This window comes from Sander lucioperca, chromosome 5 (assembly GCF_008315115.2).
Source record: "Sander lucioperca isolate FBNREF2018 chromosome 5, SLUC_FBN_1.2, whole genome shotgun sequence".
In the NCBI taxonomy this organism is placed as follows: Eukaryota; Metazoa; Chordata; class Actinopteri; order Perciformes; family Percidae; genus Sander; species Sander lucioperca.
The window spans coordinates 9,796,799-9,940,977 of record NC_050177.1 but is presented as its reverse complement, the minus strand read 5'-3'; the positions used below and the strand labels follow the sequence as shown (position 1 = coordinate 9,940,977).

At 41.3% G+C, this 144,179-nt stretch overlaps 7 protein-coding genes and 1 long non-coding RNA gene across 16 annotated transcripts in view; 6 read left to right on the top strand and 2 right to left on the bottom strand.

Annotated features, from left to right (window-relative positions):
* The first annotated feature begins 5,387 nt into the window (after positions 1 to 5,387).
* Positions 5,388 to 20,388, top strand: egln2 (egl-9 family hypoxia-inducible factor 2). The gene is made up of 6 exons (XM_031296704.2): positions 5,388 to 5,663; positions 6,150 to 7,652; positions 17,156 to 17,275; positions 17,482 to 17,618; positions 18,791 to 18,858; positions 19,006 to 20,388. The coding sequence occupies exons 2-6, from the start codon at positions 6,378 to 6,380 to the stop codon at positions 19,056 to 19,058; spliced, it is 1,653 nt and encodes a 550-aa protein (XP_031152564.1). The 5' UTR covers positions 5,388 to 5,663; positions 6,150 to 6,377; the 3' UTR covers positions 19,059 to 20,388.
* A 21,941-nt stretch (positions 20,389 to 42,329) lies between these two features.
* Positions 42,330 to 51,375, top strand: slc1a5 (solute carrier family 1 member 5). The gene is made up of 8 exons (XM_031296705.2): positions 42,330 to 42,859; positions 48,066 to 48,108; positions 48,219 to 48,287; positions 48,780 to 48,946; positions 49,128 to 49,361; positions 49,544 to 49,738; positions 49,984 to 50,118; positions 50,301 to 51,375. Exons 1-8 carry the CDS (start codon positions 42,330 to 42,332, stop codon positions 50,539 to 50,541), a joined length of 1,614 nt encoding a protein of 537 aa, XP_031152565.1. The 3' UTR covers positions 50,542 to 51,375.
* A 4,195-nt stretch (positions 51,376 to 55,570) lies between these two features.
* On the bottom strand, positions 55,571 to 58,894 carry LOC116047741 (fukutin related protein). 2 transcript variants are annotated; one of them, XM_031296706.2, is made up of 2 exons: positions 58,470 to 58,894; positions 55,571 to 58,249 (listed from the first exon to the last, which is right to left on the bottom strand). In XM_031296706.2, the coding sequence occupies exon 2, from the start codon at positions 58,129 to 58,131 to the stop codon at positions 56,533 to 56,535; it is 1,599 nt and encodes a 532-aa protein (XP_031152566.1). In that variant the 5' UTR covers positions 58,132 to 58,249; positions 58,470 to 58,894; the 3' UTR covers positions 55,571 to 56,532. The 2 variants fall into 2 exon arrangements, with proteins under 2 accessions (XP_031152566.1, XP_035857349.1); XM_036001456.1 differs by having other exon boundaries at positions 55,571 to 58,251; positions 58,473 to 58,894.
* Positions 58,895 to 59,978: 1,084 nt separating this feature from the next.
* Positions 59,979 to 80,219, top strand: strn4 (striatin, calmodulin binding protein 4). Of its 2 annotated transcripts, XM_031296702.2 has the most exons (19): positions 59,979 to 60,483; positions 68,218 to 68,321; positions 68,476 to 68,552; positions 68,677 to 68,755; positions 68,919 to 69,104; positions 69,844 to 69,906; positions 70,303 to 70,480; positions 71,679 to 71,835; positions 72,397 to 72,492; positions 72,832 to 72,950; positions 73,051 to 73,226; positions 73,413 to 73,460; positions 73,557 to 73,678; positions 74,447 to 74,614; positions 74,701 to 74,841; positions 77,531 to 77,629; positions 77,749 to 77,835; positions 78,746 to 78,934; positions 79,961 to 80,219. In XM_031296702.2, the coding sequence occupies exons 1-18, from the start codon at positions 60,187 to 60,189 to the stop codon at positions 78,913 to 78,915; spliced, it is 2,367 nt and encodes a 788-aa protein (XP_031152562.1). In that variant the 5' UTR covers positions 59,979 to 60,186; the 3' UTR covers positions 78,916 to 78,934; positions 79,961 to 80,219. The 2 variants fall into 2 exon arrangements, with proteins under 2 accessions (XP_031152562.1, XP_031152563.1); XM_031296703.2 differs by lacking the exon at positions 69,844 to 69,906 and having other exon boundaries at positions 59,984 to 60,483.
* Positions 80,220 to 80,310: 91 nt separating this feature from the next.
* On the top strand, positions 80,311 to 83,148 carry LOC116047746. 2 transcript variants are annotated; one of them, XR_004897295.1, is made up of 2 exons: positions 80,311 to 80,323; positions 80,867 to 83,148. It is a non-coding gene; the product is annotated as an uncharacterized LOC116047746 (long non-coding RNA). The 2 variants fall into 2 exon arrangements; XR_004104464.2 differs by lacking the exon at positions 80,311 to 80,323 and adding an exon at positions 80,382 to 80,743.
* A 4,242-nt stretch (positions 83,149 to 87,390) lies between these two features.
* prkd2 (protein kinase D2) lies at positions 87,391 to 125,818 on the top strand. 4 transcript variants are annotated; one of them, XM_036001051.1, is made up of 20 exons: positions 87,391 to 87,953; positions 88,013 to 88,466; positions 112,556 to 112,694; positions 113,082 to 113,213; positions 113,361 to 113,560; positions 114,682 to 114,865; positions 114,983 to 115,054; positions 115,242 to 115,259; positions 115,434 to 115,593; positions 115,694 to 115,805; positions 116,721 to 116,798; positions 116,883 to 117,201; positions 117,672 to 117,724; positions 117,823 to 117,895; positions 118,227 to 118,333; positions 121,109 to 121,270; positions 121,525 to 121,623; positions 121,837 to 122,104; positions 122,818 to 122,903; positions 124,168 to 125,818. In XM_036001051.1, the coding sequence occupies exons 2-20, from the start codon at positions 88,140 to 88,142 to the stop codon at positions 124,390 to 124,392; spliced, it is 2,814 nt and encodes a 937-aa protein (XP_035856944.1). In that variant the 5' UTR covers positions 87,391 to 87,953; positions 88,013 to 88,139; the 3' UTR covers positions 124,393 to 125,818. The 4 variants fall into 4 exon arrangements, with proteins under 4 accessions (XP_035856944.1, XP_035856945.1, XP_031152557.1 ...); XM_031296697.2 differs by having other exon boundaries at positions 87,392 to 87,709; positions 88,171 to 88,466; XM_036001052.1 differs by lacking the exon at positions 115,242 to 115,259.
* A 6,579-nt stretch (positions 125,819 to 132,397) lies between these two features.
* gpr184 (G protein-coupled receptor 184) lies at positions 132,398 to 138,671 on the top strand. Of its 2 annotated transcripts, none has more exons than XM_036001546.1 (2): positions 132,398 to 132,862; positions 134,697 to 138,671. In XM_036001546.1, the coding sequence occupies exon 2, from the start codon at positions 134,739 to 134,741 to the stop codon at positions 135,783 to 135,785; it is 1,047 nt and encodes a 348-aa protein (XP_035857439.1). In that variant the 5' UTR covers positions 132,398 to 132,862; positions 134,697 to 134,738; the 3' UTR covers positions 135,786 to 138,671. The 2 variants fall into 2 exon arrangements, with proteins under 2 accessions (XP_035857439.1, XP_035857440.1); XM_036001547.1 differs by having other exon boundaries at positions 134,685 to 138,671.
* Positions 138,672 to 141,384: 2,713 nt separating this feature from the next.
* The window catches only part of si:dkey-202l22.3 (7 transmembrane receptor domain-containing protein), a 9,778-nt gene continuing 6,983 nt past the window's right edge, over positions 141,385 to 144,179 (bottom strand). For both annotated transcript variants that reach the window (XM_036001564.1, XM_036001565.1), the window contains 3 exons: positions 144,016 to 144,179; positions 143,377 to 143,774; positions 141,385 to 142,767 (listed from right to left, as the gene is read on the bottom strand). The exon at positions 144,016 to 144,179 is cut by the window's right edge. In XM_036001564.1, the coding sequence (XP_035857457.1) occupies positions 142,414 to 142,767; positions 143,377 to 143,774; positions 144,016 to 144,179 (916 nt within the window). In that variant the 3' untranslated portion in view covers positions 141,385 to 142,413. The remainder of the gene's footprint in view (positions 142,768 to 143,376; positions 143,775 to 144,015) is intronic.

The window sequence follows — 144,179 nt, the reverse complement described above, 5'->3', positions numbered from 1 at the left end:
CCCGAGGCTATTTTGCAGTGGCACCGTAATGGCGTCCAGCGCTTAGTGCTGCCCAAGACAATTGTGATTGGTTTGATCTCACTTTGCCAGACCTTGCTCCAATGCGGCGCTGGCAAGGAGGGTCTGACTAGTCCACACAGCATTCCGGGATGGGAGATTAACGTGCTCTGGTTTATTGGCATTTCTTTAAACCAATCACAATAGTCTTGGGCAGTGCTAGGCGCCGGGAAAAGCTGCAATGCCGCTGCAAAATAGCCTCGGGAAGGAACTTGTTTTGGTGGATGTGTACGTTCAAAAGTTGTTTTAGACGTGCAACAGAAAACTCAGATTGGACAGGTAGTCTAGCTAGCTGTCTGGGTTTACCCTGCAGAGATCTGAGAAAAGGTTAACCATAGTCCTCATAAATCGACCAGAATTTAAAATGCCAACACAAAGGAAGCCCAAGGCCCGGCCTAAATGGGTGAAATCCGGCGGAATTTCTATCAGTAACGGAGCAATCCAGGAAGTGGAACATCAAGGATATAGACTATGATTGGTTTAAAGAAATGCCAATAAACCAGAGCATGTTTTTATCCTATCCCGGAGTGCTGTGTGGACTAGCCAGACCTTCCTCCGCAGCGCTGTTGAGGAAGGTCTGGCAATGCGAGACTAATGTGCAAGTGAAGTGACTTCCTCCACCTGTTCTCTGGCAACCTCACAATAACTCAACTCAATGTATTTCCCAAAATGTCGAACTATTCCTTCGATTTTTACCTGATAGTAACCCACTGTTTTTACATACAAAAGTATGTATGAGCCTGCATGAAATGTACATTGTTATGCATGTATATACATGTACTGTATGTGGTGTGTACAGTATTATGTATTTGTTGCATTACTTTACTTAACTGTAAATGCCTGTGAATTATATGTTTATAATAGCTTATGTGCGCTAAAGCCTCATTGTGGGTGACTGCTTATGCTGAAGATGATCTCGATCTGCATTTAGACAGCATACTTGTATGATGAGTGGTAGGCCGGCTCCCAGCATGGCATCACATGGCTGCTCTCCAGGTCCAACCATAGATTGAGACAGGGCTGCACTGGAAGCAGCTGATGGATATGGCATGCCAGTGTTGTGTCTCTAATCCCTCAGGGTGAGGCACTAAATCCACCATCCCAACCCCAGGCCTGGCTTTATAACAGCACATTACCTCACTTCCTCCTACAACACAAACATATAGATGGACAATAATGTATAATGTAAGCAAAGCTAAGCAAGCCTATAGTTTAATGCTGAGGTCAGAGAAGGTCTGACACCATGCGTTCAGCAACAGACTCACTCAGTCCCAATACTGATATAAATACAATCAGCTTACTGTCAGTGCCCTCTAATTAATACATATAAGATAAGATAGAACTGTATTTAGTCTGAGGGAAATAGTGTCACAGTCTGTCACGGGATAAGGACCCAAATGCAGTAATACGGAATAAGGAATAAGGAACGGGGCTAGAGAACAGCGAGTCACTGAGGCACAGGGAACAGAGAGCATAGAGGGCACTCAGGGGAAACAGAGGGCCGTAGAGGCCCGGGGGAAAACTGGGGGGCCACTCGGGGAAGGGAACAGGAAGGCCCCAGGACAGGGACAGAGAGGCCTCAGCAACAGGGGACAGAGAGGCCTCGGCAACAGGGGACAGAGAGCAGCAACGAAGGCAGAAACTTTCACGCGGCCTACGACGTAGGCAGAAACCTTCTGGCCACCGGCGACGAAGGCAGAAGCCCTCAGGCGGCCGGCGACGAAGGCAGATTCTCTCTGGTGGCCGTACTGGACGTCGAGGGCACACAGGCGGCCACGCAGGACGTCGAGGGCAGCGCCCCTCCGGGGGCCGATCAGGTCGGCCAAGGCGGAGCCCCTTGGGAGGCTGCGCAGGTGAAGGGTCAGCTGGGCTGGAGTCAGGCAACGGGTCAGCTGGGCTGGGGCCTGGCAATGGGTCAGCTGGGCTGGAGCCTGGCGACGGGTCAGCTGGGCTGGAGTCAGATGGCCAGGCAACCGGGGCAGAGGTTGACTGGGATGCCCACAGGACACGAGGGGCAGGAGTGGGCCTGACCGCTGACAGGACACGAGGGGCAGGAGTCGGCCTGACCGCCACAGGCAAAGTCTCATGGGGGCAGAACAAAGGCAAAGTCACTAGGGAGGTCTCCGGGACGCCGGAGACCGACAAGGCCTCAGGGGCAGTCTCTGGGACGCCGGAGACCTGCAAGGCCTCAGGGACAGTCTCTGGGGCGCCGGTGACTGGCGAAGTCACTGGCTTACCCGTAGACGAACCCTCTGGGAGAACGGTCGACGTAGACTCTGGGAGGTCTGTCGACGTAGACTCTGGGAGGTCTGTCGACGTAGACTCTGGGAGGTCTGTCGACGTAGACTCTGGGAGGGTGGTCATCGAAGACTCTGGACGACTGGAAGATTCTAGCAGAGCGGTCATCGGAGACTCTGGACGACTGGACGACTGCACGTCAGTGGCGGTTCTGGAAGGCTGCACGTCAGCGGAGGTTCTGGGAGGCTGCACGTCAGCGGAGGTTCTGGGAGGCTGCACGTCAGCGGAGGTTCAGAGTGGCTGCTAGCAGGCTGAGGTTCTGGAGGGCTGCTAACCAGCCGGGGATCAAGGGAGCTGCTAGCCAGCCAGGGATCTGTGAGGCTGCTAGCCAGCCGGGAATCAGGGATGCTGCGAACCAGCTGGGGATCTAAGAGGCTGCTAGCCAGCCGGGGTTCAGAGAAGCTGCTAGCCAGCCGAAGCTCAGGGTGGCTGCTAGCCAGCCGAAGCTCAGGGTGGCTGCTAGCCAGCCGGGATTCTGGGAAGCTGCTAGCCAGCCGGGAATCTGGGATCAAGGACAACCTGGGGACACGAGGGAACTCGGAAACTCTAGGAAGCTTGGGGAAGCTAGGAAGCTCGGGGAAGCTGGGCAGTGCTGGGACACTGGGCAGCTTGGGGACACTAGGAAGGCTGCTAGCAAGCCTGGGATCTGGGAGAGTGCTAACTAGCCTGGACTCAGGGAGGTTGCTAACTAGCCTGGGCTCAAGAAGGCTGCTAGCTAGCCTGGATTCAGAAGAGCTGCTAACTAGCCTGGGCTCAGGAAGGTTGCTGACTAGCCTGGGCTCAGGAAGGCTGCTAGCTAGCTTTAATTCAGGAGGGCTGCTAGCTAGCTGGGGCTCAAGGGGGCTGCTAGCTAGCCTGGATTCAGAAGAGCTGCTAACTAGCCTGGGCTCAGGAAGGCTACTAGCTAGCCGGGGCTCAGAGAGGCTGCTAGTCAGCCGGGGATCAAGAAGGCTGCTAGCTAGCCTGGATTCAGGGGAGATGCTAGCTGGCGGGGAATCAAGAAGGTTGCTAGCTAGCCTGGATTTAGGGAGGTTGCTAGCTAGCCGGGGCTCAGGGAGGTTGCTAGCTAGCCCGGATTCAGGGAGGTTGCTAGCTAGCTGGGGCTCAGAGAGGCTGCTAGCTAGCCTTGTTTCAGGGGGGTTGCTAGCTAGCCTGAATTTAGGGAGGTTGCTAGCTAACCCAGGGTCAGGAGAGCTGCATGCCAGCTCAAGGTCAGGAGAGCTGCACGCCCGCCCAGGGTCAGGAGAGCTGCACCTCGGCCCAGGGTCAGGGGAGCCGCACATCAACCCAGGATCAGGAGAGCTGCAAGTCAACCCAGGGTCAGGAGAGCTGCACGCCAGCCCGGGAACAGAAGGGTTGCACGTCAGCTCGGGAACAGAAGGGTTGCACGTCAGCTCAGGCTCAGATACACAGGTTAGCTCAGGCTCAGAAACACAGGTCAGCTCAAGCTCAGGAACACAGGTCAGTTCAGGCTCAGAAACACAGGTCTGCTGAGGCTCAGGACAAAAAACAGGCATGGAGACGGGGAAGCAAAACTCCTGTGCTGTGGCCTGCCAACGCACCTCCATAAGGTGCCTAGCGAAGGCGGGGTCCTCCTCATGCAGGGAGCGGAAAAACTCAATCAAAAATTCTCCGACAGAGTCCAACGGATGAAAAACTGGCAGACTCCATAGCTGCTGGGTCCATATTGGGTCGGATCATTCTGTCACGGGATACAGGAAATGCAGGACCCAAATGCAGTAATACGGAATAAGGAATTTAATGGCAAAACTTACAAAAGGTGTCCAGAGGTTGGCAGACAAATACAAAAACAGGTACAAGCAGAATCCCAAAAACAGGAACAGGAAAAAACACAGAACAGTGGCAAACAATCCACTGACAAGGATTAACAAGGACAGAACACACAGAAACAGATTACACGGCAGACAGGATGAAATGATCCGACAAGAGACAAAGACAGAACAGGAACTAAATACACCAAGTAACGAGGACTAACACTGGACAGATGACACAACAGGTGAAACAAATCAGGGTGGGGCAGAACAATCAAAAAAGGCGGGAAATGAACAAAGACAGGAAGAAAGCTAGACAAGACAAGGGAGACAAGACAGACTACAAAATAAAACAGGAAACCAAGCAAAACAGAGAAACAAGACTACACAATAAAACAGAACAAAATACCAAAACCCTGACAAATAGTTGAAATGGGTAATAGAAATAGAAAGTATCTTGGTTTGTCAGGCATTCACCGAATTATCTCATCTGTCAAAATTCTTTTTCTTTTTTGTTACAATTTAAAATAACTTATAATGTTCATTCAACAAACAATACAGATAAGAATTGTTACACAGGAAGCAAAATGCAACACAATCAGAGGGAAAAAATGTAATATTTCAATATATAATATGCTGCTATTAGTATAACACTCACAGGTTCCATTTTTCTGCATTATTTGAAGCACAATTTGATAAAAAAAAATAGCTTACAGACTTTTACTGAAGTGACATTTTCAATGCATGACTTGGATAGAGTATTATACTAATTATATTATTACACTAAGTATTATAGCCTGCTAAACTGCCAAAAAAAAGTAGTAGGCTATTGTATAGGGAACTGCAGTGCAATGGTTATATAGGTCTAAAGTAGGTGTAACTTGAATATATTAAATTTATTGTCTTATTCGCAGAAACTGAGGGAGCCCTTTGTGACTTAACTTATAGGCCTACGAAGTTTATTATGAAAGCCTTTCCCGAATACCAAAGCTGTGTCACTGCAGGGTATATTGCGGTACAACAATGTCAAAGCAATATTTTCATTAAAAGTATTTTCTTATTATACTGTGGTTTATGTCAGTGCAGTTGAAGGTCGGCCGTAGCAGAGGTCGCATGGCCTGTAAATGACAGGGGAGAGAGAGAGAGAGAGAAAGAGAGAGAGAGAGAGAGAGAGAGAGAGAGAGAGAGAGAGAGAGAGAGAGAGAGAGAGAGAGAGAGAGAGAGAGAGAGAGAGAGAGAGAGAGAGAGAGAGGCAGAGGCAGAGGCGGGGGAAAGCGGGGGCACTCGCTGATACAACGGAGCACTTTTTTTTGGGCGATTGAGAGGACCTCGTGTGGCTCCGAGCATCTCCCTTCGTCCCTCGGTTGAGTTTAATGTCCGGCGCTGGTTGCCGTCACCCCCAGGATTTTTATTTATAACCGACAAGAAAATTGGATGGGACGCACACACGGGCAAGACAATCCCGGAAATAGCATGCGTACTCTCAGTCTGTCACGTACGCTCACAGTGGATTTGCATTGCTACAGGCTGCCGTAGGTAAGCGGTGTTTAAACATGTTTGACGTTACAGCTGCACGTTTAGGCTAATGTTCAACAACAATTCAGAGTGTGAAATCACTCTAAATTGTGTTTCAACTGAATGAATACATTGGTATTGGTATACTTCTTTTTTTTAAGGAGGGACCTGGTCATAAGTTGGTAATCAATAGCTGATAAAAACGATATTTTCGTCTTTTTGGTGACACGTTTCTAAATTCAGTCTAACTTCAGTGTAAATGACTGTCAGTAATTAAGTTAGAGTTTTTGTTAGCCTTCATTTCTCTTCTTTTTTACTTACTCAGCTATTTGCAACATAGCTATACGCTACTTAATTATGTTATTTTGTTACACTTTATTCTTGTCCTAGGCTATTTAAGGCTAAATGCATTGCACAATAGGCTATACTACTTATTCACAGCTCACTGTGACAAGTGGTCTGCAGTGTGCTATTATTAGGCCTAAAGTGTATCATTTTACTCCACAGATATCCTGCACAGCCTCAAAATGTTTATAAAACGGATAAAAACAAATACTCAGCTTGAGAGTACTAAATGAGAGTAACTGGTGAAATAAAGGCAAGTAGAAGAGGACTTGGACATGCAACTTCTAGTGGCTGTGGCAAAGATCCTCTCCATCAGAGAAAACAGCAGCTCAGCTAGAAAATGAAGCGAGGACGTGAGCTACGTGCGCATCCAGCAGATGACGAGGTGAAATGGAGAGCTTGGGACACACGGACCTTTTAAACCCAAGCTCTTCCCGCGGATCCGTCGCTGTTTCAGCCTCGCAGGAGAGAAGGACGAGCGGCCAGCAGAGCGTCTTCGGAGCGGCAGAGATTCACCACACACACCGATCGGACATGGGGCTTAACAGCTTTTGCGCGGCGCCGGTCGGGAGTCCAACGGCCGCGGAGTTACTCGCGGGTCTGGCCTCTCAGACCGACTCCCCTGCAATCACAACCCCGACGAAGCAGTCCAAAACCGGCGTGCCGCTCTACAATGGCGGGGTGGTGTCTCCATCTGCCACCGTGGAGGGAAGCCACGCAGGCGTTTTGGCTCACACGCCAAACGGTTACCCGGTACAAATCAATGGGGTGGCGGGGGTAACAGGCAGCTCTATGTACCCCCTCACCAGCAGAGCCCGTCTGGCGGAGAACGCAGACCGGCCAGCTCATGAGAAGTGTCCTTTAGTGATGAGGAGGATCAGTGGTGACCTGAAGGCCAGACAGGTGCAACAACAGAAACGCAGAGCTGGAGAGAACCGGGACATGGGGTCAGGAACTCCTAACGGACTCATAATGGGGTCACCCGGTGTAGGAAGTTCTGTGGACCCAGTTTTTGCTGCGGGAGACTCAGACTCTAAGTGGAGGAGGTTGGCAGATGGAAGTGCGGCTCACAAGTCTTCAGAGGCCCCCAGAGTGGCCCCAGCAGTTGCCCCGCTTATGGTCACAGTCAACTGCAGCAACAGTTCTCATAGCAACCAAATGACTATCAATCACGTGCACTGTGTCAATCCCCAATCTCCCTTAACCCATCATACTAACCAGCACAACGCACATAAAGTGGCCTCTTCAGGCCTGCCAGCTGCATCCAGCCAGACCTCCCACATCAAAGCTGAGTGCATCCCGACCCCACCACCTTCTGCAGGGGCTGGCTGGTCAGCAGAGAACATAGCCCAGCAGTACATCATCCCCTGCATGAAGTACTATGGCATCTGTGTGAAAGATAACTTCCTGAGCCCTCAGCTGGGCGACAGGGTCCTGGAGGAGGTGGAGGTCCTAAACCGCAGTGGAAAATTTCGGGGCGGGCAGCTGGTGAGCCAGAAGAGCATTCCCTCTCGGAGCATCCGGGGAGACCAGATCGCCTGGGTTGAGGGACGAGAGCCCGGGTGCGAGAGCATCGGGGCGCTGATGGCTTACATTGATGAGGCCGTCATGTACAGCGCTGCCAATGGACAGCTGGGGGACTGTGTCATCAATGGACGCACTAAGGTGAGATGAGGAACAGGGTGGGGACAGGTGGGGTCAGGTGAGAGGAAGTCAGGCAGGGGTATGTCAGACAACACAGGCTACAGACAAGCCACTCAGTCTGATGATAGCATTACATTTTGAGCAAGTTGTGGGTTGTGTCATATCTGCTCTGCTCTATCTCTCTTCTCTAACGTCGACATGCAGGCAGGCAAACGCATGCACGCACGCACACACACACACACACACACACACACACACACACACACACACACACACACACACACACTTACACCACAGTTGGAGAGTGAGCTGAGCATCGGTTAGGATGAGCCCTTCTGTGTTTCTGGCACATATGAGCTTGATAAGGGGGCTGCGGGTTGAGCCTTCACCCTAAACTGGCCCTGTGCCTGGGTATAGAACCTGCCTAAGTTTGCCCCTGTCCCTACCTTCATATCACTGGTACCCAGAAGAAGAAAAACTCTGTATCTCCTCTGCCATCACTTTATCTTGGACTTTGAAGACAACTTTTTCTATCCCCATTTTCACCCATGCAAACGTGGTGCTGACGTAGGAGAGTGTGTTTGTTTTTTCCTTTATGTCATATCTCATGCCACGTGAGCCGCATGTTTTCTCTTTATTCTAACGTGACTATCTTAGCTTCTCTTTTCCATTGATGTTTTTCAAATGCTAATGTTTTCCCCTGACATGCAAATGCGATAGAGTGTAAAACACTCGCACATTAAGTGACTTGTTATTCAGTCTTTACGTCTGTCTGTCTCTCCATTTCATGCCAGTCCAAACTGTTCCCCATCAATATTCTCAGTGTTTCAGCTTGTTCATTCAAGATTTACAATATAACAGATCCAGACAATGCAGATTGGTGTGGTTTGAAACATTTTAACGAGAAACGAGACTGTTGAGTAAATGTTTAGAAATATACATACATCATTTTTATAGCAAAGTGGCCATTATTCATATTAAACCACTTAATGAACACACGTGAGAATTTGTCTAAAACCATGTCCATCTGTGTACCCGTCTCCATGTTTGATATTTAATCATCTACAGCACCCTCTTCGCAATGCATTGGCCTCACAACCTCGTTCACCCCATCTGTGCAACACCACACATAGCACCTTGCCCTCTGTGCATGTCTAGTTCAATGTAGTGTTTAAACAACCACCAGTTTGGCCTCATACCAGCACCTTTTGCTCTCTTAAATATGGGCTTTCTGAGCTGCTTTCAAGTCAAAGCCATGCATAGACTGTGACAAAATGACGACAAAACAGGAAAGTTCAGTGACTATATTGGAACGGGTGAGCTAACAGAACATATCTCTCTCAAGATTGTGCAAATTTGCAGTTTAGAGTGCAAAATACTTGGAACCTCTGCCTACTTATGAGTTGCATTCTACTGCGCACAAATGCTGTCTCACTTAGTAAGCAATTATATAAAAACCCTCTTTATCTGTTGACACATTGAGCTGCAGCTTCCTTTCATGACTGAAGTGGATTTAATCTGTGAAATCAAAAACCCATCAAAGCTGTCGTCTCGATTCACCTGCTTGTTCTGAAGAAGAGGCAGCTTCATTTAGTTTAAAAAAATAATACTTGAGCTTTGCAGCTTGATTTGATTGCGGTTATGCTATACTTAAATGAAGTGAATATAAAATATATTGCTCTGCGTGTTTCTTGTATTGTATCACTCAGGTTGGCACTTGTATGAGGCTTGAAAACAGTCAAGAGAAGTGGTCTCCTGGGAAGGAACAGGATTTTAGAACAAGAGGAGATAATTCTGGGGTTGCTAAATTTGTATTGATGGATGCCAGCTTTGTTAGATAGCACTGTTGTTTATATATCAATATCTTTCGAGAAGCTTATCAGGATGTAATGTTGTGTTTATCTATTGCTAACAAAGTTATTCATTTTCTCTTATTTGGCATGGCGATGACCGAGTGATTTCCAGGTAAAAAATTGCCAAACACCAATTAGCCAGATCGTTCCGTTTAACCGTGGTATAAGTAAAAAAAAAAAAAAAAAGTTCAATGCTGCAAAGTACAAAATGTCCTGGCTGGTGTTCCTGTAGAGGAGGGCAGGAGACAACTTAGCGAAAGATGCAATGATGGACTGCATGAGAGAAAGAGAGAGGAAGTGATAGGAAAAGAAAAGAGGAGGATCAGGGTGGAGTACATTCAGATAGAAGGTCACTGCGTCTTTTCTGTCCTCCTAATCCCAAAACCTTCTTTTTTTTCTACTAGTTCCTTCATTATTTTTTTCACTTTCCTTCTTTTCTTTTATTCTGACCTGCTTTTCCTTTCCCCTGTCCTTTACTTCACTGCTTTTCTCCTTCGTCTTATCAATCCCCTTATTTGCTACTTGGACAATATATTTCCCAGCCGTTACCTTGGTAACAGGCCCATACAGAGTAGAGCTCTGCATTGTGTTTGAAAGAGATGTACTAGGAGAGGGACTGGCAATGCCCAAAATAATGAGACATACAGTAGAGAGGATTAGAGTGTTAACAATGGAATGGTGATTTAGTTGAAACAGTGAAGGGTTAAGGTGGGAAAGTCTTGTATTGTGGGGTAAAGAAAAATAACTTGGTGCAGGGAACGTGTCACACGAAGGGGGAGGGGATAGACTGGAAGTGAGATTGGAAGGAGCTGGGGGAGCAGGGAGTGGGAGGATAGTGTTGAGCGAGTGAGAAGGGGTGATGCAGCAGAAGCTTTGGCATAAAGAGAACGTCTCCTGCAGCAGCGTGTCCTCAGATGCCCCGCCTGTAGAGCTCGACAGTGTGGTTCCGGAAGTCAAAATCAGATTAATTTTCTCCATAAGGATTTTGATTATTAGCCACGAAGTCTAAACTTCTTCAACAGGGGGTCCGGGACCCCTAGGGGGTCCTCAGAGTTACTGCAGGGGGGGCCACCAAATTATTGTACATTTTTTGAAATTTTTTTCAAAAACCAAATTGTCTTACATGTATCAGACATATTACTAGCAAAGACAAATCAGCCTATTTGTGAAAAACAACAACATTGATGATAGGCTTTCTGGCCTATAGGTAAGGTAGACATCCACAGATAGTTAATTTCAAGTATGTTTAACATTAAAACATGATTTATAAAATAATGCCAACAATTATTTTTTTAACAGTATATTATGCACTAAAATATACTGTATGTATACAGGCTTTAGGCCACCCACACATTATTTTAGTCCTAGTTTAATATGCAACATCATTTTATACAATATATGTAGTAGGGGGTCCCTAATCCGTGTCTCTCAGTTAAGGGGTCTTTGGCTTAAAAAAACGTTGAAGACCCCTGGTCTAAACCATCTAAGGAAGACTTCCCACGAGCTACGAGATTGTGAAACGAAGGTTTATGCCCCTGTAGAAGCCAGAAGTCCATATGCAACATGGCATCATGACTTTGCGTAAGCATACACGCCACTTTCCTAAAGCCAAATGGCGTGTTATCTGTACACATTTTGAGCTATCCAGGTGTATGTCTACGCTGTATACAGCGCATGACGCCACGTGGTGTGTTATCGCGAGAACGTGCTGTGCTATCGCGAGAACGTCACACGCATGAAATTTTTTTTTCGGTTTTTCATGGTTGGGTTTAGGGAAAGAACATTGGGAAAGGCTTTAGTAACACTAAAAAAACGACAAAAACACGACGGTGACCAACGGCACACGCTTAAGAAAACAAACGGTTGGCTTTAGGAAAAAAACATTGGGGAAGGCATTATTAAAAGAAATTTAAAAAAACGGTTGATAAACACCACACACGGGACACAATCCCGGCTCTCCTGGGTGAAAGTCCTGTGTTTTACCCATCCACCACCCCAACCAACCTCTGTCCTTTCGCACTACTCGCTACGGCAATAATTCATATGTAATGTAGGTCAATGGAGGCCAAACGGCATTGATAAACACGCTAAAAAACGATTATGCGTCCGCAAAAACGGCATACGAATTGGCGTGTCATGTATACGCCACTTTGTAAGATCAGTCTGCCATATGATATCAACCTTGTTTTAAGAAAAACATGTTTTATTCGCGATGTCATGGAGAAGTACTACACTACCCACAATCCTAAGCATAACAGCCATGTCTCTGATGGGTGGAGCTCGGAAATGTTAACCGCACCAGCGACCCTGTGAATGGCTATAGCAAGCTGCTACCATTAATGTCTATGATCGTTTCTGTACACAGTCTCTTTTTTGCAGTTTTCAAAATGTTCTTTTGCACCAAATCAAATGTGTTATGGTCCTGATTTATCTTGTAGCTGGTTGGCTTGAAGGCTTAAAACTCTTTTTAAATGCATTTAATGAAATGCAAATGGAGATATTGAATGGTGAAAATCACTTCCGGAACCAGAGCCGTAGAGCTCAGCAGTACCACCGTGCAGGCTGGAGCTTGAGGTCATACAATGCGTCAACATGCCTCCTAGCTAGCTTGTTTGGATGGATCATGGATGATGGATGGATAGCTTAAAAAAAAAAAGCCAAACCTTATCTGGCTCCACCTGCTTTTATCTCATAGTGAAATTAATATCTTTGGGTTTTGGATTTCTTGTCAGGCATAACAAGCATTTGAAGACATCACCTTAATTTAATGTAGTATCCATTTAAAATGACAGACATTTTTCACTATATTCTGACATTTTACAGACTAAATAATGAATTGATCAATTGTGAAAAATATCAGATCAGATTAATAAATAATGAAAATAATCGTTAGTTGCAGTTCTAAAATGCACTTTGCACTTTTCAAGTTAGAATTAGTATAAGGTATGGACACACACACACTCACTCACTCACTCACTCACTCACTCACTCACTCACTCACACCTCAGTGTGTTTCTCTAAGTGTTTCTCTAATGTTCAGAGGTGACTCATGCATAATGAGTGCCATTGGTGCCAAAGCAGACCTGACTCATAGGGGCTGAGCAAATTTTCCAACTTTTTTTTTGTTTTATGTTCACATAAAATATAACCACTGTAATATTCAACAACAAAAAAAAATGCCAGTTGAATATTTGATTATGCTTCTAATTCAGCAATATATTCCTTATTAAAGGTACAGATAGCAGCGCCTTCTCTAAAGATGGTGACTGCCTAAAACAGCAAACAGGACAGAAACTTTCAAGTACTTCAGCTTTTTCATTTATCAGAGCAAACAATACACTACTGACCTATGGACATCACACACACACACACACACACACACACACATATATCACTCTAGTTGGTGTGACTCAGCATTAACTAGAGGCCGATACTTTGTAACCTCTTATAGTAAACACAGATCAGTTGAAACCAGTCCAGCATTGTTTATTCTGCAGTTCATCCATAAGTCAAAGGATCTTAGGTTATGTCCTCAGAAACCATTATCCAGCCTATAGAAGCAGCCAGGAACACAGCACAGATATAAACTGGGAGGGACAAAGCAGTTCATCATCATTCAGTTTAATTCATCCTTCCCTTTTCTCCAATCCAATCTGGTAGAAACTGTTAATAATAACGGAACCTGATTAACTTCATACAATGTCTCGCCCAGACTTCTTGTGATTCATCAGCTGTGGAAATTAAGCAAGATGGCTCTGCTGCTTGACAGTTATTGAGTCAAGTGGTTTCAACCCCAGAGATGGCAAACCTCTGTCGTGCTGAAGTATGTTTAACTCTTGTGTTGACTTCGGGTCACATTGACCCGTTTTTAATCTTTGTTTTATATCAGAAAAATTGGGACGTAGAAATAAGCGCTGAAAATATGTAGAAGAAAAATTTAAAACGTTGGAAAAAGCAAAAAAAAACTGTGAAAAAAAGACGTTGAAACAAAAGGTGTTTTTTTCAAGGTTGACGGGAAGACAACACAGGGGTTAAGCAAGACCCTGGCCCACTCCCAACATGGACTCTCATACTGTGATGTGAGATTCCCATAAGGGCTCCGGGTTGTCCCACTGTGAAATTGAGAGGAGTTTGAGGACTCTCTCGCAGACTTTCAGCCTGTCAACACACACTTTTCATAAGTTTGCTTGAAGAAATGATTGTTTTGTCTAGCTCTTTATTCTGGAATTCATGATCAAGTTGATTTGTTTTCGTCTGATTTGGTCGAACAACATTACATAGTAGTTGTTAGTATATTCAAAAAAAGAGCAATAAACACTGCAGTTTTAAAGTGGACACGACTGGACCAGAGATTCTCTTCCAGCTCGAGAGCTGCTGATCTGTAGTTGACCCTGCACTCTACATAAGAAGTTAATTAGAAGAGAATGTAGGATGCCTGGATAGCTCAGTTGGTAGAGCGGGCGCCCATATGTAGAGGTTTACTCCTCGACACAGCTGGCCCGGGTTCGACTCCGACCTGTGGCCCTTTGCTGCATGTCATCCCCCCCCCCCCCTCTCTCCCCTTTCATGTCTTCAGCTGTCCTGTCAAAATAAAGGCAGAAAATGCCCCAAAATTTTAACCTTTAAAAAACAAGAAGAGAATGCAAGTTACCTATGGAGGTTAGTATACGATCATAAAATTAAAATAGTTTGTCCATTGAAATGAGTAACCATATGGTATAATCTGTACATAATCAAATCCTTCCTTTCTTTCTGTATTTGCATTGCATACATCATCTTCTCTCTACTTGCACATGCAAGAATAGCACATGTGAGCTACGTTAAATATAGTTTCTTCGTCAATGTCATTCCAGTTGATTATTTCAGCTCTCAGTGACTGACATTAGGTCATGGCGAGCTGCCGGCTCATTTTCTTTTAGCAGCACAGCAATCCCTGGCTTTATGTTACCTTAAATAAAAATAATCATGATGTGTTCAACACGATGTGGTATAGACATTTTTAATGTGGGAAAAAAGTGCGCTGATATCAATTTGGAGATTAGATATCCACAGATACCCTAAATCCTAAATTGAGGAATTGGAATTAGTATCAGGAGGGGGGGAAAAAAACAAATTTTTGTTTGCTAAATTCTCTTCAGTGTTTTTGAGTACCAGCAACGTCCTTCTCTCTGTTTTGACCCCTGCTACCCCCCCCCCTCACAAAGATACATATGTATGTTCTTCCCCTCACTCTTTCTCCTTGACAAGCAGTACTCGCTGTGTTTGTTCAAGCTTAACTATCCCCTCACCTCTCCTCACCCCTCTCTCTACCATCACTCCTCTTATCAGAATATGTGTGCAGCGTTGGAGTTTATTTTTGTTCCTTGTCCACAACAGCCTGTTCTGACTGGCCGGCCGTCACCTTGGCAGCTCAGGTATCTACCCAGTGATGCCATTAGGCCATTAATGGTGGTGCATGGCAGACAGGTGGTTGGTGCCAATTAAGACTTTCACTCACTGTGGGCACAGATCTTGGCAGAGATGAAAGAGTGAGCAGGGCCGAAACAACAGATAGGATCGAGACGTGTTGTGTCACGCTGTGTGTGTGTGTGTGTGTGTGTGTGTTTGTGTGTGTAAGCTACTGACAGGAGATTGTAACCGTGCATATGTATGTGAAACTGGTTTGAATACCAGTAAAGTGTTTGTAAAGCCTAGAGTTGGTGGAGAATAAATAACATAAACCTCCATCTAAATTATATGCCTGTCTTGTGCAAGCTTTGATATAGACGTACGTGTGTGTGTGTGTGTGTGTGTGTGATGTGTTTATGCTGCAGGCTTGGGCTGAGCTGTCTGGTCTGGCATATTAAATGTTTATCGTGGTTAATTACAGTTGTTAAGACTGGAACCATGTTGATAAAAGCTGTGTACTGGGAAAACACACTTCCTTGAATAAATGCAAATAAACACTCTCATCCTTATGTGTATAGAGAAAATCCATCCTTGAACACGGAATGTTTGTATTAAATTTCATAAAAGATTAATGTGCACGAGAAACAAACAAGACCCACTCTTTACAACATTGCTCCATAGCGCTACAAATGGTCAAAAACTCAGGGTAGCTTTATCCGAGCTGTTGCTTTAATATGAAAAACATGCGCGCGCGCACACACACACACACACACACACACACACACACACACACACACACACACACGAAGGGACCAAATGACAAATGTTCAAAAAACAAACAAAATTAAAGGAACTTCTAATTACTCTAAATCGCATTCGGATTACAATAATGTTTCTGATGATCACGATCAACACATAGTTTTCTTGTGTGCATTTGACATTGACGCAGCAGGTCTGCTTGTCTGCCGGAGCTCCGGAGCAAAAGGTCCGGAGGTTAATGAGCTCTGACTGCGCGAGTTGGTCAGTAATGAGAGCTGACAATGGCGGCTGAACAGAGTCACACAACCAAACTCACTTGGCTGCGAATGAGGAGAGAAACACCTCATGTTCCTCTTGTGGGGAGCACACTGCCCTCCCCACAAGAGGAGGTGGGGGAGGGCAGTGTGCTCTCTGACCGAAGCCCTCCTACACAAAACATCACTTTTATTTGAGTTTCACAAATAACATGAGAACAGGTGCGTTTGTCTTAGAAATCTGTGCAAGCGCTGTCTGATCTCCTCAGGGTTAGGACTCTCACACTGTAGTGCGAGGGCTTACAAGATAGCGTGGCAGGCGAGTTAAATCGATAGTACAGCAGTGCAGAACCTGTTAGTCATAAATGATAGTGTCCGTGAACAGAGCTGAAGTGATGAAGTGACTCCTGATATTGTAACTTTTGCTTCCCATGTAGAACAATATAAGTCAAGACAGTGACACTATCCTCCTTTGTTGTCACCCTGGAGCGATAAAAGAGAGGTTATTACTCTACACACTGCCAACTATCATCACCTGGAATCTCTCTCCGCCGGCATAGGCTGATGTCAGTCAGTGACTCAGCTGTAGACGTTTCCTTCTCTGTCTCAGCAGAGCAGGAAAATACTGATCCTTTGCTACAGCCGCTGGGAGACAGTTTGGAAACTATTTACGCAACTCCAGCCTGAAACATGAGCTACGAGCATGGTACGTCATAGTGACATAGGCTGCTTAGTGAAATTTCACCCCGTTGCAGTACATTTACAGTGCGAAGGTCCCACAGTGGCCCTGGTCTGGAATGCACATTGACTGAAGCGCTCTCACGCAGGTCTTGGTTCCCTCGGACTCCCCAGAGAAAGCAGCGCTCTCCTGCTTCACAGCCTCCAACACATAGACGTCAAGCAGGGGAAATACCAGCGCAAGACCATTGTTTGAACGTGGATATTCTATCTGCAGATCATTTTGTAGCTGGAAAAAACAGCTGACACAATTCTCTGCTCCTTCTCCCTCTTCTTGACTGTTTCACAAATTACATCATGTTATATTGTATTAAGTATGAAGAAAGTCCACCTGGAAAACAGTTTACAATGGAGCAGTGGGAGGGCCAAATAGCGAGAGAGAATAAATACCTTAGGTCACTGCCATCTTATCCAGCACGTGTTGTCAAACAAAAAAAAACCATTTTGTCATGATGCTCCATCTAGTGTTTTTCTTTTACAGTCTAAGGTGGACAAAAATGCACAGCTAACAATCCCATTTCTTCTGTTTTAGGCGATGGTCGCTTGTTACCCAGGGAACGGGGCAGGGTACGTCCGCCATGTTGACAACCCTAACGGTGACGGACGCTGCATCACGTGTATCTACTATCTCAACAAGAACTGGGATGCCAAGGTACATTCATAAGATCAATATTCATTTAATTTAGAAAATAATTGCTTTTTAAAAACACTTTAAAACATGAGTATATCGCAGAGTAAATAAGGATCATTATAAAAATAATGTATTTCCAGCACAGTCACAAAAAAAAAAAACACACCTGATACAGACAGGCTGAAATGTATGTACATTGAGTGACTGTGTTATGTGGGCGTTTGTAGAAACAAGGAGGGTTGCTACAGATCTACCCTGAAGGCAAAAATGTGGTAGCCAGCATCGAACCTTTGTTTGACCGGCTGCTCATCTTCTGGTCGGACCGCAGGAACCCACACGAAGTCAAGCCAGCCTACGCCACTCGGTCAGTAACTCATAAACATGCTACACAAGCATATAAAGTTATGTTATGGTTTTTATTTTATTTTATACACCATGCTCATTATAATGTAAATAAGTGGATGAATTATTTAACAGTTTGCACTGGAAACAAGAATAGATTTATTATACATTTTGAATTAACGAGCCAAGCAGGTTAAATAGAACACACGCGCATGCACGCACACACACACACACACACACACACACACACACACATATTGACAGGACAGCTGAAGAAATGAAAGGGGAGAGAGAGGGGGAATGACATGCAGCAAAGGGCCGCAGGTCGGAGTCGAAACCGGGCCCGCTGCGTCGAGGTGTAAATTGTAAACCTCTATATATGGGCGCCCGCTCTACCACCTGAGCTATCCAGGCGCCCAAGGGATGCTTGTTTTTAATGAATTTAAATCATACACATACGGTTATTTATATCATAGCACCAAATAGTTGTGTCTATCGAGAGCACACGACACATACTCTTTTTACTCCTGCATTTCCTCTTCTCTACTCCATTCCATCTGGCTACTGGGGGGGCGAGGTGGAGCCGGAGGCAGGAAGTATGTGTTTCCTGAGGGGGTCGGTGGGAAGTAGAGGGGAGGAAGGTTCGATTGCAGGACTCGTGCTGGAGGCACAGACATAAGAGACAGGAATAAACAACACAGCCCCACCGGAGAGACTAGAAACTGTAGAAATTAACCCTCTGCTGCTGTGGACAGCTGCTGCCGTCTGCTTTTCACTGTCATACAAGATATTGTTTTGTAATCTGTTGTCTCTAGCTGGGTCAAAAATGGCCTTTTTTTGACCAATTTTTGGCCCTTTTGATCAGATTTTTCAAGGACAATTTGGTCCTCATCACATACAGTTTTTCAATCACTGCTAAGCTACATTTATACACCTAAACAGAAACATTTGACCAAATGAACTGTAAATAAACTGTTTTTACTTATCAATTCAGGGCATTTTAGGGACTTAATGTCTTGCGTCACAGCCATTTCATGGACCTTTCATTGGCAGTTTTGTTTAAACTTAAGCCCAGTTTATTTTTTCACTAGAAAACAGCTAATTTTGTTTTGAGTTTTATATTGTAGTGACAAAAGAGATTATCTCTTGTCGTAGTATTATTAAGATCTCTTTGTTCTTTTTTGTGTTTTACAGCTATGCCATCACAGTCTGGTACTTTGATGCCAAAGAGAGAGCTGAAGCTAAAGAGAAGTACAGATTGGGTAAGCTTTCTTTTCTTTAGATGTAGTTCAATGTCAGTTTCACTTTTTCTTTCTTAGCTTGATAACGCAATGTATCGCCTCTGGTTATATTTGGTGCAACTTAATATTGTATGTAATTAACATGCTCTTTCTCTATCGCTTGTGTAGCATCAGGACAGAAAGGTGTTCAAGTGCCTGTCACCCAAAACAGCAGGACGTAAATCTCATCTAATCACTGGAGAGCACTCCGAAAGTATTATGTGCCTTCCTGAACTGCTTATGGACGTCGCGATCAAACAGTGGAGACACTGGTAAACTGTCAGTCATCAATGCAGCTCCATGCCACTCTAACAGTGTCAGCTGTTGGATTCTCGCCACGGGCTGCGATGTGATGTTTCTCCGCCATGTGATCGGGCTGCTTTATCAAAGACGCGGCAGATATAGAGCACAACAGACTCCATTGTGTGGCAGAGGTGAGATCATAATTACGCGTCGTGGCTAAAGAAGAAGAAAATAACTTTGACGTCTCGCTGACTAATGTATGAAGACCTCAAGCTGAAAAGAAACGGAATTGTTAAATGATTTCTTTTTTTTTTTTCTTTTTTTGCCTGTTCGGTTATAAGTGATGTGATGTATTGAGAAATCATTGTTTTACTCTGCTCTTGTGTCATTTTCATTTCAAACACAAGGAGCATTAATGATGAATCAGTGGGCAGACATTGGGGGAAAAGGTGCGCAAGGAGTAGAAATCGATGGCGTTATCCCTGGAATGACTTATTTCCCTTTGTCTCATGATGTGGGCAAGTCGTGTGTAAAAACAGAGGCACAGAAAAGAGAAAAGTTACAGGGACACACACTTGAAAACTTGCATGAGGAGAACTCTACACTGTAGTTTGACTCTATAGAGCACACTAAGTAGTTCAATAAGTGTTTCTGGACTTCTTTATTCGGTATCAGGCTAGGACTAAAATATCTTTTGCAACAGTCTCAAAATGTTAGTGTGACAAAATCGCTGAATAATCCAGCATGGACCTTTCTTTCTTTTCTGCCGATACAATGTGTGAAGCTGCACTGTTTTTTAACGTAACTCATGTGCAGTGCTGCCTGTATGACACGGCTCACACTTGAGACAAGAGGAAAGCTTTCCAGTGATGAGGTAAAAACAGGGTTTGATGAAACTGTGTGTGTGTGCGCGTGTGCGTGCGTGCGTGTGTGTGTGTTCGCTCATTAGCCTGTATGCACATTCACCCTGACTCTTAGCTGTTCTTAACAAGATGGACACTTGTCGGACAAACCTTCTGCCCAAACAACATCTACTTTATAAAGCACAGAGTTAAGCATACACCGTATGCGAACTGCAGGGTCAAACTACTGCGTTCTCATGTGTCGGATTGAATGTTTGTGTTAAAGTGTACTTGCACATGTATGTGACAATTTTCACTGTCTCAAAGAGGGTAGCGAAATTGTCTGCAGATTGGTTAAGAAGAAGGTTATTTAAAAAAAAAAAAAAAAGCACTTTATTGTTTAAAATGCCATGCGTTGATAGAAAAAGTATAACTAAAAATGTAGATTAATGCCTTCATGCTGAGGATAATATGGTCATTCAAATGCAATAGAAACTAAAACAATGAGAACAAAGTGAACTTGTTTGCCTTTTTTTTATTTTGGAATATTTAATTAAACCTGTCTGTTTTTGTACACAAATAATTTTGTTATTGATTTACTGGGACAAAATCCCAGCTGAATCCCAGTTTTATTCAGCTAGGGAGATATGACCAAGGGAGCAGCACAAGACACATTATCAAAATAAACTAAAATCAGTCTCAGTCATTCGCTACGTGAGGGATCAAATTACAGAAAACTAATTGCAGGGTATACTTTGATGAATATCACCACCAAGTCCATCTGTGTATTTGGATATGACATATGCCAGGCTTAAATAAACAACATTTTAGTATGTCAGAAGAATAATCAGTTATCAGTTGTGAAAATTTTGCCATTTTCACAACTATTTCAGTTTCAATCATTCTAGTTTTACTGTGAAGGAAAGTACACCATAGCTCTTGTGTAATTAAGTCCTAATTTGAGAGACAAAGAGCACAAAAAATAAGCAGAAAGTTAGTTGTATACAGTAAAAAAAGGTTATTAATAAAGCTTGTGCTTTGTGACTTTTGTGCAGGACACAGATACACTCGGCAGGAGGCATGTTAAACATCATAAACAACTGGCATAAAAGATAGAAGTCTTAAATGATATGAATTGTTCTATAAATGCCTTGAAAATGTACCGAATCATGTACAGTACTCGATGAATAGTACATTATGCTGAGATGTTGACTTATTTTTCAAAGTAAAATACAACCCTTATGAACATTCAATAGGAGTCTGCATCGTCTCAAAATGACACAAAGAAATTTGGGTATTCCCGGGAACTTAAACTCAGATAGATAGCACGGACAAAAAGTACCATAAGCAGAATTGCATTTTCCAAATCTATGGGATCTTGTTGAATTCAAGGTCAGATTGAAACAATAAATTAAAGAAACTGTAGGCTATATTGAGGATGATTATTCAAAAGCTCTTTGTGGCATTACTGCCTAGAAGATCAAAGACACAAAATGTATTGAAAACAGGTACAAAATGACTTAAAATGTCTCAACACCACTGTCGTACATGTGGATTATAACTGAATTATACAAGAGGTCATGTATGTGTTGTTTCTGGGGATTATCTCAGATAATGATAGAAATATCTGGTCTTGATCTTTATTTTAGGTGTGTAACTAACATTGTACAGTGAATAGATACTGTAAGCACACTTCATTCATTTTTTATTTATCTACATACACGTTTAATACATGAAAAACATAAGTGAGTCCCTAAATTAAACAATTGTTTTAGATCTATTATAGCCTATCTATGGCACCTGCAGCACCAGAGGAAGATAATTTAAGGAAGCTGCATTAACAGAATTCTGGTCACTAGGGGGAAGAAGAGCTTGGCATCCAATTCGCAGCTTCCGATTCGGAAGTTAAGTGGAAATTTAAGGGAAACTTAAAGCTTCTGACTCAGTGTGTAGACCACATTAGACCAGGTGCAGATCCAAAACCACTACTGTCAACGACTAAATTATTCTAGAGAGGCTAAAGATTGTTAAAAACCCAGTTTCTGATTTGTGAGAGCTTTATTGTACTTGTGAAAATGCAATAAAGGGAGATTTTACTGTTTTTTTTCATATGTAGACCACATTGAACCAGGTCCAGATCCAAAACCGCTACACCTAGACTTGTCAAATCTGGACTAAATTATTCTAGAGAGGCTAAAAATTCTTAAAACACAGTTTCAGATTTGTGAAGCTTTATTGTATTTGTGAAAATGCAATAAAGGGAGATTTTACTGTTTTTTTTCATATGTAGACCACATTGGACCAGATCCAAAACCACTGTACATAGACTTGTCAAATCTGGACTAAATTATTCTAGAGAGGCTAAAGATTCTTAAAAACACAGTTTCAGATTTGTGAATTTTTTATTCTATTTGTGGAAATGCAATAAAGGGAGATTTTGCTGTTTTTGTCATATGTAGACCACATTAGACCAGGTCCAGATCCAAAATCACTACACCTAGACTTGTCAAATCTGGACTAACTTATCCTAGAGGGGCTAAAGATTCTTAAAAACACAGTTTCAGATTGTGAAAGCCTGATTCTATTTGTGAAAATGCAATAAAGGGAGATTTTACTGTTTTTTTTTTCAAGTTTAAGTCATGCATTATAAGAGGTGTAAGTAGGGAAGTGTAACGTTAGCTAACAAGTTAGCGCAATCTAAAACAACTTAAGCGTCGTGCCTAACGAAAAGTTGTTTTAGATTGCACTAACTTGTTAGCTAACGTTACACTTCCCTTCTTACACCTCTTATAATGCATCCATAACTTACACATCCAGCCGACATGGAGCAAAAGCATCATCCCATTGGAGTCGTCTTTTTGGCCACCTGACGAATGTAAGTCCAATTTTGACTCTCTTTCATCTTGGGTTTGGTCTGCAAAAGTATCTGCCACCGCTATGTTAGCTAGCTGTTCGACATTAACAGCTAGTTAACGTTGCTAAGCTTAGTCAGCTGTTTGGTGCTGGGTAGGTAACGTTAATTTAGCATACTGGGTATATAGCTATATATTAACGTAAGCAGACTGAGGAGGGCAGCGGACTAAACCATATGGTAAATTTGCAGACCATAAAGCCAAAAACAATTAAATTGAAGATGTTAAAAAGTAAACCAATAGTCATCTAGCTAGCTACGCCACCCCATTCACATTACTCACCTGAAACAATCAATTAAGCAGTTAGTCAGTCAACAGGGAACTCACTAGTATCAACAATTACAGGAATTGATTAAATCTTTGAGTCATTACCGTTAATTTGAAGTTGATACGTTAACGTTATTCCCACATTTCGCTACTGTTTATTGACTGAGCGATTATTCAATTAATCAAAACAATAATCAACCTGCCTTACCTTGCCAACCTTAGCCCTATTACTCATAGTTTTATAATTTAATCTTAATATAAAGTTTTTTCATTTTCATAGTCGATTAATCTGTTGATTATTTTCTTGATTATTCGATTAGTTGTTTGGTCTATAAAATGTCAGAAAATGGTGAAAAATGTGTTTCCGAAAAACCAAAGAACACATCCTCAAATGTCTTGTTTTGTCCACAACTCAAAGATATTCAGTTTACTGTCACAGAGGAGAGAAGGAACCTGAAATTATTCACATTTAAGAAGCTGGAATCAAAGAATTGTTACTTTTGTCTTAAACAATTACTCAAACCGACTGATCGATTATCAAAATAGTTGGCGATTAATTTAAGAGTTGACAACTAATCGATTAATCGATTAATCTTTGCAGCTCTAATATAAAGTAAATTGAAGCTTTTTAGGACTGTGTCTCTGTTTACTTTGTTTAGGCTAACGTTAGTAACATAACATTACAGATACAATCACATGCACAGATCTGACCCTCTCAGTAATCACCCTCATGACAACATAACATAGGCTACAACTCTGCTAAAATAAATGGTCCCTTAAAATACACTCACATAGAAGAACAGATGGTGTTCATTAGTGTATTTACACACATACTAGCACATAAACAAATTATCTCAATGGAGTACAAGTGCAAGTTAACAGTCTGGAACAAATTGTAAATAAACTGCAGCGTCAGACAAACACACACTGAGGCAATGCACCTTGTGACTCTGGCTTCCTCCTCTACTTTGCACACTCCTGGAGTCTGCCCGGAAATATGAACTATACAAGACGCTTTGTCATAGTCCAAGGGGAATTAAAATGTCACCTAGGAGACTAATGTGCTTCTGTTTAATGCTAGGTTGTAGTTCCTGTACAATGTGGGTATTTGTGTATTTTCTTATCTTAAGAATTGTATGTTTTCTGCTTTTTTCTATTGGAAAAAAAGGGGCCAAACTTCTCAAATGATAATTGATGATGATAACACTTCGATGAAAATTAGGAACTACTGTATCAAGAACAAGTACACAAGAGCAGTAGACATGTAGCGCTAAACAACCGATCAGCAGCATTATTAGATCTCGGTAGGAGCATGCTGCATGGTTACTGGCTCACTGACACTGAGGAGATTTACTCCTTAGGTATTGAAATTGGGTATTGAATAACGAGGCATTTTTTTCCGATACTCGATACTTCAGAGGCAGTTCTCTTTGTATAAAATTAAGTTGCATAGTAAACTGGGCCTACAACGTTGTAGTGCGGCCTAAAGCCTTTAATCATACCTTTTTAGTGCATAGAATACTAAGCTGTTAAAATAATAATTGTTGGCATGATCATGTTTTCATGTAGCACAGTGAATCTTTAGGATTGACTGGATCTGTGGATGGCTACCTTCTTACCTATAGGCCAGTAAGCCTATCAAGTTTTTTTTTCACAATTAGGCTGATTAATATGCTGATAATATCTTGGAAATGATGTTAAGACATTTTAAATTTTGAAAAAGACTTTCAAAAAATGAATAATTTGGTGGCCCCCCTGCAGTAACTCGGAGGACCCCAGGCTAGTTTAGTACCAGTAGGGTTAACCAACAGTATTGTCACACAATTCATTTTTATTCAGTCATTATTTTTTTAAGGGATTTGTATCTGACTGGAGGGGGTGTTTTTTTAGACAGCTACATGGCAAAATGTCTGTTTGTTGCTGTCATTTCTCTCCACCTTGTGGCTTTTTTCCTTTATAGCAGTTTAGGTCTAATTGTACCTGTAGTGTCGTGTGTGACCACCAGAGGTCAGAGCATAACACGAAAAGTCTTCATGTGTTAAATAGTGTTTCTGAATTCTGAATGGTACTCTTGTGGAGTTTGACTTCATGTAAGCTTTGCAAGGAATGTGTCCTTCTCTCTGCCTCCATTTTTATCTGGACTGTATGGATTGTGATGGAACACACACACACACACACACACACACACACACACACTCACACACACACACACACACACACACACACACACACACACACACACACACACACACACACACACACACAGCAAGTGAGATGTTAGCAGGTGCAGTCAAAAGCATGTGCACTCACGCAATGGGAACACATTCTGCACATGCTTGGTGCCCTATAACTCTACAGTATATTATATTTATGGCGTCCTGCCTTTTCTCTCAACAAGCACAACATCACATGGAAGTAAATGTTTTTCTTTATTGGGGTCTTCACTGGGGTCTGAGATTTTATTTTTGCACTGAAGTCACAATGATGCAATCCTTCCAAACTATTACTCTTGCTATAAATAGTTGACTATGTACATCATGGGCGATTTGAGACCCAAAGATTATGCTAATAAAAAACTTTTTTTTTAATCAATTTTCGTGCTTCAAGTTAGAGTTTGCGAACTTGTCTGTTAGTGACAGAGGACAAACAATTACAGGTTCAAAGGGCTTGAAACAGGTTTAAAATCCTGTGTCTCGCAGATGCTATATGCACCTGTAACCCAGTCAAGGAAAGGGTTAACAGAAACGTAGTGTTGGCCAATCGGATGTGGTTGTACCAGACTGCTGCTTTTGGCTGAGTCTATCTAATCTGGCAGAGAGAGAGCAAAAGTGCGGTTGTGAAGTCTAACATTGATAGTCCCCAGAGAAGAAGTTGGTCATTATATGACACAGATTAAAACCGAAATTGAAACGTAAGCAACTAAAATTGCTGAATTTAAGAACATTGTGTCAAATTGGTCGTTTATCACTGCTGACGTGTCAGGTTTAGTTTCATCATAGTGTTAATAGTGTCAAAAAACGTTAGCTGAGGTTGCTGTTCAGTAGCTAGCTCAGAGATCGGCTAATGAAATGACTGATTCAGCACTTTAACCCCTAAAGGTCTGATCCTAGAATCGCCCCTGATGTACATGCTATTCTGTGCCTGGGTGAGCAAATAGTGACTGCTGGTTCAATTCCTGAACAAGTCACTCTCTCTCTAATACAGGTTTTGCGTGACTACTCCATCCTCTTACAGCAATTTTCCTACAAACCTGTTTTTCTTATTCTTTTATTTAGACATGTTCCAGTACTCTCACACGCTATTTTCAAAAAACAAAACTTCTGTTTCCTTAAGTTTCATTATGTCCTGTTTTGGCTGTCTTTGTCCATATTTTCTCATTATTTGTCCATTTCATACACTTTTTCATGTAAAATACATGCTGCATTTGGGTCCAGTCATTTTCCAGTGCAGATTTTAGAGTTAACATCATCATCATCATCAAGGGGCTATTGTAGGTAGCTTCAACAGTAGATTTTTTTTTATCAATACTAGGATTTATTTGCAGTTTTAAGGGGAAATGTTCATAAAATGTCATTTTATTCAAATTTCTTAATAATTGTTTCCCTGGTCTCAATATAGTGTTGCCGTTGTTGTAATGGCTAACAGTAAACGGAACACAGATGTTGGCATCACAATTCTTGTAATATAAAAAATTGGATAGTTGAAAGAGTTTGTTTTAGGAAATGAAGGTACATTTGAAGTTGAATATAACAATCCCTCTAGCCAAAATATCACATTATGACCTGTACATTTTGAACCGTTTCAACTAACGGTTCACACCAGGGTTGACCTATTATGGTTTATCAAGTAAATTTGTAAGGGTTTATTTGCTTTTACAGAAAAATAATTTTATGGTGACAACGCAGGACATAGTGAGACTTATCTCCACATCGACACTCCCAATCATGATCAGTGTTACTGTTTTTATGTCTGTCTAGTTGTCTTTTTCTCCAGGTCTTAGACCTGAATAGGTTTTAGGCGTGTGTGTACTTTTTGTGTGTGTATATGATTGATTCTGAATGATGAGTGGGCATTCTTGTTTTTATTGAGGAAATAGCGTCCACATATCAAAACAAACATCAAAGCAAAAACTTTGCTTTGGAATGCTCTTCCTAAAACACCATCTGTGTGTGTGCACACGGGATGTCAAGCAGACATTGATTTATGTCTTGTGCAATATATGAATAGCATTGTTTTGTTTCCCCTCACTCAGGTGGATTCACATTAAAAACATCAAATGCAAACTTTGATGGGATAGAATGTGAAATGTGGGATATATTCTGCTAGAAGAGAGAAATCCACTTTAAAACATTTATAATTCCTATGATATTGTTCATTGTTGATCAAAGAACAGTCTCAGGGTTTAAGGCACTTTGACTTATGGGAGTTGCATCTGACATTTAAGTCAGTTTAAGGCACCAAATTTAACTACCAAACCTATGAGCAATTTCACTGTAGTAGAATATGCACACCTGTTTAATGTGATTTGATGAGAGGAACCCGTATTGAGAGGAACTTCATAATGCAGCTAGAGTTATGAGTCATATCAACGTTTTTGAATAATTTTGAAATCCTGTAATTGTCTCCATCTGTTGACGGGAAAATTTGAATCCCTGACCTTTGTGCCAAGGAAAACTGGATTTTCTTGGTAATCCAATATAAATATGACACTTTCATTCCACTTTACCAGTCAAAAATGTTTTTTCCTTTAAAGGAAGGAGCCTGGTGGCTTTAAAGCAGTTCAGACAGGCATAGAAGTTGTTTTAAGTTTGAATGTCTTATAAGATCTTTCTACAAAAAACTGCTCAGCAATATATCTGCAATAATTACTATATTAATTGATTAGTTGATCAACAAAAAAATTAATCTGCAACTATTATGAAAATCGAATCATTATTTTAGTAATTTTTTGTAGCCCTGCTATAACCACTTAGCCTGGTCCAACCAGACTTTCGTACATTTCATTTGTACAGAGAGTCTGGCATAGACAGTATATAAACTGGACCAACAGATGCCGTTGCTCTGGACGGAGACCAGTGAAGGATATTAGAAGCACTTTTCCGGTGAGCACTGAGCGTTACTGAGCAGCCTCCAACTGAGAGAGACGACATAAATGTGACGTGAGCAACCTGTCTGAAAGTTGGAAGTCTTTTGGTAGCTGTGCCAAGAGAAATCTCAATCATTCCCAATCTAGCAGAGACGGAGAACGTAGGTAAGGAGATAACATGGACACATGCTAATTATTGCTAACTAAAATGCTAGTTAACAGTAGTAATTGAACTTAAACAGCTAATGTAAGTCGAAACTGCCAGCAAGCTTCTCCTTTATCTATCTACTCTACGGTAAATCCTCTACTATGCGACAGTAAGTCGCGTGGTTATGACACAATCGCCTATTTTAACAAAAACGTCTGCTACGGAGCCATAACGTGAGGTACAAGGTAATGGAGCCTTTTATACATTGTCGCTTCAGATATAAAGTTTTTCGCTGTCAAAGTGACGTCAAAATGAATGGCAGTCAATGGAATGCTAACGGCGGGTGATCGTTTGGTAGCATCAAAATGGCGGTTCGAGTTCTGAAGCAAGGCTTACCCCCTTGGAGTCTGGCCACTCTCCATTGACAAGTGTTAACTTCCTCATCTTCTTTTCTTTATTTTCTTTATTTTGATTTGCTATTGTCTCTACCTCAAAGCTGTAAACACGTTTTGGACAAATGTACAACACATTGTGCCTTGATTGTTTGTATGACTGTTGTATAATAAAGAGTTAAAAAAAAAAAAAAGTGTTAACTTCCTTGAAGGCGGGTATTCTGTTGAAGTTTAAAACTATTGGATCTGCCCAGAGCCACTCTGGTTCTGCCATAACCAATCACTAACATTTGGTCATGACGTATGTCATGCGCATGTGCAACAAGAGGGGAGACCGACACCAACTATCGGTTTATATTTAGCATTAGCATCGCTAGCGTTAGCCTTAGCCAACTCCTTCACCACTAACAGAGCGAGCTGGAAAATTAAACTTTTCCCGGACCCCGGGGGGGAGGAGGGTCACAACATCATGGCCACCAAAAAAACTCAGCAAAGATTGTTCTTGCTCGGGCTTAAACTTCTGGATATTTGGCAGCGTTGCCACAACGGACCGGAATGGCTTCGCTCACATCTTTCTAGGGCGCATCCTCAACGTCATCGTTCCATGCCACTCCCTCTGTTCGCTGACTGGACTGCCAAATATTTGGCCGGAGAAAAGCCAAGAATATACTGCAAACCCAGATGGAGTGCTGAAGGAAAATGAAAATTGAGCGGAAGTACGTAGGAGGGTGGACCCAGGCTAATAACCATGCCTGTTTCCCAGCAATTTAACTCTCATTATACCTCAATAGCCTCCTTCTGTATTTATATTTGTCCATCCAGTAATGTGTATCCCGGACTCTTCAGGAGTTTTTTGCCATGCTTATTCTGGAGTAGACCCTTTTTCAGCCGTTTTTCAAACTGATATACCGTAGTAGCAAAGCAAAGGTCTTTGTCTGTGTACAGTATACTGTAAAGTGGCCAAAAGGGAAGCATACAAATTGAAAATTGCAATAGGGCGTTGCAAGCATCCACACGTAGGGGACACCGCAGGTAACTGAGAGTAGCCAGTATGATGCCATTACCAACAAAGACAGAACTGCTTTTTTGACAGGAATGATGAGAATGTATTGTGTACAGTACATGTACAGTATGTGAATGTAAGAGTAACTGCTGAGCAGACTTTCACTTTTAGTCAAACGATGTGGTGGGTGCGTCTAACGGTTATTTCACCAATTTCCATGAAATCATTTTATTTTAAGTATTTCTGGTTTCAGTTTGAGAGATCAGTGGCAATAGACACACACAAAACATGTTTTTCTTTGCTCTACCTTTTGTGCCAAAGGAACACTGTGTCCTTCTGGCCTTTAAACACAAACATGTAATTATGGCTGACTCTCATCACTCTTAAACAAACAATATTGTAATCATGTCCTCCTGTAGAGAGACAAACAAATCAGCTGTAAATTAAGGCACGAAAACACCTGCAACAATATTTAAATGTTATTCCTCCCATGTCCAAGCTGAAATGGCAAGATTATGTCTTTCGTGCTCAGAATATACAGCACTGCCTTACATGCCCTCTACTCCTCTAAGGTCACATCTCTAGTTGCCATGGTGATGGATCTCGTACCCAGCATGCCTCAGAAAATTTCATGATTTCTGATGTTTTTTACCATCTCTCCTGGGCTGTATATCTGTTATAGTTAAATTGATTCACATATCCTCATATGTGGAACACACACACAATATGGCTGCATCTACTAAGATTGTATTTTGTTTGTGTGAAATGACACACATTTAAGATCTGACTAGGTAGTTGTTTTTGTTTTTTTAGATACATCGTGTGTATGTGTGTGTGTGTGTGTGTGTGGGTGTGGGTGTGTGTGTGTGGGTGTGGGTGTGGGTGGGTGGGTAGGTGGTTGGTTGTGTGGGGGTGTGGGTGTGGGTGTGTGGAATGACAGACATAGTTAAGGATGGTTGGCTAGACAGACTTTATACATGGATGTGGATGTGTCTTTGTGTCCAGTGGAGCCATGCAATGTGACTGTTCTCACGGGATGGGGTGTGACTGAGCACCTATCCCAGGGCCATCTCCAACACAGGGGAAGGCTTACACCGTCTGACCCCTCTGTCTGACCTCTGCCCAGTCCTCCACCAGGCCCCCCCGAGCCCTGCCTCTGCTGGCGTCTGTCTGTGCAAGCCCCATCAGCAAGATTCTTTCAGGTCTGGTTTATAAAAAAAAAACAGTAGGAGATAGTTTTGTCTTGTGTGCACCAATTTCTGAAAGATTGCGGTATCAGCCAGACAATCATCAGTCACAGGACATTGTTTTGACAAGTTTGGTTTGCCGTTTTGCTTCCACTGCCACAATCAAAGCCAAATGCATCACTATTAAGCCATGCTAGCAGCATGGCTCTAGGGATGGCAATGTTGGTCTTTTGGTTGGTCAGACCACTTTGGTTCAGGCTGAAATGTCTCAACTAGAGCTGCAGCTCTTAGTCAATTAACTGACATACAATTACTTGTAAACAATTTTGATAATCAGTTAATCTTTGAACTTATTTGAGTCATTTGATTGTTTCAGGTTCTTGGATGTAGGAATTTGTTGCTGTCTTGCATATCTCAACAACTATCGGATAGATTGCCATGACATTTGGTACACACATTCTTGTACCCCTAATGGATTGTAAAAACTTGGTGATCCCTTAGTCTTTTAAATTTCAATTGCTCAAAAGTTTGGTTTAATTACCATCATTCTCAGGTGTACTTTGTGTTTAGGGCTAAGAACTAGGGCTGCACGATATGAGAACAATATCTAATTGCGATTACTTTGACTGATATTGTGATATGAATCACGATATTGGAGGGAATGATCATTTTTGTATCATTATTCTCAATTCCACTGAAAAATATTAAAATTAAATTGATTATAATGAGACCCTACTAAGAACAAATCTTTGCATGCTAACAAGCTAAACTAAGATAGTGAACATGGTAAACATTATACCTGCTTTGCAGCAGCATATTAGCATTGTCACTTTGAGCATGGCATGTTGGCAAGCTGACATTAGCATGTAGCTCAAAGCACCTCTCTGTCTACAGTTTCAAAGAGCCATGAGCATAGCTGTACTGCAGAAAAAATTATCCGAGTTCATGACATATTGCTGCATTAAGTTCCTACTGCATCAGCTGGTTCCTCTTAGGCCAGGTATGTAAGTATGTAATGCTATGTAAGGCACGCAAAATAGGAGGATTAGGGCAGTAAGAAACTGGGACAGAGGAAGAAGATAATGCAGACACAGTGACTACATGCACAGTGGCTATTAAATATGAAGGCTAGTAGAGTTGGAAGAAGCATTTTCATGCCAGCTCTTCAGATCAGATTTGTCAGGTGACAGCAGGATATTTATCTAACCGACGTGACAGCGCTGTGCTTCATTCAATCTACTATTGCCGCTAACAGCCAGAGCCAACAGGCATTATCGGCTACAGTAAGGGGATTAGGCTGCCATGTGGGTTCACACACAGAGAGGGAGAGGAGTTAGGAGGAGAGGAGAGGCAGCGAGAGGTAGTGAAACGTATGGGGGAGGAGCAGCGGTGAATCTGGAGATTAAGGAAATACAGATTAAGAGATTTTATTCCTTTTGCATGCTCGCTGCACTCTCCATAACAGGAAAATCCCAGTGAAAACAAGCACAAGTCAAATCTAGCTTTCAATTTATTACTGGGGAAATGATAGCTAGTGTTTGTGCAGCATGTTAGCCTTCCAACTGTGTTTTCATTTAGAGCAGAATCCTTTAATAGCGCTGACTACTGAAACTATATGAAACTGACTCAGCAATTGCCATCAGGGTATTGGTTTACAGCCTTCCATCCTCAATATTGAAGGACTAAGATGCTAGTCTTATGAAGAGTATAAGCAAGAATGAGAAAATATTCCAATTATTAGGAATCCAGGGGCAGGAGAAGAGGAGATAATCAAATATAAAACATGACTGACCCCCGACCCTGGCTTAACCTATGCAATGCAATAGAATAGACTTTTAAGGTAATGAAATAGATACACTTGGCGAGTCCTTGGTTGTTATTGCAACATAGAACCTCTTCCCTGCAACCGCCAGCTCTCCCCTGAGGTGTTGATGGCATCATCATCACCATGGAAGCACTGACATTTTCACCTCAGGATCCATATGTAAATACCGCCTCCTGGCTTGTGAGATGCATCTGTGCTGCTGCCATTTTGGGACGGACATCTGACCCGCTTCACCATAAAGACTCATAGAAAAAGATAGACTTTTGTGTGACTTTTGTGCTGCTTTTAGATGTTCATGCGTAAGAAATGCCAAAATAAGCAACATGGAATAACATTTTACAGATGAAAGAGGTGTTTTACAATATTTTAATGTTTATTTTAATGTTTTAAACATGTTTACAGCCTGGTACCAAAAACGGTTACGGTCTCTATAGGTAATTTAACCTTTCATAACAACTGTACGGGGGGGGGTGAATTTTTATATAACTCACCCGTCTAAATAATATTAAGGCTAAAAGCTGCGTACTGTTACAATCTACACAAGATAAGGTAATTTGTTATGAAAACACTCATTTTTTATTTAAGTTGTATTTATCCTGTATCATACATGTCTGGCATTTGTAGCAAAGCAAACCGCTTGAAAATCAGTTGGAAATTCAACGAGAAGTGATGATTTTAATTGTGGCCAGACCTTCTGCCTTAATAGACATACATGCATTAGGAGGCGCAGCATGTCCGTCCCAAAATGACGGCCGCGTTGACGTATTGCTCCAATGAACAGCAGCAGCCAATGTATATATCTCCTAAGCATATTCTGTATGATCAACCAGTTTTAAAATCGTCATACCTCCATTCCACCAATTTCATTTAGCTTACTACAGCATTGGTTGTAAGGTAGTTCACTTTAGCACTTATGCATGTAGGTATTAACGTGCCTCTAGGGCTGGGCAATATATCGATATTATATCGATATCAAAATATTAGGCTAGATATCATGTTAAATTTTGGATATCGTAATATCGTAATATGATATAAATGTTGTCTTTTCCTGGTTTTAAATGCTACATTACAGTAAAATGATGTCATTTTCTGAACTTACCAGATGGTTTCTAGCTGTTCTATTCTTTGCCTTAAACCACTTAGTCTTTTTTTCCACATTACTGATGATTATGTATCAAACATTTCATTATGTAAATATTTTGTGAAAGCACCAATTGTCAGCCCTACAAGATTGATATTGAGATATTTGGTCAAAAATATCATATTTAATTTTCTCCATATCGCCCAGCTCTACTTGCCTCCATTTGTGGAGTGTTGGGACAATACTTTTGTGAAGGCCAGGTGAAGGACAACAGCCCCGCCAAACCCAGCAGCAGTAATCTTTCCAGAGAGGAAGAGTAAACAAGGTGGTCATACCTCCAACTCTCTTTCAAATCTTGTGTAAACTTTCCTATACCTCTGAGTGACCTCTCCTCTGGACAGGGCCAGTTACAGCCAGCTACTTCTCATGTAAACAGCTGTACATATTACAGGCTCATGCAAACAGGCATAGTACACATATTGTTCATATAACATACGTAGATAAGCAGTACATGTAAATACAGTTCATATAAGTTCATATAATGTCAACAGCTGCAAACACACAACTCTGTGGTGGTGGTCATAGTTACCTTATTTTCATATTGCTAAAATGTACTTTAGATTGAGTTAAGTCGTAACTTAACTACTTGTACACATGAGGAGTAGTTAACTAACTACTTTTCACATATGAAGCGTCCTTTTCGGCCGTCTCCCGGCGTGTGAGGCGTCCTAACCCTGTAGGGTATTTCGTACTGGCCACCACGAAAAAAACGAGAAAAACGTCCCCGTGAACACGTATCAATAGATTAAAAATAACGTGACATTTACACGAACTGCCGTGAGACCAGGTTGGTTCATAAGAGTGTTCAATAAAATGAGGGGGGCGGGGCGGGCTCAGCCTTTTGACTAAACTGCACTCAGTGAACCTGACTTCATACTAGAGTGTAGCTGGGTTCACCTCACTCCTGGGGTGTTTTTTTCTAGAAGCCATATCACATATCATATCAGGAAATGACAGTTTGCAAGCTACAGGGCAACTGAATAACTTTTCATCGTCTTCTCATGGGTAAACCTATTAAATTGTAAATTGCGTTACATTGTCATATCAATAATGCGTTATTTCCCTTTCTGTATTGTCATAGTTTAATCCAAAATGGTTAATACAACATCTAAAACCGTGATATCCTCAAGCCATCTTCAGTCCATTTGCAATAATCTTCACCAATGGAAGTAGTTTCAGTTGTCTTGTGTTAAATAGATGGACCGTTTGGATACTACTTGATAGGGCAGAGCCTTGTCTTTCCCCGACATGTACCAAATATTTTAGTTGCCCTCCAGTAGCCTCCAATTTTATGGGCAAATTGAAGCAGGAACTACAGGGGAACACATACTTTCTATGTTCTGCAACCTGTATACACACAAAACTATTCATGGCTAGCTAGAGCATGTGCAGTCTGCATGGGAAGAGGGCAGAGAAATACAGTTCTCTATTTTAATGCTGTTTGCAACTCTAACAATGAGTCAGCAATATAGGTTGGCACTGCTGCATGTTTTATCACAAAGAACAAATACTCCCCCATCAAGGGCACAGTCCATAGCATTAAATATTTAAACCCTTAAAAGTTGGGACTTTCTCAGAACAAATGTGTTTTATGAGACTTTCTTGAATTATTGACTTAAAAGAAACCAGAAAAAGTGGCATTAGAAACCGAACAATCGCGTCTTTTCCCTCAGTTCTTTTTGTTCTTCGGCCCAGTCCTTAGCTACACAAAGAAAGCCAGTGAACGGGAACGGAGTGGGAGGTAGAAAACGAGAGACAGAGAGAGGGTGGGCTGGTGAAAAGAAGAAACTCTTATCTCCTTCGTGCAATACAGTATCGTATGACTTCCAAAGCAGGACTGTGGGTAAAGGAGCCGGGAAAGGGGGAGGCGTGGTGAGAAGGGCGTGTTGATCTCAGCAAATCAGAGCACTCGCTCACTCAGTCTGGCGTTTCCTTCCCAGGCCTGATTGTTCCATGCAAATGTCCTATGGGAAGATTTTGTTCTGCATGTGTTTTTAGTCCACAGGATGAGTGCAACCCCCTCCCCACCCCCAACTGCTGGCACCTTAATCTGTTGATGCAGAAGTAAACCATCTATTTATATGTTATACAAACTAAACTTACATCTGCATGTTACACAGCAGAAGTAAAACATGCATCTGGTTGACAAGACCTGCTTAACTGAACCAAATGAGTGGAGAGGTGTTCCAGGGTGTAATAGTACCAATGCTACTAACTGTCCTGACTTGATGGATAAATGCAGTAAGTGAATTGTTTCATCACAGTAACAAGTGTGAATGGCTTCTGTTGTTTCTTCTGTGTTTAACTGTTTCATAACAATGTTTCTCCAGAGCTTTTCTTCCCTCGCGGCCTGCCTTTGGACAGATAACAATACCCGAGCTAGGATCGATGCGCTGTTTGTGTCCTAGAGTTGGATACATATGAGGAATGTTAAACGTCTCACCCCTGGGTCTGAACTTTAGTGTGGCCATATGTAAGTTCCTCCCCTTGACTCATGGGGATGGGACGAGTGAATCACATGATTTTCCATTTTTCAAATGCATCTAAACTGCTGATTCGGCTGAAATATGGAAAGAATGAAAACAAAAAGCAGTAAAGTCTTATTATAAGATATAGCTGTGTACATGACTGTGCAGTGTAGCACTAAGCCTGCATGGACGAAAACAAGACCCAGCAGATTGCTCTCCTCTCTATGTGTTAATGATTGACCTCAGCCTACTGCAGGTCATTTATTCAGATGCACACAGTAACACAAACATGTATACATTTACACAGTGTGGTAGTGACATGCGTGCACATGCACTGCTTGTATTGTTTATTGTCCTTCTTTTACAGTGGCAGAGAGGGAATGTTGATGGCCATCTGTGTCCTGGTGCAGTGGCAGGGTGTGTTTTGACCAGCCTTGGCTAAACAGACAGATTTGACCTCCACTAGGTAACTCACTTCACCTATTACAGATAAAGAGAGCGGGAGCATGCGGAAATATCAAATGACTTACTGTGAGGAGAGGCAGGAGAAAGGAAGAATCATTTCCATTTGCCCTGGTCCTTTATTTTTATCAGAAGCATTGAAGACTTAAGAAGAGGAGGATGATTTTCTGTAGATATGATAATTAATTCAATGGTTAACAATAATGCAAAATTACAGTACGCTGTACTCTAAATCTCATCACTTGTTACAAACTTGTTACAAACTACAACAAAGGCAAAACACGCAGACGTGTGTGTGTGTGTGTGTGTGTGTGTGTGTGTATGTGTGTGTGAGAGAGAGCATACAGTGTCAGCTTCCAAAATCTACAACATTCAGAGATTAACTAGCAACTGCCAGACAGACTTAAAATATATTACCTATGGGTAGAAAACACACTGTTGGCATTTCACAGTAACTGTGCCTTAGAGCAAAAACAAGCCAAAGGAAAATTGTGTTGTGGTGAAAGGGGAGAAGGGGGGGAGCAGTGCAGGGTTAAACATTTAAAGCCAGTGTGTGGTAAACAAAAACAGATTTCTAACACATGGTGCGGTTTAAACAGGTTTCTCATAAATTGTTGCCTCGTGTGGATGTATGCAGTGTGTAAATAATTAACCCAAAGTGTTTGTGAATGGGGGAGGGTCGTGTGAGAAAGAATATGTGTTAGGCTAGCCTAGAAATCTAGAAGCACCCTAGTGGCAGCAAATGTAATTTGCAGCCAGCGTCAGTCTAGCAACTCTTCGTTGCCTTGCGAGCTGGAAAAACCAAATTCTGGTCAGGCCAATCACATTGTGTATAGAGTCGGTGGGCTGGCTTAACATAATGACGGCAGAGTTGCGACGGTTCCGCGTGAATTCCCTGCTACTTGAAAACAAAGAAGATGGCTGCTGCTGCTGGCGAACAGCGGTCTTTAGAATCGGCTTTGACTCCGGAAGACTTGGAGTTAAGCACTGAAGTCATTCTTAAAAAAGGAAGATGTGTTCGGAGTTTTGCCAACCGGATACGGCAAAAGTTTAATCTATCCACTAGCGTTGCTCTGGTTGGCTCTGAGTGCAGAGGGAATTTGAAAGACAACCGTTTATCCCGCCCCTCGGATTGAGCCCTGCCAATGGTGATGTGGGTCTGGCTTGTCAGGCTAGTGTTAGGCGTGGGGGAGATTTAAAAAAAATAAAAAAATAAAATAAAATAAAAAGATGCACAGCTATATGAAGCTTTGGACATAACTTGTATTATAAAGGGTGGACAACAGATCAATGTAATTGCTCTACTTTAATTAAGTTGTGGCAAACTTCAGGCATTGCACTTCTCAATTATCAATAAATTAATCATTAAAAGCCAACATATTTAGGCATTATTTGTCCCTTTGGTAAGCAGGGGTTAAAGACACTAATGACTAATGTTTTATCAAATCCTTTACTAAAGGTTGTTTGAGTTCTATTTCTGTGCATATGGTTGATATTGGTATTTTGTAATAATAGCAAGCATGTTCTATGAGGGCAAACAACACTAAATGATAATAAATGATAAAGACAGTAAGTCATTTAGATGAGATTATTTACATTGAAATCGTAGTTCATCTATACTTGAAGTCGGTTGGGTTCTGAAAGACAAGCTGTAAAAGACACAGGAGGATGTTTGTAGGCAGGGCATGTGAGTCTGATTACACTGTGTAAATCCGTAAATAATTTCAGGGAGGCCCCTCCTGATCACATAAGGCTCTACGAGATCAGACAGGGTTTAGGGGCCTTCCTGTCACCTCTGGACTATAGGGATAACAGTGGTGCTGAATCTAGACATGCTGTGTTGTCATGACTCAGCACATTCCTTGTCTATCATGTAGTTTATGGACACACATTGTTATGATTTTATTTTCTGTGGAAGCTTTTTTTTTGTAGAATTCTTACAAAATTTCCTTGGATGGGAGCTTGCAGTCAGTGAAAGTCTTTTTTGTACTGCACTTTGGCCCTGCTACATGACAACAGTATAATTTAGTTACTGGATGGTACAGTCAGATGTGGTATTACATTTTCTTTGTCTCCACCTTTTTAATTTCTTTATTGTCAGTCTTGCTGTCTCTTACCTGTTGTTCTCATGCTACCTGAGACTGCTGCTTTGTTGTCCACCAGGTTCTTTTTTTCCCCTTGTCCCAGTTACAAAGGTCACATGATGCTTGTGCTGCGTGCCTGTGTTCAGGTACTTTACCTTAGCAGTTAGATTTGAAATACTTCACTGTAGATTAAGAATGAGCACCTTTTGGATTTTGTGATCAACTGTAGGATAAGCTTTGAGGGAAAAAAAAGGAACAAACCGGGGGAAATTTGAGCTTTTCAGATTTAACCATGGTACCTTTGCATTGTTATAAGCTTTCATATATATCCTATTTTGCTTTGCAGAACAATCTGTATTTTTATTTCATGAGTTTCTATGATGGTGCATTGAAAAAAACCTGTGAATACCTTATATGAATTATATCATAACAAGAGTCTACAGCCTTGCTAGCAGCTCTTTGTACAGCAGTGTACAGTAGTGTGCAGTGTTTTGAGTGATGCTAACACGCTCACAAAAACAACGCTAACATGCTGATGTTTATCATGTTCACCATCTTAGCTTGGTAGGATGCTAACATTTGCATTAGCACTAAACACAAAGTGCAGCTGAGATTGATATATATAATATTTGGTCATTAGCCAAACTATTGGACAAATTCAAGTTTAGCTGTGATGAAGACGCTAAATGAAAAGTTAGGGAATCAACAAAGTTAGTCCAATTAATCTTGAGGGGGACAATTTTATGACTAATGATTTAATAATTGTTACATATCACTTAAAACCAAAAATATGAAGCAGCACAAGCAGTATAAGTGCCTTTCACATATACAGTGAAACAGAAATTAAGAGGTCAGTTAGACTGAGGCTAAGGCTTCATGATAAATATACATGTAGAGAATATTTAAACCAATAATCAAACATGTTGCCTTGGGAATGTGTGCTCATGTCCACAGCATGCTCTAGGTTGTCAATAACATTGATTGAAGACTCCTGACTGTATTGTTTTGTCGTTCTTGTTGTAAAAGATCTGCTTTTAGAAGACTAGTTACATTTTAAGATGTTAAATAACAGCAACAACTCATCTCGTCAGCTTGTGCAGCTTGCATGTGTGCAGCGTGTGTTTTTATAGATGGGGCCCACTTTAGAAAAACTCTCTCGGCTCTCATGTGCCTGCGGGTTTGGCTATTGAAGTTATCCTTTCTCACAGAGTAATGCACTATTTCACAGAATCACAGCGATTCCTCCGATCATTCATGCAGTCCGAGGGAACAAGGAATAAGCTTGAGATAACAAACTGAGCACTGAGAGGACGGCTTCCTATCAGCCTGAGTTCTGGTCCTGTGGGCATTCTTTGGTGTTAAAGGTGCTTTTCCCACAAAGTTCTACCAGCAGGACCATGGTTAAAATGGGTTTAGATTGTTGTTTGAGTGTAAGCTAACCCCAGGCTTTCTTGGACCCCTACACACACATTTGAAGCTAACAGACTGTAGTCCTTAGTATTTCAGACAATGAGAGTCTGTCTCGTGTTACAATTTGATACTTAGCTAGCCCAAAACTGCAGAGTGGTAGCCAAGAAACCATGGTTTCTAGAAGATTTGAAACATCTCTTTGACGGTTTCCATCCCAGAATTTCACTCACTTTCATTCTTATTTTTGCCACCACTCTTTGCTGAAAATGATCATACTGAAAGGATGTGGTGTATTTCCTGTTTCCTTGGCTCTCTAATGATTGGGTAAGACCCATTGTAGTTGAAAGTATGCAGAGCCCTGCTCCTCAGTTATTCTTTGTCATTCAAACATACCAGATGTTAGATTAATTGTATTTCTATGCTTGTAGTTCCACATGCAATACCCTTTGATGTTATAACTACAACAATAATGGCATTCTTTGTTGAATTGGTAGGCCTACTTGGGAGGGGAGCAAATAAACACACACAGAGGAGGGACGTATCATCAAAGTCCAGTGGCAGTCTCCACAGCTGTATAGGCAAAGCCTCTGCTCCTCAGCTAACGCAACCCAGTTTAACTGCTACTCTAATAAAAGGGAGTAGTAGATTAGCGTTAACAGAGTTCATTTTTAAAATTCTTAGCTGTAGCTTAGATTATTTATTTTTTCAATAATTTTCTTCTCTTTAAAATTCTCATTCAGCTTTATGATTTATTCATTATATTTATGATCAAGGTCATTATCAAGTTGCATGCAGTCATGTTTTTCACTGCATGGTGCAAAAAACTTAGTTTCTAGTTGCAGGTAGTTAGTTTCTGGTTAGTTTACATCAAGCAAAAAATGAATTGCTGCCCAATCAAACACATGGGAACATGTGGCGATAGCTGCTGTTTGTATTAAATAGCATATGTGCTTGTGGTTCAATGTATATAGGCCTACTACATTTAAATATGTTACTAACATCCATAGGTTTGCTGGGAGGCAAAACTCTACTTTTGTCTGCCAAGTCTCAAACTACAGTATATTTATTATGTTCTATCAGTAATTTGCCCAGAACATCTGCTTATCTAGATGTAGTCTACAACTCATGCACCATATAGGGCAAAATAAACATGATTATTGAGATAGGTGAGGCAGTGTAGCATTACTTTGTAGTCTAAGAGAATAAAAATGTTGTGTGCCAAAATGTAGCCCTAAATAAACTCAATATGAATTTTTAAAACTAGGCTATATTTGATTTTGGCAAAATGTTTATTTTTTTTAAATAATGTACAGCAATAATTTTTTTTTTTTGTGTGTCATGCACATAAAAGTGCCCAGTCCACCTGGATTTCAAGACACCATAGTAACATTTGTTACAAAATAACATGGTGTGACAGTATTGCTTACAAGAACTTTGACTTATGTCCTTTAAACTTTACAAACAAAATCCAATCAGAAGAAGTCATAACAGATAAAAGACATTATACTAAAAAAAAGAACAGCCCTTAATTCTTCATATAATGAGCAATTCAGTCGAACCTTAATCAAAGCCTTCTTGTAATGGTAATGTCCCTGTCCACAATGCCCAAACGTCAACAGACAATCTTGTGTTAATAGTTTTAAAATTCCATAATACAACGACTTAAAAGAAACACGCCTATATTATTTTGCATTATGTTTTTAACGAACGTAATGGAACATTTGAATAGTAGGCTAATTGGAATGTTCTCTATTTAAACACGCCCAGCTCACGTCACAGCGGTGGGGGTTGCCTTTCGGGCCGGCCGGTTAGATAAGTAGCACAAGCTGTGGAACAAAGCAGGAGCAACGTGTGTTCGTGTGAGGGAAGCTGCCAGGTTAGTGCTAGTAATATTAAAAAATATTCCAACCACAGTAACAATTGTTTTTTAGACAAATAATTGTGCTCTTAGGATACAGTTCAGGGCAACTCTAAACGCGCACAATGGCTGATAAAATGGTCATGGAGGAAGCGAAGGCATCTAACGGCGAGGCGCACCTCGATGAGACGCCGGCCAACGGAATGGACAGCCCGAAGAAGGGCAGCCAGTCCCAGCGGGTGAAGAGGATAGTGATGGCCAACTTGCTGGTGATTCTCACCGTGGCCGGGGTCATCATCGGTGTTTTTATTGGACTCGGTGTGCGCAACGCGACGTTGACCAGGACCCAGATCATCTACATCGGCTTCCCCGGTGAGATTCTCATCCGGCTGCTGAAGATGATCATCATTCCCCTGGTGGTGTGCAGTCTAGTGTCCGGGGCGGCCAGCATCGACCCTAAAGCCCTGGGCAAACTCGGCGGCTGGGCTATGCTCTTCTTCCTGGTCACCACCTTAATTGCGTCGTCCATCGGGGTTGTGATGGCTTTCATCTTAACCCCGGGGTCGGCGTCTATGGCCAAGCCCAAAGTGCAAGGTTTGGACGACGACGTGCCTGTCGCCAAAGAAGTGATGGACTCCTTCTTAGATTTGATCAGGTAAATGAATCCCCGTCAACACAGCTTCTGAGGCCATATACACACACACACACACACACACACACACACACACACACTCTCTGGAAAAGTAGTAAAATTATGGTGTGTAATTATCTATGAATGTAATGGTTCGCCTCCCCGGGGACACAAGCTGACAAGGTGTCAAACCGGTTACTAGTTACACACGGAAACTTAGCTTAAAAGATACAGGACAGTATTGACCTTCTTTCCAGCCAGGTTGGTTTTGACACACCCAGAGAGAAAAGTAGTAGACAGTAGCCAAATTAGACGTTTAGTTTAATTTCCCCTCAGGAAGGTGTGCTGTAATGACAGCAGGCCGTTGCATCAGCTCAGTTGTGTCCCCAGAGGGTTAGCTACCTCCCCGCGGCAGAGGGCCAGCTACTACGTCCGCGGTTCTTTTTTTACGATGTTCTTTACGAAAGAACAAAACGTAACTTACAAATTTTATTTCATTTCACATTTTGTCTTTTAAAATATTGACATGTGGAGTCTTAACTACACGTGCGTGACACGTTTCCAACATGAGTTGAGCTGTGTGGTGAAACTCTTCTGTCGGGACAACACCGTTTATAAAAAATAAAAACCCAGCTCTGCTCTTCTAATTTTACTCCGAGGGGCGTTTTAAGATGATATTGTATCGTGGGATTTTAATTTCCAATGTACTGGATGTAGTTTTCATAGAATTTACAGTACAGACACGTGGTAAAGAGAAATGTGGTCTCACATCTCACTGATGTCAGAAGGCTGGCTTAGTGCATTTTTGCACTGCAGTCTTTAATTTGGTACCCTTAATTAAAGTTCATGGTCGGAGTGTTTCCATTCTACACCAGGCGCTTTAAACTTGCCTATTTGTAAATGTTTTTTTATTATTTTTATTTTATTTTATCAATGTGTGACATTCACGGGGCACTCGTGAGACATTTGCCACCTCATCTAAGTTACTGAGGATTAAAGGGAAGCAACGGTGCTCAATGTGAGCAAACAATAGACTCAAGAGACTGAAATAGTGAGCTGTCAACACCTGACACCTTATCACGTTTTAAATTTGAACTAACACGTCCTACACAACATGTTACATGAAGTAGTTGGTGTTTGTGTTTTTTACCCAAAAACATGGATTCCCAGATGGCATTGCTTATCTGAGCCAACAGCTATTCAGCAGATTAGTGTTCTATAGGGTTAAAGGGTATTGAACCTTAACCTTTTGAAAACATATGGTCACACACTATGACAGTGTGAGCAGAAGATACCTGTGATGTTATCACTTAGTTATAAAGATAAGAAACTGGACTGTATTTATTCAGACAAATACAGTCCCCCCCCCCGAGATAGGTCTGGATGTTTCACATTAACAGTCCCTGTTAACAATTCAATCTTTATACACTTGGGACTCTATTGCATATTTTTGTTAGTTAGTTTAAGCATTCTTTACAGCGTTCAGTGCTGTTTTCCATTTAATTATGGAATTGTGTATAAAAGCCAGACTCTTTCACCCTCTTTCCACTTCCAGCAGTGTGACCAGAGGCCTGTACTACGAATCAAGATCAACATGTCCTGGATTTCTTTCAGTGATCCGGCTTCACCTAACCTAACAACCGCGGTCCCGCATAAGCTGTATCACGACGCTGGTTAACAACTAGTTCAGTCAACCCAGGTTTTTCCAATCTAGAGACGTGTGCGTTCACATAAAAGAGGCGGTGTTTGCGCACCACGACCAATCGCAAACATCTACCAGAGCTGCATCTTTTAAACAAGAAGAACAAACTATAATTCTACATAAATATGAAGAACACAGACACGGTTTAACAGGCAAAACGCAGGAAAGAAAGCTGGCAAAAAAGCAGACGCTGTTATGCGTAAATCACAACGCTTAGCTTATCAATATCCAGTGGTGTAGTCTACGTGATAGTAAGCTCCAGGATTTCCATATACTCACTTAAAAATGCCCAATAACAACATACTTTCCATTATATGTTTGATATATTTTGAATAGTCATCTGTGCTTTTTTCTTCACATAGGCTCAATGGAGGTATTTCACCATAAATTGGTGCAAAAAAGTGTATCGGAATGCAGGAAATGAAGTCGTTGATGCTTAAAACTTCCCTGGGGGAGGACACCCAGACCCCCCCACTATGATATGCCCCCCTCCTCCCCCAAAGGCAGATTCTGGCCAATATACAGTACAGTACACCCACTACAATACATTAGACTAAACTGGTCACTTCCCCATCAGTCAGGACCAAGATCTGACCATAATTACACTTTTGCTTTCCATAAACTGTCGTTGCTTTAGGCTTTTATTTCAGTTGCAACCCCAGCAGTGGTGCGCGATCATGAGAGAAAATAAAAAAAACAAACATAAAAACATCATTTAAACCGATGTGCACATTGGCAACACACGGCTAAAGAAGGCAACAAATAGCCTATAAGTAATTCCCTCCGCTTCAAATCTATATCTTTCATAAAAATACCCATCAGGGAATGTTAACGGGGTTGTCTGTCTCTAAATGTTTTAACTTTTATGAGCGCACCTCTCTCTCTCCGCGAACCGAGCTCTAGCTGATCTTCTAAGAACTAAGATCTTCTAAGAACGGTGACGCCGTTATCAGTCGAGTATTGATTGGTCAGTAGGCGGTGCTTTTACACCGGTTAATCTCTAATCTCCAACATAACCTGCTCCCGACCAGGTTAGGCGTTCAGCATAAGTTACCACGGCGATTGAACCCGATCACAAGTTATCCACCTTCGTAGTACACAAAACCCTGGGTTGAACCTGAAGTTGGCTCGTTAACACCAAATCTCGCTTCGTAGTCCAGGCCTCTGGCAACATGTCCTAAAAACACATCACGCTGCTCACAGCCAGATTAGATATGCAAGTGTAATGGGGCAAAACATAACCACTCACAGATTAAAGACCCTTGCACAACAGTGTCTACGTTGCAACCCAATAATCTGGTTTACAAAACTCAGATGGGCTATTTAGGATTTTTGACTGACTTTGTTCATGTTTTAACATTTTAGGATGAAAAGCAATGTTGTTCTAGAATCATTACAGCGGTCCAGTTAATTGTTAACTGATGTACCTGAATGCAACATTTTGAATGCATCCTTTGTCCACATTTATTTACTGCAGTCGGCTGCTGTTTACTGTATTTTTCTTTTTTTCTTTCTTTCTTTAAAGTAATGTTCATCTCGTGCCGGACACAAGCCACCCCCGCAAATGCACACACACTTCCACATTATCCTAATAGGACAGCAGGCAAAATCCGTGCCTCTCATTAGAGCGATCCCTCTCAGTTGGTGCCCTAGTTAGTTTTGCCAACAAAGACAGCGTGGGACTTTGACTGGAGAGCTGCTCATCAAAGCGTAAACAGGCCTAGTCATTGTTCACAGACACACACTCTATTAAATGCATCTGAGCTATGTTATCTGTCGTTGTCCACACAGTAAAGTAAAAGACATGTCAGCCTAGAGATGTATTGGGTTAAACTCTGACTGGAGCCACTCCTACACATCCTTGTTGAAATAATCTCCCGCCTTTTGTTTGTTTTCCTACTTTAAACCATATTACCTCTTACAATCACAGATGACACCACTATCAGTCACTGCTAGGGTCACCTGTGGATTTATTGACCACATACAGTCAGTGTTTTCCCTATGTTTGTGAAAGACGTAGATGCGTATATTTGGCGGAGGGTTTAGGGGTCCTTCCTCGAGAAAATGTTACGTTTTTCAATTTAAAAAAATGCAATTTCACTAATGAACTTTCCCATTTCATTATACTCATGTCTTTATCATATTACTCTTTGGATTCCATTAAAGACTGGCTCAATGTGAACAGAGTGGAAGCATGTTTTAAGTCAATCTGCCCCATCAAGAACTAGAATCATTGTTCTTTTGGTAGGAAACTAAACATGTACGCCTATTTCACTTAGACCTGCGTGAGGTGTTCCGTGCTTGTTGCTAGATCCTGGTGTAACAAGATGCTGGGAAAGCAATTTGCCTCAAACAATCAGCAGTCTGTCATTAAATAAACACACACCCACCTAATGGTGTTTGACAGTGTGTTTATTGTTGTGTTACCACTCTATTATCTTCGGTTGTACAATAATCAAGTCAAGTTTATTTACATAGCCAAAAGAAAAATCATGTTTGTCTTAGAGGATTTTACAATATGTACAGAGTATGAGAGCCTCTCCTAGACTATTGATTTGAGTAAAGGAAAAACTCCACAAAACCAGAATGAACATAACCTGTGTGTGTGTGTGTGTGTGTGTGTGTGTGTGTGTGTGTGTGTGTGTGTGTGTGTGTGTGTGTGTGTGTGTTAAAAATACTAAATTGCAATAGTGTATCTTCTCCAGTCATGCTGTCAGTTGAAAAAAAATTTGAATAATACAAATTCATTTGAATATCCAAATAAAGTGTAATTTCAAGCCTGGCAGCCTTTTTGTCTTTGCAGCACAACCAGAATTCAGCCTGTGATTCAGTTGCATTTTTCATGTTGCCCTGTCACACAGTCACATGATGTTTGATTCTGAAGCATTATGGTTGCAATGAAAGGGAATGAATAGTTGGAAAGAGCTTGTGAAGTTAATGCCTTATTACTCTAAACTTCTTTAGAGATTTAATATGCAGTTGGACCTATGTACTAACGTGTGTGTGTGCAGACTACTTGTTAGTGGAGAATTAATAAAACAACAGCAATTAGAAGTGGGGGCAGAGTGAAAAAACAAGATTAATAGTTAAATTCTCTCAGCTATTTCCACCTGATCAATCTTGTGATTCCATCTGAACCATCGCTGACGCCCATAGGGTATAGCCCCTGTCTCTGAAACAGAAAGATTAAAAGTCAGGCTGTAAAATAGGACTATACTTTGTAGTTGATTTAAACTCTTTGTGGTAGTCGAACATTTCAGACTTTAACTGTCCATTCACACAAGTGGTCATGGTTGTTTTTATGCTCTTGTGTGTGTGCTGATGGAGAGAAAATCAAACAAGGCCCAAGCACTTGTATTGGATTGTGCTCTTCAGTTCCCAAACATGTAATTTCTCTCCCTTCAATTACAGCCACATTTTTCATTGCCACATTTTTCATTGGATTTCCCCAAGGCATCTGGTACACACTGAGGAAAATAATTGAAAGTATTGTTGATTTGTATGTTTGTTTGTTTTCGCTCTCCACAGAAACATCTTTCCCTCTAACCTGGTGTCTGCTGCCTTTCAATCTGTAAGTACTGCATCTCGATTCTATGATTATGATTGGAAATTGTATTACATCTTTAGATAAGATGACTGAGTGTACTTAACTAACTGAGCAACACTTTCTTTCCTATCTAGTATACAACCACCTACAAGCTGGTTACCAAGAATGGCACAGATGGAATCCTTAATGTCACAGTGGAGAAGGTGAGCAAAGTGAATGGCACATAAAAGTGTGTGTGTGTGTGTGTGTGTGTGTGTCCGTAGACTGAAAGCAAAGTTCATTCATTTGCTCACCAGAAACTGGATTTTAACCCCGACGTTATTCATTTTATAACGTCGGCCCTGGAGGTAACGAGTCTCTCCTGGTTTTCTGATCACGGTCGGAAACGAAGCAAGCAGGAAAGGTTAACACATTGAACATTTTAACAGCTTATTAACGTGCGCTTGTTGCCCCGTGTGCGCCAATGCTGTTGATATTTCCGAATGCCTTCCTACAGTTGCTTAATAAAAGCAGGCTTTCCACACAAAAACGTAGCCTACATGTGTCATTAGAAGGTGAAAAAAACAAGATTTTAACTGTCGGGCTCGGACACAAATTTCTTAATGCCTGTCAGGCTCGGACAGAAAAATTTGGCCCGATCCGGACTCTAGTGTGGATCTGTGTGTTCTGACTGTGTTCTTCATGTGTGTCTCTAGGTGCCATTTGGAATGGACCAGGATGGCATGAATATTCTTGGTCTGGTAGTGTTTGCCATCGTTTTTGGTGTGGCTTTGAGGAAGCTGGGAGAGGAAGGAGAGATCCTCATCAAATTCTTCAACTCCTTCAACGAGGCTACCATGGTTCTGGTCTCCTGGATCATGTGGTAAGAAAGACCTGCATGTTTCTGGGTTAGGAGGAATTTGAATAAAATCAGTATGAAGCTCCATGTTAAATATTGTTTATCCTTGAATACGAGAGACTTTTTCTTGGCGCTATGTTTTCCAGAACCACAATTATCTAATGATCCGTCTTCAACTTTTTCTGCACTTCCTGTCTCTCTACAGGTATGCCCCTCTTGGTATCATGTTCCTTGTAGCCGGCAAGATTGTTGAGATGGAGAATGTTGGCGAACTATTTGCCAGTCTGGGAAAATATATAGCCTGCTGTATCATCGGACATGCCATCCATGGCCTTCTTGTGCTGCCTGCCATTTACTTCGTCATTACAAGGAAGAACCCATACACCTTCCTCTGGGGGATATTCGCAGCTCTGGCAACCGCCTTCGGAACAAGCTCCAGGTAAATAAACTCTCTGCTGCTCACTTCTCTGACTCCCGCACACACACTTGTCTGTCCTCTCTGGTTGTTAAATATTTTAAAACTGAGGATCTTCTGTTCTAAAACACACACTTTTCTCTCTCTACAAAAACACACACACATACCTTTTGCTGACATACACTCACACATTCCTTGTGCCTTAGCTCTGCCACTCTGCCCCTGATGATGAAGTGTGTGGAGGAAAATAACGGCGTATCCAAGCACATCAGCCGCTTCATCCTGCCCATCGGCGCGACGGTCAACATGGACGGAGCTGCTCTCTTCCAGTGTGTGGCTGCCGTTTTCATCGCTCAGCTGAACAACACGTCCCTTAACTTCATCCAAGTCATTACCATCCTGTAAGTCCTGAAACACATGACACAAACATAGTTACACAACCGCATTAAATACTATGTCTGATTGTACAATCACCTCACTTATCAGGTGTGTGTGTGTGTATATATATATATATATATATATATATATATATATATATATATATATATATATATATATATATATATATATACACACACTTACTTACTTACATGTTTGTGAAAATGTACTCCGCTCTAACTGTCATCTTCCCTCCAAATGTGTTTAGTGTGACAGCTACAGCATCCAGTGTTGGAGCAGCTGGTATACCTGCTGGTGGTGTGTTGACCCTAGCCATCATCCTGGAGGCAATAGGACTGCCCACCAATGACATCTCTCTCATCCTGGCTGTTGACTGGCTTGTGTGAGTACTAAACCTATTTGTATTTTATGTGGACATAGAGCACGACAGCCAAGCAACAGTTCTGACGTACTCCGCATAATGTGATCCCAATTTAACAAAATTGACGTCCGAGGCAATTATTTAAATATCATAATATTAAAATGGCATGACATCCATTTTTTCTTTTTCTTTTTTTTTTTTAGTGACCGTACCTGCACAGTGCTGAATGTAGAGGGCGATGCCTTTGGAGCCGGGCTCTTGCAGTACTTCGTGGACCGCACGTCCAAACAAGAGGAGGGAGCAGAGCTGAGCGAGGTCAGGCTGGGGGGAGACTCATCAGCTCCTGCACCCGAGCACTCGCCGCTTATTAAGAAGCGAGGTGGGTGGGATGGTGCAGAAGGTGCTAAGCCGGCTCTGTCTGGTGAAAAAGAGTCCACCATGTAATCCAGCTGCTGACAAACTCGTTTAGTTGACACTCCTGCAAACCTAAGGTTCAAACCCCCTTTTCTTTGTTTTCCTGCCCTGAAGAAAAGAGGATGGTCATGCACACTGTGATTCAACGAAAAGCTCTCTTTCCTCAACGCTATTCTAGACAATTGGAGAAACAAATCAAGGGGATTTAAAAAATGCTTATTATGATTTTTGTTTCTTGTTGAGGGACAGTATTGTACATTAGGCTGGCTACTAATGGTGCATTTGGTCCTCGTCAATTTTAAAGTCAGAATTTTACAATGTCACCAAGTTGTATAAACCAGCTGTTTGCCATATTCTGTACATCCACTGGGATGTCAAGAGGCTGGACCAGTGACCCTCTGCCAGATGTCGGTGAAGACAGATCTAATGTTAATAAATACAAGAAATGTTACATTCATTTATGATGGATAAATGGAAGTTTTCATGGATGTATTTGCCTATTGGCCCCCTGTTACCAATTTGTACACTACTGGTATTTACTGCTTTGTCAGGAACTTTGTGGTGGAAAACATGAAAATGTCCGACCCTAAATTTTGACGAGGACCACCACACGGCTTGCTGCACCTGGTCTGCATTTAGCAGACAAAGTTTTTCATGCTCTTCATCTGGAATTCAATACTTTTTTTTTTTTTTTTTTCAACTTTGTCAGAATTCAATCTTCTTGTATAGGAAAATAATCATATGAAATCCATCATCATATGCTTTGGATATGAACATACATGGTTTGTATTTTTGTTGTACATAGTTATGGCCACTTTCATGTATCTTGTAGTTGATATGTAAAGCATATGGCACTAGTTTAACTATATTCCATATACTCTGTGTGAAAATGGCTGATAATGTCTGTATGACAAAAGGTACTTGTTTTGTTTTTTTTCTTTGGGGGGGGGGCTTTTAGTAGTCTGTTCTAAGGTTATCAAACTGAACTCAACCCGGACTGTTGGTGGAAACGTGGCTTTATTTTATCTGAGGTTATTCCATGCCAATGGTTCTCTTATGTATGAAGCTTTTCTCATTGTGAGAAAAAGCTATAGCACAAAATAGGAAATTATACTCTCAATAACATCCCAAATCTAAAGGACTCATGATGTCAACATGCATGGATACAGGTTGACCTACGAGTATTTCTGCCTCTTCTAATGGACATCAGTGCAATGGCAGGCAACCTAACCTCAGGTTTAACTATGGCTTGAAGTCACCTTTTAAATGCTTCTTAATATTCATGAGACCAAAAAACACACACCGACTTAGCAAAACAGGAAGGAGACTGATGAACTCTGGATAACATTGAATGACATTTCCAAGGACATGGTTTTTTTTGTTGTTTTTTTTAAACCTACATTTTACTCATGCTGTTGCTTCCAGCATCTACGCAAGATTTTAAAGCACAGTCTAAGTAAAATTTGTTTGCTTTGAATAAAGTGTGGTTTGACTTTAAGTGATGTGAAAGTAACAAGTCCCTCCACTACAAGGATGTCTTTACGTTGACAGCTCTATTAGAGCTGGTAAGTCCCGCCCCTTCCGTAAAACCCCGCTGGACCTCAAAGTTGAAAAACCGTCAATGCAAGTGAATGGGAGAAAATAATTATTTTCTGGTCCCGTTTGAATTGTGCCATGAATGTGAACATATGTTGTCTGTGAATTTTTTATATAATTTTTCATGTAACGAGTTTGACAGTATATTGCATGATTCTTCGGCTAGCCGTTGTGGAAAAGACAAAACTAGAAAGACTACATGTCGCATATGTGACGTCACCCCATAACGCATTTTCCCTCCATAAATCACGGTGCGATAATCTATGAAGACAGATCGAGATGCCTGTGTGTTTTGTACCCAAATGTCACCATTCAAACAAGCTTTGCTTTTGCTACAGTAACTGCTACTAGCATTTTGCTAACGTGCTAGTTAGCTATTAGACTCACCGAAACATTATAACGCTTTTCTCTTCGACTGGCGTGGACAACGCCGACCATCTCCCCACTTGCGAACTTAAACCCCTCCACATGCCCAGACCTGAAGTGGTTTTCACCACGCTCAATTAGTTTGTCCTCTCCCTGAAAGAATGCGGTGAAGTGCACCAAAGACACAGCCATGTTTAGCGGGATCCATGTGCTAGTGGTGGTGACGTATATAAAACGCGTCGAAAGCAGCGAAGAGCTGTAGTCCACAAAGTGCTCTCACACAAAGTCTAACCGTATCAAAATTCTACCCGCTAAATTGAAGCATTCTTTACACGAAAAATTATATAAAAAATTCACACACAACATATGTTCACATTCATGGCAAAATTCAAACGGGTACAGAAAATAATTATTTTCTCCCATTCACTTGCATTGACGGTTTTTCCACTTTGAGGTCCAGGGCGATTAGCGGAAGGGGCGGGACTTACCAGCTCTATAGCAGCAGCAGTGGAATGCTAGTTCGTTATGACTGTTGAGGCCTGAACACTGAATGTCTCCACTTAAACCCATTCATGTTTTGGCTGTGATGGCCACAAACATGAAACCCTAGTTATATGGGCTTTAGAGCTCCCTGTGTGTCGTTGTTGATGCTTTAGAATATTTTGTTCATATTTATTTCCCTAATCAAAATCCAAAGACATTTTTAGCCAATGTTTTGACACGTTAGTAACTCCAAATTTGTTTGCCAGCCAAGTCTTTTGATAACTGGTTGTTATTTTTTTCTTCTTCTTGGTTTTATCTTAAACTTATGGGGGAGAGTCTCAGCTGTATGTACAAGGTGCCTCCGTTTTTTGTCTTTTGGAATTTTCTTTTGCAGTTTGGCAGTGAACATGTAGGAAACGTTGATACTAGAGAATGTGTCCTAGCAGGGGGGAGTTGTACTGGCTGTACACTATTTTCAAATGCAACATATATGCAATATATATGTGTGCAACATATACCATATGCTATGTATGTATACATACTGTATGTGTGATTAACTGTACAGTTGCACTATTTAATGTTTATCTCTTCCATCCATATAATTTTTAACTGTTTAAAGCTTTAGTGTGTAACTTTTTGATATTAATGAACATCCGTTACAATCAAGCCATTGCCAAATGTGTTGCTACAAAGCTAATTAAGATTATCAGCGCCACACAACTCTCTCAGTATTTCTCAGTATGGCTATGTCTATAAGATTGTGGCGTCCGGGGACTTTGCTGCGCAGAAACTCGAGTGAAGATAATTACCTCTTCTGAAGAGGCCATCATATTTTTTTAATCCGCCGTGTCCTCCTTGGCTACTAGCGGTGCGCGGTCACGGAAGGCTCGTATCATGTGGACGCGCCGATTACTTAGAATTCCTCATGGGGGCGGCAGAAACTACACACTATAGCTTTAAAGCTCTACCAAATGACTGGGGAATATGGTACTTATGTCATAAACAAAATGTCTCCAGTCTGTATTCTTTATGGGCTTTTTATAGTACTAGTTATGCAGTGTTTTCCATGATGGTCATCTATGAAATCATTGCAGGCCTGAGGCCTCATCATATTTAGTTTAATGTCCTCAGAGTTCTAAAATGTTAACTATTGCCTCAAACAACTATTGTGCTTTAGTTTCTATTTGATGTTTTATGGTGGAACATTCCTTTCTGAGATCTTTCACCATATGAATGTCTGTCTGGTCCGAGCATAGCATTTGTTGCATGCACATGGTAGTTGTGATTTTATTACAGTGGGGCTATGTTTCAAAAAACTTTCCTGGTTACAGTCTGAATTTACTGTCTTAAAGGTTTAAACAATAAAGGCCTTTTTTTATTATTTGGCTGTGTCTTTTGGCTGTTTGTTGGAACCTTTGTTTTGTTTAAGCCCTACTTCCTGCACTAGCTGCAAGCACTGCGTCAGGAAATCAAAAAACACTGCATGAGAACTCCATAGTAGGGCTGCACGATATGAGGAAAATATGCCATAACGTTGTTGAATATCGCGATAACAATATTACTTGCTATAAATATTTAAGTGTATTTAGTTTTGCATTTCTGATGCTTTCAGTATTCTGCTAAAATGCAACTTATTTAACAAATCGATCCTTGAGTTGAATATAAAGGGCATCACAAAAAAGGAATGAGTTTTCTACTGATTCTTTCAACTGAGCCTTAACGATATATCGCAGCCTTTCGCGATATGTTAATTGCGGCAGTTAATATTGAGATGAGGATAAAAAAAAATATATATATATATATATATATATTGTGCAGCCCTACTCCATAGCTACATTATGTTAGTCAATTCCAGATGCCATACTGTAGCAGCATGCAAGAGGCGAACCCTATTTAAAATGCACAAAGATCCTTTTGTTTTTGCATCAAAAAATAACTACACAGCCTCTCGGTGGTATAGATGCTGATCTAATTACAAGGCAATACATGAATGATGTTGGTTATGCAATGATAAGAGGAATGCACACATACCTTGGGGAATAGAATATGTGCAGACTCGACAGGTTAAAGACGGGTATTGTTAAATACGATCATTTGTTCTTGAGTAGGATAAGGAAGCTAGTTTACATCACTGGTCTGACAAACAAGCAAACTGCCTTCCTGTTTGTCCTGTCATAAAACACTCCGGCATCTGCCATATGGCTATAGAACTCCCATAATACTGTTTGGTGAACACAACTTAGTGCAGAAGCTTAGAGGAGTTACAAAGGCCATAGAATAATTAGGTGTATTCTGCCACCTAGTGTTCAAAAAGAATTGCAACCGGGGCACCCTGGTAGCTCACCTGGTTGAGCATGCGCCCCATATACTAAGGTTCAGTCCTTACCACAGTGGCCCGGGTTTAAGACCGACTTGCCGCCCTTTGCTGCATGTCGTCCCCCCTCTCTCGCCACCCTTTCCTGTCTTCAGCTAGTCTATCAAATAAAGGCCCAAAAAGCCCAAGAAATGCAAACAAATATTACACATTTACTGTATTTACAACGGATTTGTCAACAATCCTCAAAAGAAATTAATCTGTTACAACTCTTTTATTTTACCAGTTCACTTGAGTTACACCATGATTCATCACACACAAGTAACACTACAGGCATGTCGTACCGAGAGAAGCTGGTGCGTTTCTATGTGCAACTTCTCTTTTAAATATTTTCTTTGAATAATTTACTGAATTGAAATGTAATTTCAGTTAATACATAATGGGTGCTCAGTAGTAACACACATGCTTGAGCTAAGGGTTAATATTTAATAACACATTCAGTCAAAGTTTTATGTTTTTTATGAATAGTAAGGCCTGATGGAGCAACATTTCATCCTCTCCATATGCCATTTGTAATTAATGGATGAGGATGAATGACAGTGTGGTTCTCATTTTACCACATGGAAATTTACTCACCGCGCTACAGCTGTCAGGTACCAAATGGCATCGATATGCAGTAACATTCATTTCAAAACTGTGCAAAACTGAAAGAACCAGTGCAAATCGATGCAACACAGTTGAAAAATTCATAAAACACCTGTTTGAGAAAAAAAAAACACTTCACTGAACACAAATAAATCTGTACTACACCTTAAATCCTGCTTAAGATAATGTACACTAGCTTTCAAAAAAACAATATATTTTAAAAGTATGTATCATCTTTACAGCAGTCATATTGTTTACTGCACTTTACTGTACAACACATACAAATTTAGTACACCATGTAGTAAAACCAGTCTTTGACTCTTAGATATGCCCGATGTAAACGCACTAATGTATGGATTTTAATCTTTCAAGCGTTCATGCCAGTTGCAAACAAAATCGTACCACTTTGACAAAGACTAAAACGCAATCCAAAGTTAGACTCTACATCCAAATACTGATAATAGAGGAGATTTGACCAGTCATCAGATGATACTGGTGATATAGATGTGGTTAAATTAACACAAAATGCAGTCATTTTAGCACCATATTAGTTTCCAGGCAACATATTTTAGGCTGTTTAAAAGGCAAAAGTTCTGTGTAAACAAATAACTATCATCTCATAATTTGCTTCTGTCCAGCCTCTTTCTTGTGGGGTTGGGATACTGGGGGTTCTCAATAACCCCCTCTCCAAACTTCAGCTCCAAGAAGGATCGGTGGTTGTTGGGGCTGTAGGCAGTGATGCCGGCAAAGGACATGGGTACCAGCGGCTGCAGGAAGTGCTCTGGGAACTCCACGTCTTGTTTGTGCTCTGTCCATGTGTCTTTGGTCATGACGCCATTACGTGCATAGAACGGCCACAGGTCAACATGCAGATGGTTGGCCTCGCTGTACTGGACTCTGTAGAAGTCTCCTTCCACTGCGCGTTCCCAGACGTAGCCGTTAGCATCCACAAGAGAGCCTGAGTCCAGGTTCTTCAAGTGATCACAGTTGGGTACATCCTCCAGGTAGATGCCCAGGTCCACATCATAATCCCATGGAATGATGTCCTGATGGCGGACAGCGCCCAGCAGAGTCCCCCCCTCTAGCCAGTAGCGCACACCAGAGCTCTCCAGGATATTGATTACATACTTGGTGGTTTCCCTGAGAGCTCGCAGACAGCAGGGAGGTGTCCAGCGATCCAGATAAAGGTAGTCTGGAGTGTCATCCTGCACAGTGCCAAAGCAGCGAGGCGTCTCTTTACTGCAGCCATACCACTGTTCCTTCCCATCAGGCAGCAGGAGACGCTTCAGACCAAAGCTCCTCATGAGCTTCCCTGTGGCCTCCTTCAGTCGAGTTTCGGCCTTCCACTGGTTGTGAGCGGAGCTGAAGAGGGGCCGGTGGTTTGCGGCAAAACAGGGGCTCTCCAGCAGCTTGACCTTCCAGCCTCTCAAAGCAGTCTGGACGAAGAGCGAGGAGAAGAGGGGCCGCCCCAGAGGGACAGAGAGGTTAAAAAGATCCTCAGTGCGAATGAGGACAACCGCATCTCCTTGTAAAGCCGTACACACACTCCCGCTGCTCCCAGACGCAGCTGGCGAGTAGGTGGCTGTCCACTCTCTGAGGTTCACCCGCAGGTGGAGACACTGCACAGCAGATCGAGCCAGCACGGGTGCAGCTACCAGCCTCACAGGCCCCCCACCCTCGCCTTCCAACTCCCTAATCAGCCTCTCGATAGCCCGAGGTTGTTCCAACTCCACTCCATCGGGCACCAGCAGCACAAACTCTGTCTGGACGTGGAACTCTGGCCTGTGAGCTTGCGGTGGCTGGTCCGGGCTGGGGGAGAGCACTAGAAGACGCGCCCCGTCTGGAAGCACCAGGGGAGGGTATGGAGACGTGTCAGCCACAGCCAGGAAGGGAAGCTCAGATCTCTGGCGGAGGAAGGAATTAGCCACATCCCCGACATAATTCTCAAAGTTTTCAAACTCCCGAAGAAGAACAGTCACACGTGGGCCACGACTGTGTCCCTCACCTCCAATCCCTCCAGGATCACCTCCAGCTCCTACAAGTAGCCCTAGGCCTCCCCCCAGGCCAGAGGCTGGTAGGGCAGCTCTCCTCGTGCCCCTGCCAAGCTCCTTCCTCTTATCCATCATTTGCTGCTGGGCCCGAGACACATAGTAGAGAATGAGGAGGTTGAGGATGATGGCACCAGTTAACAGGCCCTGGCAGAGACTGATACGCATGGCAACTGATGTTTACTTTCCAGTTTCTCTCAGGAGAAGTTGTTTCAATTAAGAAATCCAATAGTGGGTCTTAGGTCCCAATTCGTGTAATAGTAGAGGAATGAGAGTTAAAGACAACCTGTGAAAGACAGAACAACTTCCTTTTAATCCCACAGGCTTTACAGTACATAACAGCTGTATGAAGATACCTTGACTGTATAATACATTCTCATGCTGCTTTAAAAAGGACTACTTCGTTTTTGAAAAAAAAACTGGCAGTGCACTGAATTATCCTAGCCATTTCCTTTTATAAATAAAATGTATCTAGCTGCATTACCAATCAATAAAAACAAACTCACCTTTAATTTGGATGGATCTATTTTATTCTTTACAAGGAAATCATTTGCAGCCCATCACATCATGCATTAGCCATGTTATTATCAGAAGCATTAGCAACGTAATGTCCAGTAACCTTGTACTATATTTGGTTTTCATGGTGGTCCATCTCAACCAGCTCTCGTAGCATAGCAGTAAAAACCCTGGCTGAATCCGTCCCAACAAACACAGAGATTAATCTGCATTGTTACCTAATGTTTGTGCGGTTGTGGTTGAAATCGAGTCTCCAACATTTTAAAAAGAAATCTACAACTGTGTGCGCACAAATCGCATCAGAGTATTTCATTACTTTGCTCAAGCTCATCCCTGAAACCAACAACGCGAATTTACCATTAAGCTATCACGCTTGCCGTCTGTGTAGCCCGCAGCAACAACATAAAGACTTCCGACTTGAATCCTTCGAAATAAAAGCACCATATTCAAAAATGTTAAAATAAATATAAATAAAATGTAAAATGTATTCTTGAACTATTATTTAATCTCTACCATTTTAAAAGAAAAAAAGTAGGGCTACCATATTGCCATTTTGTGATATATCCGATGAACATCCCTCTGTGCAGCTGGCATTGCACAAAATATGTGAAAAACATTTGTTAAAAAAACATCAAAACAACAACAACAATATCAGAAATGTGTGATAAAATATTCACACGTCCATACAGGAAATAAAACGTAGATAAATAAAACTAAAAGTGTATGTATGTGGCTGATTTGGTTTGTTATCTTGGACAATCTACCTATTAATGTCTTTACTTAAAGCACAGGGATGCCAAGGGACTCACCTCTCCAGGAACTCAATGCTTAAATCTTCAACCACCATCTGAACTGCTAGTTTTCTACCGCCCACCATTGCAATATTTAAGGTATTGCGTATTATGCAATTATTATATGCATGTATATTCCCATCTGGTTAAATGAGTATACTAATGTATCTACAAAATGCTTCTGGATAATTAAGTTCAAGTTTGTTGTAGCCTATTCAAGTCCATATGATTATAGATCTGCAACAAAACTGTGATGTATATGCCCACCCGGAGGGACCTATATGTGGCAGATAAAAATCTGTCGACCTGTGTCCATGTGTCGTGGCGACTTCAAACCGGAAACAGAGTTGTGGATCAAACGTTGGCTAACTTTACCGTCCTGAAACATCCATGCTCACAAAATGGCAGGAAATGAACTCCCCTAGCGACATGTTCATTGTGTATTACTGCAAACATGGCCCTTTATTTGTCGCCGACATTGGGCATTTTCAACAGCAAACGCAAAGAGGAAGAAACAAATCCGGGATATACAAAATAAGAGCAGCAAACAACATTTTAAGACTTGTTTTGAGTGATAGGCATTCGATAGCCATATATTAATGTTACTTTAGCAAACGTTTTCAAGTAAGAATGTATGTTAAACACGGAATATTGGTGAATAAATAGGCCACGAGGTTACACACATGTAGCTTGATTATCGTGTTATATTTTGAAGGTTTGGAAGCGGAAGTGTAGTATTTTGCTAACTGAATAGTAATTTTGCTCTGTGCGTGAGAGAAAGGGAAGAAAAGGGGTAGTGTATAGCGAAGTGCTGCTGGGTTGGAAGAAGGGTACGAGGTACTTTTTATTATTATTATTGTTCGTACACTCTGCCCGTTTCCACCTCTTTATCCTGGCGAAAGGTTGAACGGTTAAAATGGAGGCGGATAGATCCGGCGGAGGACCAAACCCGAACTCCGGAGGCGGCGGCAGCAGCAGCGGATCGGGGCGCAACCCAAACGGGCCCAAAGCAGCACCGGGCCAGCCGACATCAGCTGCGGCGACCGGAGCGTTGGCAGCAGCCGTGGCCATGGCCGGATCGTCGCAGGCTCGTGAGCTACAGGACGGGGACTCGGGTATGACGCTTCCTGGGATCCTTCACTTCATCCAGTACGAGTGGGGACGCTTCCAGGCCGAGAAATACCGCTGGGAGGCTGAGAGAGACGAACTCAGGGTAACGTTAAATGTGTAATCATTTAGCCTGTGTTTGCAACGTTAACGCCGAATAAAGGCCAGAACTGTTATTGCAGGAGCTTTGTGACCGTAACGTTACACATGCCCTACGATCAATCAGTTGCAGGATGCCAGAATGCTAACGAGCTAACATTACACCCTATAATATTGTATTGACCAGGATGTATCTAGAGAGTAACGTTATATGACAAAGATGGGACTCTATGACCTCCAGCTGATGATTACCCACTGTAAAGCCAAAGTCAAACAGCCACTAGTAGGTTTTAAGCATACAATAATGGCTTTTAAATGACAATATAACCAGTTACATTCCACTCACAAAAGCCTACAAAAGCAAGCAAGTTATCCAGCAAATAAAAAAAGTGATGTAAACAGAGTTTAGGTGTGGCTACCATAGTGTCTCTTTGATATTACTGCAGGTGCATACATCAAAAACATCCCTGTACCAGACTCATTTTAAGATGGACCGCATTTTAGCATTTATGTGGAAACCTGGTTTGTAAGTTGACAATTCTCAGGTTTTCATATCTTACAAATAGTCACACAGCCGTGAGTTCCCTTTGAAATCACAGCATTTGATAATCCTAGTAATTTAAGCATCAGTTGACAAAGGGGTGTCCTTACTTAAGGAAATTCCCCATTAAAATAAGGAATAATTTGATGTTACATTTTATTTTATTCACAAAGCAGTTGGCAAAGTGAGAGAAAGGGATCTGGGTGACCTTTTAGACTGCCAGCAGTTTATGTATTAAATCACATTTTACTGCAAAATCTCCTTAGATGAAGTTCCTTGAGGCATAATATTTTGTAGTAAAAGTGTATATCTGTGTAGCTGGTGGCATTGAAAGAATATCCACATTTTGAATTCGAGCCTGTCACACAGATGGGTGAGTCAGTGGTGTGGTAGATGGATAATGGCATGCAGTTGTATTTGTCAGTATCATTTATATTTTTTTGACTGTCTTAGATTATTGTAAGTTAAGTACCATGCTATCTACAAGTACACTTGTAAGTCCTGACTGAACGTAATAAATATGACCTGCCACTTACAAACACATACAGTATATGTGCCGTTTGCCTTTAGGTTGGAGAAGTGAGCGTGTGTCCTTAAAGGTCATCAATTTGAGTCTCTGAAAATGGCAAGAAAAATATATGTGAATGTGTGAGCCAATGCCATAGAATTGCCCTTGAGCAAGGCATGAGTCTCCTAATGGTCCCAGTTATTCAGAGACTGACAGCAGAAGACAGAGGTTGTACTATGCAACATTCCTACATGCATGCGTGTAACTGTGTGAGGCAGAGCATTGCTGGGCAAGATTGTGCTCACTCATCAAATTGTTCCAGGATTAAGGCAGGTTAGGAAAACATGCACACATTCAAAGACATTTTCGCTCTGCGTTTGGATCGAAAGGATAAACATTTCACCTTTTCCCTCATAAACCCATACAGTATGTGGTATTCCTCCTCTAACCACAGTTTGCTTGTAATTAGGATTAAGTATCTTCTGGAGTTCATGAGCTTGACAAAACCACAAAAAAAATAATATCATTGCCTCTCTCCTGTCACTCTGCTTTTCACTTTGCCCCCAACTCAAACCTATGTAGCTATAAATAGGAGTCTTTCGATAAAAAATGGATGAACAATAACAAACTGGTTGTGTCCGCTGCTTTTATAGTTGTGTGTGGAGAAGAGTGGGAATGAAAGGCAGAAGCGGGTCATCGCTATGTCCAACACGCCATTAGTGCTTGTTATGGAACTTTGTTTGCGTGTGCGCATTTGCTGCACATGGTCCGGTTTCACGGGTACAATTAGCACCACGTCCTGTGCTGAGAGAGAAAATGAGGGTAGCTGGAGTGCCAGGCTGAAAAATTGACCTAGCTTACATTTTAACACCCACAGGCCACAGGCCTTTGGCTTTTGTTGCCAGCATGCTGGCAGGGCTCTGTAAATGCCAGTTAGCACGCCCCCCCCTGGCCATGTCCTATGTAGTTAGCACCATACTGTACATGTGTTCATAGTCTGCTCACATGTCGACTACACATGACATTTTTAACTGTTATGGCATTCATAAGGCTAGCAAGGACTCAAAATCAACAGATGGCAGCAACAGCAAAACCATCACCAATATTTAAGATGGCACAACACTATCATCTTACGACTATATGACTCTTTGTGCGACCGCGTGGATGTCTGTTAGTAGCATAGCGTGTCTCTGTGAGATTGTAACACATGTGCTGTCTCTGTAAGTGTGTTTCTGGTGTGAAAGGCCACCTGTGGTGTCGTGTCTCCGGTGACATGCCAGCAATGAAGGCCCTCCCCATGCTGGGCAAGGTGGGACGTCCCAGCACGACTATGGGACAGCAGCACATGGGACAGGTGGTAGCGGCTTTGTCTCGCTGTCCTTCAGACACACCAGAAGCTTTTTCCAATGTATTCTATCAAATTACACTACTCCTGCACTGTGTCTGAACAAGCTTGTTGTTGCCAGATCCTCATTATAATTTAATAGTCAAACAGACTGTGCGGCAGACATTGAACCAAGTCACTACTCTTCTTCTACAGGGAAAAGGGCAGACATTTACCTGTTCCCCCATGTATTATTTTCATTTTCAGCTATTTAAGTTTATAAACCGTGGCAGTAGTTGTGTGGAATAGATTACTGGTGACCCAGATTACATCACTTCCTGTTGAGTGAGGCCCTAGGGGCCCCTGGGTACACATTTCTAATTAATAGCTCTGCGCCCTCAGCCATGACACATGACATTCATATACTACTGCATTATTACAGTGTGTGCCTCCCACCCACACACACTCGTGACCCTCCTGTTTTATACGTACTGATGTGCTTTTAGGATGTTACCTTTCTTTGTATCGGTCTGTAATTCTCTCCTTTGTATTGTCCTTCTCAATTTATTTCCAAACTCTTCCCCTGAAATCTTGAAAATCTCATAATTGATTTCCTCTCTTATTCAAACACATTCATGACATGCAGTATTTTTGCTTCCCAATGCTTATCTAACATCTTCTAATCAAACATAGGCAGCAAGCCCAACTTTTTAGGATGTCATACTTGAGCTAAATACCACACACTCTCTGACACGCTCCATCAAAGCATACTGTCACAGAATCGTTCATTGCTCTACTTGTTGGCTCATGGATTCTCTCATGGGGATGAAGGGATGAGAAGATGGAGGGTGGCCAGTGGAGGAGGAAAGCTGCCCTTGACCCTGTTCTGCAGCTAGTAGAGGAGGGTGGGGGGGACTGACAGAAAAGGCTAAATGTGTCAGCTCTCCACGCTACAACAAACTCTGGAAAGGTCCGCAGCAGTTGGCCACACAGAGGAAAACCCACCCATAGGAAAGAGAGATCAGATGGCACAACGTTCCTTTGTACTTTGTTAGTTTACCAACATAATACAGTGAAAATAACCGCAGTGTCGATGTTAACAGGGCTATATCAAATGACACCAAAAAGACTAACGAATAATTTTGTTACTCCTCGATATGGGTTGATTTTTACACATGTTTTGGCTACCTGTATGTGTCAGGAAAAGGCAACTCTTACAGTGTGCATTCATTGTCATGTTAGTATTTAAATGTGCGTTTGTTTGTCTGTACACATGCAGCCTTGGCTCTATCTTGGGCCGATAAAGCAGTGTCAGGGATTTAAGGTTGTGGACAATCCCGGGAACCTGTCCTTCTAGGAACACAGTGTGACACTGGCGCACAGGGGCGTGATGGTTATCTCTGCGTGTGAGCAGGTTGTAGCTCGTCTGTGTGTGTGTGAGTAGGAGTAGAAACGTGTGCCCTGCCCCTAATGATGAAGTAGACACATTCCTTTTTAGAGGTGGAAATTACAAAGCACTTCGCTTGATTCGTATAATTTAGTGTTAAGATTTTTAGTCACGACTATTGACTTTGTTTAATTGAGCTGAGCGATTGTTCAAATGTACATCAGTAAATGATCAAATGCCTGTTCATACTAGGGTGACATTACTGTGACTGTCCTAAGTAAGCTGCTGTTGCTTCAAGCTCTTTGCTTCATTCAGTGTGATATAGGCCTACATAATAGCTGTTTATAAGGCGACAAGCTTAGAATTCACTTATCCGCAGCTAGTTGTCACACCACGAGTTTTGGTCACGGTCTTTCTCTAAGTTTTTAACCAGGACTGTGTATCAATGCTGAGCTGACAATGATGAGGAAAACCCCTTATAAATCCCTCAGTGGGAAGTAAAAATGTTAACACTCTGTTGTTATTACTGTACATTACACACATGCACACACAGGACACATACATGCATTAATGGAGAGGTGTCAGAGCGAAGGGGCTGCCACATAGTCGGTGCTCCAAGCAGTTGGGGGTTTGGTGCCCTGCTCATGGGCGTCCAAGTCAGTACACTGAGGATTCTGTGTTCATGATTAGTTTATTTGTGTACAGAGGACCTCATGTTCCACCCTGCACCTTCTTGAATTTGACTGATTTTACCCAAGTTGGCTCCACTCGACCCACAGCAGGCCACAGTATTAGAACAGTTCTTTGGCATTATTGTGGATGCTAGGTCAAGCTTGAATGACACCCTTATTGAAAGAAGCAAATCTTTCACTTTGAAGATGTCATTTTATTGTGAACTAACATGTCCTATCGGTTTTCAACCATTAGTACTCAGTATATAATGTACATGTTGTTTTGTGATATCTAAATGTCCCACACTCTGACACTGCCCAGCTAGCAAAACAGTTAAGTTCTTCTTGTACTTTAGGATGTTAGCATATACATCTGATTATGTCGCAGTGTAAAATTTATTTATTTATTTTTCGCAGTGTAAAATGTACAAATATAGTATTGCATGTACCATTACAAAACACAACAACTGCACAATTACTACTTGTGTGCAGCTGGAAATGTGCAGCTAACTAGCTGTCGCAGCTAACCCTATGCTAGCTGCTTTTATCAACTACATAACCACACCAAATGACATGCTAATGCAAAGCTGTTTACAAGGCTAAGCAGATTTTTGTGTTTTACTAGTCCTTCCTGGCTTGTTAAATGAATGCTGTGCTTTTTTACATATCCTTTCTGTGCACCGTATACATAAACACAGTTAATTCATGTGTTATTTTTGACATATTTTAGGAACTGATGTGCTCCTAATCGGTTTGGCCAAGTATAAACTACATTAAAGGTGCAATATGTAATACTGACAGCTAGTGTTTAAAATAGTTACTGCATTACAAATTCAAAATACTGGAGAGAGTCGTCTCCCCCGCCCCCTCCTCCCCAGACTCAAAGTTCACGGAGGTTGCCAGGCTGAGACCGCAGAATCCACAACAACGTTGCTAGACGATCGTCTCACATAGCCAGACATTACTTCACAGCACAGCGGAGTAGCTAACGTTAGATGCTGGCTATACTGACAGTCATAGAAGCCCGTGCTTACACGGAGCTCTGTAACCAACTGACAGACACACTTTTTCTGTTTAGAATTACGGTAGGAACCGCTAAAAACACAACAACCTCGCCATCCTCGCCATCCGACGGACAGGCACGCTTCCTCGGCTTAGAATTAGCTATGGTAGGAACCGCTAAAAATAGCAATACCTAGCCGTCCTCTTCACCCGACTGAACACACTTTATTGGCTTAGAATTATGGCATCAATCGCCAAACACACTGCAAACTCACAGTCCTCTCTTCCCAATTTACAGCCCCCCCTCTCTTGGCTTAAAATAACTCACCGTTGTCGGCTACGGCCGCTGAACAGGCTACACTTTGTAAACAGCCGTGGCCCGCTTGCCTGGTCCTCCGGTAATGTTAGCTAGCAGTTAGCAGGGTTAGCATGGTGGCGTAAGCCAGGACCAGTCGGGATCACTTTACTGGCTGTGTCTCAATTGTTTTTGCAAGTAACCAACTCGGGTACTCTAGCTATATAATTCAATGTGAGTACATGAATGTTGAAATAACATAAAATGCCCATCCCTTGTAGCCCTGATAAATTAGCCTGAAACTAATGCTAAGCTACCTGTTCAGGAGGAAATTAGCCAACTCGGCGTTCTTTTGAGCTCTAAGCTGTCTCCATCTTTCAAATACATCTCCAATATTTACCCGGGGTTTGTTACGTCTCTGGTCACGCAACTGTTAGAAACATGCCGTTTCTTTTTAGGTCGGGTAGAATTTATCTCCGTTGATCCGTTCGTTTGTTTGCTGCTTTCATGGCTGTACTAACTTTACAGCTGTAGCGTGCTGGGTTTATGTTTTTACAGGTGTATCTGGCAACCCGGACTGGGCAGTTGATAACAACACAGGCCAAAACACAAACAGAAACTCCATCACGGAACGGAAATTTCAAAAGGAGAAAATACTGGCTTTAGCATTGTTGTCAGAAAAGATAGTATTACAACTTAGCATGTTTCCTTAATATCTGATGACGCATTGGGGTAATTTTTGGATTTATTACAGTAAATATATTACATATTGGACCTTTAAGTTATCTGTATTGTGCGTGTGTGCGTGTGCACTTTCCCAGATGAATGACTACCCTCTCAAGTAGACCGAGTCCCTGCCCCATGAGATAGTGTTTTTAGACTGTTCTAGTTTTACAGAACTGCGTGTGGGAGCAGACTCATGAACACAGACAGGGACATGCAGAGGAGAAATAGACTAAAAAAATTGGTAGACCTATTAATGCTCCAGAACTGCTTGGCACAGAGAGAGAAAAGAGAAGGAGAGGGTGACCATGCAAAACTATTGTGCAATCACCTGGTGCAAATCCTGAGAGTAGAAACAGAGGTAGGCCTTCTTTTTTCTAACTGGGATCATTGTTGTTTTCTTTTCCACTGGGGTATTTTTCTCCTCTAACTAACAGAGGGCAGGACGTTTGTTGTGAACCACAGTTTTGCTCAAAAACTGACCACTGTGAAGCAATGTGCAAAAACACAGCATGCTTGAAACTTGTATACATCTTTCTCATCCAATCCGGCAGCCCTTTTACATCTTTGTCAAGTGTTGCCATATGATGCCTTACCCAAGGGAAGAACCTGTCTAAAGATAGTCCTCGGCAAATCTTGACAGTGTCGTTAGTTACTCTGCATTCTCTCATTATCACATTATTTTTTTTTCCTCACAAAAATTGTTTGCCATATGACAAGAATGGGCAACTTCTCTTTCCTCAAGGTAAGAATTTTATCAGCTCAGAGAGGCAGGAAACGGACGGAAAATGAGAGGGGAAGCACACAAAGGAAGGATGTGTCTTAAAAGAGGGTATTTGAATTTGGCCGGTGTGTGTCTTGTTTTTCTTCTGCAGATGCGCACTGAGGCTTTGGTTAGGAGAAGTTAAAAATAAGAGCCCTGTTCCACAACCCTCTACTTATTCCTTTGGGTTCTCAGAGGTCATGTTTGCTATGCTTGTCACATCAAACTTTTGCCTTCACGGTTCACGGTCTTTTCTTGTGATCTCTGTTGATATTAAATGCTTTGCTAGCTTTAATTGAGACCGCACATGCTTTTTAGCCAATTCACTGCAGTTATGGTGTCAATATGAATTGATCATTGATCATATATTAAGAGTGGTTGCTGTACGTGTGCCTTTTTTGAAGGTTCTTTGTGTTCTGTGTGTGTGTGTGTGTGTGTGTGTGTGTGTGTGTGTGTGTGTGTGTGTGTGTGTGTGTGTGTGTGTGTGTGTGTGTGTGTGTGTGTGTGTGTGTGTGTGTGTGTGTTAGGCTCAGGTGGCGTTCCTACAGGGTGAGAGGAAAGGGCAGGAGAATATGAAACAGGACCTGGTGAGGCGGATTAAAATGCTGGAGTACGCCCTCAAACAAGAGAGGTAATCCAAATGCCAGGAAACTCACTGTGTCTGTTATCCACTCAGCCTGCTGTCATTAGGTTTTGCATGCTTGAGGCATAGTGATTTGATAGTGAAAGGTTTTCCTATGTTTGCTTGTAATGCTGCCCTCATGTGGTGTTTTGTGGGGTTGCAGGACTAAACACCAGAAGCTGAAGACGGGAAACGACCAGAGTCCAGGAGACAAGAAACCAGAGACAGAGGCAGACCAACGTATGTTTAACCAGGCCCTTATATATTACTATGTTACTGCTGCTTTATTTTCAGAGCAACTCAAAGTTTCTGCTTTTCTCTTTTTCTGCTGTTGCATCACTGTTGGCCAATCTATTTTCTGTAGTTCCCAATGGGCCGGCTGAGTCAGACTCTGAGCCAGCCAATCAGATGTCCTGGAAGGAGGGTCGTCAGCTACTACGCAAGTAAGACCTCTCCGTCATCAGCTCGTTTTTTTATTTTTTTTTTATTTATCTCAGTACCATACAAATGTGTTCCATCAGTACTTTAACATGAGATCTACACTACAAAGATTGGTTTATATGGGTGTGAGTAAATGTTTATGTGTGCTTTTTCCTATGAATGTAGATATCTTGAGGAAGTGGGTTATTCAGACACTATCCTGGATATGCGGTCTAAGCGTGTGCGCTCGTTGCTCGGGCGGAGCAGCCCCGAGGCTAACGGGCCTCCGCCCAGTGAAACCTGTCCTGAGCCTGAGCCCCGGGCAGGTGGAGAGTCGTTGTTGGTCAGACAGATAGAGGAACAAATCAAGAGGTGAGACTGTGGTGGCCGAAATCATGGCACTTCATATGAGTGAAACAAAGGTTGACATTTTCTTTGTTTTAGTTTGTCAGTTGTTGTCAAACTTCTGTTGGCATATATTGACACCATAGGCTTTCAGTCTTGTACCACCCCTTTATAGACATGGCCTTATTTACATGCCATACCGATATGGGGCATTTCAGTGCAAAAGGTAGTGCGCACACCCCACTGTACAGAGTGGGTTCTCCACTTAAGATCATCTGACAAAGACCTCTTAAGCCCGAGACACACCAACCAGACGGCTGCCCGTCGGCAGAAAAAGCAGTCGGACTGATCATTCGGCTCCCTGAGGTCCAAAAAGTGCCTCGGAACACACCGAAGTGATGCCGACTTGAGCGTACGTTCTGCGCGTGCGCGAGACCTAATAGTCAAGGGCTAGCACTCCACCAATCAGATTGGTCATTTGAGTCCGACTGCCGGCAGTGCCCGCCTTCCGATTCCACATGTCAAATCGGCCAAAATGAAGGCCGACGGCCCTTCCGACGGACGATGCTTAGAAACTAAAACTTTACCAGACAAAAAATGTGCAGGTGACTAAAGCGTAGCTGAGATAATAAGTAGGAGTTCTTACTTACTGCAGTGTTAACATTAGACACTTCATCATTGTATCGTAAAGCTACTTTGTGAGTAGCATTTGTCTGTAGCAGAAATGTGAAGACAGTGAAACAATAGCACATCCTAATCTCAAAAGCCAACAGAACAAGATGCAGAAAAGATGTCTAAAACGGAGGGCATCCTCCATCATGAGAACATGGTAAGATTATAAAAAAACAAAAAAACAGACCTATTAAGGTTGTTTACCTGTTATTGAAAAAAACAAAACAATATATGTACCTGTCAGGCAGATACATATTTTGCCATGTAAAGATAAAAAAGTGTTAATATTTTAGGATAGAAATATAATTTAATGTTGGTATAGGAAAGTTAAAAAAGCACAGGAAACTCATAGTTGTTGCACTCATTAAACTTTATTATGATTATAAAATGCATATCATAAAAAATATGCTGTAATGTAGACTGCTGTGGCCAAACCTTTTATAATATGGTATTATATAAGTATAATTGAGGTCATCCTGCCTTCCTCTGCAAGGAATTGTCCTAAAAATCTTTTTGAACTCGGAATGGAGAATAATTATGTGTGCATTTGTAGGAACGCGGGCAAGGAAAGCTCTAAGGAAAGTCTGGGCGGCTCGGTGCTCGATAAGATCCCCTTCCTGCGTGGCTGTGAGGATGATGACGAAGACGACAGTGACGAGGACGATGACTTCCAAGGCATGGCCACTGACTGCATTGATGGACCGCGCAAGAGCAAGAAGTCTCGTGTAAAGGTATGATCAATGATTAGAAAATGAAATTAAGATCCCCAGGTCTCAATTTTTCAGATATTTGCAACTTCGCCGGGGATTTTTGGATCCAGTTCTTCAACCCCGAAGGCACCAGAATGTTTAGATAAGGTGTTGATGAAATATGGGAAAGGTCATAAGGTTTCTGGGTAATATTCTATGCTCATGCAGAACCTGGGGGGGCGGGGGGATTGAGCCTGGACAGCCCTCAAGGAAACATGGGAAAGGGATCTCTGAGTATTACACTGGATGATGAAGAGTGGGATAGAATCTGTAGGAATATTAAAACCATGTCACACGATGTGAGGGTGCGCCTCATTCCTCATTCAGTTCAAGATTATGCATCCCTTCTATTGGACTCCCTCAGACTGTTTAGAATTTGTCTGAATGGCACACCAAATCGTTGGAAATGTAAGACAGAGGACCGCCAATTACTTCACGTCCTATGGTCCTGTGATAAGGTCCAGGAATTTTGGACGGTGATACATGATAACCTATGTCGGATTTCAGGAACCCAGGTTCCATTTAACCTAAGATTATTTTTTCTGGGAGACGGGCCAATCCTAAAACGGGATAGATAAGCACATACGAAGCTGGGTCCAGACTAGTTTAATGATAGTCAGGCAGATTCCTCTAAGATGATGCAAGAATGAAGGGGTGCCGTCAATCCAAGAGTGGGTTTGTGAGATGGCTAGGGTGGCAGCGTTTGAAAAGATGTCATACAAACGGTTCGCCAAATTGGATGTCTTCACGGGAAAAAAGAGGAAAATACTTAAGTTTTCTGGAGGGCTCCTAAGAAGCATTTGTGCTAGCGAGAGACGTGTATGATGGGCTTATCGGGTTTCCATTTATACATGTTTATTTGGTTTACAGTTTATTGTCCATTTTGTCATTATTTTGTTGTATGTTCTTGAATATTGTAGTTTACTGTGTCATCTTTTCTGGATTTTTGTCTTGGTTGGTGGTGATGACGTGGGGGTGGGGGTGTATGTTATTGTTGCCAATTGTATGTTTTGTGTGTTTTTAAAAAAGTAAATAAAAATTGTTAATCACAAAAAAAAAGAAATGAAATCAGGAAGACGAGGAAAAGTGAGAACACAAACTATAAACGGCAACAACTTTCTTTATTCATTGACTAATCCCGTAATCAACCTTCTCTTCTCTTTTCTGGCCTCATGTCCAGATGGGTGCGGAGCCCATGACCACAGACCTGGACCCGGAGGACGAGGAGGACGAAGACGACTCGGAAGATGCCCTCAGTGAATTTGACTTCCTGGGCTCGGGGGAGGATGGGGAGGGGGCGGGAGAGGCCCGGATCTCGGGGGACGGACGGGAGTTAGGTACGCTGTTGCCATAGCAACATCATCAGCACCAGCACTGTCTGAATCACTGCCACCAGTGTAGCTGTCTTTTTCGCCACCCTCCCCCCCCCCACTCCCCGCTCACCTTTTTATCTTTTACTTCTCATTGTGTCTTGGCATCTCTTCTTGTCAATAAAACCAACCTCTTTTCCCAACCACCTGTCTCTCTGTCCTGTTTCACGAGCTGCCAGTCTGTGACTCTTAGAGTTGTGTCGCTGTCATCTCTGTCTGTAGATGTATTTTCTGTGGCGCGGGGTCATTTTTAAAGGTTATCCCGCATGCTGCCTTCTCTTTTTATATGCCCACATTTCATTCGTTGAGTCATATTTACACTGTTATCCTGTGCTCTTAATTGATTGCATCCTCTCACAAAAAGAATCTTTAAAATTGTATGTTTTGTATTTAAAGAATCAAGTATATATTTTTGCCTCTGTCTACATTCGTCTGTCTCTCATCTGTCCGTGTGCTGGCCTGTCCATCCTTCCCTCGCCTCTCTGCATGACTGGATGTTTTGTGTCTCTCTCCTCATGCCGGGTTCAGAGAACCGCAGGAACAAGTTACAAGGCATGATGTCGGACTTCCCCCCTAAACCCACCCCGCCCCCCTCTGTATCGGGACAGGCTCGCTCCGGGGAAGGTAAGACTCCCCCACCGAATATGCCCCGTTGAAAAAAAAATTGACTATCCTCTACTATCCCACACGCATGATTGTAGCTTAGACATTGACCCACAAATGTAGATGCGGTCTTGTCTCAGTTTTGTTCAATTTTAAAGCCTGCGTAGGGGTAAACTTACAAAACTGCTCCTACACATATAAATATATCCTCTGGTACACAGTGTGGGAGTAAGGAAACAAGATACATGGAGTGCAGGACTCTTGCCAGAGAGACCTAAAAATCATTCTCTTCATCTCAGCCTTTATTTATAGGGCCATGATATTTTGCCATAACTTTTTTTTTTACCTCCAAACCTGCAGGTGGCGCCCTGGGTTTCTCCTCTGACGTCTTCATTATGGATGCCGTTGGAGGAGGGGACATGAACCTGGGTGAACTGGCTGATCTCACCGTTGCCAATGACAACGATCTCTCCATGGATGTAATTACACGTGTTCTGGTCAATACATGGCATGTAATCCAGCGTACTCGTAATGTGCACACTTTGATTGTTGACCCTTTTTAAATGTGTGTCCTGTCAGATGCAGGATAACAGAGATGAGTTCAAGAAGACATGGAACCCTCGTTTCACACTACGCAGCCACTTCGATGCCATCCGCGCTTTGACCTTTCACCCCAGCCAAGCGGTGCTGCTCACAGCCTCTGAGGACGGAACACTAAAACTGTGGAACCTCAACAAGGCCATGCACTCTAAAAAGTAAGAACCTTTAGAACCACAGGGAGTAAAAGGAAATTTAGAAGAAATGTATTGATATAGCACCTTTTTATAGTTTATAACTCACTCCAAAGGCAGCAAGAGGACGGATAACGGACAAATGTAAAATCAAACGCAGCAAAGAAATAAAAGTAAGAAGCAAATTAATAAGAGCGTGTCCCTCCACAGGAACGCAGCGTTGGATGTTGAGCCCATCTACACATTTAGAGCACACAGGTGAGTTGAGATACACATTCACACCTTGTGCACAAAACATGTCACTGACATGCACAGATGCAGTGCAACCACCGATGCCTCTCTCTTTCTCTCCAGTGGAGCTGTTCTATCTCTGACCATGGGCGAGGACGGAGAATCCTGCTACAGCGGGGGTCTAGATGGAACTGTCAGATGTTGGAAGATGCCAGACCTAAATGTGGATCCATACGATAACTATGGTCAGTCATTCTCAACTGCAGAGTAATAGTAATATTCCAATTTGTGTTCCAAAAGTGTTCCTTTTTTTTAAAGTGCCCATATTATGAAAAAATCACTTTTTCTAGGATTTGGGGTGTTATGTTGTGTCTCTGGTGCTTCCACACACATACAAACTTTGAAAAAAATCCATCCATGCTGTTTAGAGTGAGATACGGTTTCTGAATGTGTCCTGTCTTCAGTCTCCGGGTGAGCTGTTCAAAATCGGCACGGCTTGTGACGTCACAAGCCGAAACGAGCAGGCTAACCGCAACCATTAGCTCGTAGCGTTAGCATGCTAACCTAGCAAAGCACTGCTACAACACACACAAGTTCACCATAATCTACAAAAGAACTACTTCCATGTGCGCCCTCATTTAGAAGTCTCCCAGCTAATCCTGCCTTGTAACTGTAGTAGTTGTAGAAACAACCTTTCTTTTACTGTCTATGGAGCTAGCTAGCTGACATGATCTACACCTGAGCTACTGAGCATGTGCAGTGCAATCAAAGATAGTACAGAAGAAGAAGAAGAAAAGAGGTCTCACTCTGTAGCTAAAACAGAGACCAGCTGAAAAGAGGATCTGCAGCAGTGAGAGAGAGCGGTGCAGTACAACAAAAATATGGTGTTTTTTGAAAATTAAACCATGTAAACCTATTCTGGTACAACCTTAAAATACAAGTATGAACCTGAAAATGAGCATAATATGGCTGCTTTAATTTTCTTTTTTTAATATGTGCATTTGTCCATCTAGATCCTGGCATCGAGAGCAGTGTACTAGCCGGCCACGACGACAGCGTATGGGGTCTAACTTACTCTGCAGTTCACCATCGTCTTGCCTCGTGCTCAGCCGATGGCACCATTCGCGTCTGGGACCCTCAGAACTCGGCTCCCTGCCTGTCAGTCTTCAATAAGGAGAAAGGTAGACGTGTTGAGCGTGTAGATGTGCGTTTGAGCTTTGTATTGCATCCATTTCTCACAACTTCATTATCTCCTTTCTTCTCCCAGAACACGGAACACCCACCTCGGTAGCCTTTGTGGCCACTGACCCCAACCAGGTGGTGGTGTCATTTGACGCCGGTGAGACGCTGCTCTACGACCTCAACACAGAGCAGAGCATCACTGCGCTAGAGACACAGACCAAGGATGGTATGTTCTGGACTGTAGTTTGTAGTAGAGTAGTCTCGCATTGCCAGACCTATCTCCACAGCGCGAGGAGGGTCTGACTATTCCACGCAGCATTCCAGGATGGGAGGAAAACGTGCTCTGCTTTATTGGCATTTCTTTAAACCAATCACAATCGCCATGGGCGGCGCTAAGTGCCGTACAGAGCAACGGTGCCGCTGCAAAATAGCTTTGGGAAGGAAGCTGTTTTGGTGGAACATACGTACGTTCAAAAGTTGTTTTAGTCGTGCAACAGAAAACTCAGATTGGACAGATATAAGGAGCAGTTAACCACAGTCCTCATAAATTGACAGGAGTTTAAAATTACAACACAAAGAAAGCAGAAGGTAACGGACATCCATGTGAAAAAAAGAGCGCATTGCCAGACCTATCTCCACAGCGCTGCGGAGGAAGGTCTGGCAACTGGAGCATACACTCCTGGATAGGAGAAAAAAATGGTCAGGAGTTGTTTGCATTTCTTTAAACCAATCACAATCGTGGCAGCGCTAAGCTCCGGACGCAGCGAGCATGGCTCTTCAAAATGTTCTCAGGAAGTACAGTAACTTGTTTGTTTAGGTGGAACATTTGCACCCCGCAAAAGAAAACCCCACACAATATTAAATGAAGTTAAAGGTCCTATGGCATGCTGCTTTTTGGATGCTTTTATATAGGCCTTAGTGGTCCCCTAATACTGTATCTGAAGTCTCTTTTATATAGACCTTAGTGGTCCCCTAATACTGTATCTGAAGTCTCTTTTATATAGACCTTAGTGGTCCCCTAATACTGTATCTGAAGTCTCTTTTATATAGGCCTTAGTGGTCCCCTAATACTGTATCTGAAGTCTCTTTTATATAGACCTTAGTGGTCCCCTAGTACTGTATCTGAAGTCTCTTTTTTTCACGAAATTCAGCCTTGGTGCAGAATTACAGCCACTAGAGCCAGTACCACAATGACCTTTACTTAGTATTAGAGCTTAGATCGGCCCAAAAAATCAAGCCCGAACCTGCCCGAGCAAGTTGCGTCCGAGACCGGCCCGGCCCGACACATTAACTGTAATTATGAGCCCGAGCCCGATTTAAACCTGACAATTTTTTAATACGTGGGCCGTTATAACTGACGTTCTCAACTACAATTCAGAGTTGTTTGAACTGCAGAAATCTGTTTAGAATAATGCAACAAGGACGAAGCCTGTAAACTGCGCTGTTTGTTTAGAATGGAACGGATCGCAAGTGGATCCGAATTAAGAAACGTTAAAAAAAAAAAAGAAACAATGATGAACAACATATTGTTGTCACTGCCCACGACTTGTTTAAACTGCTTCCATACCTCCGACTTTCCTCCACACTTGCTCAAAGTTAATTCTCCTGTTTTTCTTTTTTTCTTTACATCTTCAAGCAAGCATTTTGTAACTGCAGCCTAACTTTTGTACACATTTGTTACTTATATATATATATATATATATATATATATATATATATATATATATATATATATATATATATATATATATATATATATATATATATATATATATATATATATATATATATATATAAATAATAATATTTCTGATTATGGCATAGCTATCTCCCCACCCAAATAGGATAATAAGGTAATGGATTAAAAAAAATAAAAATAAATTGCTTGATCAAGGGTCTGGCCCGGGCCCGGCCCGGCCCGAGGATGTGGCGGAAAATAACGGCCCGAGCCCGACCCGAGGTCCGGTCTGGCTCGGGTCGGGCTCGGGCCGAGAATCTAAACTCTACTTAGTATGTGCCATTTCTGTGTCTGTAGCTTTAAATGCTATTGAGGAGGAGAGAGGGGGGGGCAAGGTGGAGGGTGGGGGTGTGGCCTTGACCAACTGCCACTTGGCTTGTTTTCAAGCCATGATGTCTCTCTCTTTCTCATGGGCGGGCCAAATTCTCTGGGCGGGCAAAGCAGAGAAAGAGGCGATAACCTTGCTCCTTATGACGTCATAACGAGGAGATTCCAGAACGGCCCATCTGAGCTTTCATTTTCTCAAAGGCAGAGCAGGATACCCAGAGCTTGGTTTACACCTATTGCCATTTCTAGCCACTGGAGGACCATAGGCAGGCTGGGGGAACGCATATTAATGTTAAAAAACCTCATAAAGTGTTTTCATGCCATGGGACCTTTAATTGTTCACACATTACAGTAAAGTGAGCTATATAAATTAGCTGGATACATGGTTAAATGTAATTTGCTCTTACCAGTGTATCGCCAGGTGTATTTTTGTCCATAGCAAATCCCTGCCAATAGGTCCCAAAACATCCCACTTAGAGAGTAAATGCTGTAAACATATTCTTTGTAAATCTTTACAATCTTTTTCCTGAACGAACCAAGCAGGCCTGTGTTGCACGATCCAATTTTTCCTTAAAACCTGCCCTTTTTCAGCATGTAACGTTGCTCAGAGGTTTGGTTAATGTTGCTTGATCAGACAGGAGTTGAAAGTTAACACAAAGAAAGCGGAAAGTGAGGGACATCCGGCGGAACTTCCGGCGGCACCGTACTATCCCGTAAATAAACCGTCGTCGATATAGACTAAGTAACAAGTAATATTACCCGCCTGACATAGTAAGTTAAAAATACTTAGTTAGATGAGTAGAGGAAAAAAAGGGAAGCTTCAAATGTAGTTGTTTGTCTTCCTTTGCAGGCAGTGAGCTGATCAACCGTGTGGTCAGTCACCCATCTGAGCCCGTCTCCATCACTGCACATGAGAACCGCACCATCCGCTTCCTAGACAACAAGACAGGTATCTGCAGGAAGTCTTTTATATGTACTGGTCATTTGTTTATTTTTACTCTGTCGACTTACATTTTTTTTCTTGAATGTAAATGCGTCATTATAAGCTTGCTTTGTGTGTTTGTACAGGTAAAGTTGTCCACTCGATGGTGGCTCACCTGGACGCTGTCACCTGTCTCACTACAGACCCTAAAGGCACTTACCTCATCTCTGGCAGTGAGTACCACTCAGCTTGTGTGTCCTTAATTAGGGGAACGTCTTAGAATCGGGCTTCCTCTGAAATAAAGACAATCTATATCATTTAGAGATGGCACGATACCATTTTTTGCTTCCCGATTCTGATACCTGAACTTGCGTATCGGCCGATACCGAGTACCGATCCGATACCAGTGTGTCATATATTTTATTATGTTTTAACAACTGTATACTACTATCCCTGTATGGATGTGCTATTATTTTGACTTTGTTGTCGGTCTGGCTCAGGTTAAACTCTTTGTGAAACATGAATGCCACAGAACTTTCTTTTATTCTCCAGTTTTACAGTCAGTTATAACGGAAAAAGAACATAAATAAACTACTTTAACGTAGATTTTCTTTAGGGCTTTATTACGTGGTATCGGATCGGTGCATAAACTCCAGTACTTCCCGATACCGATACCAGCGTTTTAGGCAGTATCGGAGCCGATACCGATACTGGTATCGGTATCGGCTCTAATATCATTTTCAAAGTACTGTAAACTATGATCTTATTCCCACTCCTCTGCACACTCTGTCTTCATATAACATCATCGTACCCAGAGAGAGATTTTAATGCCAGTTTCTTTTAATGTTGCGTCTATTCTGTACACAAATGGGTAACAAAATACAACATTTCTTTTTTTTTTTCATACCATCTACTATACAGCATCAAATGCATGTTTAGATGAAATAAAAACAATCAGAAAACCTCTTTGCAGTCTGCAGTCTTGGCTAAAATGACACTATAATCCATTGCAGATGAAGCTGTGCATTAAGTCAGTTAGTTATAAAACAATATAAAGGATTCATTCACATTGCCCTCTACAGTGATCTTTGCCCATCATAACATTGTTGTCTTTGTTTCCACCCGCCCTCTGTCCCCCTTCAGGCCACGACTGCTCGGTGCGCCTGTGGATGCTGGACAACAGGACGTGCGTGCAGGAGATCACGGCTCACAGGAAGAAGCACGACGAGGCCATTCATGACGTGGCCTTCCACTCTTCACAGCCCTTCATTGCCAGCGCCGGCTCAGATGCACTTGCCAAGATCTTTGTCTGAAAGCACTGTTGCCATTCTGGTGAGATTGGGGGAGGGGTATTTTTGTTCATATCATTGCCAGAAAGCCTGTATTACAAACTAGGAGTGTGGAGTTTGATAGCAGGACATTTAACGGGCAGTGAGGGCTTTAATGAAAGACTATTTAGTTGCATTTGGGGAATTTTAAAACTAGGGACTTAAAGTCAGGATATCTCGGCCTCTGCTGCTTCTTTTTTTGTCCATAAAATTGCCCAGACTGTCCTATTTGCTTTACTGCAATAAACTTTAATTGTTAAAACGTTTCGGTCCTTAGACCTTCATCAGGTAAAACAGCTGTTTTATTGCAAGTGAATAGGACGGTGTGCAGGAATTTTCCTTTCTCTCGCCTATGAACATTTCCTCCTCCGCACCTGTTCATAAGATATTGAAGGTGTGCATGGGCCTTCACAGTCAAGATTTGTCCATTCATTTTAAAAATCTGTCCAATCGTAAAAGTGCAATACTAAATTGGTTGCTGGAGTACACCTTTAATCCTTCTATGGGTAAAAAGGTTTAATCTTAATTTCTTTTTATCCTTTAAAAAAACAATCACTCAAGTCTCTTGAATCTCATAACATATATGGATAGCCTTCGTTTCTAAGTAAATCTACAGTGGACCTCAACACATAGCCCCTTTAAAAGAATTTTAGATTATTGAATCCACTGAGCTCCACAAAATGGCTTCAGATTATCTATGACATCAGGGACCATGTTGGAAATAGGTGTTTACGCTTTACATATTATCCCTTGGATGGTTCTTTGTTGAATCCTCTCTGGCTTAAATGTCCAATTTATTTCTCCCCCCACTATAAAACATTAAAATTCTCCTTAAAATATAATTGAAATTTTGTTTTGTTGTGTGACTTCTTTTATCTCGTATGATTTTTTTACAACACAAAATTACCAAATTGGGTAGGTTTTTCAAATTAAAATGGGACCCAATATGTTTTGCCTTTCATGTCAATTTCATGAGCTGTTCCGAGTGGCTGTTGGTCTAACTTTGTTTACCTTCTTTTTTGCCTTTTAGAGTCCAACAAAAACAACTGGGCAAAAAGAGACTGAAGACTACAGTGGACAAATTTCACCTGCTTATATTCACTCACACACACACGCACACACACACACACACACACACACACGTCCTGCACCCCACTGGCTGGGTCATCGCCACAGGACGTCAACTCCCCTTAGTTCCTCACTGTTCTCTGATGCCTCAGTGACTTCTTGTAATACTAATCACACTGCGTTTTTTTATAAAAACAAAAAACCCTGTCTGCTCCTTTTTCGACTAATCATGTTTGGAGTAACGCTTTTCTACACTACAATATTCTGTTTTGCTTCTTTTTTTTTTTGTTCTACCAGCGCTTATTACAAACCTGTGTGTGTGTGTGTGTGTGTGTGTGTGTGTGTGTGTGTGTGTGTGTGTGTGTGTGTGTGTGTGTGTGTGTGTGTGTGTGTGTGTGTGTGTGTGTGTGTGTGTGTGTGTGTGTGTGTGTGTGTGTGTGTGCGCTTGAACTGCTGACACACTACTCACATTTCCCAGGGAAACCAACAAGGAAACTCTCGCACTGCACAGCACACATGATGCACCACCGTATTTCATTTGAGATCCTTTTTCTTTTTTTTTTTTTACAAATTGCTTGTGGCTAACATAAGTATGGTAGGCATGACTAATAACAGTTATCTTTCTCAGTGTCTGCAGAAAACACCTGACCAACCTCTTCATTGGGAATCAATGTATTACATTCCAAAGACTCAAGGTAGAGTGTGTGTGGTGTCGTATTCTAGGTTGTTGAACTTAGTTGTGTGTGTGATGTGAGGAGGCATTAGACAGTTGCTAACCAGTGTTGAACAAATAGCTTTAATTTCAACTTTATGGCCAAGTCTCATTGAATGTCTGAGAATTATAGCGTCCCTGTGATTCTGCCTCTAGTTGTGTGTGTGTGTGTGTGTGTGTGTGTGTGTGTGTGTGAGATAAAATGTCTCTCTGCTGTACAAGATAAATTCACATATTTCTACAATCATGGTCCATTTCTACAGATGTACAGTTTAAACTCTGGACACTGATGCTTTCACCCCAAATGAATTAGCTAAAGGTAGATATGAGAGTGCAGTCAAAGTCTGGTAGCGAGGATAGTCTGTGTGCTCTCAACAAATGACTTGCAGTTTGTCATTTGGTGCTTTTTACTGTACAGATGGGTAGGTGTGTGTGTTTGTGTATGCACTAGTTAAATCACGGTGCTAGGAAAGACCTTGTCAGTCTTGAGTCAGAATCAGGGACCTGTTTTGTGTGTGTGTATGTGTGAGAAAGAGAGACTGTGTTTCTCACTCATCGGGCTATAGAGTGAATCGGATTTTTAAATGACATTTCACCGTCGAAATCATTTCATTAACTGTGGTCACATTTCAGAATGAACGGTCACTGTAATGTCAGCATTGATCGTTTCAGGCTTGAGGAGTGTACACAGCTGATGATAATTATATTACAGTGAGGACAACTTGGACTGAAAACCCTTCCTCAGATCAGAGCTGTTCGGATCGTCTTTTTCATTTCATTTTCAAGTCGGTGCCAGTTTGTAGGCGGTGCTCGGTTCTGGCTTGTTGTTATTTATTCAGGCTTTCAAAAAAAAAAAAAAAAAAAAAAAGATGGAAAAAACAAAAAAGAAGCTTGACATTACCTTCACTTGTGTGTTGAGGCGAGGTTCCCTCGTCTTGTTTTTGACGTGCATCAGTTGCACAGTAGCACATTACCCAGAGGGCTGAAGATGTGTGAAGCTGGTCTACTATTTTTCAAGAGGCACGCTGGGAGAACATGGCCCCATGGGGAGAAAGAAGAAAGTAATTTTAAATTCAGCTACTTGTGTCATTTAAGAAAAAAGAAAGGACTGACTTAAGATCTGTGGGTGTCGGTTGATATCAGTAGCATGACTCAGCACCTAATCTGTCTTGTTATGGTTCTGCTATTTTGAACGTAACCCAGTGAATTTGGCGTAGGTGGAAACATTGTTCCTCTGAGACACCTCACATCTATCTCTGTCTGTGTCCTGCATTTCCTACTGTTATGTGCAGGACACACGTTTGTTTGCTTTAGGTCACTTAACAGCTGACCTGACTTCAAATGACTTGACCGGTAATTTCATTTTATTGCCTTGAGAAGATAAAATCTGGTTTTAAATCAGTTGGTTAAAGGGCACCCTCCACCTCTTCAAGATTACAGGGTCACACTCGGGGTCAGAGGTCAGATCTAAAGGTTCAAAGTAGCCTAGAGGTAAATGCTCCTTTCCTAAACACTGGGGACACTAGCAGTCATAGTTTACTGAAGCGGGGTGGTGGACTGTTGTCTGACATTAGACAAGATCTGGGTGCAAATACATTATTGTACTGCTGCTGGACATAATGTCCTGTTATCACATTTAACTACTATTTGGCTCCACTTTGCACTACATCTAATAGTGGATGCTTCTGGTGAGGAGTGGTTACAGACAGGGTGCAGAAATAATGTTTTTCGCAGGTATTTCTTCTACAATCTGGAGTAAATACTACAAGGGTGGAACCTGCTGTGGCTCAGTTATGTGATAGTGAGAGTAAGAGATGGCCCCTCTCTGAGACTTAAGACAAATCAGTATGACACATCAAAAAAGAAAAGAAGAAATCAAAACAGAGGTTGTAAATGATGACTAGAGATGCCATTACGTGCTGTAAATGTCCATCATTCCTTGTTTTCTTTCTTGCATTTCTTTTCTTTGATTATGATTATTAAGATGTAAGAATACTGTAGTATCATAAGTGAATCATTCTTCCTTGCTAGGCATAGAACTTGCTTGTGACTGATAATGACAATGTGTAACTTGTAAAAAAAAAAAAAAAAAAAAAAGCAAAATAATTAAAAAAACATGAAAAATGAAGAAAATAAGTTTAAAAAAAATCTGTTATCAGTCAGAGGCCAAGGTAAAGGACTCTCATTTCTTTGTGTTTTTATTTTTTTATTAGCAATTTATCACTGTGTGATATTTTGTACATCATATTAAGCTGTATTCAAACTATTTCCTCTAACTACAAGGGATAAGAGACCTGCTTTTTATTAATTTTGTTTTATTATATATTTTTGAACTGCATTCTAGCTTGTATCAAATGACTTTCTCTTTTTGTTTACGGGTCCCCTGTTGTACGTCATTAAGGAAGAAAAAACAAAAAATGAAGATTTTGTACAGTGAATTCAGAGTTGTGTTTGTTGTCTTTCTTGCCTTCTAATAAGGGATACAAAACTTGCCAAAACAACTGGACACATGGAAGTATCATCCTTTACATGTCTTAAAATATACACTGTAGACGTACCCTGATGGATAGTCTATATCCACGACGTTCCACTTCCGGGATTACTCCGTTGCCGCCGAAAATTCCGTTGGATGTCACTGTTTTCGGCTGGATGTCTGTTACCTTCCACTTTATTTGTGTTGGAATTTTAATCTCCGGTCAATTTATGAGGACTTAACTGAGGGTTAACTGCTCCTCAGATCTCTGCAGGGTAAATCCAGACAGCTAGCTAGAATCTGTCCAATCTGAGTTTTCTGTTGCACGACTAAAACAACTTTTGAACGTACACGTTCCACTACAATAAGTTCCTTCCTCAGGCTTTTTTTGCAGCTGCACCATGGCTCCGTTGGCGCTAAGCCCCGCCCAAGATAATTGTGATTGGTTTAAAGAAATGCCAATAAACCAGAGCACGTTTTTCTCCCATACCAGAATGTTGGGTGGACTAGCCAGACCCTCCTCCACAACGTGAGACTACCTGATGGATAAAGGGATACTCTGGCATTTAGTTGAGGAACATTTAAGAAACTTAAGTTTTAAAGGTCCCATGGCATGAAATTTTCAACATTAATATGCGGTCCCCCAGTGGCTAGAAATGGCAATAGGTGTAAACCGAGCCCTGGGTATCCTGCTCTGCCTTTGAGAAAATGAAAGCTCAGATGGGCCGATCTGGAATCTTGCTCCTTATGAGCTCATAAGGAGCAAGGTTACCTCCCCTTTCTCTGCTTTGCCCGCCCAGAGAATTTGGCCCACCCATGAGAGAGGCATAATGGCTTTCAAATGAGCAAAGTGGCAGTTGGTCAAGGCCACACCCCCACTCTCCACCTTGCCCCCCCTCTCTCCTCCTCAATAGCATTTAAAGCTACAGACACAGAAATGGCACATACTAAGTAAAGCTCATTGTGGGACTGGCTCTAGTGGCTGTAATTCTGCACCAAGGCTGAACTTCAGGAAAGAGACTTCAGATACAATATTAGAGGACCACTAAGGTCTATATACAAGCATCCAAAGAGCACCGTGTCATGGGACCTTTAAGTTTAAAAAGGATGGTTAAAATTGGTGTATCAAAGACTGGAATTTCCTTTTAGTCCTAATATTTGTCAAGTTCTAAAAAGGCTGGATGCCACACCTTATATACTTGCCCATAATACACCTTGATAGACTCTTTCATAAGACCCTCCATACCTGAAAATGTCCACATCTGTCAAACTCCAACCGTTGATATGGTTTTCCTACAAAAAAAAAATTCTATTACCTTGTTAAAATTCCTAAAACATACTTTTGTTTGTCAGACTACTGTTTTCAAAGTCAAGAATGAACATCCTATAGCTGTTTTCACAGCTGAGTAATCCTCCTCATTGATGAGTAAACTAATCTTGATTTGTAAAATTGATGGAGTTCCCCTTTAAATACAGCCGTCCAAAATCCCATTTAAAGGGGTGGTTCAGAATTTTGGACATAGGACCTCATTTCCAAGTTAGCCAGTGTGTTATTTATCAGTGGAGACCGTTTTCAACACTTTTCATCCAGTCCTTCCAGTTGCAGAGTTCACTGGTGCTAGGCTAGCGCAAGTCAACAGTATCTGCTAGCCTGCCAGTAAAAACTCCACAGTGCACCCAAGGCAAATAAATTATAACGCCAGACTATCGATGTAAATGTCTGTGTTGATAGAATAATGTTAGAAATAAAACTACCCTTGCATCTCAATGATCACATTACATTTTGAGGGACTAGTTTCACAGCAGCGGCGGAATTTTACTTTGCTCCGGTTAGCAGTACTGCGCCAATAAGTAAACAGAGAAGCGCACTACAGTCGGGACACCTAGTACATTGGTATTTAAGCATTGGAATGGAAACTAAGGACTAGGCAACATGGTGATTCAGTGTGCATTTAGAAATTGTAAAAATAAACCAAACAGATGGGCACCACAAAGTTTCCACAAATTTCCATTGGGAGATCCAGAAAGGAACCAACTGTGGCTTCTTGCTGCTGGCTTGGACATCAAGGCCGAGACTCTACTCAAGTGACAAATGTGTAGTGATCATTTTAGACCAGACGACTTTGAAAAACCCGGCAATCTAAAGGACCACAAGTCACTGACAATGAATGCGGTTCCATCTGTCTTTCCAGATGCACCAACAGCTACTGATGAACAGGTAATAACTTGTGGTAGGCTACTCTAGCTAATAAAACTAGCCCCTTTCTGTGTTAGCCTAGCTGCTACTGATAGATTGAGACTGACAACGTTAGTGGAGATAACATTACAGTGCAATGCATTGTGGAGAGTGACAACGTTAGCTAACGGTATAGTTACACTCTTGGTCGATACCTGGCTGGGCTAACCGCTAACTTTAGGTAATTGCTGACAGAAAAGTAATGTAAGCTTGGACAGATTTCATGCAAATTTCAGCAGCAGGTGAATAAACTTGTGTGATTGTCATGGAAACCGGCTTTCTCAGTAGCCTACGAAATATTACTCCACCGCTGCTGTAGCCTATGCTACCAGCTACAGGGAACAAAGTATAACTATTGCAATGCGATGCAAGGGTAGTTTTATTTCTAACATTATTCTATCAACACAGACATTTACATCGATAGTCTGGTGTTATAATTTATTTGCCTTGGGTGTACTGTGGGTCGGTAAGACTGTTTTTAGTGGCAGGCTAGCAGATACTGTTGACTTGCGCTAGCCTAGCACCAGCGAACTACAACTGGAAGGACTCGATGAAAAGTGTTAAACAGTCTCCACTGATAAATAACACACTGGCTAACTTGGAAATGAGGTCCTATGTCCAAAATTCTGAACCACCCCTTTAATAACCGAAACTAGCAAAGAAGAATTTCTTTAACTTGGTTTTGAGAGAGCCTATCTTTAGTTTGCCCCATCTCAGCTTAGGCGCTGTGTCAGCTACTTACCAAGATTAATGGATTACATCATCCAACCTACCAGCTTTAACTGTGCTACCCAGTGGCTGACTGCACTCAAAAAGTAGGTTATCTCTATTTTAGAGCCTTTTCTCCACTACATCGTAACATTTTCACATTGCAAATGCTGTATAATTCCAGCACCTGGGTAAGTAAGATTTATCTTTTAGCCTACACATAAACATATTCAGCAAATGTTGATATTTATTTCCCCCTTAATGGAACATATTGATATCACCACACTTCACCTGATTGTGTTTGTTTAAACTGTGGTTATATGTGCATTTGTAATATGAAGCCAAATCTCCAGGTGAAAAAGCAACATAGCAGCCCTATGGCCTCATCAATATTTAGGAATTAATTATTCAATATCCATCTCTACCAAACATTGCCCTCTTGTGGTGGAAAGTAGATCCTAGCAAATGCTATTTGCAGCTGATGAGTTATTAAGGTTTATTATCACATCAGCAGAGTGCAGTTGCCTGTGGTTAATTAGTTGTATTGAATAGGAAATTGTGAGATGGCTTCACAGAGAGAAGCATGATGTGAAGGTAAGATGACAAACTTAATATGGTTAGGGAGTTTTTGCATTACAATGTAGGGAGGTGTCCATTACCAAAGGTAAAAAAGTCATTATTTTTCATCTGTATGCTTGCAATCTAAGATAAGATTAGTGGTGCAGAGTCACAGTCATGCTGATGACTGTGGTAACTCATTTCTAAGCATATTGTGTATCCTAGTGTGTTTAAAGTACCCCCCCTCCTTGCCATGAAAGTTCCCCATTTTACTTAAACTTGTGGTCAACTTTGCATGAAAACAAATCGGCAATAGGTGTGATTCTGTTCTGCGTCTGGCAGATGTGTGTCTACTAAGAATGCAAAGAGAAAAGGTGTTATAATGGGAAAATAAGGCACAAAATAGAATTTTATTGAGGGACGGAAAAGGCTAATGCAGTAACAGGGAGGATGAAGAAGAGATGGAAGGGTTTTTCAGCGTGGAGCTGCCCCCTCAGGCAGTGTAAGAGGATCTTTGCTGGGAGGGAGCAAACATGACCAAAAAGCCCAAAGCAAAGAAGAGAGACAGAAAGAGGAAAAGGGAGGAGGGAGAAGCCAGGGAGTCAAAGGGCGGGACTGTCTGAGAGACTATTGGCTTCAGGCTGTGTCAGTCATTTTACTTCCTCCCTGGCTGTGGCAAGATCACAGATGAGAGGGCAGGAGGGAGGGGGAGAGGGAGGTACCTTCAGACGGCTCTCTCTCTAGTTCTTTCTCTGTGTGTGCTTTTTCACAAAAAGACTGAACTGGGGCTGAAACTGAAACAGGGCAAGACTCGTAAAAGGAGTGCAGTCTCTTACTCTCCTGCATTCTCACAGTTTCCTGTTTAAGGAGGCCATTTTGTAACTCAGCCTGGAGAAGAGGCACAAGAAAGTTTGCCATTGTTTATGTTTGTTCTCTCCCACAGCCTGGAGTTTTACAATCAAGTTTGGACTTTCTCCCCTGCAGAGCAACTTCTTCGGACGAGAGAGGGGAAGGAGGGAAGAAGGTGGATGAGTTCATGAGTCTCTCGCACACACATTGCTCATGCTTGCTTGTCATGCCGGGACAATAACAGGAGTCAGAAGGCGAGAGAGCACGAAAGAAGTGGCAGAAAGGAGGAAAAAAAAACACAACTTCCTGGATAAGGGTTTCTTCCTTGATCCACTGGGAGGGGGTGGACACAGGACACAGGACACAGAGGAACCAGGACTCTCTGCTCTGTGTTTGTGTGTGTGTGTGTGTGTGTGTGTGTGTGTGTGTGTGTGTGTGTGTGTGTGTGTGTGTCTGTCTGTGTCTGTCCATGTGTCAGTGTGTGTACCCCTCACTCATCCACTTTCAATGATTGTGGGTTTTCTGAGAACTGTAGACTGCACCTGGCTATGTGTTTGTGAGTGTGTATGTTGAGAGCTACAGGCAGCTAACAAACAGGACTCTAAATGGCTAACGCTAGCCCTTGTATGTCCTCAGGGGGCATGGCCCAGGTCTTCTTTCCTCCTGGGGGCTCCTCGCCACCAGGCTCAGCTGTGATGCAGCAGGGGATGCCCATAGCCATGCCCTCTATGCCCGCTCAGGGTGCTTTTCCTATGATGGACCTGGTACTTGTGCAGGGTCCTGGCGGGGCTGTGATACCCTCACTGCCTCCGACTCCAGCAGGGGTGTCCTTCATCATCCAGATAGGCCTGACCAGAGAATCTGTCCTGATGCCCCAGAGTGCTGACCTGGCCTATGTGAAACAAATTGCCTGCTCCATTGTTGACACCAAGGTAGGAATTACTGTATGTATGTGTGTGGGCTCATGTGTGCAAAGTGGGAAGAGTGGCTTGTCAGGTTAAACTGAGCGTATTCTTTCTCCAGGTGGATAGCTGTTTATGTACGAGGCTCTCATGCCACACCTTCCTATCTGTTTTAAGCTGTTTGTCAGATGAACAGTTTGAGTTCTTTTTTATCTTTCATTCTGTTTTTGTGTCTCCAACAAAAACCTTTTTATGCACTCTGCCATTCTCATGGGTAAATGAAAGGGTTGAAACATGCAGACATATCAGACACAGTATTTTAACAGACAGCTGTGACAGACTGAGAAAATGTGCTGAATGTCACAATTTTGCTCAACTCTAATTACAGCAATTAGCGTTTTTTTCCCCCTCACACAGTTGGAGGAGAACACTGTTCAATTAGGCTTTGTTATGCCACATCCAGCACCGCAGACTAGTAGAGAGATGTTTGATGCCTCAGTGTTTGAGACAGTTTTCATCTGGCTGCTCATGCATGTGCTGAACATGAAACAGGAAATATAGGTCAATAATCACAGCACTTAACATGAATTCTTACCTTACTGCATGCCTCAACATGCAGTTAAACAAAAGGAAGTCAATATCCAAATGTTGAGGAGCACCTTAACTTTCCATCAGTTAAACAGACAGTTAACTGAGGAGCCATGAGGAAATGCAGATCTAATAGGATCTTCATTTGATATAGCCTACTCCCACTGTGCTCCACGCCTGTGACCTTTCTTTGTGAATTGTGATGGGTAAAAGTCTCTTTCACTTCTCCTTAGTGCAACACCAGTGGTTTTGCATTTCATGCCTAAAGAACCGATCACAGCAGGCTTTCGTCTCTTTGCTGAGCACTATATTGAATTCTTTATTCATTTTACTAGTCAGTGATCACTTTTAAGTTATAGCTTTGTATTGCCCAGGATGTCAAATGTCTTCTAACCTGTCCAAAGCCTTCAAGCTGTCCAAAGAATTTGAATTATTAGTCAGTTTCAAGCACAAACTTTTACTGCCTGGATTTTACTTTTGTGTGTGTGCATATTATTGTTTATTATTGCTTTTTTTCTACATTCACAATATAAAAAAAAAACTTAAATTGGCAGCAGAATTATATTTTATAACCACTCGAAATTTTGCAGCTGTATATAAAATGTGGCGTTCAAAGTGAATTTTGATAATTATATTTTAATAAAGTTATTAAAATATAATTATCAAAATTCACTTTGAAACATTAGTGTACATTTCAAAAACAAACATGGCTATCTTTCAAAAGCTTTGCAGCCTCTCTACTGCGTTTGTGTTTTACAGTTCACAGTATAAAACACGAGGAGGGCGCTGGTTTTTCCAGCACAACTGCTGAGACTTGATGTGAATTTCTCAGGAGGTAGTATAGGATGAGTAAAAGAACTGTAGGAATAATAACTTCAAACAAATATATCTTCTTTATTAAACTAAAAAAGAAAAGTTCAAAACAAAAATGAGCTGGGTTGTGGAGCGGGGAGAAGTAGTGACATCCTCTTTGCAACAGGAAGCAATTGGTGTTATGGGAAATATGGTCTTTACAGTACTTGAAAACTACCAGCACCGAGTCAAATTTTCACCATTCAAATGCAGGAGATAACATGCTACATTGGCGTGGTAGTTTGAGCTGGCCATGTGTTTATCTGCCAATTAGGCTGGTAGGTGTTTAGAGTAGTGGATTTCCACAGCTTGCTCAGAGCAGCTTAGCAAAACTCCCCACAATCCCAAATCTTCCAAGACATACTGGTAGCTCTCTCCATTCAGCTTACATTCTCTGCTAATCTGTTCTTGTGCACAACAGTCTTTGTTTTCCCCTCTCATATAAGTGGTTCTCTGGCATGTACTTGTGTGACGGGGCGCATGGCTGCCGTCACGCTAGCGATGCGCAACCTATTTTTCTCTCAGAGACTGAATGTAAATGTTGCCTGTATAGGTTTATTTAGCGTGTTCATATGTTCTGTTAATTATCACACACTGTTGTCAAATAATCTGTAAACCTAGTCATTTATCAAATTCCTCAGTTATCCTGTAGCTTTCTTGTGTACACATTTAACATTTAACATCTAATACTGCAGTGATTTAAATGCTATAGCAACATCCATCAATACATCATTTTCTATTGTTTAAAACCCTACAGTTTATTTCACAAACATGTTCAGTTACAATAATCACACAACACTTGTTCCTTTGTTAACTAGGGTCGTTTATTGAGTTTAAAAGCTAACAGAGGGTAACATGATTTGTCTTACCAGCATGTGCTCTTTGTTCTAAAGGAAAGTTTGCCGCAATCCTCGGGTTTAAATGGGTCTATGACTTCTGGGGTAACAGGAAGTTAACCGGCATTTTAAGTATTACATTTTGTAGCCATCAAGATGTCTTGGGGCTTTGTCTAATTTGAATGTGAATCATATAAATGATATGCTGTAAATGTCTAGCTTCTTAGATATATTAATGTTGGCTGTATGTAGCCGTTTCTGTCTATTCACCTGAGCCACCCCTGCATTGTATTGTGTTGGTATGTTCCAATTTGAGGGGTGGGGCTTCAGGCTATATAGAGTGGCGGTAGTATTTGCTCGGGAGAGCTGTTGGAACACCTGAGGGAGGAGGACGTAAGTTTGTTGCATATCCTCAGAGTGATGACTTGAGTTAAGGTCTAATTAGTGAACAGTTGAATATTTATATTATCATATTGTTTTGACTCCCAAGTCAATTTGTTATTTCCTTGAAAGTATATATTTTTCTGTTTTCTTTAATTGTTTTGTTAATTTTTATTTCACGATTTGCCTCATTTGGCCTTAATTGGGGTAAACAATAAAAATCCCATCTTGTCAACTTCATCTCCGACTCATCCTGAGTGTTTACACCTGCTCACGACTACTCATCTACATCTACCCTTGACAACTTGGTTTCATTTAGTAAGATAATTCAGCTGTACTGATGCTGGATCTCTGTACTGAGACTGAGATCAGTGGCTATAGTGTGGTTTTCCAACTGTGTTTCCACATGATGAGAACAGATATGGTTGGAGGTGTTGCTTACAGTCATCAAAATGTAAACATCAGCGGCAACTCTCAGCCTGTCCAGTTCACTTTCGGCTTCATCTTCTTCTCTTCCTCTTTTTTTGTTTTTTCTCTGACAAACCAAAACTCTCCTGTGTAATGCAAGAGAGGTTGTTGTTGTTAGGGTTTTGAAGCACTTATGTTTGTCTTTTTCATATTCAGTGAGACTTGTATGCCTTTATTTTCCTTTGCCTTGCTTTTTTAGAGCTGTCCTAAAGTTCAAAGTTCCAGATAAAGAACTACAGGTTTATGAACCTTTATGAACCAGCCAGTTACCTTTGTGATTCACAAGTTGTTGTACATCAGAATCACATGGGACCAAAACACAGATGGAAAGCTTTTGAAAGAACTGTGACAAGGAGACAGTGCTGCTTGAAGGATTTTTGTAGGTGCCTCTACATTTAGATTTAAACTTCTTTTAATACGTTTTGTTGGTGGATCAGTTTGAAAATATGCAAGAAAGAAATGAACTTCATTACACCTCCTGAAAAACAGTGGTGAAAGAAACGGCTCTTATCTATGAACCAAGAAGGGCAGCAACACCTATGTCACTCCAAATGCTTAAACCAATCAGCTGGCTGTAATTTTAACACAATTAAGATGACGGTGTCACTGCTTTTGTCCTGCTTCCAACTATGTAAATGGCACATTACGGGATTTTGAATGTACAGTATAATGAAGTTTGGGATTGTGTGTGTGCGTGCGTGCGATGTAAGGCAGGAAGTAGAAAGGTCGGTCTAACATGCAGTGAAGTGGCACTAAGGGTAATTAATAAACAACCTAGGCAACATTAAGACTGTGTATAATGGTCACAGTCCCTCAGTGCTTCTAACATGGTAACACCCATCTAGACAAAACTTTTTCGGTGTTTTTAGACACAAAGGAATGTTGATTCCTCTGCAGAGTTCTATATCAATGTTGGGTACCAGTACCAGTTTGTGGCTCTTGCTCCACAGCATCTAATTTAGAAAAGTACTGCCTTGTCAGCAAAAAGACAAATTGGCTTTCTGTTATGGTTTGGTTTTTCCTCACTTCTTCCTTTTTCAGCATCTTCTCCTCTTAAAGACAGGCCAGTCAGGACACTGTTCAATTCGCTGACTAAACTCTCAGAACCCTATTTTAAATTCAAGAGAATTTGCAAAAGTTTTAAAGATCTTAAATATGTGAGGCTATAAACTATAAATGTGTTTTATTTGATGAACAGGTGCAGCCTACAAGAGTATAGTATAGCTTTAATAAAAACAACAAGATGATAAAGAATGATGCAATCAGACAATGTGGGAAAAGATGATTTTCCCAACTTGAAAGACAGTTAAAGGTGCCCTGCCACACATATTTCATTACTTTGTGGTAATGTCTGAAGTTCTACCATGGACTCTGTAACATTTTTTGTGGAAAAAATGCCTTGGTTACCTTGTTTCAAGCCATTCTAGCGTGATATAGAAAGCCTGCAGGAAGACTCAGCTCGATTTGTGCCAGTTCTCATTAATATTCAACGAGCTAAGCTGCTTGACTCTGATTGGCTAACAGCTAGCCAATGAGAGCCTGGCTATCAGCATCCTTTACCCAGCGCAACTGGGCGAGCTCATGAATAGTAATGAACTCAGGCAACACCACGTCAGACTGACCAGCATCTTTTGTAATTGGCCTGATTTCTCCGCTTATTTCTTTTCAGTGGCTAGAGCTGACAGAGGAGGTAGCAGTTCATTTTCACATTCACGACATAACACAAACACATATGGACCTAACATATTTTAAAAAATGCAAGTAAAAACGGTTTTGTATGGCAGGGCACCTTTTCAAAGGGAAATGAAAAGAAACCGAATGTTAAAGGGATCAACAGTTATTTGAAAGTACATAGGTTGATTTAATCAACAATAACACATGTATTTAAGCATTAGGATTGATAGTTTAATAACTGAACCGCAGATTACATTGAGTCTTTCTGTGTGGAGTGTGCACATTCTCCCTGTGTTTCTTTCCATCCAAAAAGATACGTATTAGGATACTCCCGCCATTTATTTTGACCAAGGCTCTGACCTCAGTCAACGATAGCTGTTCACTGCTCCTAAATGGTAATGATGGGTCAAATGCAGACTATAGCATGAATTTCCCCTCAGAGATGAATTAAAGTATAACATAAACTACTAGATGTCTAGTTTCTATATTGTTCAAAAGTTCAGTGTAAGAAATGGCTGGTATTTCAGTCTTGCTTTTGGTAAAACTAATGCAATCCCTAGGTAGTTGTGTCCAGAGCAATTTTAATGCCTTGTCCTTTCCTGAGAAAAATCCGAAAAAGTACCTTCATTCCCACACTCAGCAATCCCCAAAATCCCCTGCATACAGAATTCCTGCCCTGCTAGGAGCTACAGCTTTAGGTGTGAGATTTGGACAATAGACAGCTTGTCCTGGTCTGGCTAACTGATTGCGACACATGAGTTGGACTGTGTGTGCACGCATGAATGCCTACATTGGTGTGTTTAAAAGGGTATTGAAGGCAGTGTGGTACCCCACACCCCCGCCCACGGTCATCTCTCCCATCCCAGAAAGGGTGAGTCACCGGTTCTGTTTATTCACAGGCTCCCTACTTGTGTTCCATTGACACGTTTTTCCATACACTTCTCTGAGGAGGAACACACGCTCCCCTAGCTTCAACTTCCAACACCAATGTTAATGGCCATCCTACAGGTCTATAGTCCCCTGATCTGAGCATTAGGTCCAGTCTCTCAGGCCAAAAATCTAAATCCACCTTCAGTCACAAACAGTATCTAGACCCCACACTTCTCACACCTTTCTCAAACCTAGCTTGGCTGTATACCTGGCAACTGTGCTTGCCAAAATCCCATTTAGCTGGCCTACCTCAGCTGCCCCAACCCCCTCCTCCTGATGGAACAAGAACTAATAGTGTGGCCTGGAAACCAGAGGTCTGTCTCCATTCAACCATGATGCAGCTCTGATGTATTTGCTCTTTTGTTGGACAGGCCTCACTGATCCCCTTCTTTTCCCAGTCGCTATTTATTTTTCTCATTTCACCTGTCCCCGATCTACAGTGTTCTTATTCTATAGCTTAAAGATTAGACTTTGATGTTTTAATGATTTTAGCTAACAGAATCCTCTCCTCTCCTCTCCTCTCCTCTCCCTCTTCCCCCTCTCGTGCCTTACCCTCTCTACCTTCCCTTTTAGATCCTATACTTCCTCTCCTTATCTGCTCATCTCCGGTCCCTTCTGCTTGTCTTATCGCCAACTTCCTCTCACGCTCTGTGTCCTCTTCCTCCTCGCATCTCACCTCCCATTCATCCACTTTCCTTTTTTTTTTTTTGCACTCATCCACCGAGTGCCACTGCCCTCCCTGTCAGTCTCACTTTTTCTGTAGGTTGTTTTGCCATCTTGAGCACACTTCAAGTAAGTTACTGTAATATAGTGAAATTCACACTCTTGTCTGGCTGTACGAGGCAGGACATATACAGGTTTGGAGGACATAGACTTTCTAGGAAGTGATGAGTCAAAAATCCTGTACTCCCACTTTATCTCAGCTAGAATGATCCCTGTTTTTCTGTAAATATTAGACATTGGTGACAGGTAATGCCAGGCCTTAACACAAGGAGCTACAGAACGATACAGTTAACATACTGTACGGTCATGTCTGGCTTTTTTATTTCACCCCTTCACCTAGTGCCAAAAGGTGTGTCAGCTCTGCTCTTTCAAGACTAACTAACAACCTCAGTCAGTGGGTGTGTTACTTCACGTCAGTGGGTGTGTTTCTACATATGTGTGTCAGCGTGTGAGAACCTGCTGAGTCCTGTCAGTGTTCGCTGTGGGTCACATTACTGGATTGTTCAACACGTCCGCAGACTAATCTGTGATGACACATTTAGCAGCCAACAAGCTGTGTCGAATCCAGCAGTGGATGCGCAGGAATCACAGTGATGAGAAGTAATTTATACTGTAGAAATGAATGAACGTTCAGTCTTCGACTTGCACTTCTACTTTCATTCGTATTTTTTAGGGCTGTCAAACGATTAATTAATTAATCGCGATTAATCGCCAAATTTCTATAGTTAATCACAATTAATCGCATGTTTTATCACATGAATAAAATTCTATTATTTTAGCATTTCAGAACTGTTTTCAAGTACATATTAACAATGGAAAGCCATTCTTACCAGTGTATCTTAATTGGGAATCAAATTAATGCAAAGAAGTTACTTTATGAACTTGAATTTAAGATTTGTAATTGTTTATTATTTATTTACTGTAAACAAAAGAAAAATGTGTGAATCTGTCATTATTGCACAATTCCTACAAGTACCTAACCTAACTGAGATGTAACACTAACACTTTGCTTATACAGTACAAACAAAATGGTCCAAAAACCGGATGCTACAGCAGGACATTTGTAACCTTTACGTTTTTCTAATAAGGAATGTAACAATTCTCTTGGAGAAAAGGGGGTGGACAATGTCCCAAATGAGTCCTAAACTGAATGCTGATATACATAGTCAATATAGTGTGCAGTAACTTCTAAATAATGTTGATTACTCACTGACATCCAGTGATCACCGGTTAACGAGACAGCGTTTGCAGCACTTTGCAGCAGTTCCAGTTGGGCTGCTTTCTCCGTGTCGTACTGGCTGTGTATGCGTGAAACTACTGTCCCCCTCGACAACTTTTTAAAAGTAAACTTTCCATTCAGAATCTTATTGGCATCCATTTCGGCGTCTCGCGCTCGCCATCCACTCAAAACGTGACGTTGGCCTACTACTCTTTGGCCGGCTCGCAAGCCCAAACAAGTGTGTGCAGCGTGCCTGTTGTTTTGTTTCTAGCTAGTAGCTAGATCCGGTGTGTAGTTTTTCTAACATTACTAGTTGTTGCAACAGCATGTGAAAAAAACTAGGCCAAAGAGAACGTTAATCTCGCCATAAAAAAATGTACGCCGTTAAAATGGGTTTGCGTTGACACCGTTAATAACGCGTTTAACTGACAGCACTCATTTTTTTGTAATGAGAAACTCTCTGACTCTATTAACTGGTGTAAATAAATGAGTATAGATGTTTCTTTTGTTCTTTAGTTAGATGGTTAAAAACACAAAGAAATATCAGCAACTACACACACACACACATACACACACACACACACACACACACACACACACACACACACACACACACACACACACAGCTGTGGCTGAGAGCCCCTGCCCTGGCCATTGTTTCCACCTCCGTTTTGGAAGGGTCTGTTTCTTTATCTCTCTCCCTGGAGAAGCAGTTTGGCCCTGGGAATGGGATCATACACACCACCTCCTGTTTACCTCACTCTCCTGCACATGTATTCTACACACACACACACACACACACACACACACACACACACACATTGTAAAGTAACGTAACAGTTGACCCTGATTTTCCAGACAAAGGCCCAGTGTGACAGACAAGGTCGTATTGTTTGTATGAAATCAACACAGTTCTGTGTTCAGCGCTGCTGTAGGTGAGGACGCTGCCTTAATTTCGTCCACTGTACTGATCTAATGTCATGGGGGGTTTTGTCTTGCTGCTTGGATTATTAAAAAGCCTCCTGTATGTGTCGGAGCCACTGGGCAAATACACTTTGCTTATCAGTCCAAACCTTTGTTGGTCAATGAATGAATGCCAGTCAATTAGCAAGTGGATATACAAGTGAAAGAACAAACCACGCCTTTATCAGGCAGCATGGCATTTGATGATTGAGTGAAGATAACACAGCCGCTGACCAAATGCAGCAGCTTTAGCCAAATGCTTCAAACCTCACAAAGGCTACTAAAATCTTACTGCTATAAAGGAAATGGTGTCCATTTCGAAAGGGTAGACCCACAGCAACATGTATTAGCTCTGTTTACCCATAACTCTCGCTCCCTCACTGTGTGTGTCTCTCTCTTTGCTACTATTTGCATGGTAGCAGAACAGCTTTGCATGACTAACCGTGCCTGGTGTCTCCGGGTTGTTGGCGGCGAGCTGCAGGGGAAGCTTAGTCCGCACAAGGACATTTGATTATTCAAAGCATGCACTGTTGGCTGGAGCCCAGTTACAGGGATGTGCATCAGAGTGAGTGAAAGGCGGTGGTGGTGGGATGGTAGATGGAGATTTAAAGGGTTTGAATCTTGAGCACAAGCTGAGATTGTGATCCTGAAATGATCTAGTCTTAGGTCTTATGTTGGTAGTTGTGGCCATTGTTTTTACTGGTAACATTCTACTCACTTATTCTATTCACAACAACATCTCTAAAAAGTCATAACAATCATTATACAGGTTAGAAACAAACCCCTTGTTTGGTCAAACTTATTTGGAAGAGAATAAAGAAGGCAAACAGTAATTATTACTAAAAACGGCTGTTGTAAACACCATCAACATCACAGTTTAGACTGACTTCCTATTCACCATTAACCTTTGTCTTTCTTTTCTTTTGCAGTTTTTCCTTAGTCACACTAAGAGTCTAAGGGCCCTATTTGAATAGCACAAGCACATGACGAATGCAATGTGCACCTGTCATTTTGGTTCATCTATGTGCAGCAGAGCAAAGAGCAAAAGGGCTTGGTGAAGAGAATTATAGATCAGAGGGTTTGGTGAGGTGATTCTCAGCCAGTCACATCGCTGGTCTCATTGCTCTAAAACAGCTGTGCCAATCACAGTGATGCGTAACAACAACAGCTCAACAAATGGAAAACCATGTTGTTGTCTGGTGCGGAATGGCAAGAAGAGCGGCACACACAGCACTAGACATCTGCAGCAATGTTCAATAATGATAGAAATAAATAACAAAAGATGTTGATGAAGCCGTTTATATGACTGCATCCATCCGTATTTCAGTTTTATTGCATGGAGTTTTTCTGTAGCAGCCTGGTATCATTTGCACATTATTTAATCAAGGTAAACACAGTGGACAGCTGCTGTGCTGTGGCACATCTCCAATGAGGCTGCAGGTTTATCAACACATCTGTCCTGCTGCCTTCAGGTGGTTGCAGGGATTTAACGGACTGCACTTGCTTTTAGGCAAATTTGTGATTTTGGGCTATATAAATGTTGTTGGTGTAGTTTTGTGGACCAAGCAGTGCACACTGTTTTTCTGTGCAATGAGGGATGGTTATGGACATTTTCGACACAACTTGTGTGTCTTGCCTAATTAGATTCCATTGTAGTGATGTTGCCGTTTTCCCAGAACAATTCTTTTTTTGTACAATGTTTTCATAACCAGTAGAAATGATGGCCAAAACTAGTAAAATGAGACCAAAGTTGTAATAAAGCAGAATTATCCTTAAAGGCCGACCTGACCAAACATTTTCTGTCATTCATGTGTTTCAAGGGCCCATTCGGCTTCTCGGACCCCTGCATTCCTTCTCCTGCGCTTAGCAAAGGAGACCTTATGATACTAATCTGCCGATTAGCATCGGTAAAAACGGTTTTGTGCCGTAATCCAATTGGGGGCGGCAGAGCAGAGCTGAGCAGCATTTGGTGGCATGTGGAGAGTTTGTACCAGTTAGAGAGAATTTCTTCTCATGTCAGAGAAACTGCCCAACACAGGGTTCTTTGAGAGGAGGGGGAGCGCTGGAGATCAAGGATAGATAAACACACATACGTACGCATGCACACAGTGACTGCCATTAAACAGCAGAGAACAATAATTTCAAGTGAGGCAGATATTGAAGTACAAAAGATAACAAAGCTACAGAGCTACATCGATACAGGTCCCGAAACAATTTGCTGATTGTGTGTGTGTGTGTGTGTGTGTGTGTGTGTGTGTGTGTGTGTGTGTGTGAGAGTGAGTGAGTGAGAGTGTTCTTGGGAAGACCGCAGACAATGGGCTCAGTGTGATGGTTGACAGTGTGGGTTGGGTTTGTCTGGGGCACAGTGTGCAGTGTGGCCCAGACACATGGTGAGGTGCCTGTGTGTGTGTGTGTGTGTGTCTGCATTCAGGGGATGCTCAGTTATGATGGGAAATGGGCAAAACCACAGTCTTACCTCAGTAGATAAACACATGACATCAATATTGAAGACTGGTCAGTGGACGAAGCAACTGGAAAAGTAATGTCTCCATCAGTTAGGCCTTTAGTTCTCAACATGGGGTTGAATATTCACCATAATGACTTTAATTCTGTGCTATGTAATAATCACAATTCATTTACATACAACATAAGAATAATTAATGAACTCAATTACTACTTTTAATACTTCAAGCACAGCTTATACTCTCAGCCCTGTTTCATGCCGTGAGCCCTTTTCCTGCAGCTCTCCTTCTCCCCTCTTTGTCGCTCAGGCAATTCATGTGCAGAACAGCCAATAGGAACTCTTTCTCTTTCTCTCTCTCTCTCTCTCTCTCTCTCACTCTCTCTTTGAAATGACCTGATTGGACAAAGTCTTGCGTCATGGCCTAGATTATCTAAGGCCTAGATGCAGAGCCAAGAGGAGGTGTAGAAGTCTAGTTTTCTTGAACTTGAATTGCAATTGCTAAGAGTTAGATGAGACAATTGACACCACTCTCATATTTTGTCCATTAAATATCAAGCCAGAACCGGAAGATGCATGGCTTAGCTTAGCACAAGGACTAGAAACGGGGAGAAGCATTTAGCCTGACTCTATCCTGTGGTAACAAAATCTGTCTCTTGCTTTAATGCTCAGTCATGTAGATGTTGCAGTTATGCAGAATACCAAAAAAATGGTGCAATTGTCTGTGTGCATACAGTATTTGTACAGTGCAAAAGACAAGATACAGTATGGTTTGCGATGGTGGATTTACAATTAGCTCAGCTCCATAAATGTAACCACACGTTTTTCATATGACTGAGTTCAGTGTATAGCCTCCAGCATCCCCCCCCCCCTTCTTTCAATTAGGATCTAAAGCCATGCCACACCTATGAAAGAGCAGATAAGTAAAAAGAGGGAGAGAAAGAATGCATGTGGAGAGAAGAGGGGAACAGGCATAAAGAAAAGGGGGATGACTCAGAGTGCAACAATGTGCCTATTGTGGTGTTTGTGTGTCAATGGCACTCTTGGCACATGGAGAAGGTTCTCCTCATGGCCAATCGTTTGTGGTTTAATCTTGTTAAGGTAGATTTGTTAATCCATCAAGTAGTAGATGATTATTAACCTTGGTAGTAAAGGGATAAAGGGCAGAGCGAATCAGTGTGGTGTGCCGAAAAAAGTATCTCTTTTATATCTGGAATAAAGTCTCGTAATATGTAACCTAGGGTTGCACGATATTGACAAAATGTGATATTGCGATATTGATTATGAATATTGCGATAGAGATATTAATTTCGATATTTTTAAACATATATAAAATTACAAAAGTTATGGGGGGAAAAAAACGCATCAAAATAGATTCATAACAAATAAAACAAGTTTTCTTACAACACAAGGTTTATTTCAACTGACTGTCATATTGGAGTGGTACAACATGAATAGATAAATAACGACCATATCTACAGAACAGGACATGTTTTACTGGTTGTACAGTATAACATAAATAAAGAGAACAGGACACAACTTGTCTTCCGCTTCTCTGATTCGTTCCATTTTGTTGTCTCTCTATTTCTTCACTGACGCTGTCACTCTCTCGAAATATGCACACACGTGGTGCGCTACATAGGGTTTGTCACGTAGTGGACCCGTGCGCTGACGTGTACTAACATGTGCAAGTGGCACGGTAACTGGCCAATGAAACATGATCATTATAGCGTTTCAAGCGGGCTCTAAATCGAACACAAGTAAGCCACACAGCCAACGGACGGGACGCAGCGCTCCACAAAATAAACAAAATATTGCAAATATTGCAACCCCTTTCAATATAATATTGCGCAACGTGATATTGCGATAATGATATTGAGTCGATATATCATGCACCCCTAATGTAAACGTAGCAGGATGTCACCACAAGCCTCTGAAGCACCTGTGTTTTCATAAGTCTTTCTCAGTTTCTATAATTATAACTAATTTGATTATTGTTGTTGGTGTTCCATTAGATCTGAAGACACCATTACCAATACAGGGAATTTTTCTGATGTGATATGAGTCAATACAGATGCAAATGCTTGGGAGACTGGATCGTCACAGTATAATTCCTGAGCAGTCATGCAGAGAAGTTAGGCTGCCCTCATTTCCTCCTATTTCAACATGATTGTCACTGTAAATAAGAACATTCATTTCTGTCAGTTCTGCGGCGACAATTTATTAATTAAGGTACATGTAACAACTGGCCAAGCTAGTCTGTAACATTCACTCTATCCAGAGTATGGCCCTGAAGGAGTACTGACTTTATCTTATCTTACATTTTCTTACATAAGTTCTTTGCTTCTAAGTATGTTGTTTGCAAATATGTGCTTTTAGAAGTTGCACAGAGACAAACATTTAAGATAAATGTTTTTCTGCTCAACAACAGTGATAGAGTTGGTGAACTGATAAAGATAACATGTGATGGAAATGAATGATGGAAATAAATTATGATAATGAGGGACCTGCTTTTACTTCTCCTTTTATATCCTGTATTGCTCCAGTAACAAAACAGCTAAACACACAGTAGACCTAAATATGCCAAATTAAAATTACCAAATGTAACAGTACATGTACAGTATGTGCCATAACATTGCACATTGCAAGGCAGTAATGGAGTTCTTGTATTGTGTCTTGTTGTAACTTCTTAACTGTTTCTGAAACAGTAGCTTATGGAAACATATGGATTTTCACTTTCTTTTTAGCAACTGAAGATTTATACAGTATTTGGATTGCAACACACTTAATATCACTTCAGAAAATATGCCTTTACACATTTTTTTTTTTAATTACTTGGGCTGTATCCCTCATAATTTCCTGTCGGTTCTCTAACTTTCTTGGCTTAATAAGTTTGTTTCCAACCATCTTTATGCCCTTCTTCACTCGTCACCCAGACTTGCTGTCTCTTCGCTTATGAAGGCCTGTTTTCTGTCTTTCCCTCTTGTCATGAATCAGTGACTTGTTCATCGCAAAGAGTGGCTTGAATCCAAGGTTCCTATCGGCTTACCTGCTCAGAAGCGAGCCAAGGAAAGACAGAGAGGTGGAGGAGGATGGATGGGGGCTGATGGAGACAGGAGCTGCTAGCAACAAAGGCTGGTTCAAAATAGCAGTGCGTGTCTCCTTTATCCCCAGACCCCTCTCTCATGCCTGGTCACGGCTCTCATGTTACCTCCCCGTCCTCCTTGATGCCTGGAGCAGAATGAGACGCTTTGTCCCTGTGCTCCTGCTTGAGACTAAGCCTCTTCCACTTTCTGGCTATGTGCATGCACGCACGCACGCACGCACGCACGCACGCACGCACGCACGCACGCACGCACGCACGCACGCACGCACGCACACTTTTTCAACCACTGTACAAGTCTTTTCTATGAACTTTGTCCATTTCAATCAACTGTATGATTAATTGTCTTTTCACTGTCATGTACTCTGATCTGAAATTGATCTACCTGCTCTCATAGCATAAATAACATTTCACCATCCCGCCATTTCTTTTCCATTTGAACCTTTGACCACTTATTTTTATCTATCCTGGACTCAAGGTACTTTGTGCTATTCAGAAAACATGTCAAATTTGCCACGGCCGTGTGTGTGTGTGTGTGTGTGTGTGTGTTCTTGTTTAACTACATTCATGGGGTGCAAAAACCGGGAATACAGTATACTTGTGGGGTCCGTACGGCTTTGTGGGGCCAAAATGCTGGACCCCACAACTTTAAAGGGCTGTTTGAGGGTTAAGACTTGGTTTTAGGATTAGGGTTAGAATTAGGTTATGGTTATGGTTAGGGTGAGGGTAAGGGTTAAGGTTAGGAATTTAGTTGTGATGGTTAAGGTTAGGGTAAGGGGCTAGGGAATGCATTATGTCAATGACGGGTCCCCACAAAGATAGTGAGATGCACTGTGTGTGTGTGTGTGTGTGTGTGTGTGTGTGTTTGTATTTCTTTGGGTCATGTGCTTGATTTTTTTTTTTCCACTGTAAAATTATTAGGTATACATGTTTGTGTGTGTGAGTGGTGATGCATTTGTGTATGCATATTTATGAATACACTGTTACATTTTGTGTTGTGTGTACACTCCCCCCTCTAGTCTCGCAGGTTTACACTTATCTCTGGTATGTAGAAACCAGCAGGTCAGGAATGTAAACCTGACTAATACAAACAGAACATCTGAGTCGGGAAAACATAAGTCATGCTCATTATTAAGAACCTGAGAAACTATACCTTTACACACCGACCAATGTACAATGCAAACACTTTACGTTATCTCTCTGCCATGCTTACTGTAGGAAAGTCATTGGGCTTTGACAGGCACACCGACCTGCACGCCCAATTTTTATCCTCCAATAAATAAAACTGCCCTTACCGCCCCAATATATGTCCCATAAGTTTACACTTATGTCCTTCCCCAGTATCAGGTTTCAACAGGAAACATGTTTAATCCAGGAAGAGCTTTTGCATGTGGTCTTTAATGTCTCTTTGCAAAGATCATGATCATGCTGAATGGATTCTCATTATTTCCATTGATGAACTATATTCTGCTGCACAAGCTCTCAACTAGCTTTGAACCTCTTGCCACTTGTGTATGTATTCACACACGTTCTCTCCTGTGTGGTTACGTCTGTGTATTGAGTTTGTGTCTATGTGAGGAGAGTTGACGGTGATGAACCGAAAGAAACAGGAAGCCTCAGATCATCCACCTCTGATGACAGGGGTATTTGTGTTGCAGGCAGCATGACGTTAGATCATGACGTTATCATGAGAGCATGGGGAACTGCACCACGTCACTCACCTTTTCAGTTGTCCATCCTTGTGTACACACTTTCTGTGTTATTTAATCCTCATTGGGTTTTCCATCTTTGTGTATGCCAAACCCAGACGTCACGGGTCTTATTTATTTCCTTGTCCTCCTGGCACAGAGCTGTCACTCACTGCTGTGACTTAATGCGTGCTGTGAGTGTTCTAAAGACAACATGTTCTTGTTTTTGTTTTCTTAAAGCCAGCATGACTCTACAGGTGACTGAGGGCACAGGGAGGGCATTTTTGTTTGCTCCATCTCTTCGTCAGTGTGTGACCTCACTGGGGTTAAAAATAAAGCGCCGGGGCATCACCACGTTTGTTCCATTGCTAACATTGTCAGCACAAAGGGAAAAATTCCTGCAACTTGCGCCAAGTTGTGAGAGCTAATGAGGGCAGAGCGTTGACGTCTTTAAATGCACGTTGCCACGGCAACCCCTCATTAAACACTTCATCACTTTCAGAAAAGGTGGGGTGGTTCTTTTTGTGTCCCGTGCCTGACATGTTAACAAAGATGGAGGTAGTTATGACACACACACACACACAGTACAGGTGCATCACAACCCTCCAGCATGATCCTAGAGAATGTGAGTGTGAACACGAGGAGGCTGTATGCTTTGTTACACAGTAAAACGTGGATGTTTAAACAATGTCTGTTGTTTGGAGGGATGCAGCGTGTTTCCTCTTGACTATAAAATGTCTGGATCAGGTTCCTGTTGTGATAGCCAGCTTCTGTTGCAGAAACACATCAGCATGGAGGACCATGTAGGGCTATAGAGGTCACATTGTTTATAGAGCTGAGTCACACACAGCACGTTTTGTATTTTATCCATGCAGATTCTCAGTTCATCATGCGTTGTCATCATTGGAGTTTGGCCTGATCTATAACATACTGCACTATGTATACACAAATCCAGCTCCTGTCATTCTGTATCATCTCAGTCCCCTAGGCGTTCTTCAATACACTATTAAAAAAATAAAGCAATAACGGCAAAGAACAGTTTCAAGTTTCATAACTTCAGTTCTTTATACATTCAATGCTGACCATGTCATGGGAAGTCTTTAACTGGTTGGATGGCTCTTAAACCTAATAGTTGGTACAGTAATAGTAATATTATACAGGTAATAGTTGATATTGCAGTTTTTTGTTCTTCTTTGTATTCTCATCACTCAGCAGGGTTTCCCTATGACAGCCTCCTGATCTCTCATCTCTCATAACTTCATGGAAACGTGTGTGTGTGTGTGTGTGTGTGTGTGTGTGTCTCTGTCTGTCTGTCTGTCTTTATAGGCATGTTTCTTTACACCTTTGAAGAGCTATAAACCACATTCTTAAGGTTTCAGTTTCCTGTGTTGTGGAGGTAACAGTAATACTTGTAGTATTGCTAGTGATGACAACTCTACAAAAACAACATTTACTTATGCCACTGGCACTACTTCTACCTACTACTAAATAACTAAAAACAATGCTGTATATGGTGTGTAGAATGGTACTGAGAACAATATAGCAGTGAAGGCTCCTGGCCCAAGGCAGTAAGACAAGTCCTTTCTTTGTTAGGTCATGGACATTGAGTAGTTTACCTTTTATCTGGGGAAAAACAGTGAAGTTCATGTCAAAGAAACCACCAGCAACCCCCCCCCCCCCCCCTAATAGCTGACAGATCAGTTGGTAGAGTATAAGTTATATCCCAAGTATCATGCTCCGAATGAATTCACATCATTACAGGTTGTACAAGTTGCTTTTATTTGAGCCATTTTGCTTCCTTACAAGAATTAAAACTATATGGAGCAAATAACATCTGTAAGGTTGCATACATACCCTTTTTATAAGAATAATTCCATCAGTCGTTCAACAAAATACAGGCCTGATCTTTACTTTGTTGATCAGTAGCTACTTAAATTTGCTGCATGTCTATAAACTGCTCCAGCTTAGGTTAAATGGCACTGAAGCTGTTGCATCAATCTGATTATGAGTGAGTGTGTGTGCCTGAGTGTGCGTGCTTGTGTGTTTTGTGCGGCTTGGTGGTCAAAGGTGGCTCATGCTGAGCTGCTGGAGGGGAAGTGATGGGGAGGATGAAAAGCAGAAGCAAGCGGCTTTCTCAGCACGACATAAAAGTCTTTGTGTTCTTCACACATGCAGCATCTTTATATATAAAGAGGGTCTATATTTGGAAGCCGTGCGCCACAGCCGTTTGACAGGCCCTCAAGGTCTAAGTGACTCGACTGACTCAACTGGACAGCGGTTCTGGTGCTTGTGTTGTAAGCATCAGTGCTTGTATAAGGGGATGCTAACCTGTTGCTGAAGCATTGAGAAAAACCCTGCATGCCCCTCCTGCTGTTCCTTTCCTTGCATGTCCTTTCAGTTCAATTTCTTAAGTTTTGTCCCGCTTGTCCTTGAGTAAAATTACAATTCATTCACATCTCGGAGCACTTAATCATTACAAGAAGTCAATCTAATGCTTCTAAAATGTGCATGTTTTGCCACTTTGTCTGCACTTGCTGCACTTCATGCAAAAGATCTCAATCGCTACCTCTGTTCTTGTGAACTGCATATGACCAGAGGTGGTTGAAGAGGTGGTAAACAAACCAAGAGAATATGAGCACAGAGGATAGGAAATGGCAGCCAGCACTGTGGCATCATGTGTGTGTGTCTGCGTGTTTGAATACAATGTTTTTGAGCTCAGATTTCACTCACAAAAGCCTTGTTCCATGACATCACGCTGATATGATATGATGAACAATGTAGTGTGTAGTGTACACACCGAGTGAGTACAACTGTCACTTTTTGTTGCTGTGGATCTCAGTGTGCTGTTGCTACTGTCAATAACATCAATATGTTCAACATTTATCCAGATTACTCAATCATCATCATTGATCATCATCATCATTATTAAAAACACACGCTCACACAAAAGGATCTAAACACAAAACAAGTGATATTAAAAAAAATAAAAAACTTCCTAAGCTAATAAGCTATCATATTTGACTCCTTCATAGTCCTAATAACAATGTAAATTATAAATCTAAATTCTACATACTATACAGTAGACTTATATATAATCAATAAAATAATGTAAATGTATAAAATAAATCTTTAAAACAAACATAAATATTGACTGCAACTATGGTAACTACTGTGCAATAAATCCAGGGCAGCAACTCATTCTTTTTATTATCAATTAATGTGGCAATAAGTTTCAATAAAATGTCAAAAAATTGTGAAAAATACTCATCACAATTTCCTACAGCCCACAGTGATCTCAATGAATTGTTTTGGCCAGGCAGTCCAGAACCCAAAAATGTTCATCTGAGAAGCTGGAAACTATCTAATATTAGGCGTTTTTGTTTGAAAAATGACTGAAACGATTAATTAAACTTTAAAAGGCACATACAGTAAATAAAAGAAGAACAAAAACACAGTTTATGGATCGGAACTGAAATAGTTCAGTACGACAAACAAATGGAAATAAAGAATCTTTGAAATCGTCTTTCTCTCATTGTACTGTGTAGATTTCTAGATTCCTTTGCTTTATGCTCAGTCTGATCCGATGGAAAATCATTTCATCACGTCTGAACAGAACACAGCATCCAGCCTTTGAAGAAAGGTTAGTTAAGTCATTGGCGAGGACAAGCACCACTGGCCGAGCTTAACATTACATCAGCTTGCAAGAGAGGGAGTGGACCACATTGAGGGCAATGTTAGATCAGAAAAGATGACAGAATGCTTTTCTTTATGCATCCTTTTCTCCTTTTGTATGTTGTTCCTTTTCAGAGAGGCTCACAAAACATATACTGTATTGGTAAATGTAAGATTCTACTCTTTGATAAGGAAAGCTGGACAGCCCAGAAGAATATTGGGGAGAGGTTGATAAACAAGGCACTGAGGAGGAAATTAAGAGTGATGGGAGAATAAGAGGGAGTGGTTGGGGTAAAGAAAACAGTAGTCCATAATTCATTTCACTCTTAATGGCTTCATTGGCCCGAAGAGCTGCAGGAATAGTGCAGGCAATGCAGGGCAACCTGATCCCTGGTAACCGAAAGAAACTGGCTAGAGACTCAGCCCTGTCTCCAGGCAAACCACACTACACTATACTACTGTATGATACTACTGCCAGCTCTTTGTCTGCAGACTTTACACACATGCACACACACAAGCTCTTGCAACAATAGCTCCTTCCCTCACAGCCAGATATACAGTGTACACAAATGTAATTACAAGACAACTAATGTCATTTTTCACCATGTTGACATACAGACAGCAGTACTGTTCAACTTTTGTGCTCTTCCCACCCTGTACTTTCACTGAGAACTGGGACGGGGAACCAAGAAAAGCAGAAAATGGTAATTTTCTCTGAGGTAACCGTGGTTTTGGGGAGTTGGGATATTGTGCTTTTTCAGTCGAGCTGTAAAGACTTGTGGTCTGCACAGACGTGGCAACTGCAGTTGCGGTCGGTACATTGTGCATGTTTTGGACAGAAGGCGCAGGATAATATGACTTGCCTTGTTTCTTGAGTTGCTCAGGAAAAGAAGTGAGCAGTAACAGTAACAGTGTAAGGTTAATAGCAGAGAGGCTGGCATCAAACAGCGGCGTGGGGCTTACAAATGACTTGGGAGTCTCCTCTGATCTGGGCTCTGTGGGTGTTTTGTAATTACAAGTGGCAGCAGTTGGTCTTATTTGTGGCAATCCCAGGCACTGATGCATGTAGTTATTACATGATTCACTCCTGTCAGAGTCCTTGGTCTGGTCTGGGTGTAGTTTGGAGCCTCTTCTTATAAGTATCTGCATCGTCTAATTGACCAAAGCCAGAAACATTTTTGTGGACGTCTATTCGGGGTAAAATTGTCTGTTCAACAAAACAAAACAAAAAACATATTTTCTCTTCTACCACTAGTGGTATCTAGACATGCAGATAGTTTTGGTTTTATCTGGCCATCTCTGCCTCCACCCCTGTACAATGGAGATGATTGGAATTTGTGTTGCTCACAGCATTGAAAAATTGCAAAAATTCAACAGCAGCCTCATTTCATAGAAACAGTGTCCCTGTTACTCTGGATAATCTACACTAAAGCCTCACTAAATCGTTTTTACTGGAACTACTACCACAGAAATAGCCCCTTTGAAAACAGTTGACAGTGTGTTTAATGGATTGTTCAGAGTTGTGGGTAGTCAGAGAGCCCAACTCGAGTCATCGCTTCACTCACATGTCACTCTCTCTCGCCCCTTTAATCATGGCGGTGTACTTAAATCCATCAGTGCTCTGCTCACTCTTTTCCTGCTGACCTGAAAGCTATTCTGATGTATAGCACCTCCACCCCATCATCCCTCATAGGCCCTGAGTCTACATTCCCCAAGGGGGAAAGATATTATCATTACTCCCTGCTGAGCTGAGCTTGGTGCTTCTTTGTGGGGTACGACAAGGTCAGAGCCTAAACATCAAACAATAATGCTTAACATTCACACACAATCTATTCCACATGAGTTGACTGTATTATATGAAATCTTTCTTCACCAAGCCATGGTCAGGCTCTACCCTCCTGTGAAAGATTGGGCACCTCGTCACACCTCGGTCAAGGCTCTTGTTACCACAGATGTGTCGTTGCCTGGAAAACTATCAAACAAGATACACATATGGTCAAACAGTGAGATCTCCAATGGAGAGACTGTTTAGAAAACCAAACCTGTAAACACTAAGTCTAGTGTGTGTCCACAGTTGTGGGTTGGATCAAGCAAATGTTGGACCAAATTGTAGGACTGTAATATTTAAAACCCAAGTTGTTGCATGATTAAAGGTGTTATTGACATTAAGAGTTACAATCACCAACAAAATATGAGTTTGTCGTATTGAGAAGCACAGATATTGAAAATTCTGTTAAAAAAAAAAGAGAAACAGGATAAAGGTTTGGGGGTAAATCACTAACAGATATAAGACTGAACTTAAAATAATTTAAAGAAAATCTTTTTTTTTAATTTAATTCTGTCCTCTTCTACCATGCATAATCATGCTTCTGGGTTTTCTTTTGCCATGTTTGTGAATCAACTTTGCATAATAGGTGTGCTAAACATGTATGGTTTAAGTGGTTGCACTGCATGGATTTACTTTGACACCTCTTTACCTTGTTATTATGGTTTTTTTTGGGCGTGACCTTGTGTCTGTAATTTGTTCTTTGGATGTAATGTTTGTTAAACAGGTTATGATGTTCTGCAGATTTTGAAAAAAAGGCACCAGTGTGCTTTTGGTGTCTTGTAGTTGACTGTGAGGTCAGTAGCAGTAGCCCGCTCGCTGGGATGGGGGGCTGTGCAGCTTTGCAGCGGTATAAGCCAGGCCTGGATTTCAGATGTGGTGATGTGGAGTCCCTGTTGGGAAACTGAGAGAGGCTTGTGTGCATATGTGTGTATTTAGGAGAAAAGAAGGGAAATGGGGAGAAGAGAGGGTGTGTGTGTTGCTGTTTGTAAGGAGGGTGTGTCTGTTGGTAAATGAGGAGGAGGTGTATGTGTGTCATTGTGTGGTTCCAAGGTGGAGACCAGGGTTCCCTTCCTGTAAGTTGTTAGAGCCATGGCCAGATCTCCACTATGGGAAAAACAACAACAAGCAAGAAAAAAGGGGAGGTGTGTGTGTGTGTGTGTGTGTGTGTGTGTGTGTGTAAAACATTTTCTTTCTCTTCCTTCTCCATCTGGTCATACTCAGTGTGTCTGGCATATTCACATATTGAACCTCAGAGTATATCTATCTATCTATCTACAGTATCCCTCTCTATCTCTGTTTCCCTTTGTGTGTGTGTGTGTGTGTGTGTGTGTGTGTGTGTGTGGCAGTGGTGTCCTGTGTGGTGTGGCCATTGAAGTGAACCAGTATTAACTATTCAGGAGAGCAGGGTTTCCCTATGACAGCCTTCTTTGCTCTGTTGATTTCTGAGTGACACTCTCATATCGTTGGAAGAGCTTCATGGAAACGTGTGTGTGTGTGTGTGTGTGTGTGTGTGTGTGTGTGTGTGTGTACTTGTATATGACTGATAGGAAGATAGGATAGAGCTTCTCCTTTGTCTTGCTTTCCACATTGACGAAGTTGCTTGATTTGTGGGATTCAGCCAGTGGTTCTTGTATATCTGTGTGTGTGTGTGTGTGTGTGTGTGTGTGTGTGTGGTTGTGTGTATGGTTGTTTGTGTGTTTGTGTTGGCTGATATATATTCCAGTGGCTTTACATAGCAGGGTATGATATAATTAGTTGAAGACATACAGTAACAGCATATGCTTGATAACACATAGACATTCTTGTAATGTACATGTTGTACATTGCACATGAACCATGTTTACACTGCACTGTTTCCAAATGTTACAGTAGATATTGTAGCAGGTTATTGTTAATAAAAAACGGCAGAGCAGTGACTGTTGAGGATGTTTGGTGTAGTTTTGAGTATATTATAGAGTAAATATGCATTGCACTTAAAGAAGGACTGATGAGTTGATAGAGTAGATTGTCTACGTGTGGCACAGTTACCAAAGACAAGGTCTAAATTACTGGTCATTTACTGTAATGCTCTGTCTTTGCATTTTAGTTTGAAGTGATCAATTTTGATATAGCCTTATATTTTGTATTTTTTTTCACTGTTTAGATTCATAACAATATTCTCTGTGTGAAAAGAACTTATTGAAATGGGGGCTGTTTTTATAAAGGTTGCCTGTTTCTCCACGTTGCTTCAAAACACCAACATGTTTTTCTTTTTATATATTTTGTCATCTTTTATGGGGTCTTAGGAAACAGTATATAGTAGCTGCATGCTATTTTGTACATATTTAGTTAAAACCCTGTGTACATTAGCCAATGTTTAGGTCTTGAAGAAAAATGTAATATACAAACATTGTGAAATAAATCAAAGAAAATGTCATGTCATAGCCTTGCTTATTTTCTGCAGTTACAGGTTGGTTCTGATTGAATATCTTCTCACTCGTGATTTTATTTGAACTGCAGCATTTTCTTGTCAAGCTCAGTGGACTGTTGATTTGACTGGAACATCTGCAAACACACACATGCACTCATAAAGCTTTTGTTGTTGATATCTGATATAAAGCCCTTTATTGAATTATATGAAATGTAACTACATGTCTTCCAACAAATCTCTTTCTGAGATTGTTAATCAAAATTTTGCCTTTTCTGCAGTTGATTCTCCTAACCTACATTTCCATTATGCTTTATCTTCTCTAGTTCCCAGAGTGCGGCTTCTATGGCATTTATGACAAGATTTTGCTGTTCAAGCATGACACGACCACCAACAACATCCTGCAACTGGTTAAAGGTGCCAGTGACATTCAAGAGGGAGATCTGGTGGAGGTGGTGCTTTCTGGTAAGTAACCAACTCTCTTCTCTTCTCTCCTCTTTAAATATGGCTATCTTGTGCCATTAGTGTACAAGATAGCCATATTAAAATCTAAATGACCTTCCTTCTTCTTTCCTCTGCTATCTTCCTTTCATTACTGTTGTTACTCTGCATCACAACTCTTGTAATCAGTCCTTATCTGCTTATTTTACTACAGGTAATATCTTGCACTGGCCTAATCTGTTCATTCATTGTTTTAATCTCTAATGCTCCCCTGTCAGGAAGAAAACCCATCAAATTTTCCATGCTGTTTCTATCTCATCCATTCAGTCATTCTTTATGCTGCCCAGTTAGTAGTCTGATTGTATCTTGACACCCACTGTGACCACACTCTACGCCTGTTATCTCTTTTAGCGGCAGCCACGTTTGAAGATTTCCAAATTCGGCCTCATGCACTCAACGTGCACTCATACCGGGCCCCAGCCTTCTGTGATCACTGTGGAGAGATGCTGTTCGGACTGGTCAGACAAGGGCTCAAGTGTGACGGTGAGGAAAATTGGGAGATAAAGTGTGAATAAGAAAAGATGACGTGGTCTGCAAATTTATCTGAGAAATGAATTGTAACACTCACCAAATATGCTCCATCTCTTCTACTCACCTCCCTGGTTTTTTGATCCATGCTGCCCCCTGCAGGATGTGGACTAAACTACCACAAGCGCTGTGCATTCAGCATCCCAAACAACTGCAGTGGAGCTCGGAAACGGCGTCTGTCCACCACCTCTCTGAGCAGCAGCCAGTCCCTGCGTCTCTCCACCACTGAGTCAGTGTACAGTGTAGGGACGGCCTCCACGTGCGCAGAGGACACCAGCCTCATCCGCTCACACACACAAATGGTATTGGTGGATTCATGCACACAACGCTCTAGTCAGGTCAAACAGCTTTGAGCTGATGTCACAAATTAGGTAAACCCACTTCAACCCAGTTTAGTCACAGATTTAAAAAGTTTTAGGTTGAGACTGAAACGTGATGAAAACATTTGTGATGGCAGTTAAACCACTACCAATTTTCCAGAAACAATGTCCTGTCCTGTCCGAACAATTTACTTTGAAACTTCTTTCTACCAAAGACATATAAGGTGCAAACCTTTGCAGAATCGAACCAAAACTGACTGCATGACTGTATTACTCTGGAAGTGGTATAACCATTGTAATTTGAGTAAACACTTTAAGTAAACTATTCAGCTCAATTAAGGCAAAAAAATATGATTGCTGATTGATTTCCCCTATAAATCCACTTTAATTTCAGAAGAGAAAGGAAACCATTTAGCTAGAGAAGAAACATAAGTTTAAAGCAACTATAATTTATATTTTCATACAGAGGTCGCTCCTATTCAACTTCCACAGAATTATCATTTGAGTCTGCAGCTCACCTTAGCTTTACAAGCTTTAAAGAGAGTTTCAGCTAGTTTTTCTGTCCAGCCCACAACTTGTTTTGGTTCACTCTTACTGCTCTCATAGTGTGGTCTTAAGCTGCAGAAGGCAGCTCTAAAAAAAACACTGTACACTACCTGCTCAGCACCAAACACCAGACAGACACAGTTAGTGACTATGTGGTGAACATAGTGAAGCATTTAGCAGCTATAATGTGTAAGATGTTTCCCTTAGGCGTTGGTAGAGACCAAAAGCAGAACTAAAAGAGAGTAAAATGTTCATTCCAATCGTCAGGTGGACAGAAACACGGCTCCAAATTAATAATAATCGCGCCCTGTAACTTCTGGATGTAGGCAGCTGTTTGCTTACAAGTTCACCATAGGTAATGATGTGTCAGTGTTGTGTTCATAACTTCTTTCCTCTGCCCCCAAGTAACAAAAATCAACTGTTGCAGGATTAAGGATAAGACATTTTATTAATACATGTATGCTTTAGTAATTAATTAGTTTGCTGGTAATTTACCTTGCTGCCAAAAGGGTTAAACAGTTAAATTGATAATCTTTGTTTCCTCTCAATTCTGTTAGCCACGGACCCCGAGTGACGCCCGGCGCTTCTACACGGGCCGACCAGTTCATTTGGACAAGATCCTGATGAGCAAGGTGAAGGTGCCCCACACGTTTGCTGTCCACTCGTACACACGACCAACGGTGTGCCAGTACTGCAAGAGGCTTCTCCGAGGACTGTTTAGGCAGGGCCTACAGTGCAAAGGTGAGTACAGACAAATAGAGAGACCTATTTCTGGACGGCCAGGTTGATGCAGAATAAAAGCCAAATCTAATCGGATTACATGTAATCTGATCAGAATGTGTGTTTTATTCCTCTCAGATTGCAAGTTTAACTGCCATAAACGCTGTGTGTACAAGGTTCCTAATGACTGCCTCGGGGAGACCATTGGAGGTGAGGGGATATATAAATCTATGTCTTTATGAATATGTTAACCCTGCATGGATTTGATAAAAAAATATTGATTTCTTATCTGCATGTTTCCATTGTCACAACTAAGTTACTCTAATAACCATACATGATATAATACATTATCTAACAAGACTGAAACTCACTGGCACTAATGTTTTTATCTTCTCAGACAACAGAAGTAACAGCGGTAAGTATTACCGCTACTCTGTTTTGATGCATGTAAAGCTGTAGGCCTCTAATAGAGGGCTTAGTTGTAGTCATAGCAGTAGCAAGTAGTAGTATGTTTTCACAGCATTTTAAACACAGTCATTTTAAATCAAGTTCCACTCAACCCCTTCTCTCCTTCTTCTTCCCCCCCCAGACATGTTGAGTCCCAGTGCTGACCCTGAGGTGCCCATGGACTACAGCAGTGACTACGACGCCTCTGACAAGTCTTCAATGGATGACTCAGACGAGGCCTGCAGCATCCCTGGGTCCTTTTCTCCTGACAACAACCAGGACGGAACCAGCGGAGACCAGAGGTATGAGGAAGACATTTGGAGAAAAACGGCTATAGATTATAACGGTGCACACAGAAAATAAAACACACATTTTACCTACTGAGTTCTGTCCTTCTTCTAGTGTTTACATCCCTTTAATGAGGGTGGTGCAGTCGGTGAGACAGACAACCCGTCGATCCAGTACGGCTATCAAGGAAGGATGGGTGGTTCACTACAGCAATAAGGACACACTGGTAAAAACATTACCCATAATTCCCCTGATTTCCTCTCTTTGGGTATCTAAACCTTTTCTCCTTTGTCGTTGCTGTAGGGGCTGAACATACAGATTTAAGCCATTTTTTATTGTAGATGCTCTTTCTTCACTTTCTTTTCTATGGTTTAGCAAGTTTGTTTTGTTTACTTTCCATTCACTCAGAGACATAAAGGACCTTCTTGTTCATTTCCTCCGTACACCAGCTCCTCTCTCAACAGTTTCAACCTTGATCATTTCACTTTATGCACTTTATTGCTTCCATTTTCTTTCATATCTGTGTGCATGTGAGCGTGCATGTGTGTGTGTACCTGTATGTGTATACAAGAGAAAATTGTTGAAGATTGATTGTGAGGCTGAGTCCCCCTGAAAGCATAATAGCACTCAGCAAATGTGAGGTGAATTCAAGCTAAAAGTCAATTTTCTGCCTTTTATATCTCCTAATATCTTCTCTTACCTCAAAGAAACCTTGCTGCCTCTCTAGTCTTGTTTTTCGATTTTTCCTTTTTGGCTTCACTAACACGCTCCTTTTCTTTCTTTCTTTCTTTCTTTCTTTCTTTCTTTCTTTCTTTCTTTCTTTCTTTCTTTCTCTCTCTTTCTCTCTTTCTTTCTCGCTTTCTTTCTTTCTTTCACTTTTGTCTCCTTTCTCTTTTCTCTCTGTTTTCACCTTCTCTTCTTGCAGCTTGTGCTCCTGCTCATCCTTCTTCTCATCTGGTCACTCTTCTCTTCTTCTGGACGTCAACGCCGAATTTGAAATGCATTTATATTGATCCCTTAACTTTGCCCACGATGTGTACCCAATTCCTTACCCTCTGTCCTCTTTCCTCCACCCCCCACCCCCTCAATGTCCTGCCTTACCTTCGTTAACCCCATCCCACCCTACTCCAACACCCAACAGAGGAAGAGGCACTACTGGCGTCTGGACTGTAAGTGCATCATCCTTTTCCAGAACAACACCACCAACAAATACTACAAGGTAAATATAGTTTACTCCATGAAAAGCTATGATCTCAGGTCATGTATTTGAAGTGTGCAACCTCACTGGGCCATCCTCTTGCAGGATATCCCTCTGTCTGAGATCCTGGAGGTGCGCCCTGCTGGCAACTTCACTCTCGTCCCCCCAGGCACAAATCCTCACTGCTTCGAGCTCATCACAGGCACTATGTGCTACTTTGTAGGGGAAGACCCCAACACTCTCCCCCCTCCGTCCCCCAGCAACCCCCAGACTCTCCCCCCGACCCCTCCCTCCCCTAGCCAAGTAGCTCCCAACAGCGGCATTGGGCGTGAGGTGGCCAAGGCTTGGGAGAGCGCCATTCGCCAGGCCCTCATGCCAGTCATCTTTCAGGACGCACCACCAGCTGAGGGCAACACAACTCACAGTAAGTAGAGAGCAGGCAAATGCTGGTGGTGCGTTTTTGGTTTGATATATTTACTAACTGGCACATTACAGTTTGAGATTTATGGATGGGAATGTCAGTTTAATATGCCCAAAAAAGTGTGTGCTGTTGCTCCCTCACGAGCCAACTGGGTGCTCAAGAAACAATAGACCAAAAGTGAAAAAACTTGCCAACTTTCACTGACTAACTGGACGAGTCTGATCTTTATCAAAAACACCCTGATGGAGGTCAAATAAAGAGCAGACTCTTCCAGTAAGCTAAGCTGTTCTTTCACAAGTTTAGTACCTCAAGGTGAGGTTGAGCAAAGTTTTTCTTTTTTTTGTGTGAGAGACAATACCCTACAACACACATAAGGTATTAGTAGTTGACAAGTTGTGTTTAAGAAATGATACACAATTAACAACTCACAATACTGTATAACCTTTATGTTGTTCCTGGTTCTGTATTTTTAGGACAAGCTTCAATCAGCATATCTGTGTCCAACAGTCAAATCCAAGAGAATGTGGTATGACTTTTTGTCAAGTTTTAGCAATTTTCTTCAATCTTTAAATTAATTATACATGGAGAATGCTGATGATTGTGTAAAAAATTGCTTTCCTACAGGATATTGGTACAGTGTACCAGATTTTTGCTGATGAAGTGCTGGGATCTGGGCAATTTGGAGTTGTGTATGGAGGTATGTTGATCTATGTCCAGTGATGCTGATTGAGCTCTAGATTGCTGTATTTTGTGAAGGAAATGAATAATGTTATAGTGCTGTATAATAATGGTGTCTAAAGTTACAAGACAATACATCACCTCTCAAAACATGGATTATACTGATGCATTTGTGAGTTGATGTGTCTTCAAAGGGAACCGATTTCAAACAATCCGAGTCCGACAATGTTACAATAGTGCAATGTTACATCAATGGAGTGTTATTTTAAGCACAGGGCCCAATATATGTCCACATGTTTGTGACATAGTTTACAACCACATCTGCTACTAAAACTGAATTTCTTCATCAGGAAAGCACAGGAAGACTGGGAGGGATGTAGCTGTCAAAGTCATTGACAAGCTTCGCTTTCCCACCAAGCAGGAGAGCCAGCTGAGGAACGAGGTGGCCATACTGCAGGTAAACACACACATACTGTTTCACTGAAGCTGTAAATGGCTGTCCGACATACATATGCTGACACAGTGCTATGCTATATATTGGATATTGATGTCGTTAGTTATATTGGCACATACATGAAAAATGCTGACAGTCATTCCAATACTGGTGTTCATTGTGACATTGACAAGGTTTGTATTAAATTAACTTGACTGTGATTCTCAATATCTAAACATCTCCTCATAAATCATGTTGGTCACATATAAGTGAGATTTCCATGTTTTTTTTATTATAAGTGGTATATAGTGGTATATAAGTATAATAGGTGCTATATGGACTGTATGGACTGCATTTATATAGCACCTTTACCGGGTTAGGGCTAGGGTTATTTGCCATGTCAGAGTTATCTGATAGCTGCCTTCTACAGTTGCAGACCATGTTCCTAGTGATGAATCAACATTATATGGAATTTCTTATAAAAAATTATTTAAGATCATCCACAGTCATTTGTAATACTTATTTTGTGTATGATATTTGCATTAAATATTCTACTTAACAGAGTGATAATTGAATTGCCTTTTGGGAACACAATTTCTCAATCAGTTGCAGTATTTAAGAATATTAGGCTTCATTATTCACTTTATACTCTTCGATTATTTCATACTTAAAAAGCCTGGAGAATTGTTAGCCAACCTATGGAACCAACAAATACTGTTTGTCAAGTTAAAGAAAATTAGATATTTAAAAATGATTGTAAAGTTAAAAATAAATTGCAAAGGGTAAATTTTTAGTAAGTGTCATTCGGTTTTTGTCATGACAAGTTATGGTTAGGGTTAGGGTTAGAGTTAGGGTTAGGGTTCATGTGTCGCTCAGGAAGTTATAGGCTACAGTTTCCCTCAACTGCAGCCGTGACATTCTGAAACGCTTAACGTGAAAAAGCTTAACATGGTTTAATGTACCTAAACAATGATCAATCAGATATCAGTCAGTTATTAGTCAGATAACGTCCATAATAATTGGACTTTGGGTTAGATTTTTTGTCAGTTTTCAGTGGTTATGAGGAGCAATATGAGATAGAAATTTGGTAATCATTGATCATTGTTTAGGTACATTAAACCACGTTAAGCTTCTTCCTCGCCATAGGCGCCAATGAAGAAGAAAACGTTAACGTGAGAGAACTTCTATAATCGTTGAATTTCAGTTTAGTTTTTTTGACAGGCTAGTGTTCATGACAAGATATGGCCATGAGAAATATGGTGATGGTTAAGTGTTTTTTTTTCATGTTAAGCGTTTTAGAATGTCCCCTGCAGCCTGAGTTAAAGCAGATATGGTAGTGTATGTTTTGGTCATTCGATTTTCATTTCATGAAATACATAAATGAGGCAATACATATAAACATATGCATTAGGGTTTCCAAAGTAATTTTAGCCTGGGCTGAAAGCACCACTGGTAGGCTACACTGAACATGAAAAAACAAGCCTTTTTTCGTTTCTATTTTCGAGTGATTTTATTTTTTGTTATATGAAATAGAAAATGAAAATCAAAGTATATTTTAAATTTCTCCCATCCCCTTTTGACCATGAAAAGGAAAAAATGCCTTGTATTTCAATTTCAAATTTTGTATTTTAAAACGAAAATCAAATAACCATTAGTTTTTTGTTTTTTAATACCTGTTTATGAAATGAAAATCAAATGAACGAAAAAGTACACGGACCACCATGTTATGAGTGTTGCCGTTGCATATTTTGTCCACCAGAGGGCGCTCTACAACGTCCCTGTTGGCAACACTCGTTGATTTCTTTTGTTGTTATTGTCTTTTTGTTCAAAGGACTTTAAGTTTCATATCTTAAGTTTGTATTTTTATACATTTTATTTATCAGAACTTTAATATATTTTGATGTTCCTCTGTTCTGTTGAGACAATAAAACAAACTATTATTTTTAAACTGCATTATCATATTATTTTAGTGAGGACTCATAAATAACTAATGTTAAGGAAATCAGTGTTTTCTGCATTTGTGGATTTTTTTTTTTTAAATATATATCGGCTGATATATCGGAATATCGGCTTTTTAATTCTTCAAATATTTGTATTGGTATCGGCCTTAAAAATCTTTTATCGGTCGAGCTCTAGTGTCTTGTCACTCTTATGTAGATACCTTCAAGTAAAGTGTTACCGAATAATGTATTCATTTGTTCAGTTCAGGATTTAATCAATGGTCATGTTGTGTTTTGATGTATTTTTTTCCTACAGAATGTTTTTGTTGGAAATAATTGCATGTTTTGTTGTTCAGCCTGTTGTTTGTGTAATGATTTAGAAACATATGCATTCTTTAATGCACAGTTCATTGTTCACCAACAGATGGACACAGAGCTTCAGTTATTCTATATGCTGTCTAAATGTGTTTACGACTCTGTCACTAAAAGACCTGACTTTCCCTTCAGCTCTACAGTTACTCACTTGGCCTGTCAGATAAAGAAAAGACACATTCACAACCTTTCAAATGAAATGTTTTTTAAAATGATGCCCCTCTGAATCATATAAATATGCCTTTCTTGAGAACTGAAGCTGACAGTCTGCCTCTGTCTATTTTTCTTCTTCCGTTTACTTCATTCTGTTCCTGTCTCTCACACTTAATCTGCTCTTTCAAAACTCACTCTCTCTGTATACTTCTCTTTTACCACTCTCTCCTCTTTTGCTTGCTATTTCATCCTGCCCGTCTTTTCATACAAATCCCAAATTTCCATATAATCTTTTATCTCCTTTCTCCCTCTTCTTTTCTGGTCCCTCTCTCAGAGTTTACGTCACCTGGGCATTGTGAACCTGGAGTGTATGTTTGAGACCCCAGAGAAAGTGTTTGTGGTGATGGAGAAGCTGCATGGTGACATGCTGGAGATGATTCTGTCCAGTGAGAAAGGCAGATTGCCTGAGAGGCTCACTAAGTTCCTCATCACACAGGTGTGTATGCGCCCCAGCAAAGATGCATTTGTGGTGTGTATCAGTAGATATATGCAATGATGCAAGTGTTGTTGTTGTGTGTGTGCGCACGTGCGTGCGTGTGTGTGTGTCACTTACTGACTATGTCTTATATACATATATAGACATTATTTAATGAATCATCTTGTCTTTTAAGTATTTGTTTGTATTGGGCTGTGTGGTAACTTCATACAAATTCATATCCTGTGTTTGCGGTTGTGTGTACGTATATGCAGATTCTTGCAGCTCTGAGACATCTACACTTTAAGAACATAGTTCACTGTGATCTGAAACCAGAGAATGTGCTGCTTGCCTCTGCGGATCCCTTTCCCCAGGTATACACAAACACACAAATACACAAATACACACACAGTGCACACACTAAAACCCATTCTCATTGTGCGGCAGTTATGGTTTTCACACTGTTATGAATACCACAAAGCACTTGCCAAAGCAATGCCTCTCTGCCATTTTACCAATTCTCTATTTATTCATCAAATGGCAACCTGACTCCCTGCCTACTGTTCCTCACTGTTTCCTTCTCTCAGGTGAAGTTGTGTGACTTTGGTTTTGCCCGTATCATCGGCGAGAAGTCTTTCCGTCGCTCGGTGGTCGGCACCCCGGCCTACCTTGCCCCGGAGGTTCTGCTGAACCAGGGCTACAACCGCTCACTTGACATGTGGTCAGTCGGCGTCATTATGTATGTCAGCCTGAGTGGGACATTCCCCTTTAATGAGGACGAAGATATCAACGACCAGATCCACAACGCTGCCTTCATGTACCCTCCCAACCCCTGGAAACAGATCTCCAGTGATGGTAAACACGAAGGGGGGGAGAGACGAGAGGAATTGTTTGACACATCTAGTATTGCACAGAGTTTCCAGTTTAAATAGGTACACCTAGCTAAAGCTAATGCAGTCTAATACATCTTGTCTCCATGAAGGTTATACTGTTCAGTATTTCTTGATGCTGTTTTAGTGAGATGTTGATACAACTGTGTGATCATTTTGGAGGGTGTAGTTTGTGGTGCTGTTGAATTGTATCGAGTTATATAGAGAGGTGTTCCTAAAATTTTGTCCACCCCGTTTATATTAATGAGGGTAGGCTAAGTAACAGAACCACCTCTCTGTATAACGCAATACAGATCAACAGCACCACAAACTACATCCTCCAGAATGACCATATACAGTTGAATCAACACCTCTCTGAGTGTATATAAGGAAGGTTCACATGAACTGTCAAAGCAGGACAAGCCATTACAAGTTAAAACCTTTAAATTTCACAATACATTTTGTAATAATGCTCTGACCATAAACCACTTACTATGGGAACTGGGTTTCCATCTCTATCATGGTGATAGTCATCTTAAAACTGGTTCCTGTACATTGCATTGCATTTCTACATGCAGAGATAAAATTGTTCAGATGAAGCTCAAATACCAAGGCATAATATTTTAGAGACTTCTTCTTCTTTTTACTCTAAATAGTCAGTTTAGTTTTATAGACAGATCTGTATTCTTTTGTTTCCAGCAACCGACTTGATCAACAATCTGCTGCAAGTGAAAATGAGGAAACGCTACAGCGTGGACAAGAGTCTCAGCCACGTTTACTTGCAGGTAGCATATAGAAACTACTTTCATGCACACACTAACACGCACACTGTGTAATACATGGTTTAAAGTCTGTCTGACACTTTTTTTTATCACACTAACAGAACAACCATTAATCCCCAATTCAAAGTACAGAAAGCAGCACTTTTTCCAGATATGGTGACTGCCCATAAATTCGTTTATCGGTGTTTTAAGCCCCCAACGTCTCCTTCCAGGCAGCGCTGCCTGGAAGGCACTAGGATTAGGCAATGGTTATGGTTATGGTTAGGGTTAGGGTTAAGGTTACAGTTAGGTGCCTTGAAGTCAACTGTCACAGCGCTGCCTGGAAGGAGACGTTGGGGGCTTAAAACACCATTGAGCCAAACGTTCAATGGCAGAGCAGTACCTTACAATAATTTCACCTTTTTTTTTACTTTTGCAAACCCCTCAATAAAATCTGTGGCCTTTACAGAAAATGGCAAATACATCACCAGGGACCCGATGTATAAATGCACAATGAATAAAAACCACGCATATGCTTTTCCCCACACATAAACTGGTATTATAAACAAAGAATGTGCCATGACAATGTGCGCACCTCGCGCATGCTTCTTACCAGGCGTACACATTGTTTCAGCTGAGATAGCTGCGGGTGATTTGATGAGGAGAAGATTGAATATAAGTTGAGAGACGAGTAACATTGTTTTTAGGTTGTTTGCCAAATTCACTGCTTGTGTTATTATTGTAAAATTCATTCAAAACTCATTTAAAGGCACATTTATTTTTAAATTATTTATGAGTGATGAATTCCATCATTCTTTTTATTTGCATTCTCCCTGTTACAATTGTTTAATTTCATCCTGAATTGTGAAGCACTTTGTATTTGTTTCAACATGAACACTATGAATAAATCAATAATCATCCTTCCGACATTTAATAATGATGATGGCTGAGAATTTACTGCAATGATGGTTTGCAGGAACAAATAATGATGAAAGTGTCTTATATCATTTTCTCAGAAGTATTCACACCAGTCTAGGCTCATTCAAGTTCTTACTCACACACATACAATACACACACACACACACACACACACACACACACACACACACACACACACACACACACACACACACATACACACACATACACACACACACACACACACACAGAGGTCTAAAGTGATTACCGGATGATGTGCTATAAACACATAACAGCCCATTTAATTTGAATCTAATTTCAAGGTTCCTGAAACTGAAATTGTATCCCTCTGCTTAATTCCGTTTCTCAGGACTACCAGACATGGTTGGACCTGCGGGAGCTGGAGACTAAACTCGGTGGCCGTTACATAACCCATGAGAGTGATGACAGCCGCTGGCAAATGTTTGCCCGTGAACATACTCTGCCTTACCCCGCTCACCTTGTTCCTCCTCCTCCTGCGCCGGCCTCTGACGATGAGGAGGGCGGGGAGGATGCAGATGTGCAAGGCCTCACTGAGAGGGTCAGCATCCTCTGACCAGAGAGAGACAGAGGACTCAAGCGCATTTAGGAAGGAGGAAAAAAAGTAAGGAGAGGGAGGGAGGATTGGCATGGTTGACCTAGAGCCTGAAAGAGACATGAAGAAATAGCTTTCAGCTGTTTAGACTTGCACAGCACATTTGTGTGCTTGCACATAATTTTACAGTAATAAATCTAGTTTCTGTCCTCTCACTTGAGCTCATCAAAACTTAATTCTGATCATTCACCTCGGCTGTTATTGGTCGTCTTTTATCTTTTGACTCGTTGCACTCTTTTAATGATGAAGACTGCTCGACTCTATTTCACATCCTCTGTGCAGTTCACATGGGTGAGTCTTTACAGATGAAATCAAACTTTAAATAAGAATTTCTCAGACGAATGAAGAGCAGCATGGTGTTTCCCTCCCACTGCAAGATGCATCGAAGTGATGAAGGAAATGCCACTTCACCACAAGCGATAAACATAAAAATTTCGTGCAGGTGTGTTTTTTTTTATTTTTTTTTATTGAGGTGTATTTCTAAACAAATAGGTTTGTCTGAGTGAATATTGAAAATGAAACTGCCTCCCAATAAAAGAGAAGTAACGCTTGTTTTTGGTGTCATTTAATTGGACTGACAGGAATTACAGTCCCTTTTACATGTATGTCTTCGGTAAAGACCGGTTCAATCTCTTTTCGTGCTTTACAGTGACAAAGGACTTCCTCTGTGCTGGTAATTACTAAAGTGCAGGCATGGAGTCAAACCCATCTACATTCACAAATGCATTCCCATTAATGCATGTCCTGTAGTGAAAGCTGGAGGTATTGATCTGCTGACAGCAAATCCTCCGTTAATTACCACTAGTTTTGAACCACAATATGCTCTTAGAAAATATGTGATTAAAGATGTCTTTGTGGGTTTAAATGATCTCTAGCATGGGGCTGTTCCTTACCGGAGTTACCAAATCTCACTCATCTCTGAAGTCAAACAGTTGTGTATTTAAATGGTGAATAATGTCCTTACAGTTGCGTACATGTGTACAAGATTCACAAACCTGGTACTGCCAATGAAAGCAGAATTTTTACACCTGAGCATGTTAATGGACACCTCTTTTAAACACAGTTCTTTGTTTACTGTTGTTAAGAAGAGCAGACCTCTCCCTATGATGTAAGTGCATAGACGGACAGCTTGGGTTACTAAACTAGGTTTTGGAGAGTGCATGTAGTTTGATTATTGACTACCTGTCATGTCAATATGTTGCATGTTTCTGTGAAGTAGTAGAATATAAAAGTACAATATAAAACATGCTGTAGTTATGATCTTAGGTCTATTATACACATGTGTAACCTGAAGTTTATATAGTTGTCAAATATGCGTAGACTGTGTATAACATGTTTGAAGGATAATCCTAGCCTTGGTAACAGATAATACAAACCTTGAACAATATTCTTCTTTGTCTTGGATGTTTTCTTTATTCATCCGTGCATAACTGTCATCTAGAAATTGTAAATTTCAGCTTTTCGAGAGAGAAAACAACCAAAACAGGGCAGTTATGGACATGAGATAATGATTCACTACTAAGATGTTTAAGAAGCAAAACTGTCACTCAGGTTTTCTATGGCGAAAGACAACTCAAGATTGGATAACATGAGACAAACAAATAAGGACCACTTGGTAAGCAGTAGAAAAGCATTGTTATTTTGTCCCTTTCTGAAGAAGTGATTATAACAGATATGCCGATGCTAATTTCTGTTTAAATGTACTGACATGGGCCAATGCAAATGTCAAGGATGCTTGCAACATGCCCTTAACATATGAATGATTTATGTATGCATTTGAGTGTACACACACACACACACACACACACACACACACACACACACACAAAGATTACTCACAGCTTTCAGAGAACAAAGACCTGATTGTTTTACACATATTACATCTCACAGATTGAGAGGCACTCAAGAGGGCCATGTGGTTATAGAGGCGAAGGTAGTGAATTGTCTTCCATTCTGTGATGAGCGCACTTCAGCCAGCTACTCTGGTGAAAGTACAGCCTTGTTTCCTCCTACATTGCATCCATCATCATTGCTAAATAACACCAAATGATACACTCTTCCTCTCTGTCCGTTTCCTTTTATTTCTGTCAAGTGGCAGGGTTGTCACTATCCCATCAGCTACACTTCTCCAGACTACTGTCTTTGCACTGGCAAGTGGCAGTGGAGACCCTGCACTTAGTGAGCAAAAGAGATCCGAACCTCAGAGAGACTAGTAACCTGGCACCAGCAATGAAGTCTCTAATTAGCTTAATCTAATTCTGCGAAAAGCAACATTTTTCTAATTTCTTAGAAGAGAAAGAGAAGTCAATAAATGAAAGATTCCCTCTGAAAGTCTGGTCAGAGTGGAACATTTGAGAGATGAAATAATGTGCTTTTTAAATTGAAAGTATACATATGCTCTCAGCTGCCGTCGCAACAGGTTTCGTGAATGGCTTCACGATTTTAATTGAATTTCCACCATAGATGGCAGCATTTGTAATATACGTAAACATAAAGAATGTTTTACTCATCAAAAAGTGTACACTCAACAAATTAGATGTTTCTGTTATTGTCAAAAAAATCCAATGAAAAGACCATAATCAACAACGTGTTAGTCTGTCTCTCTAATACAATATGATACTTTCCTATCCTAATTGCTCTCAGCCCACTGGTTCCCATCATGAAAACTGACATTTTGAAAATAAGACACAAAATATGTAGTTTTAATAAAAATAAATTGAATGAATTTAAAATACAGCTGGACACTAGTTTTTTACTACTACTGTATTACTACGTGCTACTCAGACAGGAGTAAAGAGCACATTTGATGGGGACTATTTTTAGCAGTGGATTAATTCACATTTGGTGCTTTAGTGAATATTTCTAGCAGCAGAAAGTTGTATGTGGGTGTGACCACCCCTGCAGTGTCCTGTGTTTGCTGTGATTCGCCTCTGCTGACTCTGCAGGGGGATCATTAATGTAACCTGCAACACCTGGGCTTCCCCAGGTTCCTACATCCTAATTATCCTTAAATTTGGTCTAATTTGGATTGGTTTAATGAAGGAACATGTCATCTAGCACTCATTGGTGTGTTTTGAATAGTTTTTGGAGCCAATGCAACAGTTGAATAAGATATTTCAGGCTTTGGCTGTGCAGAGTATGATCAATTCATTGTTGATTTTATAGAATAACACCACAATGAACTTTTAAGACAAATGAAAACATTTAAATTAAAACAGTATTTATATTTAATTTAATTTGCCTACAAGACAGAAATGGCTAATGACTTTATTTCCACAACCAGTGTTTTGTCATCCTACTCTGAGGAAATGTTTTATCATTACATAATAGGCTAAAATCTTAAAATTAAATAATTTAAACCATCGATCTATACTACTCACTAAATGTCTCTGTTTTGTGTAATATATTGTTTTGTTTCAGTGGAAAATACATGAAATTAAAAGAGCGTGTTGAAAACCCTGCCAAATTTGGAATGTGGTATTTCAGGGTTTTTACTTGTTGCCATTATCAAGTCAGCCCAGCTCAGTAATCCTGCTTCCTGAGATAACATCAAACACGGTCAGTAAACATACAAAACATAAACCTTTTTAGGTCTGGAAATGTTTTTCTGTAATCGTGTAACACGATCGGAAATTCTGATAGCAATTTCCTCATCAGCTGGTATGACTGCAGAACAATTGACCTGCAGTTTTCTGGAAGTACACTAAAAGGCTATGCCAGCTGCTGAGGTTGCCCTTGCACTAACGCATAATGCATTTCAAATAGGGAATAACTAAACAGGGTAAAACAATTAGCAATAATTTTGCAATTGCAATAGCAATTACAGAAAATTGCAGAGCATTTCCGGTTGTTAGACAGATGCAAAGCCAAAAGGTAGACAAGAACTCTTATACATCACACAAGTCTTTCTTTGCAAAAACTAAATTAGAACTTTGTGAAAAATCAGTGGAAGGTATTAAATACTTAATCCCAAAAGTTAATAGTATCATATTAACAAAATCGTTTGGTGGATAAAGAGACATTTTTACGGTCCATTATACAAATAACAATTTCCTACAAATTTACAAAACCAAAAAATAGACCAAGCAGGTAATGATTTTCTTTATTTATAAATGCATTTGTAAAATTGTATTTGCATTGAAAAGTGTTCTGTTCATTATTATTTTTCTCTCACAGTGGAATTTTTGTATTACTGGTGAAGACGATTCATTTTCTACATGAAAATGTAATGATTAGGAATGAAAAATGAAGAGAAAGAAAAAAAGAGAAGATGAGGAACACTCAGAAACTCTACAGACTCAGCCTTAAAAATGTCAGCACACTTCACAAGTCTTGAACTAAGACCTATCCCAAAATCTCAACTTTGAAGTTGTGCTTTTCAAATGTCAGCCCAGCTTTCATGTGAAAGCTTTCCTTTAAAGAGGAAGATACTGTACAGTGAGGTGACTGACCTTCTGGGGTGTGAGTGCAGTCTTACTAAAAATGCTATCCATCCATTATCTGTAACCACTTACCCTATTCAGGGTTGCAAATCCTAGCGGTGTGTGACCCTGAAGCTTTCCTTCACACCTACGGGCAATATAGAGTCTATAAAATGTTATGTTACCTTCAAAAGCAATGTAGCCAGAAGTTTGGGCAAGTTTGGTATTGAATCAGCAAGCATGCAAAATGACAATAAATAAAGCATTTTTTTGTAGCCGGAAATGGTAATGCAAAGGGTTGTAGTTTTGTGTACAGCACAACAAGCATTGTATGTTTGTATGTAGCATTTTGGAATAACAGACATTCAAACAGTACTGGAGTACTGGATTCAGGATACTCTGGATTCAGGAAGCAGGATCTCTTTAGGATGATGGATACATCATCCTAAAGAGATCCTGCTTCCTGAATCCAGAGTCCACATTCTTTGCCAAAATGTTCAGCTGAAATGCTTCAGCCGTCAGACAAAACAAGTAGTTATCTTCAAAAGTTATAGTCTTTTAAGTTCATAATGTTTCCTTTCATAATCCCCTGCCACAGGTCAGCAAGGAAACACAATCAGGGGAAGCAAAAAAAAAAAAGATTTATACTAAAAAGTACCTCTGTAAAATACCCACATGATTTGAACAACACAGACTGCTAAAGCCTTATACTAACTTCAGCTGAACTCAGCATTTTTCATTAAAAGATGACTATGTATTTTGTCATCCATTTCTTCTACTGCAGGGTTGTGCGGCAATGTGGGAAATGGCCTATTAATGTTCCTTGGTTTCCCATGGTGCTAGCATTTATCTATGCTAAATCACAAGGGGGATGGGGGCGTTTTCACCAAAACAGCCTAATTTGGTACTGCCAGTAAGAATGATTACAGCAACTGATTACTCTTTCAGTCTACATTTAGCCTTTGATTAAAGGGGTGATAGAATGATTATATAGGGTATTTCACACTGTTCCTTAAGGTCTCCGAATAGGGTATATAACATTGGTTGGGCTGAAAATGGCCCGGGTGCTGTTCTATGCGCCCTAATGCAACCCTTTGAAATAGCCCTAGAATGAAACGAGAGGTTTTCTCCCTTTTATGGTATGCTCATGAATATTTAGATGAGCTGCGCGCTGATTGGTTGGTTTACAACGAGCGAAGCTAAGGAGCAAAGACGCAACATAGCCAACAGAACTCACTGGGACCGGCAGCTCGCGGTGCTCTGTACCCAGCGCACAGTCACCTTTTCTGGGGTAACTCATACCTGCCAACATTTGGTTTTCAAAATCCGGGAGATTTGTGCAGGGGCATGGTGGCGTGACCGGACTGTTAAGTGTACTGTAAGTGTTAAGTGTATTATTTACATTGCAATATAAATGAAAACATAACTTAATTTATTAATATCAGGGAACATGCCTGCCACACTCGCAGTTACCTGGTAAGTATGCTACCAACTACCGCTGACCTGACGGAGCACCACGACCGGCAGCTCGCGGTGCTCTGTACCCAGTCACCTTTTTTTCGGTAACTGAACTACCAACTACCGCTTACCTGGAGCACCACGACCGGCAGCTCGCGATGAAATGTGAAAAGTGTCAGCATTCCCTGTACAGCCTGGAACACTGCATTTACGACTGTGGTTCATTTTCAATATCCTTGAAAAAACTTCCAAACTTTCTTCTTTGTAATTCCCGTGGAAGTACACAGAGCAGCGCGCAGCTAAACTAGTGTCTGAGATCTACGCAACCTACATTCAGAACACCAGCTGGTCTCAGACCAGTGGTCTGTATGTAAATTTTGGGGCGTGACAAAGGTACAGACCAGAGCCAAATAAGGTACAGCCACCGAGTTGACATCAACTATTGGCTTCGTTGGGATTTGCCCGTTTTCAGCGGCAATTTCAAATTGTGAGAGTTGCATAGGAAAGAGGTGTCAATGGGACTTTGCGGTTCTCTGTATGCCCATTTTACCCACTGAACTGTCGTTATTCAACTATTTCAATTCAATTGAATTTTATTTATAGTATCAAATCATAACAAGAGTTATCTCGAGACACTTTACAGATAGAGTAGGTCTAGACCACACTCTATAATTTACAAAGACCCAACAATTCCAGTAGTAACCCAAGAGCAATCATTAGCAGTGGCTAATGCAACAGTGGCGAGGAAAAACTCCCTTTTAGGAAGAAACCTCGGACAGACCCAGGCTCTTGGTAGGCGGTGTCTGACGGTACCGGTTGGGGGTGTGCTGAACAGTGGCAATAATAGTCACAAAGATAATGGAACAGTGACTACAAATGGTAGTCGTAGTAGTTCATGTCATAACAGAGCACTGAAGGGCGTTACAGGATGTAGCATGGCACAGCACAGCATGGGGGAGGCGTAGCAAGACGAAGACAGTTGGCAGGACGCAGCCGGACACTGCAGAGCATCGCTGGACACTGCAGGGCATTGCAGAGCGTTGGACCACACTGACAGCTCCAACCAAGATCGTAGTGCCATCCTAATCCAAGGGAATATTCTGGGCGGGAAAAGAAACATAAGGACTCCGGGGAGTAAACTCCCCAGAGCTAGGTTAGTAACAAGGATGCACACAAATGGAAACAAATGGAAAGAGAGAGTAGAGAGCAGCTCTACAAGGTAAACTCGGGTTTGCATTCTATCACCCCTTTAATGTTTCGACTAAATCATGTGGCTCTATCCTTTAAAGTTAATTTTACAGTTATAATAAGCTAAACTGAACTGTCAGCTGAACTAGTATAGGTACCCACAAACACATTTACTAACCTGCTTCTTTTGCATTTACAGAGCCAGAGTCTGAAAGACTCACTTGGCCTCTATGGAAGCAGAAAAAAGGTGATAGATGAAGGGTGGTGAGGTTAGAAAGCTCCTTTTGGAATATTTTACTGGCATTGGCAAATAGTATTAAGTATTTGCTACTTCTAATCTTCCTCTTTCCCTCTCTGTTAAGTCTGTATAGCGGACCGCAGGTATGCATTCTTGCTTGTAGGAAAATATACTACATTCACAGCTGGTGTAAATGTTTACTCAACACATTAACAGATCGGCTGCAGGCTTCCTTCACAGATTCTTTTGATAAACATAAAAAGATCCTTGGATATTTCACTGGCATAGGGTTGTTACTGTTTCTGATAACCACACTGTTCAAAACACTGCCTGGTACAGAGCTTACAACATATAAATCAGGCTCAGCTCACTTCTTAACTTGAAGCTTTTTTGTGTTTAGCAGTGGAACGGTTGAAGTACTTCAGTTTTTTTACACTGAGTCATATTGAAGTTGATTAGCCTAACTCTGCATCAAAAGGAATTTAAACTGAGGGGAAAGCTGTTCTGAAGAAGTGAAAATATCCCCATTATGATACCTATTTACACTAGTTACACTAGGAAAAGATTCATATCAGTGTGAAAGTTTAATGGGGAAATTCAGGTATGTAGCATGTCTTGTGGCTGTCTGCCCCAGAGTTTCAATTTCTCTTCTCTGTTCTGTGTCTCAGGATGTGGTTCATAACAGTGTGGTGTTTCTCCCCACCCCTAAAGCTCCTTCCTCCGTGCACGTGTTCAGAACCTCCCTCCCTCCTCCTACATGTCTTCCCCTTTTTGTATTTTGTCTCATCCCTTCACCACACTCATGCAGACATTTCAACTGTGGCTGTCAATGTTAAGTCATCTTAACCAGAACCAGACAAATCAGTTAACAGAGAGAAAAAACACTGTAGTGATTATATTGGCTGATAATCATATATTGTAGTAATCATTTAAGAGTACAATGTGGGACTGTAGTGGCTTGACTGCATGTCAGCAGCTCTGAAGAGTCTCTTCTGAAGCTCGTCCTCTGACCCATCTGGACTGAACTCTGCCAAACTTGAAGCAGCTCTTGAATGTGTCTGAAACTCTTCACCTACTGGACAGCTTTGTTTTACAATCAAGACTCATCTCTTACCAAAAACATCAGGTGAGGTCATCAATATTTGTCAGTTCTGGATTTAAGATGTCTGGAAGTTATACTGGACACAAAAAGTAACACTAAAAAGGTTAACAATGTGAGGTATTTCTTTTTTATTGTTTTGTGAACAGGGTGTTAAGGTCTTCATTTAGTTTGAAACCTCAGATCCTTTGCTTGTTTTATTTTCATCCCATGTGGACTGTTGTCAGCGGCATGCTCAAGGCTGTGTGAGTCAGAATGGCAAAAATAATTAGCCTAGAAATGTTGATTCTCTGCAGGGTTGAATGTTTTCTGTCGTTCTCCCAGAAGTGCTTATCTCAACAGGCTGGAGAGTGCAGAAGAAAACAGCTTGACAAGAAGAAATAGTGGAAAATAACAGGAATATATTGCACAGGTGGACTGTGATACCTTCAAAACACAGCTTTGGTATTAGGGAGACAAGCTATAAAACTTTTTGCTTGGAAAAGAAGATTTGGCATGTGCACAATACCGTACTTTGAAAGCCTCACTGGTGACAAGGCTGTGTGATAAGAACGAGGCTTAGTTCCGTTTATAATACAAACAAACACATAGTTGGCTCAGATGGATGAAAGGACAGACTGAAGCTTGGACCAGCTGTGTAATGTGTTAGGCGTATGTCATAAAATAGAAACAATGCTTTACATGTGAAAAATACACCAAAAAATGAAAACTTGTAAGGTAGAGGAGAAAAACAAGAACCCATATTAATTGTAAAAAGCGGAGATGAAAGCATGTAAGTAGAACAAACTATTCACAGTTGTTAGGCCTATTATTAGTAAGAGGGGAATATGCGTGGTTAGCAACCAGACAGATGACTAAAGAACAGCCAATGAACATTTTTAGAAAAGGTATAGGGTTTATGAGCAAAACTTTCCGAGATGACAGTCAGTCTAGTTTCCCAACCCACATTACTTAACAAATCATGCACGCACCTGCACACATATACACACAAGACTCACACACACACACACGCAGGGAAACATTATCATTCACTAAAGATGGTCCGACTCTAAATGGCTTCTCCATTATTAAGTTTGGAATGGAGAGCCTATCTCTGTCCAGACGCTAATGGCATTAGATGCTTCCTGAGCCTATAAACACAGCTGGGCCAAGCCTAAGCGATAGAACAGAAGGTAGAGAGGAAACAAATATCAAAGAATGCCACTGTAATGCAGAAAAATAGACACAATATAGAGAACACAGGTTTCCTTTCCTATTGCTGAAATCTCAGAGAAAGAGAGAGACAGGAAATTGACAGAATAAAATATACATAGAAAAATCTTCAAAAAGCTATGAGCGCTCTTTTACATAAAAAATAGCAACCACATGTCTTTGTAGAAAATGATTCAAGGGATCTACATTAAGGAGAGACTTTATTATTATCCATTTTCTGATGACATGTAGCTGTGCCATTACATAAAATGGCTAGAGGGGAGTCATTTATAAAGGAAAATGCATGACGTTTTTGCCACACAGAGCAGTTGAAGCAATAAGGCGGGGATTTTGGCAATCACAGTTTCTATTTGTACCGTGGGTACAAACTGTTATCGTCTGGGAGAATGACTAAGCCTGTATCTTCTCTAGGGGGGGACTTCGACTCTCTGCCTAAGCATCAGAGCCAAACTACCTCACATTCAGAAACATCAGAGGAAAAACAAATGATTGTATCTCTTTAGCTCGTTGAACCACGAAATAGGATGGGGGATACAAAATGTCCAAGCTGTACTATGAATTTTTTAAGGTATTGAGTAAGCTCATGTTGCCTGTGTCACTTTTACTCAGTCAAACTGACAAACTCTTAATGTGAAAGTCTTTTTTACAGGTGAATTTCTAACCAGGAAAGTGAAAGAAAACTAAAGGAACAATGGACGTCACAACAACAACAGCAACAACAACAACAACCACAAACTCAACTGTGTGTGTTGAAATTGGCCAGAGTGCCATTAGTGACTTCCTGATGTCTGTTTACATCCTGGCTTTTATCTTTGGTTTGATCTTCAACGTGCTGACCCTGGGCCCCATTTGCCAACAAGTGCGGCGGCAAAACGTTCTGGGCATCTTCCTGCTCAACCTGTCCCTCTCCGACATGTTTTTCATCTTCACTATGCCCCTTTGGATCAATTATTACATGCAGGACCACCACTGGAAGCTAGGTTCTATCTCCTGCAGTATAGCTGGCTTCTTCTACTACTCCAACATGTACATCAGCATCTACCTGCTCTGCTGTATCTCCGTGGACCGCTGCCTAGTGGTCACCTACCCACTCCGCTTCAAGACCCACCGTACATCATGCTATGCCTGGGCACAGTGTGCCACTGTTTATGTTATAGTGATGGCGCTACACATCATGGTACTGGTATATGACAATCTCACTGACCCCCATGATGAACAAAACAACAATGACCGTTGTTATGAGACTTACCCCATGCAGGAACCTGTCGCCCTGTTCAACCTGCTCAGAGTGGGCATCGGCTTCCTGCTGCCCCTGCTGGTGTTGGCAGTGAGCTACTGGAGGGTGCTGGCCACTGTGGGCCAGAGTCCCGGCCTGAGTGCCCAGGCTAAGAGGAAGGTCCGCCTGCTGTCCTTTGGGGTGATTGGGATCTTCTCAATTTGCTTTGCTCCATATCACATTCTCCTGCTCACACGCTCACTAGTCTTCTACAACAGTGATGACAAAGAAAATCCTCAAGGAAGTTACTGCCAGTTTGAACAAAAAATGCACTTTTTATTCTCATGTACGCTGGCACTGTCCAGTCTGAACTGCGTGGTGGACCCTGTGCTGTATGTGTTGGTCAGTAATGGAGTCCAGGAGGAGGTGAAACTGTGCTGGAGGAGGCGTAAAGTGACACAGGCAGGGAACTGTACTTTGACTTCAAACAACAGAGGAAAGTCTAATACTAACTTAATATGACAAGTAAGCTGTATTTGGGTGGATAAGTGCACCTGTGCATTTGTGTGTGTGTGTGTGTGTGTGTGTGTGTGTGTGTGTGTGTGTGTGTGTGTGTGTGTGTGTGTGTGTATGTATGTGCATACACGATTATACAAAATACTGTCACTGTTTTGTTTTTTCATCAGATCATTGAGGGGCGACCCTTTACAATGACACTGAGTCTGGTTTGTGGCTGTTTAAATGCAAGTCTGCATTTTCAGAGTTAGCGAGTAAGAAGCAGAAATGTTTACCTCTCATAATCAAGCCTTTGTGTACAGACAATCAAACACCCTTTGAGAGAACCACATTGTCGCTATTTTTTCTTTTTCTTCCTCATATCCTGCACAGAGTAGAGGAGTGGATTGAATAACAGCCGTCTCAGAGCTCTGTAATTGGATTGTATTCCCAGGCAGGTTCTGCTTTCCCAAGAGTTCTTCAGTGGCACTTCTGGTTTGTAGCTGGACACTGCTGGAGATGAAGAGCACTTGTGCCTTCTTTCCAATCTATACAAGGATTTTGTGATTGTGATTGTGTGACCCTGGTATAGCTAAAGGTGCATTAACTCTAAAGCATACCACAAAGAAGGCATTTATTAGCATGACCTTGTGCCTTTATTGTCTAACCGTCAGTGGTTGAATGTAAAACAAAATAAACCAGTTGTTTGAGCAGATGCTCGACTTTTAGGTTGTTTATGAAGAAAACTCTTGATGATCAATTTGCAGTAGACATTTTATACATTTCCACAGGGAGGGAAGGCCTTAGGAAATAATAAGCCCATGCGTGTGTGCGTTTGTGTGAGAGACAAGAGTCTAATATTTGCCACAATGTCTAAAAAAGGTGAAGAAGACAGGTATAGAACAAAGAAAGAGAGAGGAAGGGAGAAAGTGAATCGACAACATACTGTTATGGCTTTGTTTTATATTTGATCCATTATTCATACAGTGGCTCTCTCATCCATCAATAGTGCTATAGTGCATATCGATTCATCACCAACTGAGCACTTGGCACATAACCAGCATGCACCCTGAGGTTGTTAAGGTTTGTACATGTTCTTTTCTTTAAGAACCTTTACTGCTGAGTCATTGGTCAGTATATGGAGACAGGGTATATATAGCATATACAGCTGTCTCCTGAAAATCCCACTCATATACTACTAAAATGTTTTATCTTAGTGCAGTACGCTTTAGTGGAAATGTGACTGCTGCCTGGATTATGTTAACTGGCAATATTTTTTTGCAGTCCATAATGAGTAGGGGTAATGTAGTAAAACAAATGAAATATGTTGCAAGTGAACATTTTGCGTCTTTCATTAACAATGTTTCCTTATTATATTGATAAAATACGAGTGGCATGACTTTTTTTCAAACCGTGATTTTCTTTTAGGGGGACTGGGTTGCCCTTAAGCTCATTGTTGCTCAGTGTTAAATACTTAAAGGATATGGTTGGTAAATTATATATTATTCTTATTTTCAACAAATCCCATAAAAAGACCAAACCCAATGAATGAATAAATACTATACAAGTGTAGTAGTGTAGTGTAATCTGTGTAGTCAAGGCCTGATGTGCCTTATTCCTATGTGCCTCTGTTGTTTTCCAAAAAACATTTTTAAAAAACATCATTAATGAGCCATGAAGCCATGAGCCATGAGCAAGAAACGTGTTCCTTCATTATCATGAACATGGATGAACATGGGCAATGTAGTTTATTTTGAGCCAATTCCACATAAATTAGCCTGCTGCCAGAAACACTTACTAGAGCATAGTATGTGTTAATCCCCCACTGAAAATAGTCCTAATAACAAATGCAAGATTTACTCCTGTTTGAGTAATGTTTTCTAAAAAACTACAGTGCCCACATGTTTTAAGAATATATATTTTTTTTAACTACATATTTGTGACCTTTCAGGTTTTACGTGTTCAGGAACAAATGGGCCACAGACAGTTTAGGGAAATTGGAAAGTATTGAGAGATGGACTAATGCATTGTTAGTTTTGGTCCTCTCATGGGATTTGCTGACAAAAAGGAAAATATAGAATAATGCTAGCCTTGTAAAACAAGCCACGGCTGGGAACGATTCATCTGCCACATCAGATTCTGGGTTTTCATCAGGTCAAGAGACAGCTTTGCTTCGGAGACAGTTAAGTGGAAAAAATTATATAAATTCATGAGAGGTTCCCAAAAGATGTCCTTCCATCCCTTACTCCATTATTTCACCTCAATACTCTTTTCAGTCAAAGTTTGAGGCAATTTGAACAAGCACTACTTGAAAAAGTGATTGGACTCCATATTTGCAAATGATAAAAACACAGTCAAGTTTAAAGAAATTATCCAAAGCTGCAGTCCATCATCCAGTGGCATTAGACCCAAGATATTACAGATCCTTTTCCCTAGACTCAGCTTTTGATGAGCTATCTCAGGCTGTAGCCAGACTCTGGAAAATCAATATGGTTTCATCGATTAGCTGTTCCAACTCAAAACGCAGGGTTGGTCTAAATGCATTAAAGCTAATCTTAGCTAAGTTATTATAGTGTTGATTTGAGTATTGTGACACGTACAAAAAAAGCGCTCAATATAAAGTCATTTTTAATTTCCCCTTCCATGATGAGCAATCCATTCTAATTAATATTTAAATTGCTGCTCTCCTGTTGTCCGCTGTGTTATTAAGTGTGTCTTTAATGAAACACAGTCTTAATTATATCAAACTCAATTTGTCTAAATCCTAAAAGTCCCAAAGTGGTTTATCATTAGATTTGATATTTCAAAAACAAATTTAATTTTCACTGTGTAATGTAACTACAGTCATGCATGCTGCCACAGTTGAATTGAATCACCTTATTCAAACCTAAGTCATAAATGTTTTACCTTTGATTTTTGAGTGTACATTTGTGTTTCTTGTACAGTATGTGTTCAATAATAGTGGCCACTTTATTAGGTAGTTGAGTGATAAGTGTTTCTTACGTTTTGCCCACCCCATTTACAAACAAGAGGGTGGTAAAATGTTAGCAACACAATTTAGTATAATGCAGTCCAGTACAATGCTACACTAACATCTAACTGCTGTGTAAAGGTAAAATATGTGGCTGAGCTGTTGTATTAGATTGCAATAGACTATATGCATTATACACATACACACACACACACACACACACACAGGAGTACAAGAGTAAAGAAAATCTACTTGCAATAGTTTTCAGGCTATCATTTAGGATGTGTTGTAAGTATAAAAGTTACAAAATAAAAACACAATTTTTCCCCCCACAGTTTTAATTCACAGACAGAAATTAAAAAGAACTGAACATAGCATTTACACCTGTTTAAATATAAAGTCTGCTTTTGCAGTGTTTGCACATGCAAGTGGTTAAGTAAAGCAGACATAACCACAAAATTCTTTTTTTGTTTTTCTCATTTTCATGCTCAGAAACACATGAAAGAAACATGAAAACAAAGATATATCAGTGCCAGTTATTTAGCCAATTACCATAAACCACATACATTTATCAAAACAATATTTGTTTTGTTCATTTAAATAACAAGAAAAAGCATATTATTGATTCAGTTTTTTTTAAGGATTAGCATGCTCTTCATGATATCTGAACTATGGATTTACACTGCAGCAATACCAAATGTCCAGTCATGGTGATAATTTCATGGTTCAGTTTACTCAAAATAATTGCCTTCTGTATATTAATTTTACACCTTTTCATTCCACTAACTTCACTTGGAAAACTTGTCACAGCCCATAATAAAGTGGTTTAAGTGAGATCTGTCAGGTGGAGTCCAGGGGAAAAATCCTCACTCTTAGGAGCTTTGTTTGTGCAGCTCTCAGCCTTATCCAAACAATTGAAGTGGCTGAGAAAAATTGTCAGAGCTCTCATCTTTAGAGTTCCAAATAAGGCAAACATACCTCTTGTGCATTTTCTTCTTCTTTTGTTTGCACTCTGCATTGTACAGCCTTGTATTAGCAAGATTTCTGACAGCTCAGTATAAAGGCATCATCTGCTTGTTACTGATGACTATGAGATGCAGAATAATAATACTGTATTATTGGATTTTTACATCCACAGTGCAATCATTTTGCTTTGATTACACTGCACAATATGTCTGTTCTTTGTTTATTTTTGTCCTTATAGACTTAGCACCGCCCAAGACAATTGTGTTTGGTTTAAAGAAATGCCAATAAACCAGAGCATGTTTGTCTCCCATCCTGGAATGCTGTGTGGACTAGTCAGACCCTCCTCCGCAGCGCTGTGAAGGAAGGTCTGACAATGCAAGACTATACCACCTTCAACCTGCAGTCGGAGCTCCGGTGGGGACCTTTATATTCCAACCTCACACAGACATCTTTTGTTCAAAATATTATCCCTCTAAATTTGAACACTTCAGTGCATGCCAGTTTAAGTTAACTGTGGCTAGCATACGCTTCCGTTAGCTGGGCGTCGTGGTCCAAGGCTAATTCCTTCTGACCCAGGTACTGCAATGGGGTAAAAAGCATTTTTCCCATACACCACCAAAATAGATGGCTGTAAGACTGTCGAAATGACACCTCAAACTGCAAAAAAAGTCAATTATTACACTTTGTATAATGAATTTGCAATCCGTGGTATTTTAGATTTGTAAAATTAAGCAAAGCTATTTGTATTTGCATGACATCATCCTAATGTAAAGTCTATCGAGGCCACAGGAGAAACACTGTGCTCTTCTCACTGGTTTAAAGCAGGCGCCGCTCAGTAACAAAAAGACATTGATATTCAGTGCATTAATATAGCAGCAAGCAAATATTTGCTATGTAAAGATATAGAGTAATGGCGTCCTGAGCAGAGAATGAATTCACACTCCCTCTGTGTGTGTGATCTGAATTTCTCTGTTCTTTGTTTTGAAAGCCGGTCCGGTTGTGGGTGTATGTTAGTGCATGCTGCTGTGAAAAAACTTTGGTACACCACGTGTTGAGGAATGGTCTTTGAGAGCCATGTGGGGGCAATCCCACTCAGCATTTCAGGTACAGACCTTTTAAGAAAAAAAAAAAACAGGCTAACTTTTACAGATCCTTTCCGAAAGAGCATCAGAGAAAAAATCTAATTGTGTAGAAGTGAATGCAGTCTCAAGGTTCACTTAGAGAGAAAAGCCAAGGCAACTGAGCAACAAGGCAAGAAACAGTTAAGTAATCTGATTGTTAAAAGGTGACAGTTGGCATCAGCAGCTTGGCATCAGCAGCATTGGCTGGCCACCTACGGCTTATTAGCTTGCACTAAAGCTACACTGAGTATTTCAGTTCCTGCCAGTGGGCTGACCAAACCAATGGGGTTTTGGCATTTTAAAATGGGCTAGTTGGATTTGTTGATGGACAATCTGCCCTGAGCTATGATAATTTTATTGTGTGTAATGCATTGTTACAACCCTTCAGTTCAGTTAACAGTAGAAAAATATATCCTTTACATCATAAGCAGCAATAATAATAATACAAAATAAAACTGTAGAACTCTGAATGACTAAGTGAACAGAATTAATACTGCTTAAATGTTATTTAGATCATATTAGCCAGTTCTTTGGCAAGTCTTTTAAAAAGAGGCATGTTCGAAAATTGACTTGATACCCAGGCTTTATCCAAACAAAGAAAGCATTAAGATAGCACTAATCATACCTGATGGGAACTTAACAGCAATGGCGGTAGCACAGTGATGCTTATTGTTCATGCTCTGAATATTAAGTTGATCATTGTGTCAGTCCTTTTTTTCAGACAGGGACAAAGCACAGAGACTTTGTGTCATCAGGAAATTAAAACAGTTCACTAGTAGCAAACAGTTTGACAGTGGAGCCAGACCATAGGGACTAACTATCACATAATGACACTAAAATAGCAGACAATGTGTATTTCAACATAATACATCTAACATAATGTAGGTGATATGCAATACAAGAGATACATAACTAATATTTGAAGCACAGACATTCAGTACCAGTGAGTAAATAAAACAATAACTTTTTTTTTCTTCTTCTTTTGCACATGTCCTCCTCTGGGTCTGTAATCTATGTCTGGTGAAAAGAGTTCATTGTTCGGTCAGCTCTCAGAAGTCAAGCGTTTACCTTTAAAGTATAACCAGGCCCAGTGTAGCCACCCCTGATCTCAGCCTCCAGCATGTCTGCCACAGAAGCCCTCAGCCTGAGGATGTATTTATGCCACTGCTGGCCTTTTTAAAGCTGCAGGATCTGCTAAGTGTCCATGCAAGGCAGCTTGGCTGTCCAAGAAAAACATAGGGATCCCAGTGGATGGCTCAATCTTCTTCTTCATCATACTAAACTACAGTCTGGTCTGGATCTGCTTCTTCGCCTGTTTGTCATAAGTGGCCTTATTTAACACTTCCTCTGGTGACACTGTACAAGAGAGGACCAAATGTCTTGAAGACACAAAATGCTGGAAAAGCATGAAAAAAATCTGGTTTTAATGGATATTAAACATTTCCCTAATTTTCTCCTCGACACCTCATACATTAACAGTGGTGTTAGGGGTGCAGGTGTTAACTTGTGGGTAAGGACAGGGCTCTGGATGTCAGGTGCTGCTACAGATGTCATGGTCTAAAATCCGCTCCCAGATGACGCTAGCGGCGGAAAACATCTACCGGGAAATTTCGTAGGCCACCGGCCCTCGGGGGGGCAATGTATAACTATTATCAGACTGGCCCTCACGGCCTCGAAACACTACCGGCCCACCGGGGAAAGTCCCGACTCTCCCGATTGCCACTCCGCCACTGGATGATGCCCTTTCCTTTGTCCCCCTCTGACGACTGCGACAAGGACAGAAGTAGCCTTTCAGGTGCATGCGCACCTTGCTGTGCAGTGAGGCATAGATGAAGGGGTTGTAGCATGCAGAGCTCATAGCCACTAAATGACAGCAGACTTGTAAGACATTTATGTGGCGCTTCCCTATGATGTGGAAGTCTTGGTCCAGGTCCAGCAACAGGTTCAACACCTATAGAGTGACATGGAAAAATTACATGTAGGTTGAATGCTAAAACTTAGTGACTCCATAACTTTAGATAATTTCCTCTTGCTCACTTGATCAATAATCACAACAAATGCAATATTTGCCACTCCTGTAGCCCTGTAAGACTCGCAAATGTATTAACAATTTGCATGACACAATGTTCACACAACGCTTTAATGAAATGGGCTCAAGGTCTGTGCAATCCTACCGCAATGTACAGTACACTCTGTCCCCTTCTGTCATTATTATGAGAATGAAATCTTAATCTGTTAGGCTCTTGCATGGCTTATTGTGGACGTAATGTTGGTTTTGTGGACATGATGTACCTGATGGTGAGATTCTGTGGGTAATGATGTATACGATTTAATCATCTCAAGCTTCATTCTTTTTTATCACTTCACTGCTGTCCAGTTTATGATTTGCTAGCAGATAGCTACAGAAGAATGTAAACTTAATCTCCCCTCCAGGCCTAACGCCCAAATCAAGATCTTCCACAAATTCCATGGAACAAGTAAGAGAGAAGGAAAGTCGAGCTAAGAATGCCTCGCAGTTTGGCTTTAGTTTAGGATCTAACAGTCTGGAGCCAAGACTCACCTGCAGGGGCAGCCAACACAGGGCGAAAGCTAGCACTGAGGCCACCAGTAGAGAGAAGGTCCTCCTCCTCCTTTGGCTCCAGAGCTGCTGGCTGTTGGAGGGCTCCCCAGGTACTGAATAGCGTTTTAGGCTGACAGTGATGGCACAGTAGGATACGCTGACCGACAGCAGCGGGATCATATAAGAGGCTATGAGAATGAAGCAAGAATAGAGCACCCGCAGATTGCCACTATGTGGCCAGAATTCCTCACACACTATCAGGTTGATGCCATTGGGTCGCAGGTCCAGATAGCGTGTGTAGAGAGAAGGAGGTGCAGCCAGGGCCAGAGATAAAAGCCAGACACCCAGAGCCACTGCACCACAACCCCATGCAGAGATCCTTCTCCGAATTGGGTGAGCTGAGATAGAAAGGGAAAAATAGCATAGATAAAAGCACCAGAGCAGCACATTATTCCATACAATAAAGCCACCATGTTTTGATTTCTTTGAAGGTGCAGTCTATGTGTTGATTTCAGCCCATCTGAGAAGGCGTAATCAGCGTGCATTGCTGTCTGTCACAGTGTCACAGTGTCAATTTTACAAATAGTGGGTTTAAAAAAAGACTTCTCGTGAGTATAAAAATAATGTAATGTCCCTTACCTACAACAATGTAGCGATCCACAGCAATGGCAGTGAGTGAAAGCACTGATGCAAATACTGTGGCACATTGCAGCAAGGGGACCAAGTGGCAGAGGGGTCTCCCAAAAGCCCAGCCACGGCTGTCAAAGGCATAGGACACAGTCAGCGGAACACAACTCAAACAC

Coding starts and splice junctions, on each gene's coding strand:
- egln2 (XM_031296704.2), top strand. CDS start 6,378: ATGGAGAGCTTGGGACACACGGACCTTTTAAACCCAAGCTCTTCCCGC. Junction 17,276..17,481: donor ACAAGAACTGGGATGCCAAG/GTACATTCATAA, acceptor GGGCGTTTGTAG/AAACAAGGAGGGTTGCTACA. Junction 17,619..18,790: donor AAGCCAGCCTACGCCACTCG/GTCAGTAACTCA, acceptor TGTGTTTTACAG/CTATGCCATCACAGTCTGGT.
- slc1a5 (XM_031296705.2), top strand. CDS start 42,330: ATGGCTGATAAAATGGTCATGGAGGAAGCGAAGGCATCTAACGGCGAG. Junction 49,362..49,543: donor GCCTTCGGAACAAGCTCCAG/GTAAATAAACTC, acceptor CTTGTGCCTTAG/CTCTGCCACTCTGCCCCTGA. Junction 49,739..49,983: donor ATCCAAGTCATTACCATCCT/GTAAGTCCTGAA, acceptor AAATGTGTTTAG/TGTGACAGCTACAGCATCCA.
- LOC116047741 (XM_031296706.2), bottom strand. CDS start 58,131: ATGCGTATCAGTCTCTGCCAGGGCCTGTTAACTGGTGCCATCATCCTC.
- strn4 (XM_031296702.2), top strand. CDS start 60,187: ATGGAGGCGGATAGATCCGGCGGAGGACCAAACCCGAACTCCGGAGGC. Junction 73,461..73,556: donor TACACATTTAGAGCACACAG/GTGAGTTGAGAT, acceptor CTTTCTCTCCAG/TGGAGCTGTTCTATCTCTGA. Junction 74,842..77,530: donor AGAGACACAGACCAAGGATG/GTATGTTCTGGA, acceptor CTTCCTTTGCAG/GCAGTGAGCTGATCAACCGT.
- prkd2 (XM_036001051.1), top strand. CDS start 88,140: ATGGCTAACGCTAGCCCTTGTATGTCCTCAGGGGGCATGGCCCAGGTC. Junction 113,561..114,681: donor TCCGCTCACACACACAAATG/GTATTGGTGGAT, acceptor CAATTCTGTTAG/CCACGGACCCCGAGTGACGC. Junction 115,594..115,693: donor GGAACCAGCGGAGACCAGAG/GTATGAGGAAGA, acceptor TCCTTCTTCTAG/TGTTTACATCCCTTTAATGA.
- gpr184 (XM_036001546.1), top strand. CDS start 134,739: ATGGACGTCACAACAACAACAGCAACAACAACAACAACCACAAACTCA.